General features: G+C 35.6%; 5 protein-coding genes and 1 long non-coding RNA gene across 40 annotated transcripts in view; 3 read left to right on the forward strand and 3 right to left on the reverse strand.

Moving 5' to 3' along the window:
- Nucleotides 1-10,249: 10,249 nt before the first annotated feature.
- On the reverse strand, nt 10,250-11,760 carry LOC147409958 (lignin-forming anionic peroxidase-like). Its single transcript, XM_086432140.1, has 3 exons — nt 11,463-11,760; nt 11,014-11,371; nt 10,250-10,740 (listed from the first exon to the last, which is right to left on the reverse strand). The coding sequence occupies exons 1-3, from the start codon at nt 11,694-11,696 to the stop codon at nt 10,352-10,354; spliced, it is 981 nt and encodes a 326-aa protein (XP_086288266.1). The 5' UTR covers nt 11,697-11,760; the 3' UTR covers nt 10,250-10,351.
- A 3,776-nt stretch (nt 11,761-15,536) lies between these two features.
- On the reverse strand, nt 15,537-17,057 carry LOC147409959 (lignin-forming anionic peroxidase-like). The gene is made up of 3 exons (XM_086460101.1): nt 16,775-17,057; nt 16,326-16,683; nt 15,537-16,052 (listed from the first exon to the last, which is right to left on the reverse strand). The coding sequence occupies exons 1-3, from the start codon at nt 17,006-17,008 to the stop codon at nt 15,664-15,666; spliced, it is 981 nt and encodes a 326-aa protein (XP_086316227.1). The 5' UTR covers nt 17,009-17,057; the 3' UTR covers nt 15,537-15,663.
- A 10,114-nt stretch (nt 17,058-27,171) lies between these two features.
- On the reverse strand, nt 27,172-64,153 carry LOC147409960 (protein argonaute 1A-like). Of its 11 annotated transcripts, none has more exons than XR_015175511.1 (12): nt 63,468-64,141; nt 63,249-63,367; nt 63,026-63,144; nt 58,978-59,153; nt 33,839-34,457; nt 31,673-31,781; nt 31,127-31,243; nt 29,214-29,484; nt 28,867-28,953; nt 28,402-28,537; nt 27,731-27,792; nt 27,172-27,617 (listed from the first exon to the last, which is right to left on the reverse strand). XR_015175511.1 is itself a non-coding variant. In XM_086432144.1 (11 exons), exons 4-6 carry the CDS (start codon nt 59,077-59,079, stop codon nt 29,464-29,466), a joined length of 240 nt encoding a protein of 79 aa, XP_086288270.1. In that variant the 5' UTR covers nt 59,080-59,153; nt 63,026-63,144; nt 63,249-63,367; nt 63,468-64,153; the 3' UTR covers nt 27,172-27,634; nt 27,731-27,792; nt 28,402-28,537; nt 28,867-28,953; nt 29,090-29,213; nt 29,413-29,463. The 11 variants fall into 11 exon arrangements, 4 of the variants coding, with proteins under 4 accessions (XP_086288270.1, XP_086288269.1, XP_086288268.1 ...); XR_015175507.1 differs by having other exon boundaries at nt 27,172-27,634; nt 63,026-63,162; nt 63,468-64,140; XR_015175506.1 differs by having other exon boundaries at nt 27,173-27,634; nt 31,717-31,781; nt 63,468-64,137.
- Nucleotides 64,154-72,158: 8,005 nt separating this feature from the next.
- On the forward strand, nt 72,159-80,483 carry LOC147409961 (uncharacterized). Of its 25 annotated transcripts, none has more exons than XR_015175520.1 (7): nt 72,159-72,367; nt 73,229-73,753; nt 74,306-74,382; nt 74,496-74,639; nt 75,131-77,010; nt 77,318-77,347; nt 77,928-80,468. XR_015175520.1 is itself a non-coding variant. In XM_086432145.1 (5 exons), exons 2-5 carry the CDS (start codon nt 73,747-73,749, stop codon nt 75,227-75,229), a joined length of 327 nt encoding a protein of 108 aa, XP_086288271.1. In that variant the 5' UTR covers nt 72,159-72,367; nt 73,229-73,746; the 3' UTR covers nt 75,230-80,465. The 25 variants fall into 25 exon arrangements, 4 of the variants coding, with proteins under 4 accessions (XP_086288271.1, XP_086288275.1, XP_086288274.1 ...); XR_015175522.1 differs by having other exon boundaries at nt 78,636-80,468; XR_015175521.1 differs by having other exon boundaries at nt 75,131-77,347; nt 78,636-78,726; nt 79,054-80,464.
- Nucleotides 80,484-125,811: 45,328 nt separating this feature from the next.
- Nucleotides 125,812-127,790, forward strand: LOC147409962 (uncharacterized). Its single transcript, XR_015183282.1, has 4 exons — nt 125,812-125,914; nt 126,007-126,167; nt 126,277-126,352; nt 127,491-127,790. It is a non-coding gene; the product is annotated as an uncharacterized LOC147409962 (long non-coding RNA).
- An 8,462-nt stretch (nt 127,791-136,252) lies between these two features.
- LOC147409963 (nucleoporin protein Ndc1-Nup protein) overlaps nt 136,253-144,179 on the forward strand; it is a 20,679-nt gene continuing 12,752 nt past the window's right edge. The window contains exons 1-2 of the mRNA XM_086432150.1: nt 136,253-136,914; nt 143,641-143,865. Coding sequence (XP_086288276.1) covers nt 136,369-136,914; nt 143,641-143,865 — 771 coding nt within the window. The 5' untranslated portion in view covers nt 136,253-136,368. The remainder of the gene's footprint in view (nt 136,915-143,640; nt 143,866-144,179) is intronic.

Here is a 144,179-nt window from a genome sequence, read left to right on the forward strand (position 1 = left end):
CCTTCAAAAAAATTACTCCGATTGGTTCAGATCGGAGGGAGAGAGAGAGAGAGAGGGAGAGAGAAAGAGAGAGAGAGTTTTAGGCCGGAGTAATGCCCTCATTTATAGATAGATCGAAATGGGAACCTCCATTATCGTCTGGTGTGTTGGTGCTGGCGGGTTTGAGAAGATGATGTGTTTGAAATTAAGTTTCGTTGTATGACAGAAATACTTAACACTGTATATTTACATATAAAAGGTTTTGTTGTAAAACATAAATACATAATATGTGTATTGTTATCGGAGCGGATATTATCGAATTCGGATATCGCAATATCCGAATTCGTATCCGAAACTCATTCGAATGTTTAAATGACATCCGAATCCGAATCCGATATCCGAAAATTTCGGATAATATCCGATTTTTCGAATTCGAATTCGGATTTCGACTATCCATTGACACCCTTACTCTCACTAATGGTGTCAGATCCTTGAATTTTGGAAGATTCTTCCTGACTAATGCAAAAGTGCACGTGTGTGCCATGGTGTGATGCCTAATGATTAGAGATCTTCTCTCACTAGTAATAAGGATTCAAATCAAAATGCATTTTATGCAATGAAAACAATCGTACGATATTATAGGAACTTCATTAAATTCTTTATTCAGAGTTCGAAAAGTTTAAGTCTCGTTTCTCAAATTCATGCTTACTGGAACCACGCTTTTTGGGCTGAAGTTTGCAGGAACTTAAACAATCCTATTAATTCAATATATGATTCAAACAAAGCTGGAGTCTCGTTTCTCGAACTCTGGCTAAGGTTTACAGGAACTTAAACAATCCTATTACAATTGGAGTCTCGTTTCTCGGACTTGAAGTAAGGTTTACGGGAACTTAAATAATCCTGTTAATTCATTATATGATTCAAACAAAGTTGGAGTCTCGTTTCTCGGACTCTGACTGAGGTTTACAGGAACTTAAACAATCCTGTTAAAGTTGGAGTCTCGCTTCTTGGACCTGGCTAAGGTTTACAGGAACTTAAAAAATCTTGTTAATTCATTATATGATTCAAATAAAGCTAGAGTCTCGTTTCTCGGACTCTAGCTGAGGTTTACAGAAACTTAAACAATCCTATTAAAGTTGGAGTCTTGCTTCTTGGACTCTGGCTAAGGTTTATAGGAACTTAAACAATCCTGTTAATTCACTCTATGATTCAAAAAAAGTTGGAGTCTCGTTTCTCAAACTCGAACTTACTAAGTCATATTTCTCAGGCTTAGATTTACAGGAACTTCAATAATCCTGTTAATTCATTCTATGATTCAAAAAGAGTTGGAGTCTCGTTTCTCGGACTCGAACTTATTGGAGCCACGCTTCTCGGGCTGAGGTTTACATAAACTTAAACAATCTCGTTAATTCATTCTATAATTCAAAAAAAGTTTGAGTCTCGTTTCTCGGACTCAAACTTATTGGAGCCACATTTCTCGTGCTTGAATTAGTTAAGGACTCGGTATTATCGAACTCAAAGATCGGGAGATTAGGCCTTTATTGGCTTATCATGCATCTGGATTCATAATTATCATTGGGCTTCGCTAGACTTTAAAGGTTTTGTAAGATTTTTCTTTTTATCATGTGATTAAGAATAAAACTTTGGAATTAAATGACTTTCAAAAATGCCCCTAGTTTCAAGATTGGCTTTAACTGGAACTTGACTACGAGACTGATGGAATGGATTATGTTTGAAAAATATGGACTCTGATATATGACAGATAGTAGAACTGACATTCCCTTAAATTTAAAACTCTTAGGATTATCATATGTGCAATAAAGGATTGATCATTTTCTTTCGAATTTCTTTTGAAAAATGCTTGAGCTTGACTTAAAAAATCTTGATAAATATTAAAATAAAGATTTTTCTCTTCAAAGTGGTTGATAATTCTATATTTTCCATTAGCGAATACTTGAACAAGTAAACATACTCTTGAAGATCTTACAATGTTCAAGATGACTTCTGATTTTTTCGACTTCAACATTTTCTTCGTCGGATGTGAACTCTTAACTGAAAAACGAATGTTATGGCTTAAATGGTTCTGCATTTTCTAGTTTCTGCATAAGCTACCTTCTGAATTTTTCTTCTTGATGGGATATTTCCTCCCATTTAATGATGCCCTAATTTTTTCTTAGGTTGCCTTTTCAGGTTTTCAACCTAGTAGGTTTTTCTTTTCTTTTTCTAAAGATGTCTTGATTTTTGGCTAGGTCGCCTTTTCAGGTTTTCAAACTAACATGCTTTCTTTTTTATGGTTATGCCCTAATTTTTGCCTAGGTCTTCTTTTTAGGTTTTCGACTTAGCGGGCTTATCTTTTTTTCTCGATGATCTTGAATATTCAACTTGACAGCTTCTTGGTTCCCTACACTTTAATCGAGTCAATTAACATTCAGGAGGACTTAATAGGTGGGCTTAGGACATGGTTTAGAAAGAAAGGGTAAAAGGCTCAACTTTCCTAAATGCCCCTAGTCTAATGTCTAATATTATCTTTTTTTGTCATTTTTTTCTGTAAATTCTTTTGACTCTTTTTTTCTAATACCCTTAGTTTGGCATTCTTTTCTTTTCTGACAATTTTTTCTAATGCCCCTAGTTTGACATTCTCTTCTTTTGAACATTTCAATAAGGATTTTCTTTTTGGATGACACTTTTGTTAAGAGAATACATTTTTTTGCGTAACCGGGTCTAAAGTAACTACTTAGGTTGCCTACGTACCCCAAATATTTTTTTTCTTTTGAGACCAGGTCAAAACGTAGTTCATACTTAGACTTCCCTCCCAAGGTTGGTTGGTGTGGTTTAGAAAGAAACAGACTATTTGATTTTTTTAGTGGCTGCTAGGGACTAAAGAAAGTTATCTTTTTTTTTGTAAGACAGAGAAATGATTCGACCAAAGGAGGCTTACTTTGGTGTATTGCTACTTGACTTGGTCCAAGTTTCAGGAACTCGGTATCTGGATTGCTCTGTCAAGTAAAGTATTCTTTTGAAAAGGAAAAATCTTAAGTCTTTTTCTATGAAATTGAGTGTGATTGAGTTTTTAGTATTTGACATTGACTCATTCAATCATTTCCAAACTTCGAAGAAAATCTCATATTCTTTTACGAATGAGAACTTTTCTCTCTCGATTGAAAAACATGATGGATCCCTTATTGATGATCTTAGCACCTTTGTCGATAGTTTCATCTACATCATTCTTGACCGATAAACTTCAACTTTGAAGTTCACTCTCGACTTTATGTCTTGATTTATTTTGTTGCAAGCTATTCTGATGAGACCATGCAAGAACATTGTTGAATTTTTCAAGTAAATTTATTATTCTCTCATGTTCCCATAAGGATAATGTATCACCAATTTGCATTTCTTGAGTGTACTTTTTAATTCCAATATTTATTTAATTTGATTAGTGAGCTCTAAGTCAATCCTCATGTTAGATATTATGCTCAAATCATTATTACACACATGATAATCAAAAGCTTATTTATTCTATTAGAATTAAAAAAACATAGACTGACTGTGTGGCTTACAATAAGACAAAAGGCTTAGGTCACTCCAGCCTGGGTGCATCGATATACCTTTTAGTGTCACCTGATTAAACGGTACTGATACCCCAGTTTTATATACCCTAAGGTACGTGACTAGAGTTATGGTTTTCATGAATGACGTCGCATCTCCAAAGAGACCGGGCCACACACTAGTGCCACGTTGGCTATAAGGGACATGCAAGCATGCAATGCAACAAAATAAATGTGCTAGTGGTATGTGCCCGAGGCGTTTTCAAATGAGTGGGTTAGATCAGATTATCACAACATGGGTGTCATAGAAATATCAAACAAGATAGTACACAAACCCATCATATCAAGATCAAAATAAGCACGTCAAACACATATCTCAATCAAGATTATGGCACATCGAATAGGTAAAAATTATGGCACAAAAATAATCAATCATAGCCAATCGATGAAATAGACACAATTTTTTTTTTTCAAAACGAAATAAAAACAAAATGACTCTTTCTCTATGACCAATCAAGGGTTACTTTGGATGATCCAAAATAAATTAAGATTTTATTGAATATTGAATCGAGGATAGGATGATAATCGTTGAGATAAGGGGTGATGACTTTTTTTTTTTTAGAAACAAATTATTTTTTTTTTGTAATTTTTTTATTGGAATCATTTTCTCATCACGAACAATATTAAAAAAACAATTGTTTTGGTTTCTTAACACATCACTCACAAATAATTTATTTGAGAAGAAGATGAAAAATAAAAATCGTTTTCTTCTAAAGGCACACCACGCATAAAAATAATTTATTTATTTATTTATTTTTTTACGATTTTTTATTGGAATCTTCTCCTCATCACAAACAACATTAAAAAAAGTAATTTTTTTGTTTCTTAGCGCATCACTCACAAATAATTTTTGTTCACAACTTATCACTCATGCATAGTAACATGCTAAAAAATTTTATCCAAAAATTTTCTAAAACAAAAATAAAATTTCATGACTCTCACCCCAACTATTTCATTCCATCCTCCATTCATATGTCACTTTGAATTTTTCATTATTTAAAGTCATCCCAAAATGACCTTAGATTGAATCATAAAAAAAATATATGTCAAATCAAAGTATCCAAAATTGAATCAAAGGATACTAAAGGATAATACAAACCCAAAAAATAATCCAAAAAATGAGTCAACACCCATTTTTCCACATCATCATTCTCTCAATATCTTGTATTATTTAGGGTCATTCCAAAAAACCCAAAATTGAATCATAGCAAATAATATTTCATAATAATACGCTAAAAATGACACCGAGAGAATATAATACAATCCCAAAAATAAACGAATCAAATAAACTAAAAATAAAAAAAATAAACATAAAAAAATTAGGTCTAAATGACAATGTTCCCATACTTGGAGCTTTTCAAATTTGATCCTCAATTATTCCCAATAGAGTCGCCACTGAAAGCGCCATCGATCCGCGGGGTATGCGGATCCGCTTTTGATTTTTAAGGTTTGAGAGTCATCACCTAGTTATTACACTCTAAGAACCGAACAATGACTCTAAAAGATAAATAACACTAATCTACGAAAGAAAATACAGGTTCGAGAATCACGTTATGGGGTAGGAAGGTGTTAGGCACCAACCTCGCCCGACAAACGCTAGTCTCTACTTTTCTCAAATAAAACTACATTGCTAAAAGACCTAAATAATAAAAAAAATAAGAATGAAAAATATCTAGATGATCACAACGATAATTCCCTTAGAGTTGGCGGAGAGATTCATTGCTTATGATTCCTTACTTCGTTTCCATTACTAGATTCAATTCGGATCTCCAAGATAAAGTATATTCTCCTTAGATCTAAATGCTTCCTAATTTTCTATGGATTTCTGAGTATTTTTTAAGAGTTTCTGAGTATTTTTTGAGTAAAAGTTATGGGTTGGATGATAGGTAAAGGGTTAAAACTTCAAAATTAGGATTTTGGGAAGGTTGGGGAGGCTCCTTGACCTAATTTTTCTAAGATTTTCTCTTTCATACGAAAATAGGTTATAGAGACCCCTATTTATAGATTTTTTTTAAGAACTTTTTAGATAGAGTTAGAGTTAGATTATGTTTATTTTAGATAGTTTTAGATTTTAATTATGTTTCTTTTAGATAGTTTTAGAGTTTAATTAGAATTCTATTAAGGTTAGGGTTTGACTTTAGTCTTATTAATTGATTAGGGTTTTGACTTAAGTTTGACTTGATTGACTAGAATTTAGGGTTTTGACTTAAATCTTACTTGATTGACTTGATTTTAAGATTTTGACTTAAGTCTTACTTGATTGAATTTAATTTTAATTAGGATTTCACTTTACATTAATTAATATTTTAATTATTAATTTTAGATTTTTTTATTATTAAAATTGTAAAATTATCGTTTTACCCTCGGAGAAGACTTTTTGCGTTTTAAGTCGTTTTTCAATGTTCTAGGATGTTTTGGAATCGAATTTTCGTAAGGAATTCAATAGGAATATTGGTTTGTGTCATTTATGAAATTTTTTGTGTGAATGATCTTGAACTTTATGAGGGGTATTTTCGTAATTTTGTCAAATTTTGTGAAAATTGGTGAAATGATTTATTTGATTTCGATTTGTATTTTATGTGTTTGAAAGGATTTTCCTAAGCGTAATGTAGGCTCTAAGAATGTTTTGATGTTAGGAGTATTTTGGTAATTTGATCATTTTTTAGTAATTTTTATCGTAAAACTTCTTTTTATCTGAAAAATGATGATTTCTATGTTTTTGGAGTCATATTTTCTTAGCGTAGTGTGGTTTCTACAGTTTTGTTTGCTTGAGATACCTCATTCGAATTTCTGAAACATATCTGGTAACAAATAGAGCATTGGAATAACCATCCATCATTGGGAACCATCGCAATCTGGTTGACAAGTTGATTAATTAGGTAACTGCAAAAATGGGGTGCCTACACCAACCATCCAATAAATTCAATTCAAATCAAAACCCAAGATAAAAATTATCAACCAATCACAACTCATTAACAAGGGACAACCAACAAGGTGAGTAGCGTGGGATTGTCCCACCATTATCCTCCAAAAAGGAAATCAAAAGCAAAAAAAAAAAGAGAAATACGTGTAAAAAATAAGAAAAAGAGAAATAAAATTTTTCAAAAGAAAATTCCAAATAGAAACTTAGCTTCTATAAAAGAAGCTGGATGAAAAGGAAAAGGGGCATTTGGTGGTTGAACTTGTTACCTTCTTCTCCTCCATCAATTTCTCACTCTACATCAACAGGTCCTTCCTTCAACGTCCTCACCTCTTTGACTTCCCAGTCCTTTTTGTCATGTCCTCTGCACCTCCCCAACCCTCTTTCCGTCTTTACTTCCCTTCAACCAGTCCTCTCCCCAAAGTTTCTCTGCAATTTCTCTCTATGATTTCTCCTCTCTTTGTTTTGGACAACAACAAAAGAAAAATGAGAAAAAAAAAAAAGAGAAGAAAGACACCTTACTGCCCACTTCATCTTCCTCACTCTATTGCAGCCAGCGTGACCCATCTCACTCACGTCCTAACCCTACTACACCATTGTGACACATCTCACTCTGAGCCCTCTATTCTTCTCAATACAACCACTACAAAGCAACCCTCTCTTCAAAAACGTGGCTACTATAGCCATCTTTAAGCCCTCTTCTCTCTCCTTCACGTTTTGTCCTACAACAGTCCACACCCCTCTAATGTCCTCTACCTCTCCTAGCCCTCTCTGGATGTCTCCTCCTCCAACAGACCTTTTACTTCATGTCCTCAACACAGCCTCTACAACCTAACGCCCCAACTCTCAACCCCCATCGTCTTCAACTCTCTCTGCACCTTCTCTAACAGTCCACCTTACTGCACCCATCTCCATTATAGTACTTACAACACACTACCTTCACCTTACGTTCTACAACAGCCCACATCCCTATAAACATCTTCTTCTCTTTCAATCTTTCAAACTTCTCTCTCTATTCTTTCATCTCTATGATCTCTTCCCTACGTTTTTCAGCCATTAAACCTGCTCTCCATCCTTCCCCACTTTTTTCAACCATTAAACCCACTCTCTCTTATACTTGCGTTCTACTTCTCTATTAAACTTGCCCTCTCTCTTGTACTCACGTTCTGCCCAGCCTTTCCGTATTATTGTTACAACGCCCTTTTTTTGGTTCACTACTACAGCATTTACAAGAACACATCTCTCTCTACCTGCATTCTTCCTTAGGATCTCTCCTAACTACTCACTCACTGCCCTCGTCTTTCCTCACAGCAGGGAATACTCGCAAGTCTTTAGATTGGACTTGAAGGAATCGATTCGATATTATTTCATTCTATAGGTAAGTCATTCTTTAGTTTTTGTATTTATTTATTTTTATTTACTTTTGCACGTCGGTAGGATTGGGAGAATTTTTTTGTATTTTTTATGTTTTCATCTATTGTTGCATGTCGATAGGATTAGAAGAATTTTTCTTACGTATGTTTTCTATATTTTTGTTCATTTTGCATATTAATAGGGTTCATAGAATATTTATTTTGTCTATTTTCTTTAGGTTTTTTTTATTTTATTTGTTTTGGGCATATTAATAGGATTAGAAGAATTTTTTTTATGTGTTTTTTCTATGTTTTGATTTATTTTTCTGATAAAATTAGGAGAATGTTTTTTTTTTATGTATCGCTCTCACTTATATCTTTTTTATTTTCGCGTGTTAATATAATTAGGGATTTTTATGTATCTCTCTCATTTATATTTGTTTTATTTTCATGTGTGATTAGTGCACTTCTTGACTTGACAAACATGCATTTTGTTGAATGAATTGTTTTGGGAAGATTGAAGATTATGATTGCATGCCCATTTGATTATTTAGTGAATTGATTGAATGTCGATTTCTTTTTCAAATTTAGAAATTTTTTGTGCTTTGATATTTGTCAATCTCCAATGTGGTGAGTATGATAACATGAAATTCTCTTTATTGTTATTTTGTAAATTTCCAACTTGGTGATTCATCGCAAATTCATAATTTTTTCAATTGGGGACTTTATGTTCATAAAATTCTTATTCTGGGAAATTATGTGAATCATTGGAAAAATTAATATTTGAAACTTTTTAATGTGAGATTGCACAATTTTCTACTTTGGGAGAATATATGTTCATGGATTTATAATTTAGAAATTTCTTATTTTATCAATTTCCTAATTTAAAAGATTCTACATTTTAATATTTAGAAAGTTCACGTTCATGAAAATTTGGGAGTTTCTAATTTGAGAATTTGCATTTTTTGAAACTTTCTATTGTAGAGAATTTATTTTCCAATTTGGTAACTCATCATATATTTTTCAAATTTTAGATTAAAAAACTTCAAATTCCCAAATTAGAAACTTCATAAGTTCCAATTTAACAGTTTTGGTATTTATAATTTTTCTATTTGGAGAATTTTCCATGAGTTTGTACTTTTGATGATTTGGAAATGTTACCATTTTGAATGCTAGAATATGGGATGAGATTTAGGTTTTTTTTTCAAAATTTCCCTTTTGTGCGAAATTCGAAGAATAATCATATGATAATTAGAGGGTTTTAGCCATAGGATTCGTTTAGCACATCTGATATACATTGATGATGATGGTTAGACCCTAGCCTTGACCATTTTCTTCCCTGTTTGACCTTAAGATAGTTTTGGATCGTAGTAGAGACCGATCATTTTGACCTAGCGGGTTTGGTGTCTAACGCCTTCCAAACCCAATAACCTGACCCCGTACCCATCTCTCTAATCCGTGGATCGACCCATTTCCATTTAGAGTTATTTTTTGTTCCTAAACCTAAACTAGGTGGCAACTCCCATTTCTCAAAAAATCTCCAATTACCAATCGGACTCCTCTTCACTATTTAGTGAAAAAGGGTCGAGGCGATTTCAGTTAGGAAATTACATGAATTAAACTAATAAAAACACAATGGAATTGTGAGTCGTCCCAACAACTTACATTGAAATCTCTCCTAGCATGCTAACAAAATCTCAACACCAATTCAATGTCTTTGATCATGTTTTCATCCAATGAGAATATGAGTATTACTAGTCTCTATTCGTTTATAATAAATTTTGAGAGACGCTATTGGCTCCCCTACTTATAAATTTATGATCTCAATCAACGGAAAATGATTAAAATTTTCATAAAACATTTATACTAATATTCATAAATCAACTAAATTCTCTATCCTAAATAAATTGTTTATAATTTTGAACTTGATATTGAGATGTTCTATTTTTTCAAAAGTAAAAAATTGTACTCCTTTGATTTTGGAATTCTATGTGATAATGTCATGAATAATCCTAAAGTGACCACAAGACAAATCCTCTTAGATTTTATTGGAAAACTCAGATGAAAAAACAATATATGAAATTCAAAATATATATATATATATATATATTGAGCTTGATTGAAGCTATTAAAAAAGGACGGCTACTCCCACATTTAAAATTAAAATTCAACATTGAAAATTAACATTTTTTTTTTATCTTATCCAACCCTATGGTATCATATCATGTATTTGGATGCCACAGGTTAATAAAATCGGAAAACTTTCTTGGTAAGGAAATTGTTTTTCATGTAAAGAGATAATCTATTAATCACACTTGAAATTAATAAAAGAATAAATGATTACAATATAAAATAAGAAGAAAATTATACATTAGAATAAAATTCTACTGTGGTGTTGCTAAGCTCATGTGACTTCCAGATAAACTCACAATACTACGACACTTATTAAAAGTAATAAATAACAAATACTTTTGTATGGAAAATTGGGACATTCTTCAGTTGGGAACACTACATATCCTCCTTATCTGACCAGATTGTCCGGTTAGAGGATCGATATCTCCCATCTTTACCATACTAATAGCAAAATCTGAGTAGAAAGCATCACGGTTTCTACTATACTCATTAACCAAGCTGTCAGTTGATCCACCATTAAAGAGAACTTGGTCTGAATTAAGGAGGCCCTTTCTTTGAACTAGATTCTTGTAGTAGTTGTTGTCAAAAGAGTTTGGAGTCACTAAATCAAGAGGAGCCAAATTTCCATTCCCTCCGCTGGCAGGACAATTACGTCTACGGGTGCTCCGGAAGCCAGCATCAATGTTGGTGTCATTGTTGTATAACCTGCCACGGAAAGTGACACACGCTGCTTGACCTATCGTATGTGCGCCTGTCATTTTTGTAGGTATCAGTATAAGTTCAAGTTTAATTAGCAAAATATATACAAGAAGAATAATCATAAAATACCACTAACAGATTCTAGACGATACAATATATTAGGAAAATTGATTTTTAGTCTATGGGGAGGATTCCACTTTGATCGAGCTTAAACAGTTTAAATTGACACATATTTAATTTATAGTTTGATACAAAGTTCTATATATATAAATCAAATTTGCACTTGTGTTCATGTGAGGAAGAATTGTGAAAAGCGTGTTCTAACCTGAGAGTGCTACCATATCTCTTTCATTGAGACCCTTACGTCTGAACGTGTCTAGGAGTTGAGCGAGGCTGTTTGTAGAAAATGGAAGATCTGTTTCTGCTTGGGTTTTACTTGCAGAAGTTGAATCTCTTCTTCCAAGCTTGACTGTCCATGTTGGTCCACCCACAGCAACAGAAGCGTCTCTTGCTGCAACAGCAAGTATATCGGCGCAAGATACCAATCCTGGACAAACATTCTCCACTCTAGATTTCACATCATCAATGACTTCGAAACCTCTCACAGATCTGTTATTCTGAAGGACACCCTTCTCACCAGTGAAAGAAGGAGAATCATCAAGCAAGAGCGACGCATCACAACCCTACAAGACAAGAATACCCCAGATTTAGAACATAATCTTCCTCAAAACAATCATTTTGATTTTGAAGAAAAAAAATTACTACGAATAGTACCTGAACAAAACAGTCGTGGAAATGAAGGCGAATAAGAGATGCTGCCATGCGTCGTTCACGTGAGATTGCAGTCCTAACCGCAGCTCGGATGGTAGTGAGTGCATCTGGGCAACTAGAATCGTAAAAGGTAGAGGATAATTGTGCTTCACATGGCATGTTCATTACCAGCAACAGCATCATACCAACAAAACTAGCAAGGGAAACACTAGAAATTTTGATTGGACTCATCATCATAAGTGCCAGTTGTGTGGGTTGTCTGTGGGTGTATTTGCTATGTGTGTCAGAGAGAGAGAGAGATCAAAAGATGTTTAAAGGAATGAATGAATGGTGGGTGTGATCCGTTCATTATATATTGGGCATTGGTGTTCAACACGTTGTAACGTTTATTCAATATAGACGGCTATCTATTCATGGAATTGTTCTCCAGCGCAGCTATATACATAACGTGACCGATTCTAAAATTTATCTTTGATTTCATCAAAAACGTGCATTCAAATGCAAAATGTTTTACGTGGTCTTAGCTGAGCCGTGCTGGAGTGATTTGAAAAATCACATCGATTCACACTTTGCTGACGTGGAGTCCTTGGAGATGCATATTGTTTCATAGATGCTTTTCACTCGTATCACGATGAAAACAACAATAATTCCATACAAACATCTATGTCAGCCAAGTTTGAATGGATGTGAGTTTTTTTTTTTTTTTTTGATAAGTAGCAATATATTCATAAGAAAAGAAAATAATACTAGGCCAGTCGAGGTGACCAACCTAGCAAGACCTTACAAACAGACGCTACTCACCAGAAATACAAAGCATCCCATCCCAGTTATAAATAAAATCCTCGAAGAATATCCCCCTAAATTCTCTAAAAACTTTGGACCAACAAAACAAAAGGCCCAAAATGGAGATAATTGTTTCTGTGCCATCTTTTTTATTCCCCTCAAAGATACGGCCATTTCTCTCCCGCCACACCCCCCAACAAATTGCGAATGGTGTAATACTCCAAAGTAACCTCTTCATGCCACCAAACGAACATCCACTCGATGTCCAACTCGTGAAAAGGTCCTTTATTGTCTTGGGCAAGCAAGTTAATATACCAAATAACTTAAGGAAATGTGCCCAAATTCCATACGTGAATTTGCAATGAAGGAGTAGGTGATCTGAAGATTCCCCACTATCCATACATAGAATGCAACAGCTTGCCCCATACCACCCATGCCGCATCAAAAAATTCGTCGTTTGGATTCTTCCTAAAGAAGCTGTCCATGTGAAGAAAGCCACTTTACTTGGTACCTTCGGGCCCCAAATTGATGCATATGGGAAAGAGATATCACCATCATCATTACACAAGGAGTGGTAAAAAGAGCATACTGAGAACCTACCATCCTTGCTTGCCATCCACACTCTCTCATCCTCCCGATCCCCACCCCAGTATTATCCTAGCTGAAGCCAATTTTCTTTTATTTTGTCCATTATATGCTGGTCAAAACAATGTTTTAAAAGTCGTCTCCACCCAATGTCCATGGAAGATATGTGTGTATTATTCATTCTAGTGTTCCGTTCCTAACCAACGTCAGGTGGCACCATATTTTATGCCCATGGCATTTTTTTTTTTTTTTTTTTGATCTACTAACCGTAGGATATGTGGTCCATCCCTTGGTGGACCTACGTACCAAAAAGTAGTGTTTGATAACCTCGTATCCACTAGATATAGTCTCTTATAAATGAATTCAAATCTAATGATTAGAAATAATTCTTTAAGCCTATGATATTATCAATGGATCCACATCACCAATCAACCTGATCTTCTATGTGTCGATTCACCAAGGAATGGATGGCATATCGAAACGGTCACTGAGTCACCAAAAATGCCACATGACATAAAATGGGTGTCACATGACCTTGTTTAGGAATGGGACACCTAATTGGATCCTCAGTCTTCAATTAAGTATGTTCCTTCTCACTCATGGACGAGAGTGAGTTATCTTGCAAAAGTGAAATCCTCTCCGTCGAGATAAATCATTTAATGTGATTTACAATTATTAATTCATATATATATATTTAATCAAAGACATTTACCATAAAAATTTCATAGGTTTATGGCAATGACAAAAAAAGACCACTTTTTTATAAGAATGCTGATTTTTTAACTCAACTTGACAGACAACTTAAAAACTCACTGACGTCGCAATTGCAAGAATCGTATATTTTTTCAATTGACCATGTTTTATGGGGATGTTTAGTTGTGTATCCCGAGGGTAGAAAAATCTATGGTTCTTGCAGGGTACACGTCAGTTGTGTAGACACCCTATTTGATCAAATAAACTCGACGGTTCAATTGAATGTAATGGTGAGGATAATTTGAGAGAATTTTAATCAAACAAATGGTGCCCACTTAAGCAATTCAAACCAAGTCAACCAAGTAACAATTAAATCAAGTTTTGCTTGGTCATTGGTCACCAAATGGCCTGGCCAGTTTTGTTTTGACTTTCCTTTATACAGTGCACAAGTATATATTACACTAGCCCTTGTTTGCACATATCCAACTTAAACTTGTTCCGGTCGTCCCTTTCATAGAGCCAATTTAGTTGGACAGTTATTCAGTCCATGTGTGCACGAGATCTCATCAAGCAAACGACCTCACAAGCCCTCTTAACTTAGATTTCCCTCAATTAAATGCTTGTTAAATTCCCTTAATAACCATGCGTTAACATTGTATCAATTTTCTAACCAAGGTTTTTTGGTAATTTTCAATGTCTTTTAAACTTGACCCAAAGTCCTTTTTGGTCCCCACTGAAGGTGAATTACCTCTCTAACCCAATGTTGAAACTCATTAGTGTTCACACCTATACCTTTCTAACCTTCTTCAATAACCAAGTGAATTCCATGGCATTCTATGCTAATTGACCCAATTCATGAACCTATGACCATTCTATGGCATTCTACCCTTATTAGTTACAAAACTACCCTTGCATGTTTAACGGGGCAGGCCTCGAACAGTCTGTGAGCATTGTGAGCAAAAAATCACTCGTTATACTAGTGCCTTGTATCTATTTTTATGCTTATGACAATGTTGCCAATGTTTTGACCATGTGGCCAATCAATTCATCTAGAACTAAAAAAATCAACTTCGAATCAAAACAAACATTTTTCAAAAAAATCTACAACGTTCGAGAAAATTACAAAACTTCCCTTATAAACAACCCATTTTGCACTTTCCCTAAGATTTCAACTTGTCACGTTGTTGTTGTGACTATCCATCGATGAGTAGTGTTGAAAAGTCTTAATCAGTATGTGCTAGAATCTTCCTAGCTAGGAAATTACATGAATTAAACTAATAAAAACACAATGGAATTGTGAGCCATCCCAACAACTTACATTGAAATCTCTCCAAGCATACTAACAATGTCCCAAAACCAATTCAATGTCCTTGATGTTTTTCATCCAATGAGCATATGAGTATTACTTGTCTCTATTTGGTTATAATAAATTTTGATAGATGCTATTGGCACCCCAACTTATAAATTTATGATCTCAATCAACAGAAAATGGTTAAAATTTTCATTAAATATTTATACTAATATTCATAAATCAACTAAACTCTCTATCCTAAATTAATTATTTCTAATTTTAAACTTGATACTAAGATGTTATATTTTTTAAAAAGTAAAAATTGTACTCCTTTGATTTTGGAATTCTATGTGATAATGTCATGAATAATCCTGAAGCGACCTCAAGATAAATCTTCTTAGATTTGATTGGAAAACACAGATGAAATATATATTGGAAAAGAGCTTGATCCAGCTGTTGAAAAAGGACAGCTACTGAACTATCAAATTAAATTAAAATTCAACCATGAAAATTAACTGTTTTTTGTCTTTTTACTAAAAGATCTTAGAATTTTATCTTATCCAACCCTGTGGTATCATATCATGCATTTGGATGCCACAGGTTAATAAAATCGGAAAACTTTCTTGGTAAGGAAATTGTTTTTCATGTAAAGAGATAATCTATTAATCACACTTGAAATTAATAAAAGAATAAATGATTACAATATAAAATAAGAAGAAAATTATACATTAGAAAAAAATTCTACTGTGGTGTTGCTAAGCTCATGTGACTTCCAGATAAACTCACAATACTACGACACTTATTAAAAGTAATAAATAACAAATACTTTTGTATGGAAAATTGGGACATTCTTCAGTTGGGAACACTACATATCCTCCTTATCTGACCAGATTGTCCGGTTAGAGGATCGATATCTCCCATCTTTACCATACTAATAGCAAAATCTGAGTAGAAAGCATCACGGTTTCTACTATACTCATTAACCAAGCTGTCAGTTGATCCACCATTAAAGAGAACTTGGTCTGAATGAAGGAGGCCCTTTCTTTGAACTAGATTCTTGTAGTAGTTGTTGTCAAAAGAGTTTGGAGTCACTAAATCAAGAGGAGCCAAATTTCCATTCCCTCCGCTGGCAGGACAATTACGTCTACGGGTGCTCCGGAAGCCAGCATCAATGTTGGTGTCATTGTTGTATAACCTGCCACGGAAAGTGACACACGCTGCTTGACCTATCGTATGTGCGCCTGTCATTTTTGTAGGTATCAGTATAAGTTCAAGTTTAATTAGCAAAATATATACAAGAAGAATAATCATAAAATACCACTAACAGATTCTAGACGATACAATATATTAGGAAAATTGATTTTTAGTCTATGGGGAGGATTCCACTTTGATCGAGCTTAAACAGTTTAAATTGACACATATTTAATTTATAGTTTGATACAAAGTTCTATATATATAAATCAAATTTGCACTTGTGTTCATGTGAGGAAGAATTGTGAAAAGCGTGTTCTAACCTGAGAGTGCTACCATATCTCTTTCATTGAGACCCTTACGTCTGAACGTGTCTAGGAGTTGAGCGAGGCTGTTTGTAGAAAATGGAAGATCTGTTTCTGCTTGGGTTTTACTTGCAGAAGTTGAATCTCTTCTTCCAAGCTTGACTGTCCATGTTGGTCCACCCACAGCAACAGAAGCGTCTCTTGCTGCAACAGCAAGTATATCGGCGCAAGATACCAATCCTGGACAAACATTCTCCACTCTAGATTTTACATCATCAATGACTTCGAAACCTCTCACAGATCTGTTATTCTGAAGGACACCCTTCTCACCAGTGAAAGAAGGAGAATCATCAAGCAAGAGCGATGCATCACAACCCTACAAGACAAGGATATCCAAGATTTAGAACATAATCTTCCTCAAAACAATCATTTTGGTTTTGAAGAAACAAAATTACTACTAATAGTACCTGAACAAAACAGTCGTGGAAATGAAGGCGAATAAGAGATGCTGCCATGCGTCGCTCACGTGAGATTGCTGTCCTAACCGCAGCTCGGATGGTAGTGAGTGCATCTGGGCAACTAGTATCGTAAAAGGTAGAGGATAATTGTGCTTCACATGGCATGTTCATTACCAGCAACAGCATCATACCAACAAAACTAGCAAGGGAAACACTAGAAAATTTGATTGGACTCATCATCATAAGTGCCAGTTGTGTGGGTGTGTCAGTGAGAGAGAGAGAGAGAGAGATCAAAAGATGTTTAAAGGAATGAATGAATGGGTGGGTGTGATTCGTTCATTATATATATTGGGCATTGTTGTTCAACACGTTGTAACGTTTATTCAATATAGACGGCTATCTATTCATGGAATTGTTCTCCAGCGCAGCTATATACATGACGAGACCGATTCTAAGATTTATCTTTGATTTCATCAAAACCATGCATTCAAATGCAAGATGTTTTACGTGGGCTTCGCTGAGCCGTGCTGGAGTGATTTGAAAAATCACATCGATTCACACTTTGCTGACGTGGAGTCCTTGGAGATGTATATGATATCATAGATGCTTTTCACTCGTATCTCAATGAAAAGCATCTATGATTCCATACAAACATTCATGTCAGCCAAGTTTGAATGGATGTGAGTTTGAATGTCACCCCAATATTATCCTAACTGAAGCCAGTTTTCTTTTATTTTGTCCATTATATGCTGGTCAAAACAATGTTTTAAAAGTCGTTTCCACCCAAATGTCCATGGAACATATGTATGTATTACCCATACAAGTGTTCCATTCCTAATCCAAGTCAGATAGCACCCAATTTTATGCCGCATGGCATTTGTTAGGACACCGTATGGATATGTGGTCCATCCCTTGGTGAACAAACGGATTAAAAATCAGTGTTTGATAATTTTATATCCACTAGCTCTAATCTCTTGAAAATGAATTTAAATCCAACGATTAGAAATAATTTTTAAGCCAATGATATTATCAATGGATCCACATCACCAATCAAACTAATCTTCTACATGTCGATTAACCAAGGGATGGACGGCATATTGATACGGTCATTGGGTCACCAAAAATGCCACATGGCATAAAATGGGTGTCACATGACCTTGGTTAAGAACAGGACACTTGATTGGATCCTCACTCTTCAATTAAGTACGTTCCTTCTCACTTATAGACGAGAGTGAGTTATCTTGCAAAAGTCAAATCCTCTTTTGACAAGATAAATCTTTTAATTTGATTTACAATTATTAATTCATATATATATATAATTAAAGACATTTAGCATAAAAATTTCATAGGTTTATGGCAATGACAAAAAACGACTACTTTTTTTCTCTAGTGTTGATTTTTTAACTCAACTTGACAGGCAACTTAAAAACTCACTGACGTGGCAAATGCAAGAATCGTATATTTTTTTAGTTGACCATGTTTTATGGGGATGTTTAGTTGTGTATCCCGAGGGTAGAAAATCTACGATTTTTGCAGGTACACGTTAATTGTGTAGACACCCCATTTGATCAAATAAACTCGAGGGTTCAATTGAATCTAATGGTGAGGATAATTCGAGAGAATTTTAATCAAACAAGTGGGGTCCACTTAAGCAACTCAAACTAAGTCAGTAAAATAACAATTAAATCAAGTTTTGCTCTGTCATTTTTGTTCTGACCTTCCTTCATGCAGTGCACATGTATATTTTGCACTAGCCCTTGTTTGCACATATCCAACGTAAACTTGCTCCGGTCGTTCCTTTTATAGAGCCAATTTAGTTGGACAGTTATTCAGTCCATGCATGCACGAGATCTCATCCAACAAATGACCTCCCAAGCCCTCTTAACTTAGATTTCCCTCAACTAAATCCTTCTTAAATTCCTTAATTCCCATGTGTTAACATTGCATCCATTTCGTAACCAAGGATTTTTTTGGTAATCTCCATTGTCCTTTAAACTTGACTCACAGTCTTTTTTGGTTCCCATTGAAGGTGAATCATCTCTCTAATCCAATTTTATTGAAACTCATTAGAGATAGTTCACACCTATACCTATCTAACCTTCTTCAAGAACCAAGTGAATTCCATGGCATTCTATGCTAATTGACTCAATTCATGAACCTATGACCATTCTATCCTACCTAAAGAAATCTCTAGACACTACAAAATATGAAAGTATGGGAGGCGATTTTAAACCACCTCCGATAACATGAAAACCTTCCAACAGATATAATGGCGATTTGTTCATATGCCTACCATAACAGTGTCACCAAAAAAATTTAGTGGCCTAGTAGCAGCTGTTACAAAACCTCTTCTAATTCAAGCGATTTAATGATTGTTTTAAAACCACCTCTAATCCATGTGATTTAACAATGGTTCTCTACCATTAATGACGGTTGTTTGCAAGATGCTTGTAATACTTTTAGAGGTGGTTTATAATCACCTCTAATTATGTTTTTAAAATTAAAAAGATAAAGAATACTCAACGGCTGAAAACTGCCCCTAATCTCGTTTTATTTTTAAAAAATAAATCTTATTTCAGGCGGTTCAAAACCTCTCCTAATGTTGTTAATTTTTTTAATAAATTTTCGTTTCAAAATGATACCAGCACATATATAAAGAAAGAGAGTTGCTATTGGCACCCCAAATTTCACTTATCACACTTCAATTTCTTAAGAAAACTGCACATATAAAGAAACAAATGTTATTGGCACCCCACATTTTACTTATTACACTTCAATTTCTTTAATTAATTATCACACCATAATTAAAATAAAATACACCATTCACAATACAAAATATTATCTCACTCTATTTAAACAATTTTAGTAGCTAATTGTAGATAACTACACTATTTCAACCAAACAAGTTTTTGATTTTCACAGCAAAAACATATAAAAGAAATAATATCCAATAAGAAAAAACAATTATTAATACCACCTCAACCTAAAATCCCAAACCATTTACCTCAAAATCCTAAGGATCTTTACTTTCACCTAAATACAAGCTATTTAGCATAAGTGAGGTTAGTATAGTCTCCATGATTCCAATCATTATTTGTGCCTGAAGAAACATTTGAAAATATTTATAAAAAAATGTTTTAATTCTCTCTTAATATCTGGAAAAATATGAAACCTGAAAAATAATTGAATTGTTACTTGGAATAAAAAATAGAGTTCAATATCAAGAAAATATCAATGCATATCTGAAAGATAATTTATTAAGAAGTTAAGAACTTCTCAAAATGAAGAATTCCGTGGGCCTCATTTGACCTATGCAAAGCAGCCAATGCTACTGCACAAATTGAACAAAAAGGCACCCAAAATAAGTTGTAAGAAAATAGAAAATATACTTCAATACACAATAACCGAAAAAATGAAAGCAGTAAGAATATAAAACTAAGAAGAACCCACCATTCTACAACTCCACAATCACCATTCTAGACAAGTACAAACACAGGTGACACATGTTGAGCCCTTTGGCCAGTTCAACCTAACCCTTCTCACATACTTTTTAGCGTGCCAGCTGGATAAACAGATACAACAAAAATATTTAAGGGAGCGCTACCTTATACTTGAATCCAAGAAACAGATATATTATATCGAAGAAAAGATATCTATTATAACAAGATTGTTGACTTAAGGAATAAAATCATTATTTATTTTTCCAAAAGTAAAAATCGATTAATTAGAATGAAAAGGGGTTTCAAAGAAATACGACACTACAACATTTTTGATCTACACCGACGGAAAAATCCGCCGCTAAAAGGTAGTTTTTCCACCGGTAAAAGCTATTGCAGCGATGAGCGGCGGAACCAAAGATCCGTCGTAGTTGCCTCCGTCGCTAACTATAGCAGCGGATACTCTATTCCGTTGTTGCAGGTAGTACATTAAGCGGCGGATCTCAATATTCGTTGCAATAGGTTATTTTTTTTTAATTAGTAGAATATAGTACATATAGCAGCGGATCTTACTAGCCGCTGCAATATGTCGATTTTTAAAAGAATAGAATATTCTACCTATAGTGGCAGATCTTAATATTCGTTGCTATATATCAATTTTTAATTAATAAAATATGCTAAATATAGCGACGGATTTTATTATCCGCTGCAATAGATCCATTTTTAATCACTAAAATATTCTACATATAGCAGCGGATATTTATATCCGCTGCAATAGATTAACTGCCTATAGTCGCGGAACATAATATCCGCTGCAATAAATCAGTTTTTATAAATAAAATATACTACATATAGCGACGGATTTTACTATCTGCGGCAATAGATAAGTTTTTAACTAATAAATATACTACATATAACGACGGAGTTTTAAGGAAAAATAAATAAGTGAACACTTCCATGCAATTTTTGAATCTCATTACAGTTGCAAGATGGTTCTAATTGGATAGAACCAATTTTAAGGTTTGTCATTCCTCTTATCACTTACTAATGTAACAGACTAAATGATTGTAATCAATCTAAACTCCTCTTGAGCTGTTCTTAGAATTGGTTCTATAGTTACATATCTTCTCCTCTTATGAATGATTTACACTTTGAATTTTATTTCCTGATTGTTAATTTATCCCATATTTCCCTTTTGAACAAAGATGAGATTGTGGGATATGGAATTGGAACAGTTTTTCTCAACGAGTTCCTTTTAATGTTTGGGATCCCGTAGAAGGCATCTTCTACCCAGCATGCAGAACCCACTATAGGTCCTAAAATAGTTCATTTCTAGTTTTTGGTGACCCTCCCACTCCCAACATAGGGCCGTTTCCAGTATCTAAAGGTTTGGGGGTCCAAGATCCCTTCCAAAATCTCATTGTTTCTGTCAAACTTTACCTGGGATAGGATTTGAATTATCAATCACGTGATTTCATGAAATTGGACAATTTTGACCTTTTTTCGATGTGTAAAGAGAGTGGTGATTTTGTTGATAATTTTATGTTAAACTGTACATGGTCTAAGGATTTTCAGAGCTCCTTTTTCCACCATTTTGGGATTTATTAAACTATCCCTGAAGCGGTTAAAAAAGTTTTCCATAGTGGGCATACCTCAACTCTCAATCTTTGCAAGTGAGTGATATGAAGATGTTTTCCCTTTGTGATAAGAAATAGGAGGGCATTAAAAGATAAGCTAATGAAACTTTCTGATATGGTGCTTTCAATCAAAGAGCTTAAGTTTACATGATCTTCGATTAGTTAATAGGAGGGCCTTCAAAGGAAAGGAAATGAATCTTTTAGATAACATTCCTTCTATCGACGTGCATATGTTGAAGAATTTATTTTCGATGGAAACTATTACTCATGTAGAAGGGTAAAAGCTCTTGCATTTTCCTTTATTATTTCCTTGGTAGTTCATATCGACCTCAAAGGTTGGCTCTCCGTGCCCTTTTTTAAATAAAGCAATATCATTAAACAGAAGAGAAACAAAGAGTAAGGGAAGCAAACATTTTTTAGGTCAAGTACCAATTAGGAATCAACCCAGACTGAACAAAACAAATCAAAAATAACACAAGATACAAAACAAAATAAAACAAACAAACTACATGACAAAGCACCAAAATGGTTGTTGCGCAACATGACTGATTCCCAACTAAAAACAGAGTCTTCTAAGAAGATTTAAAACCCCTCTAGAGCTTTCACCACAAGAATACAATTGTTTCAATGCCTAGGACTGCACTATACATGCCTTCTTCCTTTCCTTCCAAAGCTCTAGAATTCCATTCCCTTTATACACACTAGCACACTGTAAAAGGAAGACTCCAAAGGATTCTGCCTATGGAACTAAATGCAGCACCAGATCAAATAGAGAAAATAGCCAGCACATATGTAGGTAGAATCCAGTATTTTGGAACAACGAGAAAAAATAATACCAAACCCCTGACAAGGAAATATGATAAAGAACACTTTAGTTTCCTTGTATTTTTGGGCTGGTCACACATCAACCTCCCTTTCACTTTCCTTTTCTTTCAAGAAAATATATGTACTTATCAAAAAATTAGTTCTATATTTGAGTGAGAAATTTTTTGTGGAATGATAAAGTGAAATCTCCATACCCTTCTTCTTTGTTATTAATAAAAAAATTATAATTGTAATTCTCAAAAAAAATTTATGCTTCTCAAAAATATAAATGCATATTTTCTACATAGACAAATGCAGAAAATGCAATGAACTGAAAAAAGGAGAGGAACATGTATTTTTCTTCTTGAAAATATGGTCAACACACATTCAATAGTTATTGGAACTTGTTCGACAATGATGTAGGAGAATACATGCTCTGATGCACCCGAGTTACACCAAATTAAACCTCTATCGAAAGAATTGGATCTACAAGAGGAGAATGAAGAAAAGCACAATTATGAGCTCCAATTATTATAAATTTAATATTCCATAATATATTTAATTGTTTATTGTGAGAGGATAAGATCAAGAGTATTTGTAGACATATTTTGTTTGAATTCAAATAGATGAAAGATTAAGTAAGAAAAGCCTATAGATATATAATTTACTTTGATGTAAAGAGAAGTTAATTTTGACTAATGAATTGAGTTTAACTTTGAAAAGAATTTCTTCTTTTATATCCGATGTTCCTAGTAGTCTTTGAAACCGACCAAAATGGATTCACTAAGACATGTGGATCAACTCTAAGCCGGTCATGCATCAGCTTTTGGTTTTGAAGGGAAGTTCCTTGCTGCTTGGATTATTTCATATGGTTTTAGGGAAATGTTCTAGGATCAAATCATTTGGTGCCAATGCAGAGTCAAATCTATCAATCCCTGGTGACTATGTGATCTCGGTGAGTCAATTAAAAGTTGCAGCAAACAAGCTAATGTTCTTCTTGAATTTCTAAAGATTTCTTTGTTTTATCGGTAATATAGCTAAACTTCTTACCAAAGAAATCAATCATGATTTTTGTCCTTTGTTTTATTTTCATACCTGGCACCATCTTCTTCCCCATTTGTTACCATCACCAATAGCCATTATACCATCATTCACTTGCAAAATGAACTCATAGTTGTTCCTTTGCAACTATTACCCCATCATCCATATCTCATCATAACTCATATTGCCACCACCAGATCTATGGCTTTTCTATGATGCATATATCACATATACAAATAGCCACAATCATTTATATTTTATGTTTCCATTACGTGGAGTTTCAATCTCAATCAAACCCTCTTATCAAATCCACCACCAACAATCATATGGATTCCTATTTTATTCCCCAAAAAACAAGCATTTCATAAAACTAAAAGCCCTCACTTTCAATCCCATAAACAACTGTCTATTGTTATCAATTGTGTTTATTGTGAAGGCACTTTTGATTTTATGTTCCATGATAAATCACCTCAAATTTCTTGAATTTTGGACAATTGAATAACCTCAAAAACTTCCCAACACAAGGTAGGGGGAATTTATGGGAAAAAAATGGGAAAAGTGATATTTGGGGGAGATATATGCAGTCAAAAGCTTGAGCAATCCTTCTCGAATGCATCTAGCATTCCTAGATGCAAGTATTAGAAATTCTCCTCGCAAAACTAGGAAGAAAGAGCAATATATATAAACATTAGATTAAAAATCCAAAAGAAGAGAGTTGTTTTGTGGGCAAAGCCATCCATGCCTTGTTTAGTATGATGGTAAAATACTCTGCTCACCTCTAAGCGTGGGCTGTGTATCAATTATGTAACATAGCTATAAGACAGGTAAAGGTAAATTTTGCACTTTATTTCAATGGAAAAGCATAACAGGTGTGAAAACACAGAAAGTAGAACACCAACATATAAGGAATTTATAGGTAGTCAAATTAAGGATAGCCATTTGTATCAAATCCATCCATATATTGTATAAGAATCCACATACCATCCTCAGTCAGATCGTCGAACATTGACATAATGTCAGTCTTCATATATACTTGGAAATATTAAAAATTGGTCAACTTTCTAGCTTCAATAGAAGTTTCACTTGTTGGAACTGGAGTGCTAAATTTGGATTTTACCTTTTTTTATTTATTTTTTACTAAATAAGCAAGGATTGTATTACTATTATGTAGAGTGTACAGGAATGGGAAATCCCATTAGATTACATCCCGAATTAACAGAAGAGCAAGCCTATCCCCCCTTAACACAACATTTTGTTATCAAAGAAAGTTACAAACTATACAAAGCTATCAAAATTACATGATTAGAGTAATGAATTATTAAGATAGTTCAAGTCTAATGGAGTGCTTGAGTTACCCATGAAATATTAAGTTTTATTGAGTCTTAATTGAGTTAGATTTAGGTTTGAATCATTTTTCACCGAGAATCATGTCTTATACAGAAATTTAAGATCAGTTAAACATGAATCCTATTTATAATGAAATATCACATAGTTTACAACATGTCCCCCAAATTAAACCCCTTCAACAGTTTGGGGGATTCTAATAATGAAATAATATGTTCCACAAGGAAGAGGTGTGAGCAAGTAATAAATCATGCAATTCAGCTCCAATGAAGTAGAGAAATATCCTTAGTGCTCTAACTCCACGCATTGTTAGGATTCTATCTAAAACAACCAACCAAATGAGCTACCTTGGATGGAACCTTGGAACCCAGAAATCCAAAGATATCTGAGTTTAACAAATCACAATATACAAATTCAAATAATTAACAACAAAAAAAAAAGACCTAAGTTTAACAGATCACAATTAGCAGAAGAAACTCAAATAAAAAATCGATGGAACTCTAGGGTTTGAGATTTGAGTCATATTGGGTGGTTGAATCCATGGATGAACAAGAATCAGATAGAAATGGATGAGTTGCAGAGTATCAATTGTTAAAAATAAAATATTGAAACATGAGAAAGAGAGAGATCTTACCGGATGTTGCAATCTAGCTTTTCGAAGTATTCTCACAAGCACCAACAGACAACAATGAAAACGAGAGAGAGTGACAGACGAAGTAACGAGGGAGAGAATGAGAGGGAAAAGGAAAAACGGATTTTGCGCCCTCTTCTTTCGTTCTCAAATTAATTCCATTTTCCGCGTGTGAGAGTGTAGACAATTTACAGACGGATCGATCTTCCGCTGCCTATGAACAGACCTTTTAACGACGAATTAAACGATCCGCTACAACTAACCATCATATTGCAGTCGAACTCTCTATCCGTTGTTATAACCGACGGTATATATCGAATTCCGCTACGGAAACTACATTCCGCTACTATATTAGTTTTTAAAAAATTTTATAGCTGCGGAAAACATCATCCGCTGTTATATTCAAACTCACAAAATTGAATTTTATATATATAAATATTGTATTCTATTGCTGCGGAAAATATAATCCGCTGTTATAGTAAATTAAAAAAAATATTGAAATTTTTTTTATATACTTTATAGCTGCGAAAACTATAATCCGCTGTTATATTCAATTTAAAAAAAAAATTATTGACAGAAAGAACTCACAAAACTGAATTTTTTATATTTAAAAGAAAAAATTGTATTCTATAACTGCGGAAACTATGATCCGCTGCTATATTTATTTAAGAAAACCCGTTTTATATAAAAACAATATTTTGTAGTAGCGGATATATTTTTCCGCTGCTATATAGACTGGATTGGGGGTAAAGGGGCCCTATAGCGGCGGATATAAGTATCCACTGTAATAAGTTCTATTTATAGTGATGGATAAAAGTATCCGCTGCAATAATATTACATACAGAAGCGGATAAAATCATCCGCTGCTAGAAACAGTCGTTGTAGATCAAAAATGTTGTAGTGGCGCATTCCACTCTCTTCAACATGTGCAAAGGCAATAAGCCTAAAATCCTCTCCATCATGGTAAGGTCACTACAAAATATGAGGTATTCAGAGGCGATTTTAAACTGCCTCCAATTTCGACTAAACCGCCTCCAATATATTTAAGGGCGGTTTAGTCAAACCGCCCACTATAGTGACGTCGCTGATTCCTTTTAGTGGCCGACTAAGGGCGATTTTAAAACCGTCTCTAAATAATGATTTAAGGGCGTTTTTTATATTTTTAGAGGCTATTTTAAAACCGCCTCTAATAATAATAATTTAATGGCAGTTTAAAAACTGCCTCTAAAGAATATGTTTTAAGGGCGGTTCTTATATTTTAGAGGCTATTTGAAAACCGCCTTTAATAATAATAATTTAAAGGCAGTTTTAAAACCGCCTCTAAATATTGTTATTTAAGGGCGGTTTTTATATTTTAGAGGCAATTTGAAAACCGCCCCAAATAACAAATTAGTTTTTAAAAAAAACAACATTAGAAGCAGTTCAAAACCGCCTCTAATGTTGTAAAAAAAAATTAATAAAATATTCATTCCAAAATAAAACCTGCAATTATATAAAGAAAAGGAACTGCTATTGGCACCCCACATTTCACTTATCACATGTTTATAAAAAGATGTCACAACCTGTAAATGTGTTGTGTGGAGATCTACACTACATAAACTACAATGTACCAAACATACATCTACGAAATCCAAAAACAAAGTACGTATTCCCGAATATTTTCACTATAAAATAAGAGGCAACTCTATGAATTATAAACAAAATAAGTAACTCAAACATTGATCGTTAGACAACACTACCTTTCTAATGGTGTGATTCTTATATAGAACTATACTAGTTCCCTTTAGAGCCAACCCATACTTATGTACATCAACCGATATCGATGTTACTCCTTCAATAGAAAAATTGCTGGGTAGAACCCTTTGAGTGTTGGATCGACCATCTTAGCCAAAGCATCAATGTCATGGAGCTAAGGCGTCACCCATCGAACCAAAGATTGCTCCAATCTCGGCCTTGAACTGTCAGGTGCATATCCCTATAGTAATTAGGAAGTAAGAAAGAATGATATCAGAATATCATTTCATCTCCAAAAATTTGTAGTGAAATCATCTCTTGTAATAGATAGCTTTACCTGTCAAATGGTTTTCGAAAATCTTAAGTCATCCATACACACATCGATTCAAACTTGAAAACCTGAAATCATCCATACACACAAGTGTTAGACTTGCTTTACCCACATATCTTTTGTTATTTTTAATATTATTATAAGGAAATTCTTTTTGCTATTTTATTTTATTTTTCAATACAACTTTTTTACTTTAATATTACTCAATGTCAAATCTTTGGATTCAACTGAGCCTCAAGCAACAAGGATCCCATACCCATACCCACAACATAGATATACAAAGGGATATGAAGGGTCCAGGAAACTTGGGTTTAGACAGTTTTCTCTACAAACAAATGTATGACAGAAAAAATGTAATAAATAAGGTTATAGTGGAATATGACAATCAAGTTACAAGAAGACTCCATGCACATACATCAAATGTACTGCGTAAGTGGGGTGGATTATATCTTCCTGTCCTAACATCCTGACGTTATTATTCCTTGAATACAGAAATATGAAAAGTTTAACATAGTGACTATAATAACAACTTGGTACAGTAAAGATTGACAAAAGAGGGTATAATGAGTAACACCTAACCAGTAACATACTTCCAACATATTTCATTTTTTGATTATACATAAGGATATATTTTGGTCATGCACTAGAAATGAAACTTTGGAAGCATGAGTTTTTACCTGATGTTCTGCATTTGGAACAAAGCTTGCCAACCCACAATTTGAAAGGAGAGGATTGAGTTCTATGTCCAGCAAAATGTTGGCTGATTTGAAATTCTTGTGAACAACAGATGGTGAGCAAACTTTATGTAAATACCTGAATAGATTCCCTTTTGTAAGTACCAAGCAATTGATGAGTATCATTGGCAAAATCAGAACTATTACTTTGCAAGGATAAAAATAACAATGTTCAAACAAATAAATCAACTGAACACGTTCTTTTAGGAATGCCAAAAGAACACTCTTAAAAAAAAAAGGCTCCACTTTTCCACAACAAACACTAGGGAAAAAAATAGTGCAATCTTCCTTCTTACCTTCTCATTAATAATTGCTATAATGACATGAAAGTATAGTCATACGAAGGAGAAGATTCACACAATTTAAACTAAACCAAATAGGACTGATGTATGTAGGAGAAATGTATACCTTTCCATCATCAAATTGAGCCCCATAAACACGTCCGATAGACCCTTCCCCAATGAGGTTTTCTATGCTGAAGCTGTTTGTAGCCATCTGTAGGTCAACAAATGAATACGCCGTAGCGTTAATGGGTATTGCATTAACTTTCTTGAAACCGACGGGCATATTTGAAAAATCTCACATACTTCAACCACGAAAACCAAACTAAGCCAAGGTATAAGAGACTGACCCTTAACCAACTTTTATGTAGATAGCACCAGATTAGAATCTAATTTGAAAATGTTGCTGGCCCTACCTGAAGCTCAAAATGAGTACTTATAACAAAACTATTTGTGTGAAAGAACAAAACTGACCTGCATCATATGCAACATCATAATAACCTCTGCCAATTAGTACTAGCTTTCGCAAGAAATGATGATTACAATATGTACCTAGAATTTTAATTTTATTTTTGCTTACACAAGTGTCAATTGGAAGAAAAAAATGAACCATATCACTTACAACTATAGAAATATTAAATTGTGAAATTCTTGAATAATGAGAAGGTGAAACCTTATTCATCATGTTCCATTGACCAACTACTGGCAAGCACTCCTTTTCTTTTCATGTATCATGGTATTTAATCTGCATGAACAATACAACCAATCACGAACCATTAAAAAACCTGAACTGAAGTGGCAAAAGGTGGTTCCATATAATAGAAAAATGATATCGTGCAGATAAAAATAGTTGCACATTTACTACCCTGGGTGTAGGCAGAATGTGTGCTTCAACTGAAGTAAGTTTCTCACTGGTTTGGATGCCAAATTCCTTTGCGTAAGGGTCTTGATGGTAAGCATTATGATTAACAGTCTAATAGAAAAAATAAGCCTTAGGGCACCATACCCAAGAAGAATTTGTCCATCATACAACATCTACGATATGTTTCTTAACTCAAGAACCCTCTTACTAAATCTAATAAAAGAACTAGTAGATCTATTAAGCCCAAAATTCCAAAAATGCAGCTAACAAGTGCACTACCTATCTAAAAGGTTGTAGCCCGACTCACTGCTAAAAACCAAAAAATGATTCGATCAAGTTCGAATTGGGCTTAGGTCATCAAGTGTTGAAATAATAATATTTACTGGTTTTGTTTCCTGGGCATTATTAATGCATCTTTCATGTAGACAATAGGAGCCTGAACCAAAAACAGAAAGGGTTAAGATCCTCTATACTCAGCACAAGAAACTATTTTGTAAATTCACTTTGTGATGATTTTTTAATAACAAGAGGCTTCACTCACGAGAAAGGTCTCTTCTTTTTATATATCTCTAGTGTGCTTGGAAAATTTTATGAGCATTTAATCTATTACTATCAACATGAAAAATAACACTTCCTTTACTTTGTGAAATTAGTGAGTCACCCTTGACCATAGGTCAAAGATGTTGACTCTTATTAAAACTTCATGCACCTTTGAAATTCATCAACTAACCAGACTAATAACAAGAAAAAATGTCCCATAAAGTCACAATTTATATGCCTATAATAATGTACAAGAAGAACATGCAAGCCTTGTGAGGGACGGGTGCATTTTGTAATTTGGCTAGGGAATCCAAACATTGTTGATGGGGTTCAAACACATTAACTTTCCACAAGTAAATGATGTTGATCAATGGTGAAGAGGATCCTTAAATTTTGAGAAGCATAGGATGCCTGTGTTCCACCAAGTAGTACTGAATTTCCATAAAAGCTTTGCTCAATCAATGAACTCAGGAATTCCATGTGGCACACTTTCCCTCGGTCAATGACCCCATGTAAGCCCCACTTCTTGGTAGACCAATATGGCAAAAACTAAGCCTAATTGGTGATTTCCAACTATTGGAGTTGAGCATTCTTTTTAATTATAGAACAATAATTTATCCATAGACCATTATATCAATTCCAGGATGGAAAAAAAACACCTGAATCCTATGAACAAAATTTAGTCAAGTGAGGTCTTGCATTCATTCCTCCAGCAAACATAACAGGACAGAGTGTATGTGTATTTTGATAGAATAAAATTCTGTCAAAAAGAAAGAGAAAACAAAATAGCAATCAAAAACAGAAGATTACAAGGCCCTCATGCATCCCAAAGCAAATCCCACTTAAAATAATAGGACATTGTTTGCCTAAGAAGCTACTGATAATAGCTTGTATGGAATTGCATTTTCAACTTTCTTAAGCCACATTATATGTATGAAAAATAAGATAATGAGAAAAATACTAAATAATTTAAATAAAGACACACCTGTAAAATGTCAAGCTCTCTTTCTTGAGGATGCTGACAATTCACCTTCAGCAGAGCAGTAATCTGTCTATCATTCAATTTCTTGGAGGATCTTTGGCCCTCCACAATTTTGCATACCTGAATTCTTTTACAGATAATTACCTTTGCAACATTCCCAATAGTAAATCAAAAGACAAAATAGCTTCAATGTTCACAGAAGCAGGTTTTGATGAGACATTTCTACTAATAACCCCATTTGAGAATGTCCCAAGATAGAAAACCAGCAAGAAAGAAGCAAAATCATATTGAGGGCAGAGTGTCACTTGTGTGTACACCTAATCATTCTCCTTTTCATTGGATTGGAGAATGAAAAAAATTATAGTGTGCAAGCTATTGGATTGGAGAACAATAACGCAAAACAACATATTCCAAATCTAACAGCTGGGATGAGATAATATTGTATTATTTATCAATGGGATTATGACATTAGTGTTCTCAGCTAAATTATGAACTAACCCAAGAAGTAATAATCAAAGGAAGGATTATTCAGCATGTAAAGCTAATTACTTGATGGTTAGTCAATGCTGCATATAAGGGATTACGAGAATCACCCCATCACCCATGTGGGTATTGGTCCCAGCCTATGTTCCTTGTTATGTAGCTTGGACAATTGGCCCTGCCATCACCAATCCGAGAAGGTTAGAAGTTTTCCTCGAGTTCAGTATTGACTTATTAAGGACTAGTAGTTCACAAAGTGGCAAATTGTGCAGGTTCAATGGGTCTATGTCCCACACCCTCATGGTTGCTGGGTAGAATGACAACCAAGTAATTAACTTTGCCAAATCAAGAAAAATGTGAACTAAAACATAAAATTGGTATCTATAAAAATGATTGCATGCTCCCTTAAAACCCCCAACCAAAATACATAAATGTAAAATTAGTCCAAATACCCTATTCAACATGTCCAACCAAAAAGAGGTATAGACAAGAGAAAATGTTGTGGATTAGCTAGTAAGTTTCAAAGTTCTCCAATTTTCGATATGAGAGAGTTTATATGACACACAAACTCTTTTTTAAAAGTTAGAGTGTATTAGCTATTAAGTTACAAAGCTCTCTGATTTTCGATCACCCAAAATCAGAACATAAAATCATCAAATTTCAATTACTTCCAGTATCAGTAAAACAATAAAGGCAAATTAATTCAGAACACAATTATATCAGTTAGGAGCTATTTCAATTAAATTTCAGAATAGTGTTACAACCGCAAACAAACGTCCCCTAAGGAATTTCAATCAAAAGGAGAATGTTTCATAATAGAATCATCCTCATATTATAACTGTCTGCATAAAGCACTGTACAAATGGATAGAAACAACTAAGGACCATTACCCCTCCAATTTATTAGAGAGATTTATCATTCCAACATTCCTCTTTTCTTAATTACCAAAGTAAATGGCAAATAGTTGACAAGGGATGGTAAGTAATTGAATTTAGAGAGATTTAGGAAACTACTGCAAAGATTGTAGGTAAGGAATGTGAAGTTCACTTTAACCTATTGTCTACATTATACAATCATCAAAGTAGATATCATCTAACCCATCTTCTACTTCCAATGGCAATAAAAATTCCATAAGGCGTATGAAAAATGCAATATTGGAAGACAAAAATGGTCGGTCTATATTAGGTTGAAAGCTAAAGAGCTTCAAAGTGCTGTCATACAGATTGAAGGGGAAAGTAAAAAAGACTAAGCAGAAAAAGCCCCATCCAGCTTTCACCCATTTGTGACGTTCTTCAACACTTGCAGAAATTAAACTAGATGAAATGCAAGATGATAAGCTAGCTACTACCTTGACATCCCAATCATTGAAAGCTCTTCAAAAATATAAAACCCAAGCTCTTTCTACAGGTACTTTAATGGCCATGGGTGAATATGAAGCAGATGATGATCTGTGCCTTAGGGAATTCTCTAAGTCTCTAACCAGTCTGACCTATAGTTTGTATAACAATATATTTGCAACCTAGGTCCATCGCCTCTTGGAAGGACATGGTGAATTCCTTCATCCATAAATTTTTTTCGTCGAAGAACAAGTTACCGTGGTGAATATGAGCCGCATAAGACAGGACGATCAGGAAACACTTATTGATTTTGTAAGGCGTTTATGTCACGCTGTAACCAATTTCCACGAACCTGTAATGGCGGATTGTTTTATTGACATGTGCATTTCGGGCATGGCGCCTATTTACATAGCGCACTTGGAGAATCTATGAATCCTAAGCTTCACTAAATTGCATGATGCCGCCAAACGCAAATGGGTACCCAAAAGCTAAATTTTTACACTTACAATGATTAGCTTAAAATTAACCTAAAAAGTCAGGAAAAATTAAAATAATATAAACAAATAAAAAGAATGGGAATTTACAAAAGAGAAATCATGGAAAAATGAAAACAAAAATCAAACTATACTATAAAAAGAATAGAATAGAGATCATGGAAAACAAAGGAGAAATCAAAATAAAGAGAAAGAAGAAGAAAAAAAAGATTTTTTTCTCACTATGTTTGTATTACCAGCAACATCTTGGCCACCATCTATTTAAATCTATATGGAGAGAACTTCACAAAGATTTTAACCAAACAAACAAACTATCCAAACAAAATTAAAGAAAGAAACAAGAAGAGAAAAATACTGTAAACATTCATCAGATTTAACCTTAAAAAACAAACTAAAATTCATACCTAGAGAGTGCAACAGACGAGCTGGTATGAAGTTCTTCGAAGATGATGATGGCAATGAACTTTGTTGAAGACTAGGTTGAGATGAACTTCTTTGATCATTGTCGTCGGATGAGATATATAATCGCAAATTATAGAGTAAGAGAGAAGATAACAGAGGAGATGAGGTGAAGCCGTCTTCGTCGTCGTCGTCGTTGAGTGGAGAAGACAACGAAACTAGGGTTTGGGGTTAGGGCTTATAGAAGAGAATAAGGGAGAAGAGAAGAGAAGAGACCCAAATAGAAATCTGAGTCGTCGTCGTCGTCGTCGCAATAGAGAGTAAGAGGGTTAGGGTTTGATTAAACGAGGGTTAGGGTTTTCGTCGGCGGTTTCACAAAAATCGCCTCTACTACTCATCCCTTTAGTGGCGTTTTACCAAAAATCGCCACTATTTTCCGATCGTTTGAGGCGTTTCTCACCAAACGCCACTGATTTAATCTGTTCGGAGGCACTCCATGTAAAACCGCCGTTGATGTACATATATAGGTGGCGCTTCACTAAACCGCCTAAAAAACAGCCTCTAAAACCCCTTTGTTTTGTAGTGGGTGTTCTAAATTCTTATGGGTCTGAAACAGTGCTTCTCCTGACAAAAAGAAAACATTGTGTTGCTTTAGGATTTTGCTCTCCATACCTCATATATCATAAAGATAGACAACACCACACCAACCAGTAATTTGGAAGGATATATACACATAAAAACAAAAGATCGAATGGCTAAAAAAAAGCCAATGGAGAAAAGTTCTACATGTATACAACCAACACTCAATAAATCACATCACATGGGTAATTCTAACCAAGTCCTGTAAGGGAAAAATCACAATGGTTAACAGTAGCACAAAGCTGCTGATTATTCTTAAGAGACACCCAAAAACTAAAGAAACACAGTTCAAGATATTGCCTCCTGTGCTTTTGGGTTAAAGATTAGCATGAATGATTTCATTCATGTCTTAATTAAACAAAAAAAAAAACCAACAATAAAATGGCTTTTTTAATAGTGGTATATATGGTGTAATAGTAGGTCCCACTAAATGAGTTTTAGTCGTATATAGGCCTTATTTATTTTATTTTCTTTTTATTGATAACCTGGGGGTTAAAGGGACCTCTCCCTAAAAATGAAACACTTCTAACGAGTGTAGATACAAGATGAATCTTCTTCTACAATTCTTAGAAGATCTTGATGAATATTGGAACTATCCTGAATTATAAAAAAACCATCTGAAACAGCCCCCAATTTAGCTAGAAAATCCGCTGCCCTGTTTGCTTCTCTCCATTGGAATTCAAAATCACATTCGTCAAATTCTTGGCCTTGATTTGTGGTCTCCATTAGTGTCTCTACATACTTCCATGACGGACTAAACTCTCCCTTTATGCACTTGATAGAATACATTGAATCTGATAAGATCAAAACCCGTTTGAACTCCCTCATCCATGCAAACCGCATCGCTTCCAATATTGATAACGACCCATTTGTATTAATTTTCAGCACATTAGTCATTGGAGGTATCCACATTAGACTTTGAATTGATCTTGGAATCAACGAAAATCCACATGACCAGTTCTTCAACACTTGCAACGTCACCTCTGTATTAATGTTCACGATGATCATCCCATCAAATAGATGCCTCACTACCACTTCCACTTATTTTAGAATCACTTCCTTTTGAACAGATATTTCAGCAAACAGCCGTTGATTTCTCTCTTTCCAACAGAGATAAATAACTGCACAGAACATTACATACAACATCTGATAAACCTGTTTTTCCTGAAATTGGATGCTTTTGAGTACCTGCATTTCCTCTTCAATTGTACCCATTACAACTCTTGTAATTCCAAACTCTTGCAAACATTTATTCCAAATCCATTTGGTGTACATCACAAGACACACCTTGAAATTCATTTAAATCCCCTTTTATTAATATTTTCCACAGTCGATAATTTCCTTTGAATTGCTAACCAATCAATAAAGGAAAACCTTGGAATGCCCTTCCTACTCCAAATGATCTTCCTCTATCCCACTGATTCCTAACCTTCTTCTAACACATCATAAGCTGATTTCGTAGAAAATAGACCATTTGATGTAAGTCTCCAGATTACTCTATCTTTTAACAACATCTTAGGAACTCGTATAGATGAAATACTATTAATAATTTCTTTCATACGATCATTATATGATCTAGGAAATACCCATCTATTCTCCTCAATGAAATCTCAAATCACTGCATTCTTGTGGCTATCAAATTGATTAATAATTCGATTTCCAAATCTAGAAATAACACTTCCTGTAGGCAAGGATCTCTCCATATTTGAGTGCCTTCACCATCCCCAATCAAGAATCGAACATGCTTCCTCACAAATTCTCTTTCCTTCAAGACACCTCTCCATGCCCAAGAAGCACTATTTGGAGGTTGGCATCCCCAAACATCAGCCTCTCCCACATATCTGGCTCTCATCCATTCCGTCCAAAGAGAATTATTTTCCAACAAACACCAAAATAATTTAGCCTTGCCAATTTTATTGATATCCCTAATTCATCAAATGCCAATGCCTCCCTTATCAAATGATTTACAAATTTTTCCCCAACTAATAAGATGAATAGAATGACCAAGGGAAGGACCACTCCACAAGAAATTATTAAGGATATTTTCGATTTTTTTTAAGACACTTATCGGGATATTGAAAGATGTCGGCCAGTATATTTAGAAGCTAGATAAAACCGATTTAATGAGCTCTAATCTCCCCGCATAAGATAACAATTTTGATTTCCACCCCTCCATCCTTTTTGCAACTTTGTCAATCAAAGATTGATAAAGAGAATGAGTTAATCTTGAAGAGAATAAAGGAAGTCCCAAATATTTAATAGGAAAATTCCCCTTCAAAAAACTAAGAATCATCAGAATATGATTTTGATTTTTGCATGATTCACTGAAAAGACTTGACTCTTTGTTTCATTTACTTGAAGACCTGAGACATTGTAGAAGAGATTCAGGGCATCTCGAATAGATGACGTTGAAGAAATATTATTATTTGCAAAAATAAGAACATCATCTGCAAATACCAAATGTGACACTCTCGGAACACCTGAAATATTAGAAATACTCAATTGATGTGAATAAATTTTATGAGTTAGAATGCAAGAAAATGCTTCCATAACTATTGTAAACAAATAAGTAGAGAGAGGATCTCCTTGCCGCAATCCTCTTTCACTTTTGAAAAACCCATGGGACGACCCATTGATAAGAACTAAGAATCTATGCGTGGAAACACATTCTATAACTCTGTCAATCCAAATAATAGGACACCCTAATTGAATGAGAATTGATTTCAAAAATTCCTAATTGACACAATCATAGGCTTTTCTAATATCTATTTTTGCACAAAAGGATTGCTGAGAGTTAGGACTATGATAATTGTACACCATTTCATGAGCAAGGAGAATATTATCCTGGATTTTTCTACCCTTAACAAAAGCCGATTGATTAGGAGAAATTATCTGAGGAAGACAAATTGCTAATCTATTAGCTAACAATTTGGAAATGATTTTATAAATGAAATTGCAGAGAGCAATGGGTCTAAATTTTTCAAGATGATTGGCATTCTCTTCCTTAGGAATCAAACAAATTAACGTTGCATTAATCTCCTTTAGCAACTTCCCTTTCTTAAAAAAATCTATCACCGCCTCACATACATCTTCACCAACAACATCCCAAAAATTGATAAAGAACTCAACTCCAAAACCATCCGGACCTAGTGATTTATTTATCAGGGAATCAAAAATAACAGATTTTATCTCCTCCTTACTAATAGGTCTTGATAAAAATATGCACATGATCCTTAGAAAATTTAGAATTAAAAGGTACCGAAAAACTTACAGAATTGTTTGGATTACGGAACATTGAAGAATAATACTATGTTGCCCAAGCTCCAATCTGATCTTCATCTTTAAGCAGAACTCTTTGATCCGTTTCCAACTCCATTATTCCATTTCGTGCAATGTTGGTCTCCACTAAAGAATAAAAAAAATTGGTATTTCTATCCCCCTCTCAAAGCCACTGAACCCTTGACTTTTGCCTAAACAATTGTTCTTTAAGATCTAGTTCCTCATTATAAGCCCTCAAAGCTTCCACCTCCCGGTTTTGCAATGAACTCTCCATTGGTTGTTTCTGAATCATTGGTTGTACTTGATACAATTTCTCCTTTGCCCTCTCTTTTCGACCATGAATATTACCAAAATACATTTTATTCCATTCTTTTAATCCATATTTAACCATCCGAAGCTTCCTGGTGAGTTTAAACATAGGAGTTCCCCTTATATCTTGATTCCAAGAATCAAAAATCATTTCCTTCAACCCTGGTTTTCCAATCCACAACGCAAAAAATTTAAATACTTTGGGACCCCCCTAGAATTATTTGGAAACACCAATTTTAACGGGGAGTGATCTGAAACACCACAAGGCAAATAACTCAATCTCAGCTGAGAAAATTTAACCAACCATGACAGATTGATTAACGCCCAATCCAATCTGCATAAAATTCGTCTCTCACCAACCGATTTATTTGTCCATGAGAACCAATCATCATTGGTCCTCAAATCGTGCAGACCAACCGAATTTATAAGATTATTAAATTCTTGCATTGCTCAGCCCGAAGCAAGTCTACCTCCCACCTTTTCTTCTTGAAATCTAACTGTGTTGAAGTCGCCCAAAATAATCCATGGATCCTGAGTATAAAGCAGACTAAGATCAGTCCACAACACTCTTCTATCACTCTCATAATTCCTAGCATAAACAAACGACATACAGCTCACAAATCCATCCCTCAAGCAAGTTACTATGCCATAAATGACTTGATTTGATTCAAATAATTTTTGAACAAAGAAGCACAATGGATTCCATCCCACCCAAAGTCTACCATAATAGTGAGAAGCATAATTATCAATGAACTTCCATAATCTGCCCAGTCGTTTCTGAAATTTCAAAGCATCTACCTCGTGAACTTTAGTTTCATAGAGACCCATCAACTCAATTTTCTCATCTCTAATGAAATCACTAATGGCCTTCCTCTTCCGAGCATTATTTAGCCCTCTAACATTCCACATTCCAATAGACATTATAACAATTTAATTGGATTTCCCTTAATATGGATGGACTTCGACCGTGTGGATCTATTGACAACTTCAACCACCTGTTTCTTCCTTGTATTCTTCATACTCTGTTTTTTCCCGAATAAGATATTATTTCTACTACCAACCTCATAATCATCCTTCTATAAATCTGTCAAGCCATTAGTGCTATCATCTACCGACAGAATCTAGTCAGTAGGTTGATTTTCTTCTTCATCCCGCAGTGCTTGGAAAGCATTAGTAATCTTCATTGGTTGTACATTTAAAATTAACTCAAGATTGGAGTCAATATTCGGATTCTCCTCAGCCTAGTTCGCTCCAAATGGATTAACTGAACCAGGTTTTCTTGAGTTTGAGTTTGACCCACCACATCTGTTAGCAACAATCCACCCATCTTTTGTTAGAGTAAACTCAAGCACATATGCCATATCCTTAACTACTACATCCGATTCTCCCTCAACAAACAACCCAGATTTCGAATTTGAATTTAACTTTCTTATATTTTCGTTTTCCAAATCTTCCACGTCAGCTTTTTCTTCCCCATTGATCTCCGCCCTACCTGCACCTGCTATCTCATTGCCTTCACCTGCTATCTTACTGTCTGCACATTCTCCCTCCTCTAGAACCTATTTCGTTCCTGTAGACATGAAATGTTCACAATGAACCTCAATACTACATTGTTTGGAGTCGCCACCATTCTTTTTTGGAAATGGGTGTGAATGGGCACCCGAATTGATTTTTTGAAAACCATTTTTTCATGGCATTGTAGTGACTCTCATTTGTTGGAAAGGGCAAGGTCTACCTAAGATCTAGGTAAGGAGGTCCGATTAGAGGATGGGGAAGGTGTTAGGCACCCCATCCTCTCCACCAAAGGTGGTTACCTTGCTTGGCCATTTTATTTTGTAAAAAATTCAAGAAAACAAATATTAAAATGCATGAGAATGTATGGTAAGAGTGGTGTGTGCATTAAGTGGAATATTCCCTTAACAAAGGATTTTTGATTTTTAACATGACATTAGGGCATTCTATGGAAAAGAATGACCCATGTAGCCACATTAAATTTATGAATATGAATGTAGGTTTGAACTTTTAGAGAGACTCCATGATGGAGTTCCCTTAAGGCCACAACCATGATGCATGTATGCATGGCTAGAAACTTAGTGTTTCACCCCATCAAGAGGGTGACACATTTCTTCATCATTGCCATGCATAGGTGAGTGTGTGCATTGTGTACAATATGATGCATGAGATTGAGGTGAAAAGGGCTTCAACCCCCATCCTTTCGATCGAACCTTAGTCCAATCTACCGGGGATGGGAGAGGGTATACATTACATCCTAAGGCTTTCTAAAAATAAAATAAAGAGAGGGTTAGAAGAAGAGAATGCAAACCTTGAAATAAGTAAACTACATCTTAAACCCTACCTTGTCCCTTGATGGTGAACTTGGACCTTGAAGAGTAGGCTTGAGAGATGAATGAGATGGTTAAGGGTTGAGTTGAAGTTTAGAAGATGAGAGAATGAGTAGGAATTTTTGTAGAGTTTTAGGTTGAGAGATGGGGGCTTGAGAGCATGCCTTGCTCATAGGAAATGAGGGTATTTATAGAGTTTTTGGAGAACTTTTGGGGATAAAGTGGTCCAACCCTAAAAATAAGAACATGGACATGAGATTTAGGTTATTTCTTTTTGGATTTTTCATTTGTATGAGGGTAAAGATGACATTTGTGAAGAAACCTAAAAGCATGCTTTGATCCTTGGTTTTTTGGTAAATAGAGGTGAGAGAACAAAGTACTTTTGGGAGGATGAATGGGGGAGTGACATGTGTAAAGGTGGAGTGGTAGGTAAAAAGTAGATCTTGGTTTATTTGTAAATAACTCATAAAGCAAGGGTGGAAGTGTAGTTTTGAAATGGACCAATGGGAAAACAAAAGCACATTTGGGAGGGTGAATAGGAGGATGACATGTGTAAAGGTGAAGTGGTAGGTGAAAAGTAGACTTTGGTTCATTTGTAAATAACAAATAAAGTAAGGGTAGAAGTATAATTTTGAAATGGACCAATGGGAGAACTCCATGTATGTACTTGAAGATTCCCACCTTTTGAGGGTATAATGGGAAGTTCCCTCACCTTTATGGATTATTACCAAAGACCAAACAACCTTTTTGGTTTGACTAAACCTTTTGAGAAGGGCATTCTTGAGTTTTCACAAAGGGAAAGTTGACCCTCCAATTAGATGATGCATTGGGTATTGGGGGCTTATGAGGTATCAACATGTGTCATCATTTAAGGGGTGAGAGAATGGACTTGGGTTTGGGTTTGGGATATGGACTTGGATTTGGGCTTAGGATGGACTTGGTTTTGGGTTAGGGATGTGGACTTGGGTTTGGGCTTAGGATGGACTTGGTTTTGGGTTAGGACATGGACTTGGATTTGGATTTGGATTTGGGATATGGATTTGGATTTGGGTTTGGGTGATGGGCATAGGTTTAAGTGGATTAGGGACAAGGCATGGGCATGCAATGATATGAGATGATGCATGTATGCATGAAAATGATGCAAATAGCAATGTGGGTCCGTCGAAGAACTTGAGTTCTAAATCGAAATTAATTCGAAAAATTTGGATTTTCCTATGGGTTCGTGCAAATTGGGGTGTCTACAGCTGCCCCTCTTTGCAGGAGTTGCTTGCAAAGAACTGCAAAGAATAAATTAGACCCTTTATTTGCACGAATCCGAAATAATTTATTGCATGACGATTAACAACGCCGGATGGATTGAAGAATTTTTTGTAAAATGTGGCTACCCAAGCACGGGGTCTGACAGGATTAGCCTTTTTGAAACCCTTGATTTCGTGGCACGGAGCTCGTTTGAAATCTTAGATACCATTTTTTATGATTTTTGGAAGTGATTGGCGTTTTGAACCATGCAATGCAATTTTGAGATATTTTTTCTTTTTCCCTCCTTGATTTTGCATTTCGAACTTAGTTTCCTCTTCATGGAAGTTATAGGATCATCTTGAGAGAGCTTAATGTGACGTGACCATCCTTGAGAAAGACTTGCATGATGGTATAGTATTTGAGTATTTGGTGTGTCACCAAGTCTCGGATGTGAAGAGAATCATCATTGACCAAGCTGCTCAGATCAAGCCCTAGAGGATAACTTGTTGCCTTCTACGCTTGCCAGAGAAATGCTTGAGTGGTTCTTTGCCCGCTATTCCTTCTTGTACCCTGCTTTTAATGATGTAGCACTATTTGAAATGAATGAAATAGGTTTTTTATATAGTAGCCTCAGATATATCTACTGCTTTCGAAAACACTTGATTTTAAGAAAAGTCCTAGATTCTTCGTCATAGGCCAAAAATAGTAATTTTGATGATGCATTTTTTTTTGTTTTAGATTTTAAAAGATTGTCTTTGTCGAATAATCTGTGACAGACTGTATTTGAAAACTCTGAAAGTTAACAATCATGGTGCCTTTGCCAAATGTCGAGGATACAAGTGTCAGCTAATCCTTAGCCTCTTTAGAGTCATCCCCAAGATTGAGAATTTTGACTGAGTTATCTTCATTGTATCCGTTGGAACTTTGAGGATTTCGAGATTTTTACCGTTCACAATTTATACTCTTGCGGGTCAGGAGTTTTTTTTTTTTTTTTTTTTTTTTTTTTTTTCATTTTTGCCCCTGGCGCCAGTTACGGTTTTCACCAGACCCAATTTCCACATTTTTGCGCATCGACGCCCTTTTTGGGTTTTCATCATGCCGGTGGTTTTGATCTTGCCATGGACTGATTTTTTTACTCATAGTGCCCTTGCAGGTTTTCACTATGCCCTTTCAGTCTATGCTTACTTTATAGATTTTTTTTTTTTTTTTTTTTTTTGCTTTGAATGTCTTCTCGATTTCTTTATGCCCCTTGTGGCTTGGTGACTCAAGTTGAGCTGCGAGATCGAATACTCTACTCTTCTAGTGGCGCTCTTTCTTGAGTAACAGATCTGGACTCCCCTCTCGAGTTCCTCCGACGATTTTCATGGTGCGGTGACTCAAGTTGAGCTTCAAGATCAATGACTCTACACTTCGAGTCGCTCTTTTTTTTTTTTTCAAATAATCGACCTGGTCTCCCCTCTCGGATCTTCCAACGACTTTGACGGCTTGAAACCCGATTTAAGTGGCAAGATAGACTGCACTAACGATATTTTTCATGACGTGCTTCACCGTGATTGAGATGCCTTGAACCATTCCCTGATCTGAGAGGACTTTTAAATAGGACGAAACGTAGGCTTAGGCTAGGTTGTGAAAGGATGTAAAGAAGGCTGAGTTCGGGTTTATTGAGGGGTAATTTGGACACGGGGTTCGTCTATTTTTGTTTCGAAAATATGATCTATGTCTCCTCCCGTCGTCACACGAACTTATTTAGGTAGGAGATTTGGGTCGAGTTTGAGATCAGACATTCGAGATTTTTGACTTTTTGATTTTTTTGTACCTTTAGCCGTTCACAGTTTATCCTCATGCGGGCCAGGAGTAACTTTGGCTTTTTTTTTTTTTTTTTTTTTTTACTTTTGATGATTTTTTTGTTTGTTTTTTTGTTTGTTTTTTTTTTTTTTTTTTTTTGGTGGTGACTTTCCCCGGTTTTAGGTCGAGAAATGAATGTGATGGCTCAAAGAGGGTTAACTAAGGGTAGATAATTGTTCAGGTAGTAGAAAGATGGCCTCTCTTCATTTCAAGGAGCGACTTTAGGCATAATATTTTTTTACGGTATCAGCGTTGATCGGTTGCGGAAAGACTTCCCCGTCCATCTCTGTGAGAATCAGCGCTCCTCCGGACAGTACCTTTTGGACTACGAATGGCCCCTCGTAATTTGGACGAAACTTTCCTCTCGCATCTTCCTGTATTGGCAAGATCTTCTTCAGAACTAAGTCTCCGGGTACAAACTCCCGAGGTCGAACCTTCTTGTTATAAGCACGTGCTATTCTTCGTTGATAAGTTTGCCCATGGCAGATTGCTGAAAGTCGTTTCTCCTCTATTAAGTTTAATTGGTCGAACCGGGTTTGGACCCATTCTGCCTCATCCAATTCAACTTCTTTTAAGATTCGGAGGGAGGGAATCTCAACCTCAACAGGCAGGACTGCTTCCATTCCGTAGACCAATGAATAAGGCGTTGCCTCGGTCGAAGTTCGGATTGACGTTCGATAAGCATGTAGAGCGAAGGGTAACATCTCGTGCCAATCCTTGTAAGTAACGGCCATTTTCTCGATGATCTTCTTGATGTTTTTATTAGCGGCTTCAATTGCTCCATTCATCTTTGGTCTATAAATGACTGAGTTGTGATGAGTGATATGAAAATCCTTGCACATTTTGACCATATCTTTGTTCTTGAGATTTTTGGCGTTATCGATTACTATCCCGCTTGGGAGGCCATACCGACATATGATGTTGTTCTTCACAAACTTCAAGACATTGCTCCTCGTAACATTGGCATAAGATGCTGCTTCTACCCATTTCGTAAAATAGTCGATGGCGACTAGGATGAAGCGATGCCCATTGGAAGCTTGAGGATTGATCTGCCCGATGACATCCATGCCCCAGAGTGAGAAGGGCCAAGGAGAAGTCATATTGTGCAATTCTGAAGGTGGTGCGTTGATCTTGTTGGCATAGATTTGGCACAAATGACACTTCCGAACATGTTGGTACCCATCGCTCTCCATAGTCATCCAGTAGTAACCCATTCTCATAATCTTCTTTGCGAGCATATGTCCATTCATGTGAGGTCCACAAACTCCTCCGTGCACGGTCTCGATCAAGCGTTGAGCTTCTGTCTGTGTTACACACCTGAGGAGGACCTCGTGATGCGACTTTTTGTACAAGACTCCGCTACTCAAGAAGAACTGTCCTGCCAATCTCTGAATAGTCTTTCGGTCTGTCGTTGTGGCATCGGTTGGAAAAGTTCGATCCTCTAAGAATGCCTTGATGTCTGCATACCATGGTTTTTCCTCTGGTTCTTCGATCTCCACAGGTAAGCAATATGCTGGCTCATCTTGAATACCAATCTCAAGAGGGTCAACTATGGTATCTTCAGAGATGCTGATCATTGAAGCCAGAGTAGCCAATGCATCTGCAAACTTGTTCTTAGCCCTTGGCATATGAGTAAAGGAGATTCGGGTGAAGTTTGAACTTAGATCTTCAAGATACTCGTGATACGGCACTAGTCTCTGCTCTCGAGTCTTCCATTCCCCTGTTGTCTGGTAGACTACCAGACTTGAGTCTCCAAATACATCTATTTCATCCACTTTGAGGTCGATCGCTGCTTTCAACCCCATAATGCATGCTTCGTATTCAGCTTCGTTGTTCGAACATTGGAACCTCAATCTAACCGCAATGGGGATATGGGTCCCGTCTGGCTTAACCAGCACTGCCCCCATTCCATTTCCCTTTTGATTTACTGCTCCATCGAAATACATTTTCCAACTAGATTCTTCATTGTCGCTCTCGGCTTCAGCAAACAAAATGGCTTCATCAGGAAAATTTGTCTTTAGCGGTTCATAGTCGGGCAGTGGGTGTTCCGCTAAGTGGTCAGCAATGGCTTGTCCTTTGATGGCTTTTTGAGTGACATAGGTGATGTCGAACTCAGATAATAGTAGCTGCCATTTTGCGGTGCGTCCTGTTAGTGCCGGCTTCTCGAAGAGATACTTCAAGGGATCCATCCGAGCAATGAGCATAGTCGAGTAACTGAGCAAGTAGTGGCGTAGCCGTTGTGATGCCCAGACAAGGGCACAACATGTTTTCTCGAGAGTCGAATAATTCACCTCGTAACTTGTGAACTTCTTACTAAGGTAATAAATGGCTTGCTCTTTTCGACCTGTTTCATCGTGTTGCCCCAGTACGCAGCCCATGGAGTTTTCTTGCACGGAAAGATACATCAGTAGAGGTCGACCCGATGTAGGAGGAACTAGAACAGGCGGATTAAGCAAGTATCTCTTAATCTTGTCGAAAGCTTCTTGACAGTTTTCATTCCATTCTTTTGGCTCATTCTTTTTCAGTAGTTTGAATACTGGCTCACAGATCGGAGTTAGTTGTGCGATGAACCGACTAATGTACTGAATTCTCCCTAAGAATCCCCTGATCTCTTTCTCTGACTTGGGTGGCTCCATATTTATGATGTACTTCGTTTTAGCTGGATCGATTTCGATGCCTCTTCTACTGACAATGAACCCCAATAGTTTTCCTGACGTGGCCCCAAATACACACTTTGCCGGATTAAGTCTTAAGCTGTACTTCCTCAATCGATCAAACAGTTTCTTCAAGTTTACCAGATGATCCTCATCGAGATTGGATTTAGCTATCATGTCGTCCACGTATACTTCTATCTCTTTGTGGATCATGTCATGAAATAAGGCCGTCATGGCTCGTTGGTAAGTTGCCCCAGCGTTCTTGAGACCGAATGGCATAACCTTATAATGGAAGGTACCCCAAGGTGTAATGAACGCAGTCTTCTCTTGATCTTCTTCCGCCATTTTTATCTGATTGTAACCCGAGAAGCCGTCCATGAAGGAGAACATACCGTGCCCTGCTGTGTTATCGACCAAGGTGTCAATGTGTGGTAATGGAAAGTCATCTTTCGGACTGGCTCTGTTTAGATCTCGGTAATCCACGCACATACGTACCTTTCCATCCTTCTTTGGTACAGGAACGACATTAGCGAGCCACTCAGGGTAAGTGGATACTGCGAGAAATCCGGCTTGAAACTGTTTCATTACTTCATCCTTGACCTTAAGTGTCCACTCTGGTTTCAACCTTCGTAATTTCTGCTTGATCGGCTTGCTTCCTGATTTGATAGGTAACTTGTGGACGACTAGATCTGTGTCTAAACCGGGCATGTCTTGGTAGGACCATGCGAAGACATCTTGGTACTGCTGTAAGAACTTTGTCATCTCCTCTTTCTGCTCAATTGTTAATAAGGCTCCGATTTTAACGATCCGTGGGTCATCTTCGGTGCCTAGGTTCACTGAGTTTGTATCCTCTATATTTGGCTGAACACCCTTCTCGTGACGTTCTATGAGTTCTTTGATTTCTCTTGGAGGATATTCAACCTCTTCCTCTAACTCTTCTTCAATCCCCATAAGATCAAAGTCGAGCTCGAGGTCAAAGTCGTATTCTTCTCTTTCATACTCTGTTCTGTCACAAGGCTCATTCAACTGAGGAAATTCTTTGAAAACCTTGGGTATTTTGAAGATTTCTGATTTTTTTGAATTTTGGAGAGTTTTTGATTTTTTTGAATTTTGAAAGATTTTTAATTTTTTTGGATTTTGAAAACTTTTTGATTTTTTTGGATTTTGTGGACTATCTGTATTCCTGAAACAAGATAAAGAAAAATCATGCAAATTCATTAGCAACGAAGGTGAGCCCCCAAAATAGTCTTGCTCCGAGGACGAGGGCTCATTATGGTCCTCGGACAGATGAGATTTTGCTAATGACGTTTTTTTTTGGAGGCCGTAGGGATTCTAGACCCCATGACGGCCTCGTAAGTGATTGGGTATTCCTCCCAATTTTTGAAAACTTGCCCTTCTTCTGCAGGGCGGATAAGTCAGGAGAGTGACTCCCTTGATGGTTCAGATATAACCATCACTTCCGAGTGACTGTCGTCAAATCCGGGCGGCGTAGGTATTTGTAAGGTGGGTAGAAATACGACAGATCCCCAATCGATTTGAAAGGGGAACGGTGATTTTTCTTCTTCGCATGTTGCGACTTCCGCCTTGGCGGGCTCTCTTTCTTCTTCCTCTTGACTCCATTCGGAATCCCCTCCGAACAAGATGTCCATGCCATCTGTAAAGGAATGCGGGGACTCAACGAATGAGTCTTCTTGTAATTGAACGGCTCGATACTTACGATACTTGGTTCTCCTGTGTGACTTGTCGGTGGCAGTTCTGCCGAGTCATTTGACTTTTTCAAGGATGGTGGGAAGCTGATGTTGATATGTGGTACTTTGCCCAAGTTCCCCCATTAGGCTCTCGGTTCTGTCTTCGTGCAAGTCGAAGCTCCCTCTTCTTATCCTTCATATCAGAGATGTCTTTCCTCGTAGGCTTGAATCCAAGACCAAAGTAGGGAATGTATTTTCGTATGCTGATCAACGTGGCCCTGCCTTTTCCTTTAGGCCCTAACCCTTGTTTCGGACGATATCCCGCCTTCTTCATCACTCGTCCGACCATTAGGTTTGACAACTTTGCCTTTGTCCTTCCTTCTCCCCTTTGGATATGATTGATAGATGTGAACTGAAAGGCGTGAAGCCCCTCCTTATCCCCGGTCATCTCTACATCGATATAAGGCACATCCGGCGATCGATCGGCTGGTATGAGATTTTCTGCGAGGACCGATATCATCCTCTGTCCCATGATGAATTTGACTCGCTGGTGCAAGGAAGAAGGGACTGCCCCTACGGTGTGGATCCAGGGTCTTCCTAGAAGGAGATTGAATGCCGAGGGTATGTCCAAGATTTCGAATGTTATTTCGAAAGTACATGATCCGATAGTGACTGGGAGATCCAGTTCTCCTAATGACTCAGTTTTTCTACTATCAAAAGCCCTTACGGTCCTTCTAGTTGGCCTGAGGTAAGATAAATCCGCGTTTAACTTGTGCACAGTTTGTAGAGGACAGACATTAAGAGCCGAACCATTGTCGATCAGTACCCTTGCTACCATCATACCTTTGCACATTACCATAATGTGCAATGGTTCAATGTGTCCACATCCTCCGCTAATAAGTTCATCCTCGGTGAAGGTGATCGGATTGGGGGCCATGATCTGACCTACTGTCTTTTCCAACTCTTCTGGTGAGGTGGTCTCAGGTACATGTGCATTACTAAGGACTTTGAGTAGTGCTTCCCGATGATGCTCTGAGTTTAAAAGCAGGTCAAAGATACTGATTTGAGCTGGCATTCTGTTCAACTGCTCTACTATGTTGTACTCACTCTTTCGAATGAGCTTGAGGAGGTCTGTTGCGCTCCTTGTCAGTTACCCTGCTCTTTCTTCTCTGGTTCCCCTTGAAGTGTTTGTTCCTCCTCTACCAGCTTTCCTTTCCCCTTTTTCTTTTCTTCTGTCCTCTTCCTCGTTTTGCCTTTTCAGTTCTTTTTCTGGTTTGTAGCACCTCCCTGATCTAGTCATATGACCAATGTCCAATGTCCGTGATCATCGACTCTTTCGGCTTTCTCAACCCCTGCGGATGTCACAATCATCGTCTCATAACTCCATGGGACGGTTTGACTTGAGCGATATGGAATGGTTTAGGGGATATGATGGTCATGGGTTGAGGATCTGGCTTTACATGGAGGATAAGAGGTGGCGGGTTGGGCTTGACGGTGATGTAGTGGTGTTTGGGATTTGTGGGTTAGTATAAGATAGGATGAGGGGTGGTCGGGAGGAAAAGCTTGAAGTTTGAGGGGTCGGTGCGGTGTAGGATATGACAAGAGGTGGTCGGGAAGAAGGGTCTGAAGTCGGTATGGTGCAAGGTATAATGAGAGATGGATGAGCGGTAGAGCTTGAAATTAGTGATGTGTAAGGTATAATGAGAGGTGGTCGTGAAGGGTTTGAGGTTTGGGAGTTGGAGTGAATTGTGAGATTGGCCAGTCTGACTGGAAGTTGGGATAGTGGTTGGTGGGTTGTATCTTGTGGTAATGCATTGATGCTCGATGACATTGGTTCTTTTCTCAAATTGACTCTAACCTTAGAGCCAATGGGTGCTATCAAAACTGAAGGGTTGAAGCTTGGTTCATCCCTCTCTATGGCATTGACTGTCGGCCCATTACCTCCCCCATTATGCGTCGGTAGCGGGTTCTGATTGATATTCTGCTGAAGTGCTTGGGTTGCCGGACCATCCAAGATGATCGTTTTTCTGTCGATTAAATTCTGCACTTGGTGCTTGAGTTGCCAACATTGGTCGGTAGCATGCCCCGGTGCACCCATGTGAAATTCGCAGAATTGATTGGGATTGTACCCTGGTCCCTTTATCGCCTCTGGGTTTGGCTACCTCTTAGTGAGATATTCTCCCCTGAGTAGTGCTGGGAGTAGTTCGGATAGAGTCATAGGCAGACGAGTGAAGACTCGAGGGATTCTGTTAGGTCTACGTTGCTCGGCTTGATGGTTCTGGGCGAACTATGGGTTCTGACCGAATACTGGATTTTGACCAAACTGAAATACTGGTGGAGCCGGTGCAGCTTGAGGTGGGTTCACCTTGAAAGGGACTTGAGGTATTGGCGGCCTCTGGTTCGAGATGAAAAAAGGTTGAACAGGTTGTACATTGTTAACTTGTGCCTCTTCTTTTTTCTTGTTCAAGGCTACCGGTTTCCGTTGAGTGGACCCCCCTGCTGGTGCCCCTAGACTGGACAAGTCGTAAATCAGACCTGATCGAATACCGTCTTCAACTCGATCCGCCACTTGGACCAATGACGAGAAGCTTGCAGTTGTATGTCCCACTAGATGTGTATAGAATGAATGGCCCAAAGTTGAGATGAATATGGTATTCATCTCTTGTTCAGTCATAGGTAGTTTAACCTTAGAAGCCGATTCTCGCCACCTTTGGGCATATTCTTTCACACTTTCCTTTGTCTTCCGAGCCATCTTGGCCATGTCATTTCTGTCCAATCCCATGTCCGTATTGAATCTGTACTCTTCCGAAAAAATCGTAGCCAGGTCTTGCCAGTTCCTAATCCGCGAATGATCTAACTGAGAGAACCATGAGAGGGCCGCTCCCGTTAGACTCCTCTGAAATAGCTGAACCAACAACCTGTCATCGTCCCCAAACTGGCACATGGATCCGCAGTAGAGCTTTAAATGGGACATAGGGCACCCAATGCCGTTGTATTTCTCAAAGTCAGGACATTTGAACTTTGGTGGCAATGATGCATTAGGGTATAGGCACAGATCTCTGAACCTCATTCCATTTGTGGAGTCCTTGCCTTTCATCCTTCGGATCTCTTCCTCGACTGCCTCGAGCTTACTTGCGAGTTTCTCCTCTGTGGTACTCCTTACCTCAACTGCCCTGAATTCACATTCCTCTTCTTGAATGACCTCATGTCGTGGTGGGTTGCAGTGAATATGAATTGGTGGTCCTTGATTGGCAGGGACGGTGGTTGGTAAGGTATTCGGTGCTTGCGGAAGTTGTTGTTGCAATTGTTCAGGTACGGCCTGGTTCGAGCCAGAAGCTTGATGTTGGACAGCCTGTATGATACTTGGGTTGGCCATCAGCAGATCAAGAATCTTATCATGTTTTTCTAGTGCCTTTACTACCAAATCAAGCTTTGAGGCGAGATCCGTTGCTACTTCGGTCGCTGTCTGTTGAGGTTGTTCTGAGGTGCTCATGGTTGGTTGCGAGCGTAGAAAATACGGAGGATTGTCGGGTGGCAAGTACTTCTTTCTAGGTCGTTTGGCCACCTGTGGATAAGAGGTTAGGTGTTAATATATAATTTACATAATGAAGATGCATGATGATTTATTAGGTCAGATCAGCTTAATTGGTAAAGTTGCATTAAGAAAATCCTGAATTTGATTGGGATTGGATTTTTGCCAGCACGGCGTTGGGGTTCATCGACATGGATCAAAGGTTTGTCAGCACGGAGCTGGAGGTTCATCGGCAAGGAGCCGGAGGTTTATCGACGCGGAGTCGAAGGTTGTTAGCACGGAGCTGGGGGTTTATCGGCACTGAGCCGAATGTTCATCAGCACGAGCCGGAGATTTGTTAGCACGGAGCTGGAGGTTTGTTGACACGGAACCCGATATTGATCAGCACAGAGCTGGGATTTATCAGCACGGAGCCAAAGGTTTGTCAGCACGGAGCTGAGGGTTCATCAGCACGGAGCCGGAGGTTTGTCAGCACGGAGCCGAAGGTTCATCAGCACGGAGCCGAAGGTTCATCAGCACGGAGCCGGAGGTTTGTCAGCACGGAGCCGAATATTTATCAGCACGGAGCCAAATGTTTGTCAGCACGGAGCCGAATGCTTATCAGCACGGAGCCGGAGGTTTGTCAGCACGGAGCCGAATATTTATCAGCACGGAGCCAAAGGTTTGTCAGTACGGAGCTGAGGGTTCATCAGCACAGAGCTGGAGGTTTGTCGGCACGGAGCCGAAGGTTTTGTCAGCACGGAGCTAGAGTTTTCTCAGCACGGAGCCAGAGGTTTGTCAGCACGGAGCCGAAGGTTTTGTTAGCACGGAGCTGGAGGTTTATCGTAGATCATGGACATGGTTGAGATTGATAGGGTACGGGTTGGAAATTCGACTTGAAGAGGATATAGGTCGTGAACCCATCTGACAGTGGGTATGGGTCGTGGACCTAATTGGAAGTGGATATGGGTCGTGGACCCGTTAGAAGTGGATATGGGTCGTGGACCCATTTGGAAGTGGGTATGGGTCGTGAACCCATTTGAGAGTGGATATGGGTTGTGGACCCATTTGGAAGCGGGTATGGGTCGTGGACCCATTTGCGGGTGGATATGGGTCGTGGACCCAATTGGAAGTGGGTATGGGTCGTGGACCCATTTGAGAGTGGATATGGGTTGTGGACTCATTTGGATCTGGTATGGGTCGTGGACCCAATTGGAAGTGGATATGGGTCATGGACCCATTTGGATATGGTATGGGGTCATGGACCCATCTATAAGTGGATATGGATCGTGGACCCAATTGGGAGTGGCTATAGGTTGTGAGCCCATTTGGATATGGTATGGGTCGTGAACCCATCTAGAAGTGAATATGGGTCGTGGACCCAATTGGAAGTGGATATGGGTCGTGGACCCGTTAGAAGTGGATATAGGTCGTGGACCCATTTGGAAGTGGGTATGGGTCGTGGACCCATTCGAGAGTGGATATGGGTTGTGGACCCATTTGGAAGCGAGTATGGGTCGTGGACCCATTTGAGAGTGGATATGGGTCGTGGACCCAATTGGAAGTGGGTATGAGTCGTGGACCCATTTGGAAGTGGTATGGGTCGTGAACCCATCTAGAAGTGGATATGGGTCGTAGACCCAATTGGAAGTAGATATGGGTTGTGGGCCCATTTGGATATGATATGGGTCGTCGACCCATTTTGACAATGGATATGGGTCGTGGACCCATTCTTAAGTGGGTACGGGTCATGGACCCCATTGGATTCGGACATGGGTCATGGAGGGTGGCCGTATAGTATGAATATTAGAGGGCTTTCCAATCCTGGTCCGTGTTCACAGCACGGATTGAAGCAAATCATTTAGGTCCGTTTATGAAAAACGGATTTGCGGTAAAATTCTGAGTCCGTTCATACAAAACGGACTAAGATAGAATTATCCAGTCCGTTCTGTATTAACGAACTTTACTTCACTTCTTCAGTCCGTTCTGTATTAACGGACCCTACTTCATTTCTTCAGTCCGTTCTGTGTAATTTTCCATTCCAACTTACTTTGTTGCCCAATGTTTTGTGTTTTGCTCATTGCTATAGGCCTAGAGTCTGCTATTTTCGGATTTTTGGTTTTGACACCCACATAAATAGTGATAACCATGAGTTCTTAAGATAATTTCTTCCCTTTTACCAAAGGAAAGAACCATAGGGACTCCTAGGACTCATATACCCTTATTTTTTTTTTTTGGACATTACAACCTTGCCTTTAAGGGCTAAAAGAGAAAAGCTACAACATTCTCAAGGGTTGATACATCTTGACATTTGTGTCCTATGCCTCTAATCGTATTTTGATGCATGCGGCTATAGGTGGTTTAAGGTTACTCAATCTTCAAACCTCCATGCACATTGAAATGTACACTTCTTAGGTTGGTGATTGAGGTGGATGTTCTCATCCCCGCCTCCCCAAATGAACGATCTAGGGGGCTTGAGAGTACCGGCATCCGGGGTTAGATTTTTAAAATAGGAGAAGGTGGTTTGTGCAATGAGATATGAATCGAATGTGCACAAGTGCATTACAAATGTGTATCAACCCTTACAACCTTGAACAAGTACAAACAAAATAAATATTACATGCATTCCCACAAAGAAGAGAACATCATAAGCACAATAATGTGAATCAACCAACAAATATGTTAGTAACAAAAATAAACTAAGAAATAAAGTTGAATATATTTTTTTTTTGAAAGAAAATGGCCAAGTCAAATTGGTTTGGACCCACAAGCTCCCCAGTGGAGTCGCCAAGTTGTAGACATGAAATGTTCACAATGAACCTCAATACTACATTGTTTGGAGTCGCCACCATTCTTTTTTGGAAATGGGTGTGAATGGGCACCCGAATTGATTTTTTGAAAACCATTTTTTCCATGGCATTGTAGTGACTCTCATTTGTTGGAAAGGGCAAGGTCTACCTAAGATCTAGGTAAGGAGGTCCGATTAGAGGATGGGGAAGGTGTTAGGCACCCCATCCTCTCCACCAAAGGTGGTTACCTTGCTTGGCCATTTTATTTTGTAAAAAATTCAAGAAAACAAATATTAAAATGCATGAGAATGTATGGTAAGAGTGGTGTGTGCATTAAGTGGAATATTCCCTTAACAAAGGATTTTTGATTTTTAACATGACATTAGGGGCATTCTATGGAAAAGAATGACCCATGTAGCCACATTAAATTTATGAATATGAATGTAGGTTTGAACTTTTAGAGAGACTCCATGATGGAGTTCCCTTAAGGCCACAACCATGATGCATGTATGCATGGCTAGAAACTTAGTGTTTCACCCCATCAAGACGGTGACACATTTCTTCATCATTGCCATGCATAGGTGAGTGTGTGCATTGTGTACAATATGATGCATGAGATTGAGGTGAAAAGGGCTTCAACCCCCATCCTTTCGATCGAACCTTAGTCCAATCTACCGGGGATGGGAGAGGGTATACATTACATCCTAAGGCTTTCTAAAAATAAAATAAAGAGAGGGTTAGAAGAAGAGAATGCAAACCTTGAAATAAGTAAACTACATCTTAAACCCTACCTTGTCCCTTGATGGTGAACTTGGACCTTGAAGAGTAGGCTTGAGAGATGAATGGGATGGTTAAGGGTTGAGTTAAAATTTAGAAGATGAGAGAATGAGTAGGAATTTTTGTAGAGTTTTAGGTTGAGAGATGGGGGCTTGAGACCATGCCTTGCTCATAGGAAATGAGGGTATTTATAGAGTTTTTGGAGAACTTTTGGGGATAAAGTGGTCCAACCCTAAAAATAAAGAACATGGACATGAGATTTAGGTTATTTCTTTTTGGATTTTTCATTTGTATGAGGGTAAAGATGACATTTGTGAAGAAATCCTAAAAGCATGCTTTGATCCTTGGTTTTTTGGTAAATAGAGGTGAGAGAACAAAGGTACTTTTGGGAGGATGAATGGGGGAGTGACATGTGTAAAGGTGGAGTGGTAGGTAAAAAGTAGATCTTGGTTTATTTGTAAATAACTCATAAAGCAAGGGTGGAAGTGTAGTTTTGAAATGGACCAATGGGAAAAGAAAAGCACATTTGGGAGGGTGAATAGGAGGATGACATGTGTAAAGGTGAAGTGGTAGGTGAAAAGTAGACTTTGGTTCATTTGTAAATAACAAATAAAGTAAGGGTAGAAGTATAATTTTGAAATGGACCAATGGGAGAACTCCATGTATGTACTTGAAGATTCCCACCTTTTGAGGGTATAATGGGAAGTTCCCTCACCTTTATGGATTATTACCAAAGACCAAACAACCTTTTTGGTTTGACTAAACCTTTTGAGAAGGGCATTCTTGAGTTTTCACAAAGGGAAAGTTGACCCTCCAATTAGATGATGCATTGGGTATTGGGGGCTTATGAGGTATCAACATGTGTCATCATTTAAGGGGTGAGAGAATGGACTTGGGTTTGGGTTTGGGATATGGACTTGGATTTGGGCTTAGGATGGACTTGGTTTTGGGTTAGGGATGTGGACTTGGGTTTGGGCTTAGGATGGACTTGATTTTGGGTTAGGACATGGACTTGGATTTGGATTTGGATTTGGGATATGGATTTGGATTTGGGTTTGGGTGATGGGCATAGGTTTAAGTGGATTAGGGACAAGGCATGGGCATGCAATGATATGAGATGATGCATGTATGCATGAAAATGATGCAAGATAGCAATGTGGGTCCGTCGAAGAACTTGAGTTCTAAATCGAAATTAATTCGAAAAAATTTGGATTTTCCTATGGGTTCGTGCAAATTGGGGTGTCTACAGTTCCTTCATCCACTCCATTCTCCTCCAGACCACTGTCAGGTTCATCCACTTGCTTTGCAGCCCAAGCTGAGATAATTCTTGCAGGGATCATTTTCTTTACTTTCGGGCATTGATTATTACTATGTGCAAACATTTCACACACTTTACAAGGTTTAGGATTCCATTCATAAGTAACTCTTTGATTAAATTTCTCCCCGTTCTCCCTCTCTAATATGACTAACTCCGAGAATTTACTAGAGCAATCAATTTCTACACAGAGACGAGCAAACCCAAGCCTAGACCTGTTTGCAGTTGCCTCATCAAAATGCAAGGGAATTCCAATTCTACTTCCTATTTTTCCCAAACAAATTGAAGACCAATACTGGATTGGTAGCTGAGGGAGACATATCCAAATTGGAATCGAAGAGAACATCTCACGCATAGGTTTGACATTCACAGACCATTTTCGCAGAATTAATGGCCTACCTCCGATGCTCCAAATTGCAGAATTTAGCACCATATTACAGTCCTTTGCATTACTAAATTTAAATAAGAAGAATCCATCCTCCATTGATAACACCTTTATATTTCCTTTGATTTTCCACATCCTTTGTACTCCAATTTTCAATCCTTGAAAAGAATGACGTTTCCCCAGAAGGTATCCAATCAGAGTGTTTTCCCATCGTAATCCTTCTGAAATAATTTCAGCTTCCGGAAGTACCACTGTATCCCCCTGTAATGATTAAGGATAAAAATCAAGAGTTTTATCAACCATTGAATGACTACTCCTTTTAAGAAGATATTTCCAAGAGTCAAATGAGAAAGCCGCCATAAAATCCTACAGGAAAACCTACACACAGAAAGTATGGAAATTCTTTGTCTACTCCCCCAAAAGGAGCTTAATGAATCCTCCTAAACCTTTCTTTTGATAGATCCTCTCTCTAGAATTTTCAGAGCTCTTTCTAATATTTCTTTATTATTTAATGCATAATTTATAGAAAATTTCTTTATTTACTGCTAAGTTAAGAATATGAATTAATTTTTTTTGACATTGTTGTAAATCTTACCTACCATATATAGGCCTTATTGTTTATATGTCGTTTACATGGAATGTCAAATGATAGAAAACAACATCCCAAGACAGTGGTTTTTTTTTTCCATGTAAAAAAATTACTACCACATAATATTAGTTTTAACAACCCAATTAATGAATCTATATATATATTATGCACTTAATAACGTCCATTTTACATAAAATTTCCACCCATCTCGCCAACCACAATGAGGAAGCAAGATTAATCAGGAAACAAATACAGCCTAGACAATCTACCCCCACAACAATAAGAACCTAACAGCTGCAGGAGGTAATCCTTGTGGCTTGGGATTCCATCATCCCTCTCAAAATTTTGAAGTGAACAAACTGTAGTTACAAATACAATGACATGATTTGATCACAAAATAAAATAAAATAAACATATATATGGGTAATTCACCTCAAAATACAACGTAAAGTGCTGAAAGACTTTCGTCACAATTCCTTTCAATCGTTACTTTGTTTGAAAAGTAAGCATACCAAGAGGCCCCAATTGTCCTTGGATCAATCACTCATTGAGTAGTGTAACATCTGGCCAAGTTGCTCCAGAACCATATCCCTTCTCCCCTCTCATGCTCATGTTCATATTGTGTCAGATTGATGTGAGTTCCTTTTCGTGTTGGTTACATTTCAAATCTTCAAAGAGTGAGTCTCTTCCAAACTCAGCTTGGGGAGTCTACAAGACCTCCCTCTTATAAAACAACCTCACAGGTGCAATTTTTTTTTTTTTAAATAAAAACAGATCAACAGAAATGGACAAAATAAAACTAAATGATCATTTGACCAACTAACCAAGCATCTCTAAGCGAAATAAAATTCTAGTAAATGAAAATATCGATATCTAATTCAAAGTTCTCATCAATTCATTAACAACTGCAAGTTATTATAAAGCTTATAAAAATATGCTCACCTTACTCTCTCTTAGTTGTAACACTTGAAAACAATCTTGGAAGGTACACTTCTCTCTCATATCCTTGCTTGTTTGGTAATTAATTAATTTTGGGCAGTAGAGTAAGAGGTCTTGCTATTGGTTGACGAGCTACAGTTACTTTTATACTTCCCCTTTATTAGTGTAATTTAGTTTCGGTGTATACCCCTTCGTTAGGTTTCTAGCTTTTGAGTTTCTAGGGTTTTCAAAATGCTAAGAAGATGACTTCCTTTCACTTTTAGTCATTATGGGCACTTGTACTTCCCTCTCTTTTTAGCCAGTCCCACCTGTCGGAGTCCTGAAGTTTAAGATCAAGGGCACGTCGATTGAGCCTTTATAGCTTTCAAGGGTTAGGATCAAGGGCTGCTATAGATTCGCCAACTCAACTTATCGCTTTCTCACTTCTAAACCTACATGTACCTTGGTAACATTATCTCAATTGTAAAATTATTGTGTTAAATGTTCCCTAGAAACTGATAGGTAAGAAAATTATATATATCTCAAAGCACATACTTTATCAAGAAACAGAAATCCATTTAGAATTTTCTTCAAAATGACTACCCATAATCAGTTTCCACTAGAACTAAGCGCCCATCAACCATTCAAATAGAAATACTATTTGAATTCAGATGAACACATATTTCATAGGGTGTTTTAGCAAAATGGGAGAGTATACAAAAATTGAATATACTCATTTGTGTGTGTGTGTGTGATCCCAGACAACTTTTTAAATCATATATAAAAAATTGAATATACCATTTTGCTATTTTTCTGCATTTACCAAACAATCTACAAACTATTTATTTTTGAAGGAAGGACTTACAACATTCAAGAATGCATCGACAAGAGTGATCCTCATTATAACGAAAGCGCTTTCTCGGGTGGCTTCTGTCCTGAATTTGCCTTGATGATTCTTGAGCTTCATCGGCCATGGATAACATCCTTGTGTATTCTTCGGTATTGAGCATTTCCTTAGTACCAAGTTCTTTACGAAAGTACCTAAAAACATAATTAAAATACATAACATAAACCAAATTAAATCTTGGGTGATTTAGACATGCTCCTCTACATTTTTGTTGAACATTTAAGATACTCGTGTCTTCAAATAGACGATATACCCCTTGACAACATACTAATTATAACATTTTGTATCTCTTATTAGGGGTTAAATCATAATAAGAATTGCAACTTTGAAACCTAATGCTTGATCGAAATCTAGTAAACCCCAAAAACTTGTGTATTTAATTCATTGCAATTTTGCAAATGAGGCATACAATCAATTTATCACTTTCTAACTACAATACTAGATGTGGGGAAGTCCACTATTTAAGTTTTCTAAATCTTACTTATGCAAGTTTATCTCCAAAGATCATGCCTTGTGGAAAAACAAAAACATAATTTGAATCCAAAGATCGTCTTAAATAATAATAATAATAAAAAGTAGCCATGCCTGGTCCATGAGGGCCTTTCATCATAATTTGATGAATTGTGAAAAACTAATGTCGAAAGGTTTAGAATTGACTAGTAAACTCAATTGCATGCATATCTCCCAATCTACTTATTGCCACTAGAACTCTGTTCAAAAATTTAAAAAATAATAATAGTAAAAGAAATGATCTTAAAATAGACAATTTAGAAACAAAAATTGAACTATAACTGCCACACTAGAAACCACAATAAACACATTGAAGAAATCTTACAACAGATAATCTCAAATTCTCAAGCAATAGAAATAGTTTCAAAGAAAAATATAATTGCCACACTAGAACCAACCAAACTAGATTAAACATACCAATATAATACCAACATCTCTGAAAGTAAACCATCCATCAAGAGTAGGGAATTAAAACAATCCTACCACATCTTAAGCAAAACAATAATTAGGGAAAGTGTTGCGTTTGCTTAACATTGAGAAAACTACAATGAAGTTGTTCCAACTTCAAAACAAAATTTCTAAAACATTGGCCACAAAAAACTCAATAGCTTGAAGTATCACTACACCAAATATGGCTATTTGAAACAGTTTTGAACCGTTCCAATATTAGTGTAAAACGGCTTTAGGACCATCCGTTATCGAGGCATTGCAAATGAATTGGAAGGGTGTAAGGCCATTTCACATTCTGGAGTCTGGAACAACTTAAAGCCATTCCTAATGTATCATAACTTAAAACGGCCATGAGTTGTTTCACATGCATTTATAATTTAAGAATGGTTGTGAACCGTTCTTCCATTATGGAAACTAGGCATCCCTAAAGTGATTCATCGGAATATTTATAGAAGACCAAATATTAAAAATCATCTGACAAAATGAGTATTTCAATAAATTTTCTACTTTACAAATACTAATATTTATTATAAAATAAGATCACCAATTGTTAAAAATTGAAAAATCAAATGAACTCAAAACCATATCATTTGAATACAGTTGAAATCAACTTGTCCACCGCCAGCTAAAACCATCTTATCTGTCACCTCCTCACACATTTCTTCGCCAATGATATTGAAGTAACTTCTCTTGAATCGTTCTTTACACTTCGAGACAATTCGATCTCTCAATTTGATTGAAATTGTCATCTTGTCTACCAGACTTCCTTCTCTATAGGCCACTGATATACTACGATAGTTACATTGGATTAATCAATTTCTATTGTTGCTTTAATGATTTTGACCTTTCGAAGGATGGTAACCATGTTGGAATCCATTCAATCTCAATCCTCGTAAGACTTTAGTGTTGTGAGTCAATTTGGTCTCTTCATTTAGGTCTTGAAGATCAAGTAGTAGATGGGTGATTTCTTCCATCTCATTTCTAATTGCACCAACCTCATTGAAGATTAATCTGCGTAAGTTTTGTTCATCGGTGAGACCAAGTTGCCTCATCTCAATGTTAGGCCAAGCTTCAACATCCTTCAAGCCTTTCTTTAGTTCCACATAACTCTGAAATGATTTTGTCACAAGGACTTCCTTCACAATAGAGAGCCATAAACATATCAAGATCAAGATCCTAGAATCCATTTATTTCCATTAAAAAAGAACAAAATTAAATGCATTGATGCACACTCTATTGAAAATACAGCAAAATACATAATGCTTCAAATATTCCCATTGAATTGAAAACCATATTGTATAGAAGTGAAAACTGATGTACTAGAGTCACATGAGGTAAATGAGAAATAGATCTATAGTCAGGGGGCAATTTAAAATATAAGTTCATCTACCAATTTATCAAAAAGGCCATTATATGATAGCTCTAAGTGAAAGTTAACACGATACCATGTCTATGCTGTTATGGGAACAATAATGTCCCAAGTCAAGAAATGTCGAAACACCAAACACTCAGAGAATAACCGTACTCAAATATATAAAAAGGTAATACTTGGAGAACTTAAATTTTTCTATAAAGTTGTTGATTTGAATTAATTTTTCTATAAATTGAAATCAATATGAGTGCAAATAAAAACCTACCACTACAAAATAAACGGTCTTCACCGGCGTTTTTAAATCGCCGCCATATGCCACGAAAGCGTCGGTATTGTTTATCAACGGCGGTTAGGATTTAGCTGGCAATTATGGTGTCGAGGAAAGTTATAACGGCGCTTTCCGCGGCGGTTATAAAACCGCTAGTAATGATATATTTTTTGCAGCGGTTTTAAGACCCATTTACCGGCGGTTACAAAGTACCGATAAACGTTTTTATACACGTGTATTTTTATATTCGTGGCGTTTATGAACGGCCGGAAATAAATAATATCAACGGCGCTTTTTAGAAACCGCCACTGAAATAGTGTATTAGGGGTTCTTCAAAAATTGCCGCTAATATAGGATATTAACGGCATTTATTAGTAATCGCTGCTAAAGCATAAATTAGAAGGCGCTTTCCTTAACCGCCGGTAATACTTAACATTAACGGCATTTTCCTGAAACCACTGGTAAATCATACATTTAGAGGCACTTTCTAAACCGCCGGTAATAAAATTACAATTCAGAAAAAAAAATTCCTATAAGAGGCACTTTCTACCAATTTCTGCTTATTTTTGCAATAAACTAATGACACTAGTAACATGGAAGCAATAAACAACATAACCCACCAGCACCAAAAGTTCCCCGTGGAAGCAAAACCATGGCAACTGCAGAGGAGGAAATGAATTGGGCACTCAGTATTTCTAAACACTATATCAGCCACTCATTTGCTGAAAAATTGTTAAAAAAAGGAGTTGCATTTGTGTCGATGAGCTCCAAATTCTTATCGACAAGATGGTTTGCTAACATAGATTTAGTTGTGCCATTGATCCGCATCAATTCTTTTGCAGTAGTAAGAACATTAACAACTGACCCAATAATAAGAACATTAACAACTAAAACTATAAAAAAAATTTACCCAAAATGAACCGTTGATTTTTCAATGAATTATTGGTCGAATGAATAATTGATGTCACAATTACCTATCAAAAAACACTAATTAGAATTATTATTTCTTAGAAGGTTTTGACTTGTGCCTGTAATTTTGTCCGAGACATTCTGAAACAAACTGAGACATCACAATACAATCTATACAAAATGAAATATTGAACAAAACATTCAATTCATGGCTTGTACAGTCTTGAAATGTTCAAAACCGATACATCCTGGATGATACATTTCGAGATGGTACGATATTTTGAACCTTGGATAAAATGGTGAAAGGAAGTTAATTCAACATACAAAAGATTATGAACTGAAACATGTACACCAATTATATAAACATGCCATGTTCAATCAGAAAAAAGTTTTCTTAAATTTCAACCACAATCAACACAATAGAAACAAATTGTGGATATGATGAAATAATAATAATAATAATAGAAATATAAAGTAGAAATGAAAGATGGACCAACCAATTGTCTTTCATTAACTGAAGAAATGTTGCCGCTTGGAGCAGCAACCAGAGCAAGTTCCCATCCAGAAGGATCTAGTTCTTTTGCTTGAACAGAAGAGTCAAAGGGTGCAGACGCATCTGCATGTATGGAATTTCCTTTGTTTTGTAAATAAAAAAAAAACGTAAATGACTGTTGAAAAAACTAAAAACGATAAAAGAAGAGAACAGTGAGCATGGCTTACTAGATGGAACTATGGCTAGAGCCAGTGGATTACTGTCCTCTATTATGAACTATGGCTAGAGCCAGTGGATTATTGTCCTCTATTATGGATGCATTGGGAGTTATAGAAGTATTTAATCCCTACACAATAAGTAGAAAAAAGAAAAATGAAATGGGAGCACATGCAGCAAAATAGATGTTAGCTGAAATAATAATGCTCTTTCAAGACCAAGAGGCTTACGAGTAGATCTCCAACATCCAAGTAGTTCCTGAATCAGCATATGCATATGTTACTACCTTTGATATGAGAAAATACGATTGAAATTACAGAGATGAAGAAGATTTATTAAATAGATGGGATGTTTATATCACGTGTAATGTATTTTAACCATTGCAGAACAACAACAAAAAAACAAAAAAGAAATTATATGAGATATTCCAATTCCAATCCAATGGTGTCGACATTTTTTATACTAGAAGCAATTAAATCTGGGTACTCCATCTAATTAATTAAATTAGAAAGAGAGTAGCCGAAGCCATGTTGTTGATTGGTGATATGTGAGAACAGCAATAACAAGAGTGAGTTTGAAGCAATAAAAAAGATAGGATGAGATTATGGATAACTTTGTGGATGAATGAATGGCTATGGTCTTCACTCCCTCACACTATCATATATCCTCTACTCTTCCTCCTCTTACCTTACAATTCCTTTGTTCATGATTGTATTGGACATGGGCCAAGTATGTCACTGTTTCCATGTGTGGATAAGAAAAAATAAAACCCCAATAAAATCTACTACAAGTGAAATATTTCTGAAATTACAAGTATACAACTACGGGCCAAGTGTGTCACTGTTTCCATGTGTGACTTCTTTCCTTCCTCACTAATTCCAATCACCTAGACAGTTACATGGACAGAAAAAAATTCTAATTTTTTTTATTTTATATGTCTACCATCCTAAAAGTTCTAAATTCACTCCTACCATACTAATCTCAACCATCTCCTTTCTCTACAACTCAACACAATCACAGGTGAAAACCCATATGAAGTCTTCGGTTTCATTCAATGTAAAGGAGATGATAAATTTATATAAACCCAATACAAAAATCAGCCCAACCCTTTCTTCAAGAACCTAGAAGAAGAAACCAAAAGACAATATATATCAAGTTGAAAGACATTATATATCTTCAAATACTATGATCTCCATCATAGTACTTTGGCTGAAAATTAAAGACAGACATCTGAATAACATATCAGTAGTTTATTCACATTCCTAATATTAACAGATGTATTATTTAAAGATGGTTCATAAAACATCTTCCAATCTACGGATGCAAAAGAAAGTGCATTAGTAACATAAAAGATCAAGACAGGGAATGGACACTCAAAACAAATGTAAGAAAAAAAACAGTGTGAGCTCCTTATATTCAAGTCAATAATATGGTAGATCTACATTCTAAGTATATTAATTTGTTTTAAAGCAAAGGAAGCTTGGATCTGGGTTTAAGCAGATGTTATCTTAAACATAGGGAAAGTAAAGGACCAAGACAACAAAAAAGGGCATCTCCTATTATAAAATGGCTCATTGGGTAATAGAACCAGGACTCATTGTTTAAGGTTTCTGATGATCCTGAGTTGGATAGCCCAATCCAAGGTCAAACAAGCAAGGGGAGATTCCAAAAATAAAATCAAATACTCAAACCTAGTTTGAATTTTGAACAAATTATCCATGGTTGCACCTCTGGGGACCATCATATCATCAAAATCCATCATCTTCAATCACCCAAAAACATCCTATCTAGATATTAGAAGAAAATAAAATTTTGAGATTGAATAGTAAAAATATTATACTATTCAACGACTAATCAATAAATCACTTCTTAATTTATAGATTCACAAATTTAATCGATTGATCCCTCATTCAGAGAATTTTACAAACTTTTCAAAAAACAAAGAAAGCACGAATCTTGTAAACATTTCCAGAAGATATGCCCCTTTATTGATCAACATTTGTATAATTATCACATATAAGACTACTGTCAACAACATCCCTACCAATCTATTTGGACTTATTCTATTATTTTCCTTATTACAATCATATAAAGTACAACCAAAATTAGAAATAGATCAAATACCCAAAAACAAAATAAACAAAAATCAAAAAATTCCTCCATAAATTTTCTGAAACCTCTATAAATATATCCAAATCCAGATTCTACACAAAATCTAGCATCCAAGTAACAAGTTTACCTAAAAAATCAATAGTTCAATAAAGAAAAAGAACAAAAACTCCAAAATTCATGAAAAAATTAACATTCAAGATGAAAATAAATGAGATTTATCAAAGTAAATAAGGTTTTAAAAAAAAATCTTTACAAACCTCAAATCTATAGAGCTTGTACGTCTTTTGTAGGGATGAAAACTGTAACAAAGACGATTTCCCAAAAACGATGAGAGATTTGGAGTTAGGGCAAGAGAATGAGATAGAAAGAGAGAGTCTTGATAAAATAACCGCAACAAGTTGAGCTCTACGACTTTTGTAAGGATGAAAACTGTAACAAAGACGATTTCCCAAAAACGATGAGAGATTTGGAGTTAGGGGAAGAGAGTGAGATAGATAGAGAGAGTGCGGGAAGGAGATGATATGAAATCATGGGAGACGTACATTGAAAGAGGGAGGGAGGAAACAAAAATGAAATATTGGCGCCAAAAGATTGGTGATTCGTCGACGATTTCCCAAAAACGCTGTCGATGTTGCTGTGTTGGCGGCGGTTCACGGCAAAATCGCCTCTAAAAATGATTTTTTCTAGTTAAATAGAATTGGGTGGCGTTAGCAAAAGTTGGTGTGGCACTAAAAACTCTCTTATTTTACCCAAATGAGCTTAGATTCAACTCTATGTAAGACTGTCAACGGATGCTTATCGATTCGGATGCAGAAATATCTAAATTCAAATCCAAATTTTTTATCTAATATTTGAATTCGAATTCAAATAAGATAATATACAATAATTTCATTATTAAAAATAATTATTATATATTATATTATTTATATAAAAAATTAATCAAATAAAATAATATATATTATATATTATTTCGATTCGGATATCATCGGATTCGAAATGCTAACATCCGAATCCATATCCGATAAGGATTCAAATATATAAAACTGAATTTAAATTCAATATCATAAATTTTCGGATAATATCCAATTTTTTGAATTCGAATTTTCTTCTATCCATTCGAATTTTCGGATAATATCCAATTTTGAACATCTAAACCGATTTAGATACAAGTTTTTTTATATTTATTTCAACCGATTTAGATACAAGTTTTTTTATATTTATTTCAACCGATTTAATCAATATGAAGTTTTACACAATTTTAAAACTCGAGAGCTTGAATCGAATTGATCTCCAACTAATCTAAAAGGATAAAAAATTTGCAAGTCAACTCAAATGAAATAAATAAATATATTTAACATATCAGTATTTTTAAAATATATCTCCTAAAAAATATCATATATAACCAACTAAATTGATTGAGTTTCTGACCCAAGGTGGTTCATTTTTGGGATGACTTAGTCGAGATGAGGAGTTGAGTCAGTTGATCTGCCGAGTTAACTTGGCAAGTTGGGTTCATAAAATTTTAGGGTCAAGACATCTTGAAATCCAATCAAGTGAAATTGACTCGGTCAAGTTTTGAGTTGACTCAATGAGTTCTAAAAACTATGATTTTACGTGTTAATGTGTAGGAAGGTGAATATTCCATTGTGTACCCTGTGATGTCAACCATTTCATCAACTGGTCTTTGTATAGTTTGAGAAATATAGGGAGTGAAATGGTGTCCTCAAAGAGAGATCTGTGGCAATTACTTATTCAAATTTTTTTTCCTTGTTAGTTATTAATTTATTATTATTTTTTTTAATGGTAATAACAATTATTATTTAAGATATAAATTTGGATATTTTGTGAGTGTAGGGGAGAGAAGCTAAACAAGACAGCTTTAGAAGCATGGATGAAAGAGAAAAAGGCCTCGGCTCTTGAACACACACTTAAATTGTTTAATGAGATAAAAGAGAAAGGGTTGAAAATTTTTTAGATAAAATTATGAAAACATGTGCAACTTTTGTTAAAATTCCCATTCAAGTACACTATTCATTTTACTTCAAAAAGCATGCATAATGAGATTGCAAAGATTTTAAAGTAACGATTTCGTCTCTCTAATAAAAGGTAACGAGATCACTAATATTTATTCGAAAAGTGACAATCTTGTTAAAAGCTAGCGAGATTGCTACTTTTTATATTTTACCACTTATAATTATAATCAAACACTAAATGCGTTAATGGTGAATCATTAATTACTGCCATTAAAGACTGTATTACCGACGTTTAAAATGAATGGATTAAATTATTAGTGATTCTAAAGAAAAAAGTTGTTGTTCCATGTGTATCAGCGACACCTGATGACCATCGTTAAGTCTTTTTTGTACATTTAAAAATATTTGAATTATTACCAGCAGTTTAGTTAACGGCGTTTTGATTAAAATGCCGTTGTTTCAAGCTCATTAACGGCGTTTTTATTAAAATGCCGTTATATAAGTTATATTGCTGGCGGTTGCGAAGAAACTGCCGGTGTTTCATATGTATTCGCGGCACTTTACAAACCGCCGTTATATCTATTTTTACATTTAAAAAATACTTAAGCTAAATAACGGCATATTCATAAAAACGCCGTTATTTGAGAGTTATTACCGACGGTTTAGTAGAAAATGCCGCTGTTTATGGGTATTAGCGGCACTTTTGAAACCGCCGTTATATCTATTTTATACATTTAAAAAATATTCAAGCTAATTAACGGCATGTTTATTAAAATGCTGGTATTTGATAAATATTCCCGGCGGGTTAGTAGAAATGCCGGTGTTTCACATGTATGAGCGGCACTTTTAAACCACCGTTATATTTATTCAAACTAATTAACAGCGTTTTCGTGGACACGCCGGTATTGTATAATATTACCAGCGGTTTTAAACCGCCGTTGAATATTTAATAAAATTTAAAAAATATTGACGATAGTATTAGGGGCAGTGTAAGGGGAAACGTCGTTATTGATCTACAATTAACGGCGAATTTTATGAAACGCCGTTAAATTTCTGCCGCTAAAACTCCTCATTTTTGTAGTGTACATTCAATGGAGGAAAGAAGACTCTTGTTTGCAACATCTAGATCTTCAAGAGAAGATGAAGCAACAGAAGACAACCGGGCACGTAGCATCTGATTGGCTTATTTTCCCTCCCTACCAAACACCAAATCATTTAGAAATGTTCTCTCAAAACTGATAACTTATTGTGACCATCCACTGACACAACATTGCTCTTTTCCAAATAGAGCAGGGAATTTTGGGCATTTCTCCATTGTTGTGCACTTATTCTCACCTTTTTTATATTAAAAATTTTTCAAGGACTATATTTATGTGAAATATATCATATTTTTTTTGTTCATAATCAAATGAGAAAGATGGGTCATAAGTAATGATCATGTCTCTCTTACCATAGCTGAAGACTTTCTTCCATGCCATTCTTTCCTCTTTCCACTGTCGCAGTATTGGGTTTCCATTTTTTCTATATAAGTTACCCACTCATCTTTAATAGAAGAAGTAAAATCTTGCGTGGCTGACATTTCTTGCCTTAACTTGCTGGTTTTGTTGTTGGCACTCTCCCGAAGACTATCCACTGTTGTTTGAACCTAAAGAATAATCAACACATGAAAAATTTAAGATTTTCCACTATCATACACAGTGACATCTCTGCCACCATGAAAAAGCTTAATTTTTAGCTTCCTAATTGAGCTGAAATTGACTTGCTTCCATTATAAACAAGCTTACATAGACTGCTAAATAGTAGGATTAGTATATGTGGCTATTTTAAAAATAAATGCAAGGTCCTAAATGAAATATATTATATATTTTTTTTCACAAAGAACCGATTCAGGGTGGACGATTACAAAATAGTCAAAGACTACAAAATGGGCCACTACAAACATAAATAGTTGAAGAAACCTATGGAAATGAAAAAAAGATACACACACACACTATATATATATATGGGTCCCGTTCAATGGCCAACAGTTTGGCAAACACTTTTTCAAACACATGGGTTAGAGGTCTTGGAATGGGCTGATTTTTGGTGAGGATGATCTCTACGGTGAGGAGATCATCCTCACCAAAAATCAGCTCATTCCAAAATTTCTAGCCCCAGTTTACAAGTTGAAAAATCGTGAACCGTCCATTTTTTGTAAACCATTTTTGATGGGGTTAGAAGTTTTGGAATGGGCTGATTTTTAGTGATGATGATCTCCTCACCGTAGAGATCATCCTCAGCAAAAATCAGCCCATTCCAAAACCTCTAACCCATGTTTTGAAAAATGTGTTTGCCAAAATGTTGGCCATTGAACGCTACCCTATATATATATATAGGTTCAAGGGCCATATGAGAAAACTTTCGTTTTTCAAAGTAAGGGTTAGAGGTTTTGGATTGAGCTGATTTTTTGCAAGCATGGTCACTATGATGAGAAGATCATCCTCACAAAAACTCAGCTCAATCAGAAACTTCTAAATCCATTAAAAGTGATTTACAAATTTGTGATAAAAATTGGTAAAAAATCGACGGTCCACATTCTAAATCACTTTTAATGGGGTTAGAAGTTTCAGATTGGACTGATTTTTTTTTTTGGATGATCTTTCCATCATAGAGATCATCCTCACAAAAAATCAGCTCAATCCAAAATTTCTAACCCATATTTTAAAATTTTATTTACCGTCGAAAGTTTTCTCATATGGCCCTTGAACCTGACCCATATATATATATATATATATATATATATAGGGTCCCGTTCAGCACCCTAAGCTTTACCACACACTTTAACAAACGTGTTTTGTCCTACATGGGTTAGAAATTTTGGAATGGACTGATTTTTGGTGAGGATGATCTCTATGGTGAGGAGATCATCCTCACCAAAAATCAGCTCATTCCAAAACTTCTAACCCCCTCAAAAATAGTTTACAAAAATGGACGGTCCACGATTTTTCAACTTGTAAACATGGGGCTAAACATTTCGGAATGGGCTGATTTTTGGGGAGGATGATCTTCTAATCATAGAGATCATCCTCACCAAAAATCAGCCAATTCCAAAACTTCTAACCCATGTAGGACAAAAAAACGTTTGTTAAAGTGTGTGGAATGTTTAGCCCCATGTTTACACGTTGAAAAATTATGGACCGTCCATTTTTTGTAAATCATTTTTGATGGGGTTAGAAGTTTTGGAATGAGCTGATTTTTTGTGAGGATGATCTCCTCACCATAGAGATCATCCTCACCAAAAATCAGCCCATTCCAAAACTTCTAACCCATGTAAGACAAAACACATTTGTTAAAGTGTGTGGTAAAGCTTAGGGTGCTGAACGGGACCCTATATAGCTTAGGGTGCTGAACGGGACCCTATATATATATATAGGGAAATGTTCAGCACCCTAAGTTTTACCACACACTTTAACAAACGTTTTTTGTCCTACATGGGTTAGAAGTTTTGGAATGAGCTGATTTTTGGTGAGGATGATCTCTATGATTAGAAGATCATCCTCCCCAAAAATCAGCCTATTCCGAAATGTTTGGCCCCATGTTTACACGTTGAAAAATCGTGGACCGTCCATTTTTTGTAAATCAATTTTGATGGGGTTAGAAGTTTTGGAATGAGCTGATTTTTGGTGAGGATGATCTCCTCACCATAGAGATCATCCTCACCAAAAATCAGCCCATTCTGAAACTTCTAACCCATGTAAGACAAAACACATTTGTTAAAAGCTTAGGGTGCAGAACGGGACCCATATATATATATATATATGGGTCCCGTTCAGCACCCTAAGCTTTACCACACACTTTAACAAATGTGTTTTGTCTTACATGGGTTAGAAGTTTCGGAATGGGCTGATTTTTGGTGAGGATGATCTCTATGGTGAGGAGATCATCCTCATCAAAAATCAACTCATTCCAAAACTTCTAACCCCATCAAAATTGATTTACAAAAAATGGACGGTCCACGATTTTTCAACGTGTAAACATGGGGCCAAACATTTCGGAATAGGCTGATTTTTGGGGAGGATGATCTTCTAATCATAGAGATCATCCTCACCAAAAATCAGCTCATTCCAAAACTTCTAACCCATGTAGGACAAAAAACGTTTGTTAAAGTGTGTGGTAAAACTTAGGGTGCTGAACATTTCCATATATGATTAGAAGATCATCCTCCCCAAAAATCAGTCCATTCCGAAATGTTTAGCCCCATGTTTACACGTGCTGATTTTTGGTGAGGATGATCTCTTCAACATAGAGATCATCCTCACCAAAAATCAGCCCACTCCAAAACTTCTAACCCATGTAAGACAAAACACGTTTGTTAAAGTGTGTGGTAAAACTTAGGGTGCTGAACGGGACCCTATATATATAGGGTCCCGTTCAGCACCCTAAGTTTTACCACACACTTTAACAAACGTGTTTTGTCTTACATGGGTTAGAAGTTTTGGAATGGGCTGATTTTTGGTGAGGATGATCTCTATGGTGAGGAAATCATCCTCACCAAAAATCAGCTCATTCCAAAACTTCTAACCCCATCAAAATGGTTTATAAAAAATGGACGGTCCACGATTTTTCAACGTGTAAACATGGGCTAAACATTTCGGAATGGGCTGATTTTTGGTGAGGATGATCTTCTAATCATAGAGATCATCCTCACCAAAAATCAGCCTATTCCAAAACGTCTAACCCATGTAGGACAAAAAACGTTTGTTAAAGTGTGTGGTAAAACTTAGGGTGCTGAACATTTCCCATATATATATATATAGATATATGTGACACTACAGGAAATTGAATTTATAGCAGCGAAAATTAGCGACGGACACCCGCTAACCGTCGTAGTAGAGTAGCTACCGACATCTTACTAACTCATCCGTCGCTATGGTATTCTCTCGTTTGAGGTTCAAACTCTCTTTTTGCTGCCACCATCGCCTCTGTCTCATTTTGTATAACTCTCTCTCTCTCTTCGAGGTTCGAAGTGGTTGCTGCCACCATCGCCAAAAAATCCTGCAAATCGGGTAAGAATTTTTTTTTCTGTGATTCTTCTCTGTAGTTTTGTATGTTGATTTTGGATTATCTTCAATTTCTCTTTCGTTTCCTCGATCAGTGACCTCAGAATCTTCGCCACCATTACCATCGTCTCAAACCCTAACTAAATTACATTAGGGTTTTAATTTTTGACTCACGTTGTGTGATTTTCGACAAAAATCTAAGTTAGAGGGATGGATTCAGTAAACCATTTCGATCTCAAAATAGCAGAAATTTCTCTTCTAGGTATGTGATTCTGCATTCAAAACCTACCTCCGTCACACTTAATTGAGCTTTAACGATTGAATTTCTTCATGATTTGTACCTTTTCCAGTTGAATTTGAACTCAGATATTGATTTTTTCTATCAAACCAACTAAATCGATAACATTACTGTCCTTGTGGCTGAATCTGTGTTCTCGATTATAAATTCGAAGAGTTCGAACATGTATTTGAGTTTAGAGTGAAGTTTCTGGTTGGATTTTGATGCATTTGTTATAAATTTTTCTATCAAACCAATTAAATCGATAACATTACTGTCCTTGTGGCTGAATCTGTGTTCTCGATTACAAATTCGAAGAGTTCGAACATGTATTTGAGTTTAGAGTGAAGTTTCTGGTTGGATTTTGGTGTATTTGTTATAAAGTTTAGTCTTTAAGTTCAAAATTGATTAGACATAATGCATGGTGATGTTATGAAATTCATAAAATATTCATAACCTCAGTGCTGATCCTAGTATGCCATTATCTCATATTGTGTATTCCCTCCATTTTCTCAAAGTCATTTCATGCTCCTGATTCCAAAATGAATATTCATCATCATGAAGATTCTGCATTTCCTTGATGCAAGCAGGTTATTCGTATGGTGAGTGAGAGCACAGAGGCTGTTGGTGCTTAATGAATAAGAACAGAGAGATGGTGCTGGAGTTGGGGGAGGCAGTAGCGGCAATAAAATGCCTACACTTGAGGAGTATGGCACCAACCTGACAAAAATGGCAGAGGAGGTATATGCATTCAATGTACTCCTCTATGTTGTATGTAGGGGGATCAAATGTATCATATTATGATGGGCACCTCTATGGAATGGATGATCCTTGCCACCAAACCCGATGGAACTGTATTATTTTCTTTCGATTATGGAAGATAGCCGAATAGTTTTGTAAAATCCATAACAAGCACTATTAGAATTGGTGGATTCGCGTGATTGTCACCTAGTGATCTCCTTGTTGGAAACTATCAAATGTTTTATTCTAATCTCCCTGCATGTGTGCCATGTTGGTCAAATGTTCTGGTTTCTCTAGTATTTTGTCATGGAGTCCTGTTGCTAACTTGTGGCTGCTATGTTAAGCTACTGAGGATTTGAGCACCATTATGGAAGGTAGCGTAGAGTCAAACACCTTAGATGAAAATTTAGATTATATCTTCCCATATGCCCAACTTAAGAATGCAGAACATAGTATGACTTATTTAATTGCTTAAAAGAAAACATAGAGATGACCGCACCTCATTTTTTTTGGTTATCAGTAGATGAGCAAATTTGGAAGTTACTTCTTTCATGTGTTCTCCATGTTTGCATTCCTCGCATTTTTATTGGGAAAATTTCTTGCAAATCTTTTTATTTGTAACTGGACTCATTACTTGATTTCTAATTATTGTTGATTTTGGGTATATCTTGATCCACTTGCCAGCATGTGGGTCTACTCCCTGAAGACTATTTCACCCTATTAGTTTTATTAACTGGTTGCAGGAGTTTGGATTGGTAGTTGTCCCTTCCATCATGCTTAACAAGAGCCAATATGGAAAATACTTGTATATCTAATGTCCATATTTATGGGTTTCTTGTTTCTTTTTGGTGTAAAGTGTTTAAAGAATTTAGGGGTACAAGGGGTCTGCATGATTCTAACCATTTTGTTTTACTTCTAAATTATAGGCGCAGTTTTGAATTCAATTGGACTTGGGAACCAGATTCCTACTGGTGATGCTAGCAATATATCCTCTGGCATACCGGTTAGTAATGCCCTTCTTTTCCCCTTGCACATATGCCTTATCCCAACTAGTCAGGTTTGGTTATATCTTATAATGGTGATATTTGGGGTTTGCAATCCAATGCTTCTAGTCAGGCCTTCCAAGGAGTTGAAACAAAAGGGACACATGGCAGGAGCCAGGCAGGAAATCAGGTACCACATGTACAGACATCTACCAATCACCCAGCCCATTCTCTGCCTCAGCCCTTCCCAGTTGTAGCTGTTCCTTCTTATCAAATGGTAGTCTTCCTAAATAATGGATATTTCTAATAGGTGAATTGGAGATCAAGAATTATTTCTGTAAATAGCCATTAATTCTATATTACCCATTATTTCTAATAATGGGTTTTTGTAATACCCATTAAATTCTAATTATTTTTTTAATACCCATCATTTTGTAGTGGGTACTTGAGATCATGGGTAATGGGTATTTCTGTAACCATTTCAGAAATCATGGTTTAATCCTATCTCATAGCTTCTATAGCAATATGAGATTGAGTGAGTTTCAAAATAATGTATTTATTTATTTTTGCCAAATCAGGTGTATCCATTGTACAGATATCGAACTGAATTTACCTTTATACGTCTTTTAAACAGATATTTTTCAAAAAGGTATCCCAACCTCATTGCATCACATATCATTATTAGAGATAAGATGAATTATTGTATACATTATAATAAGGTGAAGAATGAGTTGTGTTTATTACTGATTCTGAAATTGCTTGTTGCAGGTTAAGTTGATGTGCTCTTATTGTAAGAAACATGATGAAACTGGAGTTCTGGATTCATACTATGGGGGACCACAAGGTAACGAGAAGGTAAATCATTAGTTCATCATTTCCGTCTGATCTGAAATCTATGATATTTGCTCTTGATACCAAAAATATAAGAAATAGTCAACTAAGAAATCAGTGATCTGGGTTAGCATTGCAGTAGAAGAATTTCCTATTTGAAAAGCTTTGGAAGGATGGAAACTTCTGACTGAAACAACTGACATTAATAGCTACACTCTTTGCATATCAACGATGATAATGTTCTCCCCGTTCCACCCATAAAAGATCTTAGGCTCTTTTTGGTTTTCAATATGGAATTTTTGGGGGACAAAAAAAGATTTAATGTGCATCAAACAACATTTCAAATCTTTTAGAAAACTACAATCTACAAATCAAACATAGCCTCTGATGGGTACACTGGATAGAGATGTCAACCTCATGCAATTATAGAGTTGTAAGAAAATTCTCTTTTGCACTCCATAGTTGTGCATACGGAGGATGTCTCACTGCTCCTTTTGCAGAAATTTCCTGGAAGTGCATGCTATACTTTTGTACTTATTGGATTCTCTCCTAGAAATTGTTGCAAGTATTGGAAGTAGTGACCAGTTATCACTATCCAACATCTTCTCATGCCGTCATTTTTGTACATCATAATTAGTGGTTGTTCCTTGGTAGTAGTGGGGAGACACATTATTTGCTTCAGTTGGCAGGAGTCTCTATATCAGTTATAATCATAATATTAGTAATATTGCTTCCTCTTTGTTTCCTGCCAATTTTGAGTCGTAAATCCCTTAAGGCAATGAATGGAAAGTTTTTTTAATCTTGTTTTGGCGTTGTTTTGTCACAAATAGCACATCTGTTGATCCTGACTCGGATTCTGTTTTGAACAAGGTTTCCTACCCACAAGTGTCCAACAAAATCTGCAATATTTGTTATCTGAATTTCTCAATGCTTATGAAGGACAATGCAAAATACATATCGTGTAATCGTTTGCAAATGGGTTTAGTCATCATTGTGTTTTTTTTTTTTATAACCTAAGGTGGTAGGCTACTTCTGTAATGTATTTTTGATCGTTAGTGTAGTATTGTTGTTTCAAAAATTGGGTTTGATATGGCATGAGATATGATGCACTTGTTGCATCGCTCTGTAGAATTTTTCTGAGATATCCCCAACTTTGACTTGATTGGAAAGTATTAGGGAGTCAAATGTACCTTAAGAGTCAGATATGAACTATTGATAAACTTATACTTGTGGACTTCTTGTGTTTTTGCTTTTTCTAAGCAAGCAAATGAAAATTTGGCTACAGATTTCTTTCTCGATACACATACTTGATGTTCCAATGGGATTTCACTAATTTTTCCTGAAAAAAATGAACCCATTCCATGGCAATCCAAGGATAATTGCCATCCTTTAATGCTCGAACCACTACGATTGAATCAGATACAATCAATACTCTAAGGCCACACAAATAAGCAACCTGAAGCCCAGCAGCCGACACTCTTAATTCAGCTATGTTGTTGGATAGAACACTAAAATACTTGTGGACTTCTAGTTGTTACATGATGTCTAATACAAATTTAATATACTCTTTCCTCTTTTAAGGTACACAGGACATTAGTACTACAGATCTCTACTGAGTCTCATATACCACTCAATACTTTGATTTGCTTTTATATAATCAAATGTTTTTTTCCCTTCCATATATTAGCAACCGATATGCCCTGAACACTTGTGTTTAAGATTTTTAAACTTCAGGGAAAAGTCTGAATCAGTGCAGGTAACTAATCCCACAATAGAGAGAAGAGAAGAGAAGATTGATATAAATTACCAAAATTCTTGTAAGTGGTTATATTTAACATACTCCTCTCGATTGAAATTTTTTACTTACCTCTCTTGATAATGAACCATATTTAATATACTTCTCTCGATTCAATCAATAAATATACAGATCAAGTACTTCTCTTGTCATAACTTATTTGCAAAAATATGTCGAATTTCCCCTTTTTTTTATTAGTAAAAGTAGACTTGAGATCTTCTGCAAGAATACAAACTAACTCCGCCAGTACATTTTGTTTTGACATTGGTCGATTGTCCTGACTCGGACCTTGGAATTTCCATGGATGGTCTGGCTGACATTGTTGACAGTGAACTGTCCACCAGATTGTCCTGAAAAGTGTAAGTTCAAATTTTAAATTTGCTTGCCAAGTTCTTTTTTTTTTTAATAAAATGTTTTATGAATCTTTTCATTCTTTCCTAAGTTCATTATGGAGACACTGAAATTGAGCTATTAATTACTAGTTAACTTTCTTTATTCTTTTATTCTTTTATTCTTTTATTCTTTAATCTTTAATCCTTTCATCCTGTCATTCTTTTATGAATAATGATTTTCTAACTAGAAAGTCTTCCCTCCGTCAATATTTGGCTGTCGTGTTACGGACATGGAACCGTAGATCTGTTTACTTAGGATACACAAATGCAAATTTCCTTAAACAATGTGCATGAACACATAAGATGAAAATTTGACTTTCTATATTTGCTAATGTCCAATATGGTAGCTTGTGGCAGTAGGAATTTTTTTTTTTTTTTTTTTGAGTTACTCCTTGTGTACCCTTCTTGGACATGTTCTGGTTGCTTTTGATCCCCTTTTATTAATCCTTTGTTACATCTTTGAGTGTTAATTTCTCAATCTTGTTTTTGTTTTTCTAAAGTTGTATGGCTGGATCTTCTAACTGACATCGCCCAGTTTTACTTTCAGCTTTTAATGTGATGAAACTTCTCTTTATCCCTTCTTTCAATCACACAAGGTCAGCTACGCTTTTCTATTTAATTTTTTTTCAGTCCATAAGCTCGTTGACCTCTATTGAATACTCTCCTATCTACTCGGAGCCATCATTTTTTAATAAATCGAGTTTAGTAGAGTCTGGATGTTGATGTGGATAAGTGGCAATATTGGGAAAAATCAAACTAGAAACGAAGGCACTCGAGAATATATAAGAGTAGCTTCAATAGGCAATAAACTAAGAGAATTTCTACTGAGATGGTTTGAGAGGATAATTATGGACCACCCTATGCATTCTTGAAAAATCTTCTTTTGTTGTATTTAATCTTTTCTTGGACCCTTATAAGAAAAATCAATTCCATTTATTTATTTTATATTTGAGAATAATGTTTGGTTGACTCCTTTCAGGCATTTGAGATTGCAATCGTGCCCCTTCTGTCGTGTCTTCCCTAATCTTCTGATTAGTGGTTCAAGTGGCTTATTAAGATCCAAAATTTGCTTTTATGTTGTTTAGATAGAAGAAGTCGATTAGAAAGTAGTTTCCTGTTACATTTTAATCTTAAGTGAACTCATTCGATGGGCAGGAAGCAAAACCATAAGTTCTTTATGAGTTTTTTATTTATTTATTACTATATTTGAATGTTAGTTTGTTTATTTGGAATACCAGTTTTTGCCATTTTGCAGATACAAAAATGTTCCAGAGATCTTGGCATTGACCAATTTGATAGCCACATATCAATGGAACGAGATTTTGAAGTTTGAGAAAATCTTTAAGGTTTGATTCTTGTCCAATCCCTGATGCGATTGCTCTTTCTGTTATTTTGAAGTTTATCCTAAAAAAAAATTGATATTTCATTTAATTACTTGGTGCACACTATAGAGCCATTCAATTACTTGATTTACTTGTTATTCTTTGCTTATTTCATTGATCTACTTCCTGATCAAATTTGATATCTTCATCCGATTCTCCTTCTTGCATTAAACTTTTTGATTGAGTATTTTCATCAATGTATAAGTAGGGAAAGTCAATGGTTTCGTATCCATGTTATGGTAGTTGGAATGGATATGGAAGCTGAGGAGCCAATCTTCGATGAGGTTGTAGGTAAGCCGTGGATGCATTTGGGGAATGTTGATGTTTTGGTTCATTGCTACAACTATGAAGGTAACATTGTGAACGACTTGTTTACATTATTCTTTAAATCATAAAACGGATGTCCATCATTATATGAGATTACATTATTGTGAAAAAATGATGTAATTTCCATTCAATTGTTTTTAATGATAATGAGTAGTTGTTTAATAATTCTCCCTTTTTAGACGTCTATTTGAATTCTCGATTATATGATGTTAGATGGTTCAAAAAATAATTAGATTTTTAAAAGTTGAAGACAAGGGGCATTTGGGTCTTTTCATGTTGTTAATTGGGGTCTAGGTCATCAATTTCAAAATATAGGGGTATCTCCAATATTCAACAACATGTGAGGGGGCAGGTGTAAAATTTAATTTTTTATTTTTTATTTTTTTCAAAAGTTCCGTAGCGAATGACCTAATGTATTTTTTTTCAAAAAAAAAATATCCTATAGCGACGTCCAATAGCGGTTGTCGCTATAAGTCCCCTATATAACGACGTTTTTGAATAGTTGGCCGTCGGTAATACATATAACATCGGAGGTTTTCGCGACGACTACCAACGGCCCGGGTGGCTGTCGCTAGATGTTTTTGCGATAGGTTTTTTCCTCATAGCGACGGTCGCCGACCGTCACTATATCCCTATTTTGCTGTAGTGTGAGTTGATCTAACCAACCTAAGCTAATAAAGAAATGAATTATCTCTGTCTACCCTTATGGTTTTGTTTTAATTTGATGAACCACCAATCCAAATATGAACCGAGTTAGCAGACAAACCAGGTAATAAAGTTTAGGATAAGACTTCGAGAACGATAGATATCACAGGTTGCCGTCTCATTGGGCAGAATCAATGGGCCTAACAAAATTAAACTTGGATTTTTTTCAGCAATTGGTACCCATTATCCCCAATTAAAAGGCCTTGAGATAAAAAATTGTAAATTTGGGTAAGTAAGCAACAACTTTTGGTGATAATTGACATATAATAGCAAGAAAGAAAGACTCCTATCATCCCACAAACTGTAAAATAATAAAACACATAACGGCTATTTTTTTAAAATTTTGAGTTCCAAACTTGATACTTCTCTTGTCATCGCCACTCTTCAAAGTGAGAATCCTAAGAATATTGATATAGATATTCTTAAAGCAAAACATCCGGTCTAAATAGTTTGACAGGTGAGTTGTATTCATCTCTTTGAAGCAATAGGTCACCATATGGATTTTCGTCTAATAACAAGTTGTTCATTGTATGATCTAAGTAATCTTATTAAACAGACTCACTATGTGTCATGACACCACAAAATAGTAGCCCCACATGCCAATTTCTTTGCCACTAGTTGTTGGTATTAAGCTTGTAAAGGAATTTGAATGGTAAAGCTCATAAAGGTATGAGGATAATTTTATATATGGAGAGCCATCTATTTGACGTAAATGGATAACTGTCTTCCCCTGCTACGCCCACAATATCAAAAGTCAAAATTGGTGGAACTAGAATTGTTTCTGATCTAGGTTGTCAATGGGGGCATAAAAGCATATTGAGTCTAATTGCCACTTCACTTCAGAAAAGATTCGAAGGCAGAGCCCCATTTCCCATATATCTCAGTGAGAAAGTTTGGACTTACTGCTCATTTTAATACTGCATATTCTAGAGTGACATTAACAATCTCTAGTTGATAAAAGAATACCAAGAAAAAAAAAATGCAACATAATATCCTCTGAGTAACAAGAACATAAGCCGTGTTTGAGGGCAACAAGCTTTCACATCTTCTTAAACCTATTCAATAAAGTAAACAAGCAACACAAATTTCTTTTTTTATATAAAAAAAATAGATCTAAAAAAGGTAGACTAATTACTTTTTTTTTCATTTCTTTTAAGCCTTCAACACTAGAAGATTGATATGAAGTAATCAGAAGTGAAGGCCAGTGATAAAGGGTCATTAAATCTGTGATTCGAAACTGAACCCAATTCAAATGGTTGGTCTAATGTCAACTGTACCTTATTGCGAGTAGAAAAGAGGGTCATTAAATCTGTGAGGATGATTTTTGAAACATCAAAGATGAAGACCTCGAGCTTTTAAAGTTCGCTACCGTTCACATTTTTTGTTCCTGTGAGAATGTGAGACCCAAGCCTATTATCTGGATTTCTTCTCTACAAAAATACAAATTAAAACAGTTTTAGGTACTAAAACGGTGTAGTACCGTTGTGACGCCCCACCAAACACTAACACAAATCCCAAGGCCGCCTCGAGGCACTAGGTGGTGCCTCGAAATTTTGGCATGGTCTCCTCTGTTTATGTTAGCGTTTCACGGAACTCAAACCTGATAAACAAAAATCAAACAATCATGTATAAAGCAACAAATCCACGATGAATAAGAAACGGAAAACGATAGATTTTATGAACAATAAAAAAACAAGGTCAGAGTAGCAGAAAAATGTATAAAGTTATACAGGATTACAAAATTTTCCTTACTCTAACATAGACCTAGCACTCGGTCCCAAAACACTATGTATACCTCCTAGAACGAACAGACTCCTAGTAGAAGTAGTCATGATGCTCACCAGATAACGGGCTCTGGTCGTCAATCTGACCGACCAGATGTTCCTCAACAGATGGCCCAACACTCGTCTCCCCAAGCACAGGCTCTGCAACTAAAAAAAAATGGAAGGAAAGGGTAAGTAACAATGGTTACCCAGTAGGTCCATAAACAATTCCCACTAATAACCTAACCTAACGTGATCGAATAATCATACTGTATCATTCCAAAGCATGCAAGTTTTACAATTGAAACTACGATTAACTGGTACATATAGCCAGGGATGAGCAACTAAACAGTTTAAAAATCACGCATAGCATCAATCATCCATACTCATTATACATTTTCCATTAATGCAAATACAGTTGACAACATTGAAATAGTAGATATGCTTTTCAGTTTATAATTAAAAAAAAAATAACAACAGATACATAATACAAGTGGTGGAGTAATGGAATTTGAGCGTTGGGATTCACAACTGGATTGCTCCCAGTCGGGACATGATGTTACAACATAAATATGACTTTTAGTTCCTGATTTTGTGGTCGATCGCTGCTCTTACCACACTGGTGACCATTTATCTGGCTTAGGCGGGCCGTTTGATGTGACCGTAAACAATGGATCTCTTTTCGATGTGTCAGAACGTTCGACTATTACTAGATTGTTAGTGATCACTGACCAATCATCTTCGTCTATGCCTATCAGGCGTGCATGTGATTCCCAAATGACACTCCACTCGTATACGACCACCTTTACAATACACGTTCGCTGGTAAAGATAAGAAAGGAATGGACCCGAATTCCAGTTGTGATTCCAGTTGTGACTCTACTCTCATACGCGTCCCATACCACGTATGAGCTTGGTGGTCCCTACCGTACATCCCAGGATAGTGCACCCCTCCGGATGATGTGACGCACTATCCCTTCAAGTATTCACAAACCCTTTAACAGCTCACAAAATAGCTACGTATATATATGATTTTTCATTTAAACCAAAAGAGAAAATTAACAGAATAGGGTTGAGAATGGATATCCAGTTCCTACCATGCAACTGTGGCCATCCGGTCTAAAAATAAATAACAGTACTCAGCGCACGCGCTAACATAATTGTAAATAAACATGCAACCCTTTCATTAATAACCTGGATATCCTTTCACCAACCTACACACAACATACAATGTAAAGTGCAGACATCACCCCTCGGGTGTAATTCTAACACTTTACCTTTCATCTCCTCTTCCATTCTCTCGACATTCTCACTTTTCGTCTTTTCAAATCAAACCATTCATTTTTAATCTTTTAAAGTCATTCTTGATCTTTCCATCGAAAATTATCAAGGTTTATTCAAAACGAGGTCCCGTGATTTCACGATACCTACGCTGGCCAAAATGGTAAAAGCTGGTGAAAATTTGGCTAAATGTCGGAAACTCAAATTTTCAAAGTTCTCGAAATTGAAAATGGGTTGTTTTAAAAAAAAATGAAAGTCTCGATCATGAGATTCGACACCATATAGTTTTTGTAATTTAATTCAAAGTAATGCGAAAGTTATTACATTTTGAAAACTTACCGAAAACGTCAAAATTTACGTTTTGTTCTTGAAACCAAAATTCGAATTTTGATCCTTTGAGATTTGGATCTTGAAACCATTCCCTTTGTTCCGAAATGGGGAGTAAAAATTAGAGAGGACATTTACTTAAATGTATTTAATGAAATGTAGGGTGGGAAACCAAATATAGGCAATGGGAAGGTCAATGCAAAAGTTAGAACTCAGTTCTGAAGAACTGTTTCTGTCGGCAGATGGTCGGTGGCAGAACCAGGATTCTATCGGTGGGACCGACAGTATAGCCTTGGGCAGATGTCGGTGGGACCGACGCCTCCTGCCGACAGCATAAAATTTCACGCGAGTTTTGAATTCATCAGTGGCAGAACCCTGATTCTGTCGGTGGGACCGACAGAACGCCTTCGGTAAGTGCCGGTGGCACCAACCCTTCCCACCGACCACACTGAATCATCACTCGAACTTTCGAGTTTTCGATCCCTTTTTCGGATTCTTCTTTCTTTCTTCGAATCATTCAACCCACCCACAAGTTTATGGTTAAAACTTGATAAAACACAATCAAAACATCTACTTTTACCTTGAATTTGAAATCGAACAACAACTTTCTACGATTTAAATGCAACAATAAGTTTTTTTTTCAAAACCTAAATGCACATTTCGAAATCTAAAGTTACCAATAGGAATTGAAAGTCCCCTACTTGGTTTGTGGACGCCGAAAGTGATGAACTCGCACAAAGATCAAGGTTGGTGGTGAAAGAGTTGATGTTGAGCTGAGTTTGATGCAAAGTGAGCAAGAGTTTGCAACCCCTTTGACGACGGCACTCTCCTTTGCTTCCACAATGAAGGGTGGACCTAACTCTCACTCGATGGAACCCTCAGTGAAAATGTGTTGAGCTTCACTCGAACCACGCTGCTGGGTTTTGATGGAGGATGGGGAAAACAAATGAGAATGGGTTAACAAGGAGGGTGAGGTTGTAGCTATCGTTGTAGCCGACAACTTTGTCTTCTTCGTCGAAGTTCAACGGTCCTTCGTTCTTAACGGATCTTGAGGAGAACCTAGGTTTGGGAAAATCTAAGTTCGGGTGCTTTGGAGAAGAAAGAGAATAAGTTAAAAGAAATTCAGCTTTCTTTTGTAATTTCCCCATCATTTCTAGTTTCGAATGTAACTTGACTATCCGGACTCGAAAAATGATAAACGAGTATACCATTTCGAATAATTTTTCGTTGCGGACCTAATGGTGTCCTCAAATTTTCCTGATTCTCACTCTAACGAAACTTTACTATTTTGGATCCTACTTAGTGCGAAATTCGAGGATTTGTTAACCTTTTCACCCGAACTTGAATTCAAACTTGCTTATAGGCTAAGGCATATATTTCGATCATTTCAAACTAATGGCGAAGTTGATTTTCAATAAAAATGAATATAGCAAAATCCAGGCATTTTACTCCAAGTTTTCTTTTTAGAATATTCTTCGAATAAATACTATCTGATCTCTTCGAGATATGAGTTAAAAACACGGGGTGTTACAACCGTTTTTACTTAGAAATAACTTTTAACCATTTGAGGCCCTCGTTTCCATTTAACAATTTTCTTGTAGTCTATGTTCTAAAATCCAACCTCAAGTCTTCAAATTCAATAGCTTTAAGTTTATAACCCACAGCTTAGTTGCTATGGCAATAGAATCTGACAAATTAAACTCAATAAGATCGTGGTGATCATCCAATCAATGAGATTTAACTAAAGAAACCATGTGTACAAGTGGAGTCACTCCCATCTGGTCTTTCTTTTCTCCTATATTGAAATGCTTTAAGACACCCATATTAATAAAGATAAAAAGATGGTAACTATCACTTGCGATGGAAAACATACCATATAATGTTTCAGCCATTCTCTTCCCTTCCTCATAATAGCTCCTCCCACCTAAGCACACGCATTGCAATATACCTCCTGCAACATAAGAACAACCCAAGAGAAGACAAACAAGAAAATTTGAGATGGGGAACTTTTAGGACCAATATAGGATAAAGGATTTGACTAGAAACTTTTATGACAAGAGAATTTATTTTAGGAATTAATGACAATGTATAGTGTTTCTGAAGGAATAAATTGGCTCATTCACTAAGAATACAACATGAAAAAATATGGAATTCACTAATCAAGAGATGCACCTCGATTGACTAGCTCTATGTTAGTTCCCATGAAGATAAATGGTCCAATATTTTAAAATGGGCTTGTTTTTTGAGTTAATATTAGTTGAGAAACATTTTTTGTGGATCTTGGCTAGAAGGAAAAGGAAGAAAATGAGTAGAGTAGAATTAAAATTGATCTTCTAATGTGTAAATGATTCACTATCCCCTATATTCTATTAGAAGCACTAAAGAAATGAATAATAGTGTACAAGTAACCAAATCGGGCCGGTGGCTTGTCACATTTACGTGAAGTTTATAATAATTCAAACACAAACTGGCATCCCCCATACCAATTAGATTTCCAAGTCATTAGAAAAATCATACTTATTAATGACAAGCACCAACTAGGGGTGCAACTTGGTTCGGGTTGGTTCGGTTTAGAGCAAAATTAGAACCGAACCGACCAAGATTGGTTCCATTATATAGGAATCAGAACCGAACCGATTTGATCTAGAACCAAACCAATCCAAACCGACCTTAATTCGGTTTGGGTCGGTTCGGTTTCATGGGTTGAAAAGAAAATTTACAGACGATGGAATTGGAAATACGTATCTTCTTTAGCAATTATAGATGGAGAGACCAATTGCAGTGGAAAATGTTGGGAATTCGGATGGCCATCTCCATCGTTACCTACCCATACCCAATGTGTGTGTGTGTGAGAGAGAGAGAAAGCGCACGCCTGCAGCTGCTAGCCCATAGTCGCAAGAGTGAAAGAGAGACAGAGAGACGACCCGCCAGTCGTCGGATTTGAGATGTAGTCAGCAACCGCTAGCTGCTAACAGCACGCTCGCAGCCGCTAGCCCGCAGTCGCGAGAGAGAGAGAGAGAGAGAGAGAGAGACTCCGGCCACCGGAGTTGATCATAGCCCGCAACCCACAGATCGCAGTCCGCAGCCCTCAGCCCGCAGCCTCAGTTGGAAGAGACGACAGACACAGAGATGGTTAATTGGTTAGGGTTTTAAAAAAGAAAAAATATATATTTTATTTAAAAATAAATGTTGGTTCGGTTTTCGATTTGGTTCAGTTTTTTATCAGGTCTGAACCGAGAACCGAATCGAACTCATCGGTTTTTCATATTTTAAACCCAAAACCGAACCATATTTAGTTTAAACCGAACCAAATCAATCAAAAACACACGGTTTGATTCGGTTCTCGGTTTGAACCGAATTAACTTGCACCCCTAGCACCAACAACATTAAAACAGGGCAATAAATCCAAAAAAACCAACACACACTAATTCAATCATTACTGCTAACTCAATAATATGGTACAACATTGATCACTAAGGGATGCCCTAGGCAGACCTTTGAAAAATAAGGCTTGTGGCTTTGGTGCCTTGGTGTTGCATTTTAACCAACTTAAAATCACAATAATAATCTTCCATTATTATAGTAAATATAAAAAATATTAAAGTAAAGGCTTTATAATAGTTCATGTACTGGAATATACAAGATCTATTGAGATAAGAACATTAATACACTTGGTATTATATATTTCATGCAGAAAATCTTTATAAAGAGGAGGATACAATTCAAAACCAATTGAACAGGGTAATCCAAAACATGTGTAATTAAGTTACAAATGAAGTCCAACAAGTGCCACACCCAAATCCACATGGTATTGAAACCCACAAGGTTTAGCTCATAAATGCTTGACCTTGGAAGGTTTCCTTCAAATAAAATGTCTAAATTTGTTTTGTTAACAAAAAAAGTGGTCCAAAAAGGAAGAAAATAGCAAAAGTAAATGCCTTTTTCCAAAACTTGCATGGTGCACAATTAAATAGGCATAACTGTTTTTTCATTTAGTTCACCTTTAACAAATGTCACAAGTAGAAATAAGGCCTTTAACGTTGGTTTATAATCAACTAACATCTTAAATGCAAGGTTATAACGTCGATTTATAACCGACGTTATATTTTTGGAATAATGTCGGTTGTTTTTTTGTTCTGTCATAAAAGGTAAGTTAGTAATAATAAATAATGTAAAAAAATAATTATGATATAATATCGGTGTTTAATAAAACCGATGTTATATCAAGACTTTTTTTATAATTTTTTATTTGGGCAGTGCCCTATAAATTAAGCATAAACAAAACTTGTTGATGCTGCTGTATACATATATATATATATACACATGCAACAGAAACATGCATTTATATGCAATTAACCTGTAGAAACATAAACATGTTGCATTCAACAATAACATAAACATGTTGCATTCAATAGAAACATAAACATATGCATATCTATACATATGCAACCTACAGAAACAGACATTCTTAATCCTAGGTTGTTAGATAATTAATTAGGTTAAATGACCTTAATGTCCAAAATACAAGTCCATATTTATATGCCATCTAACCAAGTTCTCTAGGTTTTAACCCAAAGCCAATGACTTAGGACTCTTTCCTCAAAGAATTCTCTAGAAATTATGACATTTTACAATCCTATATCCTTGATCATTATTATTAGTGAGACCCATTGAAATCACCTCTACCCTTTTTCACTAAATAGTGAATAAGGTCCGATTGGTAAATGGGAATTTTTGAAAAATGGGAATTGCCACTTAGTTTAGATCTAAGAACCAAAATAACTCCAAATGGATATGGGTCGATCCATGGATCAAAGAGATGGGTAAGGGGTCAGATTACAGATTTCGAAAGGTGTTAGGCACCGAACTCGTTCGATCAAAATGACCAGTCTCTATTATGATTCAAAACTAACCTATGGTCAACGGGAAAGACTATGGTCACTGCTATGGTCCAATCATCATCATCAACTAATATTGGGTTTGCCAAACGAATCTTATGGCTAAGATCCTCCAATTATTACACGATTTCTCAAATTCCGCACAAATAGAGAGATTTGAAAAAGCCTTAATTTAGTTCTATGATCTAAAGTCAATTGAAAAAAGTCCACATGCAAATACTTCCCAAATCGTCCAAAGTAGAAACTGCTAAATTGGGACTCATGAAGTTTCCAAATTAGGAATCTGAAATTTCCTAAATTAGAATTCGAAAAATATATGATGAACTCTTAAATTAAAATTTTAAAAATATACATTCTCTAAAATGGAAAGTTTCAAAAAATGTAAAGTTTCAAATTTCCGAATTAGAAACTCTCAAATTTTCATGAATGTGAACATTCTAAATATAAAAATGCAGGATCTTCTAAATTGAAAAATTGCTAAAGCATGAAATTTCTAAATTAGAAATCTATGAACATATGTTCTCCCAAAATAGAAAATTATGCAATCTCATATTAGAAGGTTTCCAAATATGAATTTTCCAATGATTCGCAAATAATTTTATAAAAAAAAGAATTATATGAATATGAAGTCCTGAATTAGAAGATTATGAATTTGCTAAGAATCGCCAAATTAAAATTTTACCAAACAACAAACAATCCAGATTATCATACTTACCAAATTGGAGATTGACAAATATCATTGCATAAAATTTTCAAATTTAAAAGAAAATTTTCATATTCATCGAATCCTTAAACTAACCAAACGAGCATGCATACATGCTTTTCGATTTTATTAAAATAGTTATCATTTAACAAGATGCATATTTATCAAATTAAGGGGTGCACTAATCACATGGAAAAAATCTTAAAATAATACAGAAAGCTTGAGCATCATCATAAATCATGTAAATCCAATTCGAGTATAATAACCATGATAAAAAAAAATAACCAAATCCTACTAACATGCAAAAATAAAAATAAAAGAGATACACAAAAATATTCTCCTAAACCTATCAATATGCAAAAAATAATAATAAATAAAATAAAAACATCGAAAATACATAGAAAAAATAAATTCTTCTATTCCTATCAATGTGCAAAAAACCATAAAAATATAACAACAACAAAAATAAGTTCATCTAATCCTATCAATGTGCAAGAACAATAAAAATATATTTAAACAAATCTTCTAATCCTATCGATATATAAAAGCAATAAAAACATAGAAAAGATGCATAAAAAATTTTCTAATCCTATCAATGTGCCAAAACAATAAATAATAGTGATGCGTTTCCCCTATTGTGAATTATTCAAAATATCACAGAAAAAATCATTTTCATAACCAACTCTATGGTAATCACGATACCAAAAATCGATGTGAAACCTCAATATAGGGAGACAGGTTTAGCATATGAAAACAGAGAAAAAAAATAGACAACATGCCATGAAGAATGAGGAAGAAAATAAAGAGAGCATGAATAAAAGAAAACTAAAAATAGAATTACCTATGAAGAGAAATAACGGGAGTTGATTCCTTCAGGTACGACTTGAAGGCTCGCGTGTATTTGCTGCTGAGAGACGGGGACAGAGAGATGACTGTACTGCGTAAAAGATGATGTCAGGAGTGAGGTGGTTGTGTTGCGTAATGAAGAATACGACGGATATGATGGCTGTTGGTCTATGACGTGAATGCAGTGAGGGTCGTTGAAAATATTGCAATGGAGACGACGAAGATGAAGTGGGCTGTTATAGACAAAGTGTGAGAAAGAAAGGATGACTGAATGATGGTTACAACAGTCAAGTTTGTGAAAAGGGGGTAGTGCTATTGGTCTGTAAGGGATATGAAGATAGAGAACGACTAGGTGATGTAGTAGATGGCGTTACTGGTATGCGGGCCATGGCAGCAAGATGAAGACTGGAGAAGGGAGGCTGGTTAGAGCGTCTAACAAAGAGAGAGATCAATAAAAGGAGGGCTGTTGTAGGGGCATGAGGACTATGAGTTGGGGGTGTTGGCTTGCAAGGAGAATAAGAGAGTTGGCTGGGCAGCGAGTGTAGACACCTCATTTTTGCACTCGCCTGATTAATCAACTCGTCAACCCAATCGCAACGATTCCCAATGATGGATGTTTATTCCATTGCTTTATTTTGTTACCAGAATGTTTCAGAAATCCGGATGAGGTATCTCGAACAGACAAAATATTAGAAACCACGCCACGCTAGGAAAATACGATCCTAGAAACATAGAAATCATCATCTTGCAAACAAAAAGAAGCTTCACGATAAAAATCACTAAAAAATGACCAAATTACCAAAATACCCCTAACATCAAAATATCCTTAGAGCCTACATTACGCTTAGGGAAACCCATTCAAACACATAAAACAACAAATCGAAATCAAATAAATCATTTCGCCAATTTTAACAGAATTTGACAAAATTACGAAAATGCCCCTCATAAAGTTCACAACCATTTCACACAAAAAATTTCATAAATAAAACAGACTAATATTTCCATTGAATTCCTTACGAAAAATTGATTCTAAAACATCCTAGAACATTAAAAACTGACTTAAAACGTGAAAAGTCCTCTCCGGGGGTAAAATGGTAATTTCACAATTTTCATAATTAAAATTTTCGAAATTAATAAATAAAATATTAAATAATTAAATTGAAACATTAATGAAATTAATTTAAAATTTTGAACTAAAAAAATCGATCAATCGAGCTCTAATGGAAAATTGTTAAGGGTTCGTGAGATATTTCTTTAAGGACCCCTCCATTTGGGGGTCCAAAGAATTAAAGATACAATAGAAGAGGGTTCTCCAAAAAATTAAAGTCAATCAAGCAAGACTAAGGTCAAGGTATTAAAGTCAATCAAGTGAGACTAAAGTCAAAATTAAAATTAATTAAGCAAGACTGAAGTCAAGATATTAAAAGTCAATCAATTAAGACTAAAGTCAAAATATTAAAAGTCAATCAGATAAGACCAAAAGTCAAAATCATAATAGAGTTTTAATTAAATAATAACTCTATCTAATAGAGTTTTAACTAAAACACAACTCCACCTAAAACAATCCTAATTAAAACACAACTCTACCTAAAATAATTTTAACTAAAACACAACTCTAATTAAAAGAATTACAATCAAACACTAATTCTATCTAAATCAACCCCTAAAAAAATCTATAAATAGAGGTCCTCACACCCTATTTTCGTATCAAATCAAAAATCCTAAGAGAAGTAGGTCTAAAAGCCCCTATAACCTCCCATAAACCCTAGTTTTGGAGCCCCAACTCCTTACCTAACATCCCTTCTTCAATTTTAGCCTAGAAAACACCTAAAAACCCTCCAAAAATACCCTCAAATCCGCAACAAACTTGAAGAGTTCAGATTCAAAACAAGGAGATACCTTGATCTCGGAGATCCGAAATCAAATCCGGAGACAGAACAAAGCAAGGGAATACGGTACAAGGAGCTATTTTTGTCAGATCTGAGGGAGCAAAATCCTTGCTATCAGAAAGGTATAAAATTTTTTTATTTTTATTTTTATCTAGGTTTTTAGCAATGTGATTTATTTGGGAAGTTAGTAGAAACCGACTTTGGCCGGGCGGGGTTGGTGCCTAACCCCTTCCAACCCCGTAACGTGATCCCCGGACTCTTTTTCTCTTTTATAGATTAGTTTGCCTTTTTTAGAGTCAATTTGGTTCCTAGAACTTAACAACTAGGTGGCGACTCCCAAACCTCAACGGTCAAAAGAGGATCCGCGCACCCCACGGATCAAGGGCGCTTTCAGTGGCGACTCCACTGGGGACATTGAGGATCAAACTTGAAATACCCCAAGTATGGGAGCATTGTCAAAAGCGACCTAGAATGTTTTTTATTTTATTTATTTATTTTTTATTATTATTATTTTTTAGTTTGTTTAGCTGATTACTTTATCAATTTGCTGTTATTTTAGTTCGATTATTGAGTATGTGTTTGGACTTTGATATTTTAGCATATTATTGTTATGATTCGATCAAGCATTATTTATTAGGTTTTATATCCAATTGAGGGTCGTTTATGGTGATTCTAAATAATGCAAATTCCAAAAGATCGAGGTTATTAATGAATTAATGGTGGTTGAAGTAGGGGGATCGCTGATTTTTTTTAGGCACGCGTTGATTAATCCTTCGATGTTTAAAAAAAAAATAAATAAATAAAAAAAAATCTTTTGATTAATTTTTATGATGTATGAGAGTTTTGTTTTTCCTTTCCAATCAAATGGTTTTCATAAAAGAACTGTGCTGTCCCTCGACAGCAAGAAAGATTATAAAAGAAAGAAAAAAATTCGATGTGCTGTTGGTAACAGCAATGGGTAAATAATGGGTGGTGTGCAGTAAGAAAAAAGATCGTTTTTTACCTTAAACCCCATTATGTTAAATATAAGTTTTTTTTTCTTTTATTTCACTTCTCTTCTTTTAATCTCAACGTCTGCAACCGAACCAAATCAGAAACCGATCGACTTTGGTCGCTCAATCTGGTTGGTTTTGATTCTTCAACTCGATCGGTTTACAATCTACGAAAGCGACCGGTTTCGTCCAATGGAGAGGCATGGAGCTGCAAGTCGACAGCCATCTCGAAACCTAATCGATTTTGGAAGATTACCCATGAGAATCGACACCGTTCTCGACTGAAGAATGTAGAGTTTTTGCTGATTCGGATTGGCAAGAAATCTGGAGGGTATGACTAGATCTTGTAAGATCGAAACATAAATCGTTCGGTTCTGATCGAATCAAACCCGATGTTGATCGGTTTTCTCTTTAAAAGGGGTTTCTTGACATAAATTTTCAGTTTTTTTTCTTCTCTTCTTTGACCAAGTAATTTGCGATTTTTCATGAGTATCCCGATCTTTTTCAATTTATAAATGGGCAGATTAATTTGAAACTAAAAACTAGGATCTTGGTTTATCGATTTTGCCCAAATCATAAATTTTTGGAGTTCATGGATTTTATTTATTTTTTACTCTCTCAGCTCTTCTCTTGATTAGCTTTGTCGACATTGTTGGTTCAAGTTCTCTCTGTTGCTCTTGGTTTCGTAAAGTTAAGAATGTTAAAAGCCGAAAAGAAGTTGGGCGGAGATGACAGAATGGAATATGATCATGGTGAGAGCAGTGTGGTTTTTTTCATTGTAATCCATGTCAATGGGATCGGCTGCCGATCACCACGAGTTCTAAGAACTAATTACTCAATCTGGTTTCAGTAAGTCGCTCCCATCCTATTTTGCGAATTTATATTAGTTGGAAAGCATCGATCAACAGTTTCGAATTAAAATCAGATTTCGCAAGTTTTTTGTAATTTTCGGATAATTGTTCGATAATTAAAAGGGATTAACTTACATTGAATTACACTTCCATTAAATCCCTGAACTGATAAAGGTTTTTTTTTGGGTTGCCAACAGCAACATATATTTTGTTTCATGAAACTCTTTTGGTTTTGAAATCAATTTGGTTTTTAAAAAATAAAAAAATAAAAAATCCCAATTTTAAAATGCTCTTTGATGAGAGTCTTAAAGAATTATTATTAACACATCATTGTTTACTCATAATATACTAATCTAAATGAAAACAATTATTCATTTTTGAAGATGAGTGGTGTGTGGTAAGTAAACAACGGGTGTGCTAAGGTCTCAAAATTTTATCCCGAATGTTGTAAAAGACTAATGGCAGCCTTCTCTATGACCAAAGGAAATTTTTTTGGACACACCAATTTTCCTAATGTTATCTCAATTGCGTGCAATTAACTTGGTAATTTACATAAAAAATTGGTGTGGCATTAAGAAAAAGTGGTATGCCATTATTAACTCACTTGATTGGTTGCATTTTTTTGTTTTTTTTTTAGGACTTTGTTTTGTTTTGTTAGTGTTTCCTTTGAAAAAAAAAAGATTTCTTTTCTTTGAAAAATCAATTTGTTTTTCTTAAAAAAAAAAAAAAAAAGAAAACAGGGTTTATGCTCCTTCATCCTACAACCATCATTCTATCATCAATCTAATATTTTTGGGAATCTTAATTTATTTAGGATCACCCAAAATAATCCCCGATTGGACCATAAAAGAAAAAATCTTTTAGATCAAATAATGTGCTTGACTCTAATTATTAATCTGTGTGGTGTGCCTATTGATTGTCGTAATCTTGATTGATACATATGTGGGAATTGCTTATTTTGATCATAATGTTGATGTGATTGGTTTGATTAAAATTTCTGTGGAATCAATGTGGTGATAAAATGATTAGGCCCATGGGCCCATTTGTTTGAAAAAAGGCCCCGGGCACACCCCACCCTGTTTTGCACACACCATTAGCACGTTTATGTTATTGCTTTGCACACTTACACGTCCCATATAGCCAACGTGGCACTAGTGCGTGGCCCGGTCTCTTCGGAGATGCGACGTCATTCATGAAAACCACAACTCCAGTCACGTACCTTAGGGTATATCAAACTGGGGCATAAATACCGTCTGATCAGGTGATTCTGAGAGGTATATTGATGCACCTAGGCTGGAGCGACCTGAGCCTTTGACCTATTGTGAGCTACACAGTCACATGTCCCGATTGCCAACGTAGTACTAGTACGTGGTCGGTCCCCTCGTGGGATGTCAAATCATTTATGAAAGCTACAACTCTTGACTCGTACCCATAGGTATGTAAAAGATAATCTAAGTATATCAATTGCACTTTTTGGTCAAAACCGGTGCCTAAGAAAGATCTTGCCCCGCTGTACCCTACTGTACGAGGGGGATAAACTACGTCTATTCTAGACGAGAGGTATTTAAGTGGGCCCTTACTCAGCATCGTGCGCCACCTCTCAACTGGAGATCAAACTGGCTGTTTTTTACTTCAGAGAAGTGAGTTGAGGTTTTAGATTATCACCTATACGGTATATCAAACCAAGTCACCACGTATCGAGAGGTATATAGGTGTATTTGGGCAAGGGTGGCCAGATAAAATGCATGGCACGTAGTAAGCTTAGAGTCTAGAAACCTTCCTTGTAGGTCACGACCCGAACTGACTATGGGTGTTCCCGGGTTACTTTATTCAATCCAACCAACAGGTAAGTGGGTGGACCGATCCAGAATAATCAAACAAAATCCGCAATATCGGTCTGACCCAATCGGTGAAATATACCGATTAATTTGAACCACTTAAACCAGTTGACCCAATTGACAAATGGATCAAGCTGATCAATATCAAATCAGTTGGACTAATTGATTTCACTTTTAAAGATCTAGACCACTTTGTATAAAAAGATTCGATCTTAGGATCAAATTAATTTGTCTGATCAAATGTTCAATCCCAATCTGGGGTAGACCCGCGTCCAATCTTTCTCACTTTCTTGGTCACTATAGACTTATAATGCATTTGGATTCGATATTTTCCATCGGATTTGGGCTATTCTATATCGAAACTTTAATCATGTGGTTAAGAGTCAAACATTTAGAGTCAATGGTTAACCTTGGTTTACTTCCAATCAGGTGATAATTGGTCCTAAACGTTCTAAACCTCCATCTGTACCACTTTAAGTCCATAAAAATAGTCGTCTTTCTAGAGTACCATTGCCAAGTAGTCAGTCTTTGCCACGAGAAGAAACAAGTACCATGGATGAAGCTGCGCTCCATTAGATTTTAGAATCTTTTCAAGCACAAATTATTGCTTCTGTCCAAACACAAATTGAAACCCTGAAAATTGAAAAGGGAAAAGATAAAGCTATAGAACCTCAGGATGTATTTGACCTCGTTGAAAATCAAGAAGATGATCAGTTACACGTTGACCCTGTCCTAGCTCATCGAATAACTCAGGTTGAAACTGCTTTGAAGAATATTAAAGACCTCGATGATCTTACTCTTGGATTAGGGGCAATGACCTTGTTTCCCACGGTCCGTCTGCCGGAGAAGTTCACAATGCCAGATATGGAGAAGTTTGACGGTATTGGATGTCCTAGGACTCACTTAAAAGTCTATGTCGACATAATGCAATCTCAGGGTCTAAGTGAAGAACAGATGGCTCAACTTTTTCAAAGAACCCTTACAGGTCCTGCCCTACGTTGGTTAATGTCATTGGACTCGTCTCGGGTAAGAACATGGCATGAATTGATGAAAGAGTTTATTAGTCGATATTCATTCAACATGGACATTGAACTCACAAGAAGAGATTTAGAAACTACTAAACAGAAACCCGGGGAAACTTTCACCGAGTTCATTGCTCGATGGAGAGCTAAAGCAGCTCAATTGTGGGACCGACCTCAAGAGAAGGAATAAGTCAAGATTATCCTCAGGAATCTCACTCCAAATTATGCCAAGTACTTGATGCCTCAGTACCTTCCTACTTTTCAATCCCTCCTTGAGGCTGGAAATCAAGTTGAGGATGCCTACTCTTCGGGACTTTTTGGTAACTCGTCTAAGTCAAAACCCAAACATTTCAAACCTAATGTCAATTCCTTACAAGTAGCCAACACCTCCTTCGCACTATCTCCTCAAGCTACTCAGTCTTCACAAGCTAAGCCTAGAAGACAGTTTGCCAATCTTGGAATGTCTCTTAGTGTTGCTTATCAAAAATTGATGAAAAGGGGATTGCTAACACCTTTACAACCTAAGCCTTTGCCTAATCCTTTTCTCCCAAACATGGATAATGGGCAATTCTGTGAATTCCATCAGATGCCTGGTCATGTTCTTGACAGGTGTATTACTCTCCGTCATGCTATCCAAGATCTTATTGAGCAAGGAAAAGTCACCATACCCACTCTTACTACTCCCAATGTTAAGACTAACCCTTTGCCTACTTTTCAAAATCAACCCCCTCCTACTCTGAACCTAATATTCATATCCAAACCTGAATCAATTGACCCAGTTTCCTTCATTCACCCAATGGGTCTTAATAGTGCATTTGCTCTATGCCAGAATGAGCACAACTACCCTAAGGCAGTGACAAGACTGAAGAACAGAGAAATTATTGAAGCAATGGGTTGTCCCGCATATGACAGGAATATGAAGAGATAGTAAAAGCAGGCAAGTTCAAGTCATCCATCGAAGATAACTGAAGTGGCATAGACTCTAAAATTGTGTCCCTCCATTCATAATGATGTCGTCTTAGTTTTTTTTTTTTGAGCTTTAGTTGCGTCAGTCTTTGAATTCAGTTAGTCATCTTTATTTTTGGATTTTAGTAAGGTTTGTTAGTCTATGTTCTTTTCAATTCCAATAAATAAAGAAGCTTTTGATTATCCTGTGTGCAATAATGATGTGAACATAAAATCTAAAATGAGAAATGACTTAAAGTTCACTAATCAAATTTGATAAATATTGGAATTAAAGAGTACACTCAAGAAGTGCAAATTGGTGATACATTATTCTCAGGAGAACATGAGAGAATCGTAAACTTACTTGAGAAATTCAACAATATTCTTGCATGGTCTCATAAGGATATATGGATGGATTACACAAAAACATAGATCAAGTCAAGAGTGATTTTAAAGTCAAAGATTATCGGTCAAAAGTGATATAGTTGAAAGCATCGACAAAGACGCTAAGACTTACAAGTGGATCTACCATATTTATAACTCAAAAGAGGAGAGTTTTCATTCATAAGAAAATAAAAGATTTTCTCGGAGTTATAGAATAGTTGAATAGTCAAACACAGAAAATTCAAAAGAAGACTGAAGAATATTCATTCTCAAAAGAACATCTTACTCGATAGAGCAATCAAGATATCGAGTTCTTAAAACCTTGACCAAATCGAGTAGTATTTCACAAAAGGAGGCCTTTTTTGGTCGAACCATTTTTCTGTCTTACTAAGAAAAAGAAAACCTTCTTTAGCCCCTTGCAGCCTCTAAAAAAATCAAATAACCTGTTTCTTTCTAAACCACACCAACCAACCTTGGGAGGGAATCTTAGTATGAACTACGTTTTGACCTGATCCCAAAAGAGAAAAGAAATATTTGGGGTACGTAGGCAACCTGAGAAGTTACTTCAGGTCCGGTCATGCAAAGAATAAAGGTATTTTCTTAAGAAAAATGTCATCTAAAAAGAAAATCCCCTATTAAAAGGTTTAAAAGAAAAAAAAATGTCAAACTAAGGGCATTAGAAAAAAGAATCAAAAGAATTGATAAAAAAGAAAACAATGCCAAACTAGGGGCATTTAGAAAAAATCAAATAATTGACAGAAAAGAGAGAATATCAAACTAGGGGTATTTTGGAAAGTTGAGCCTTATATCTTTTCTTTCTGAACCATATCCTAAGCCCACCTATTAAGTCCTCCTGAATGCTAATTGACTCGGTGCAGGGAACCAAGAAGTTGTCGAGTTGGTTATTCAAGATCATCAAGAAAAAAAAGAAGAAGCCCGCTAAGTCGAAAATCCGAAAAGGTGATTTAGGCAAAATTTAGGGCATAACCATAAAAAAGAAAGTCTGCTAGGTTGAAAACCTGAAAAGGCGACCTAAGCAAAAATCAAGGCATCATTAGAAAAAGAAAAGCCCGCTAGATTGAAAACCTGAAGAGGCGATCTAGGCAAAAATTAGGGCATCATCAAACAGGAGGAAATGTCCCATTAAAAAGAAAAATTTAGAAGGAAGCTTGTGCAGAAACTAGAAAATACAGAACCATTCAAGCCACAATATTCATTTTTCAGCCAAGAGCTCACATCCGATGAAGACAATGTTGAAGTAAAAAAAAAATCAGAAGTCATCTTGAACATTGTAGGATCTTCAAAAGTATGTTCACTTGTTCAAGTGTTCGCTAATGGAAGATGTAGAATCATCAACCACTTTGAAGAGAAAGATCTTCTATTCTAATATTTATCAAGATTTTTTTAAGTCCAGCTCAAGCATTTCTCAAAAATAATGATCAATTCTTCATACATCAGAGTCCATATTTTTCAAGCGTAATCCATTCCATCAGTCTCGTAGTCAAGTCTTAGTTAAAACCAACCTTGAAACTAGGGGCATTTTTTTAAGGTCATTTAATTCCAAAATTCTTAATCACATGATAAAAAGAAAATCTTACAAAAGCTTAAAAGTCTGGTGAAGTCCAATGATAATTACGAATCCAGATGCATGATAAGCCAATAAAGGCCCAATTATTCAAATTTTAAGCTCGATTTTGAATCATAAAATGAATTAATAGGATTGTTTAAGTTCCTATAAATCTAAGTCCGAGAAACGTGGCTTAGTAAGTTCGAGTCTGAGAAACGTGACTCCTACTTTTTGAATCATAGAATGAATAGGCTTTTTGAAGTGCCTGTAAACCTAAGTTCGAGTCCGAGAAACGAGACTCCAACTTTTTGAATCATAGAATGAATAGGCTTTTTGAAGTGCCTATAAACCTAAGTTCGAGTCCGAGAAACGAGACTCTAACTTTTTGAATCATAGAATGAGTAGGCTTTTTGAAGTGCCTACAAACCTAAGTTCGAGTCCGAGAAACAAGACTCCAACTTTTTGAATCATAGAATGAGTAGGCTTTTTGAAGTGCCTATAAACCTAAGTTCGAGTCCGAGAAATGAGACTCCAACTTTTTGAATCATAGAATTAATAGGGTTTTTGAAGTACCTGCAAACCTAAGTTCGAGTCCGAGAAACGAGACTCCAACTTTTTGAATCATAGAATGAATAGGCTTTTTGAAGTGCCTATAAACTTAAGTTTAAGTCTGTAGACACCCCATTTTTGCACTCTCCTGATTAATCAACTCGTCAACCCGATCGCAAAGGTTCCCAATAATGGATGTTTATTCCAATACTTCATTTTGTTACCAGATATGTTTCAGAAATCCGGATGAGGTATCTCGAACTGACAAAACTTAGAAACCACGCTACGCTAGGTAAATACGACCCTAGAAACATAGAAATCATCATCTTGCAAATCAAAAAGAAGCTTCACGATAAAAATCACTTAAAATGACCAAATTACCAAAATACCCCTAATATCAAAACAACCCTAGAGCCTACATTACGCTTAGGAAAACCCATTTAAACATATAAAACAACAAATCGAAACTAAATAAATCATTTTCCCAATTTTCACAAAATTCGATAGAATTACGAAAATACCCCTCATAAAATTCACTATTATTTCACACAAAAAATTTCATAAATGATAAAAATCAACTTTTTCATTGAATTCCTTACGAGAAACTGATTTCAAAACATCCTGGAACATTGAAAAACGACTTAAAACGTAAAAAATCCTCTCCGAGGGCAAAACGGTAATTTCACAATTTTAATAATTAAAATTTTCGAAATTAATAAATAAATCATTAAATAATGTAAAGTGAAACATTAATAAAATTAATTATAAAATTTAAACCAAAAAATTGATCAATCAGGCTTTCAAGAAAAATTGTTGATGGTTCGCAAGATATTTCTTTAAGGACCCCTCCATTTGGGGGTCCAAAGAATCAAAGATATAATAGAGGGGGGTTCTCCAAAAATTTAAAGTCAATCAAGCAAGACTAAAGTCAAGATATTAAAGTCAATCAAATAAGGCTAAAGTCAAAATTAAAGTCAATTAAGTAAGACTAGAGTCAAGTATTAAAGTCAATCTCATAAGACTAAGGTCAAAACCCTAAATCAAAACCCTAATCTAAACTAATCAAGTCAATCTCATAAGACTAAAGTCAAAACCCTAAAACCCTAAAGACTAAGTCAAAACCCTAATTGAAACCCTAAAAGAAACCCTAATCAAACCCTAATGCTTCTAAAAACTTTATAAATAGGAGCCTCCACACTTTATTTTCGTATCAAAGAAAAAACCCTAGAAAAAGTAGGTGAAGAAGCCTCCACAACCTCCCCAAAATCCTAATTTTGGAGTCCCAACTCCTTCCCTAATACCCTTACTCTGATTTTAGCCTAAAAAATACCTAGAAACCTTTCAAAAACACCCCAAAAATCCACAACAAATTCAAAGCATCCAGATCCAAGAAGGAGATACCTTGCCTCGGAGATCAGAAATCAGATCCGGAAACAGAATAAAGTAAGGAGTACGGTACAAGGAGCTGTTTTCACCAGATCTGAGAGAATAGTACTTTTGCAGATCGAAGGTAAGGTTTTTCATTATTTTTTAATCTAGGTTTTGTCATTAGCGATGTAGTTATATTTGGAATAAGTAGAGACCGGCATTGGCCGGGCGAGGTTGGTGCCTAACACCTTCCAACCCCGTAACATGATCCCCGGATTCAGATTTTCTGTGGTAGATTAGTGTTTATCCATTTTAGAGTCAGTTTGGTTCCTAGACCACAATAACTAGGTGGCGACTCCCAAACCCCAAGGGTCAAAAGCGGATCCGCGCACCCCGCGGATCGAGGGCGCTTTCAAAGTCCGAGAAACGAGACTCCAACTTTTTGAATCATAGAATAAATAGGCTTTTTGAAGTGCCTACAAATCTAAGTTCGAGTTCGAGAAACGAGACTCCAACTTGTTGAATCATAGAATGAATAGGCTTTTTGAAGTGCCTACAAATCTAAGTTCGAGTCCGAGAAACGAGACTCTAACTTTTTGAATCATAGAATGAATAGGCTTTTTGAAGTGCCTATAAACCTAAGTTCGAGTCAGAGAAACGAGATTCTAACTTTTTGAATCATAGAATAAGTAGGCTTTTTGAAGTGCCTACAAACCTAGATTCGAGTCCGAGAAACGAGACTCCAACTTTTTGAATCATAGATTGAATAGGTGTTTTGAAGTGCCTATAAACCTTAGTTCGAGTCTGAGAAACGAGACTTCAATTTTAATAGGATTGTTTAAGTTCCTGTACACCTTAGCTAGAGTCCGAGAAACGAGACTACAGCTTTGTCTGAATCATAAAATGAATTTAATAGGATTGTTTAAGTTTCTTAGCCCGAGAAGCGTGGCTACAATAGGCTCGAGTCCGATAAGCAAGACTCAAACTTTTTCGAACTCTAAAAAAGAATTTCAAATAAGATTTCAAGAAGTTACTACAATGTTATGACTCCAATTACCACATTGTTAAATCTTGCCATAATTGTTTCCGTTGCATAAGTGCATCTCAATTTTGAATCATTATTGTCAGTGAGAGAAGATCTCTAGGACCTGACACATTTTTACTCAGTAAGCATCACACCATTGCACACACGTGCACTTTTGCATTAGTCAGGGAGAATTTTATAAAATTCGAGGATTTGACATCGTCAGTGAGAGTTCAAGCTCGAGGACCTGACAACCTTTTAGTTCAAAGAGAGTTTTACCCTCAAGGATCCGAACATCTCAACGAATTGCTAAATCAGGCTGCAAAATGAACTGTCACTAGCTTTGGCATTCGGATATCGCACTATCTACCAAAATAGATTTGCTATCTAGTTTGCTTCAACCCTCTGCCAAAGAGGGGCATCTGTAGACACTTCATTTTTGCACTCGCCTGATTAATCAACTCGTCAACCCGATCGCAACGATTCCTAATGATGGATGTTTATTCCATTGCTTTATTTTGTTACCAGAAATGTTTCAGAAATTCGGATAAGGTATCTCGAACTGACAAAACATTAGAAACCACGCCACGCTAGGAAAATACGATCCTAGAAACATAGAAATCATCATCTTGCAAACAAAAAGAAGCTTCACGATAAAAATCACTAAAAAATGACCAAATTACCAAAATACCCCTAACATCAAAATATCCTTAGAGCCTACATTACGCTTAGGAAAACCCATTCAAATACATAAAACAACAAATCGAAATCAAATAAATCATTTCGCCAATTTTAACAGAATTTGACAAAATGCCCCTCATAAAGTTCACAACCATTTCACACAAAAAATTTCATAAATAACACAGACTAATATTTTCATTGAATTCCTTACGAAAAATTGATTCTAAAACATCCTAGAACATTAAAAACAGACTTAAAACGTGAAAAGTCATCTCCGGGGGTAAAACAGTAATTTCACAATTTTCATAATTAAAAAATTTTAAATTAATAAATAAAACATTAAATAATTAAAGTGAAACATTAATAAAATTAATTTAAAATTTTGAACTAAAAAAATCGATCAATCGGGCTCTAATGGAAAATTGTTAAGGGTTCGAGAGATATTTCTTTAAGGACCCCTCCATTTGGGGGTCCAAAGAATTAAAGATACAATAGAGGAGGGTTCTCCAAAAAATTAAAGTCAATCAAGCAAGACTAAGGTCAAGGTATTAAAGTCAATCAAGTGAGACTAAAGTCAAAATTAAAGTTAATTAAGCAAGACTGAAGTCAAGATATTAAAAGTCAATCAATTAAGACTAAAGTCAAAATATTAAAAGTCAATCAGATAAGACCAAAAGTCAAAATCATAATAGAGTTTTAATTAAATAATAACTCTATCTAATAGAGTTTTAACTAAAATACAACTCCACCTAAAACAATCCTAATTAAAACACAACTCTAATTAAAAGAATTACAATCAAACACTAATTCTATCTAAATCAACCCCTAAAAAAATCTATAAATAGAGGTCCTCACACCCTATTTTCATATCAAATCAAAAATCCTAAGAGAAGTAGGTCTAAAAGCCCCTATAACCTCCCATAAACCCTAGTTTTGGAGCCCCAACTCCTTACCTAACATCCCTTCTTCAATTTTAGCCTAGAAAATACCTAAAAACCCTTCAAAAACACCCCCAAATCCACAACAAACTTGAAGAGTTCAGATTCAAAACAAGGAGATACCTTGATCTCGGAGATCCGAAATCAAATCCGGAGACAGAACAAAGCAAGGGAGTACGGTACAAGGAGGTATTTTTGTCAGATCTGATGGAGCAAAATCCTTGCTATCGGAAAGGTATAAAAATTTTTTATTTTTATTTTTATCTAGGTTTTTAGCAATGTGATTTATTTGGGAAGTTAGTAGAGACCGACTTTGGCCGGGCGGGGTTGGTGCCTAACCCCTTCCAACCCCGTAACGTGATCCCCGGACTCTTTTTCTCTTTTGTAGATTAGTTTGCCTTTTTTAGAGTCAATTTGGTTCCTAGAACTTAACAACTAGGTGGCGACTCCCAAACCTCAAGGGTCAAAAGCGGATCCGCGCACCCCGTGGATCGAGGGCGCTTTCAGCGAGGTGGACTGTTAGAAGAGGTGCAAGGAAAGTTCAGCCTGCAATGGGAGGAATCATGTTCGGCCAAAAAACCAGAGAACTCTTCTCCTAATCATCCACCTTTTATAAGAACTATGTTTCTAAAAATGATTGTTCCTTTCATTTCTTTTTTTACACATTTTCTACTTTCTTCTTTTAGGAGAATGGAGGCGAGGATTCCACGCTACTCGTACCACGATGGCCTTCCATCGACGAATTGTGATCGATAAATTTAACTTTGATTTTAATTGGATTTTGTCGACATTTTAGTTTAAGTTTTAATTTGATTTATTATTTTAATTGTTTATGTAATTTTATTTTAAGTTTGATTTTTAATTTGAATTGTGAATAAGTCGATTGATTAAAATTTTGATTTTGGTATCATTGATTGCTCGATTTTTTATTTTAGTTGATCGATTTTAAACTTTTTTTAATTTGAAATTTTTTTTGATCAGATTTAATTTGTTGATTGCATTTTAATTTTAATTTGATCGGTTGATCAATTCGAAATTTGTTGGTCCAATTGATTTGATTTTGATTTTTATTAGTTGAATGATTTTTAATTTGTCTTTTATTAAATTTGATTGCTTGATTAAATTTTAATTGTTCGATTTTAATTTTAATTGTTTAATTTTTAATTTGAGTTTGATTTTTTGTCATGTTTTCCTAAGAATTAGGGTCTCTAGGTCGAAGTTGGACATTGAGGAGCATTTCAGCCATTTTCGAAATTTTCTTTAAAATTTTCTATTTTCGTCGATTTGGGTTACGTTAGACTCGAAATCATATTCTGAATGCGATGGTTGTATTTTTGAGATTTTTCGAAGGTCCTAAATTCATGAGGGGTATTTTCATCATTTTATCGATTTTTTTTAAATTTTGGCATGAGGTTTCTTTCAGTCCCATTGTGATTATTTATAGGTTTTAAAGTCACGTTTTCCTAATGTTGCGAGATTTCTAAGTTATTGAACTGTGTAACGAACCTAAGCATACGTGCTTACTAAATCGGGTATAAGGTGTAACGATCCTAAGCTTACGTAAATTTTTGTGTCGAGTCGTAGCGAGTAGAGGGGTGAAGGAACTAAAAATAGAAGGAATCAGGGACAGTACTTTCAAGCCTTCGAGTGATTTTACAATCATCATTAGGAATTCACGGCAGTCAGGTAACGAATTTTTGAGTTAGGTAGATGCAAAAATAGGGTGTCTACAGATGCCCCTCTTTGGCAGAGGGTGGAAGCAAACTAGATGGCCAATCTATTATGGTAGATAGTGCGACATCTGAATGCCAAAGTCAGTGATAGCTCATTTTGCAGCCTGATTCGGCAATTTGTCGAAGCGTCCAAATCCTTGATAGTAACCTCTCATTGAACTAAAAATGTCAAATCCTTGAATTTTGAAAAATTCTCCTTGACTGATGCATATGCAATGCGACTGCATGTATGTGCAATAATGTAGTGATGATTTTGAAAAGACGTTCCTCCATTTCAGGCATTCATGATGATAGGATAACAAACTTAATAATAAAAAACTATATAAAGTCATAAAACCTTAGCAAAACCTGAGACAAATATGAATTAACCTTTGAGTAAAACTGAGTAAAACCTGGGTAAAATTCGAGAGAACCCTTGGCGGTATCTAAGCATAATCCGAAAAACTCTCAGTGGGATTTGAGCATAATCCGAGAAAATCCCAACGGTATCTAAACAAAATCTGAGAAAACCCTCAGCGGTGTCTGAGTAATAGTTGAATGTCTTACTCTACTTACCCTAGGTAGGAGAGTAATGAATTATTTTTCTAAGAATTCTACTCTACCTACTCGGAGTGAAAGAGTAGTGAACTATTTTTTGGGCACACTAATTAGGAAATTAACAATACTTTTGAATTTTATGAAAGTCATTCAACATTTTAAACTTAAGCCCATTGATTTCTCAACCCAACACCATACCCAACCCAATAATATACCTACCCAATTCATTACCCAAGCCCAACTCTCACCCCAACCCAACATCACAACCAATCAACATGATCATCAAGGTGGGACACATGTCACCACCTCAACTCACCTCCCTTATCCCACTACCTATCCCATCACCTTTTCTCTAAACATCATTTATTCACACCTCCAACCCATACCTCCCCCTAACCTACCCTCATCATTTCCTATAAACTTCTATTCTCTTAAATCAAACACTTACAACCTACATCTCCCCCTAACCTACCCTCATCATTCCCTATAAACCCTCATTCTTTCAAATTAAACACCTCCAACCCATACCTCTCCTAACCTACCCTCATCATTCCCCATAAACATTCATTTTCTCAAATCAAACACCTCATTTCCTCACATCAACTCATATAAACCTCTAATTTCCACATATCTTGACACATGTCACTATCTCCCTTATCTTCCCAAAAATCTAATTAATTACCCTCTTATACAACCCATTTTTTAAACTAAAATCCCATCCCCTCAACTCACCAAATACTCAACCACTATCTTACACCCCCATTCTCTTAATTATACATCATTAATTTCATTCCACATAACACTCGACCCAAATGGGTTGAAAGATCCAATCCATTTGGATTACAAATAACCCATTTAACCTTCTTTCCTAAATGCCCTTCCATCCCCTTCAATTTACATATACCCCTCTCTCAAACCCCTAACCATTTTTACTCATTCTCATCAATCCATCCCATTTTACCCCTAAAAATACTTTTCAAATCCTATAAAACCCCCTTCATTCTCAACTGGCAAAAAACTAATGAAAAATTAAGAAAAATTCACTCTCAACTCACATTTCTACTCTCAACTACCTTTTACTCTACTTTCATACTCTCACATTATTCTAAAACACATTATCATATTTTATTAAGGACTCAAAAAAGAAGAGCTTGAAAAAAATAAATCTTGAAGCTTCAAGGTGTGTCAAAAGAATACAAATCTCTTTCCTCTCTCGCTCTACCCTCTCTATATCGCTCTTTTACTATCACTTTCTTCCCTTTAATTTTTCTTTTGAGAAAGCTTCTAAGATGTAATGCTCCCCTCCCTTATCTTAGGTAAATCAGACTTCAATTCGGTCGAAAGTATAAAGGTTGTAACCACCTTAAAAAAAAATAAAACGATTTAACCCATCAAATTATTTTGAAGCACTCAACATTCAGTCCTTTTCGGCTCATGAGAATGGACTTGTAATCGAAGCCAACACTTTTTAAAATGTATCATTCCCAAGGCTAAGGATTTATAAGGATCATCTCCTTCAATGGGATGATCTTATAATCAAGCTAGAAATAAATCCCTACTTAGAGTACAAGTTATTGACATGTGGCACTTATTTTATTTTGCATTTTTTATCAAAAAATAGTCAAGTTGAGTTGAGGTTACCACCATTTAGTGGGAAAAAAAGGGTACTTAACACCTTCCATTTTCTTCAATCGAGCCACTTACCCTGATCTCAAGTTGATTAGCACCTTATCCGAATGAGAGTTACAAAACGTCAAAAATGACATTTTTTCTAAAAAATGTACATTGGGTGACCATTCACACTCTTTTACAAAAATGAATGGTGGCAACTCCAAATCTTCGTAGAAGTGACACTCGTAATGGAAAATCACTCATCTACAATATGATGAATGATGTCTTTTACATGTCACAAAGGTCCATCATTATTTAGTTATATTCTGAAAATCCATCCATAAATGAAAGCATAACGTGTCCTGCAGTGTTTTCAACCAATACATCTATGTGAGGCAATGGAAAACTATCTTTCGGACTTGCTTTATTTAAAACTCTGAAATCTACACACATTCTCACTTTCCTATCTTTTTAGGAACTAGGACCACGTTAGCGATCCATTTTGGGTACTCTACCACTTCCAAAAATCCGACATTGATCTGCTTGGTGACTTTTTCCTTAATTTTCAAACTCAATTCTAGCTTCATACGTTGGAGTTTCTACTTTACTGGCTGAGCATTGGGATACAATGGAATCCGAAGCTAAACAATGTATGTACTCACCCCTGACATGTCCTCATACGACCACGCAAACACGACTTTGAATTTTCTGAGCAAATCCACTATTTCTTCGCGTTCTTCAAAAGACAAGATGGCACCAATTTGAATCTCTTGAGAGTTTTCTTTAGGTCCGAGATTAACTAGTTATATTTCTTCCATTACTAGTTGAACCCAACGTTCATCTTCTTGTTTAAGCAATTTAATTAGTTCGATAGGAGTTTCTTCGTCAAAAGATTTGTCCTTCGAAACGAGATTATTAGTTAAATCATTATTGCACTCGGGGTAATCAGAAACTTCTTATATTTCATTAAAGATAGATGGGGTGACAAGACTAACTGCGGACTTGACAGACTCAGTAGAACTAACCTGACTAGACTCAACGTAAAGCAAATGACTCATTACATAGTAATTAGAAAGAGACCCGACTGCAAGTTTGATTACAGACTATGGGTTTTGAGCACTACCTATGACTGACAAGACTATCACATTGACTTCTTCGAGAAACATTTGGACAATGTTGAGTGAATCGACGATTATCTGTCAATCGTCAATTGTCTTCTTCCTTATCAAGTCAACTCATTCTAAAGAGAATCTCGAGCCCTGGTTGACGGATACCCATGAGGTGGTCAATTTGGAAAACCATAATAAGGGAAATCTTCCCCTGCTTTCACGAAATGCTCGTTAAGAGTTTTTCGATAGGGCTTCATATTGATCAGATCAGTGACGTGTCCTTGTCTTTTCGCATTTGCTTTGTCTCTCCTTATCTTTAAATACTGGGCCCAATCTTCTTTGATAGGTTTATACCCCAACCTGAAAGTTCCAACTACTTCTTGAATAGTCGATGCAGCTCTAATCCCCTGTTTTCTACGACCTAAGACCATGCCCGAGAAGAATCTCATGCCTTTGAACATATTGGGCACACAACAGTTGAATGTATTATCGATAGGAACAAGCTCTTTTATAAGGTTATCCCATTGGACGGCATGAATCTTTTCAAATTTGAACCTACTGAGTTGTATTTCTTGTTGTTCGAGTTGATTTTCGAGCAACGATTTGTCCTTAGTTTTTATATCATTCACAACTCCCATGATTTCAACGTTCCTATGAAGTGAGATCACTAAACCATCCTTGATGAATTTAATCTTCTGATGTAAGGTATACCCTTGATTTGATGCAGCCACGGTCTCCCTAGTAATAGGTTGAATGATGACTGAATATCCAAAACTTGGAATTCCATAGGAAAATCTACTATACCCATGGATATTCATAGGTGCAAAATCCCCAGTACGTCCTTTTTAATATTATCATAAGCTCTAATATCTTGGCTAGTTGGTTTAAAGTCTTCTACCTTGAATCTAAGACAAATTACAGTCTTCAAGGGACAGACATTTAGTGCACTTCCATTGTCTACCAAGACTAGAGGGACCTTCATTTCATTATAGTCAATTGTAATGTGATCCAATTTCGTGTGGTTTGTCTTTCTTTCTAGAGGTCTGAGTTTGAGAAGGACAAACTATTCTCAACATAGGTTGCCCCTACTATACTGGCCAGTTGATCTGGAGAAGTGTAGAGGGAAACTTGGACTACACTTAATGCTTTGAGAACTGTTTCCCTATGAGCTATAGAGGCTATTAGTAAACCCCAAACTGAAATATTGGCACCTACCCTTTTTAATTGTTTGATCACGACATCATCCTCTTTGATAGTCTCCTTAACATGGTCCACTTTCTCCTTTCTTGCCAAGGTTGCAAGATTGTCGACACTGAGTTCTAATAGTTTAAAGATTTTTTTCCCATGTTACGTGTCTGACTTCATCACAAGAAAGTGAAAATGGCTCGTCCTCTTCGACCAATAAGTAAGGGTCTTCATCCGTTAAGGAGAGTGGATTTTCTAGGATCATTTGTGCCAAAAAGTAATTGGTGTACAATGGGCTATCGTAACAGGGTGGGGATAGCCAGTATGTCTCATCCCCGACTAGATCAAATGGCTCATGGCTTGTGGCGTAGACCTCGTCAGTGAAAGCTATTTCGACAAAAGGGTAACTGGGTGGTTTGACGTAGATTGGATAGATAAGAGAGACCAAGTCGAATGGTAGTTGGGTATTGGAGATCATATTCAATATTGGTGGAGGTCGATACATAGGTAGTGGATTGGTAGTGACGTTTGGTGGTGTTAGAGTAGGGACTGTGATTTTTTTAACGTCGATAAGGTTTTGGATGGCATAGCAAAGGGTGATACATCGGTCAATATGATAGCTAGGGTTTTGATGGAATTCACAGAAAAGGTTAGGGTTATGTGACGTTGGTAGGGGTTTGGCAGAGGTCGAGATTAGAGAGGAGTAAGATGCCCTTTTTCAGTAGTTTCTAGAAGACTACGATGAGAGTCATCCCTAGATTTGTGAACTGTCGAGGAGGGCTCTACCCGAATTTGCCTTGTTATTGATTTGGGCTGGGGGTTAAATTGGGGTAGTGGAAGTGTTGGCTATATAGCCGTGGTTGATGTTAGGTTTAGGATTAGCGAAGGAGTTCTTAGACTTGTTGTCAGAAGGGTTGGACAGGATCCTAGAGGCAAAAACATCATTGAGTTGGCTTCCGACTTGTAATAAGGTTTCGAATATGGGGAGGTATTAGGCAACCAAATGCTAAGCATAATCTTACAAGAGGTTTTTCAATCTGATTGTCACTTGTTCCTTTTTTGATGGTCTGTCCCATATTTGTGCAGCCTTGGCCCTCCAGCAGCCAATGAACGTTTTCTCATTCTTTTGTTTGGTTGATCCTAAATCCCTCCTAGAAGTTTCAATCTCTATGTTATATTTGTATTGATGCCAGAACGACTTCGACATATTTTCCCATGTCCCTATTACAGCTGGATCTTGGGACATCAACCATCGTAGTGTTGATCCCGATAGAGTACATTGGAGCAACAATATCATTTGTTCATCACTAAGGCCCATGGTGCGCATATTGGTGACATATACCTTGAAATGCGTTTTTACATAGCCTACTCCACTGAATTTTTCCATTTCTGGCATTACGAACTTCTTGGGCCAACGAATCTTAGGGATCTGATTTAAGGCATCAATTCCTGCTGCGATTTCATCAATCCCTTTTATACTCTTCAAGGATGTTTCCAACTGAGTCATGCTATTGGCTAGCATCAAATTTTCATTGAAGTGTTCATCATTTCCATCAAGCTCGTAAACGTCTTTTAGATTTTAGTCGTGCTTTCTTCCGATCTCTTTCCCCTTTGATCATTAGGGGGATTTCTTGTTGACTCAGAGATCTAATCTAACACTTCTACCTTGCTCTTGATACTGTTTATGTGCATTGCAAATACTGCTAAGATCTTACGAATTTCTACGAGCTCGAATTCAAAGGCCATTTCTAACAGTTTACTTGGTGCTGATGTTCGCCCCAAACGACCTGACTCTCGACTCCAGCTAGGTGGTGGACGCTTGAGTTTGGGCATAATAGAATCCTGAAATCCCATCAAAGGTGAATTAAGAATTGATAAATGATCTCTTTTGATAACATTTTTTTTATTATTACCCCTTTCCCTGTTTTTGTAATTGATGAGATGTGCTGGTCAAGTTTATGTCTAACGAGATGATTTATTATCAATTAGGACCTTATTTATACATTAAAGTTCGTACCAATTTCTAAATTATTTATGTAAAAAAGAGACAAATCAAATTCAACACAAAAGAGATGAGGAGACTCTCCTCTTATTACAAAAACTAAAAGCGACTCGATCTAAGACCCTACTTTTTCATACATGTTCTTCTGATCTTCTTTTCTACTTCTTGAATGCTTGTTGATCTTCCAATTCCACAAACGACCGTTGATCCCAAGTTGTAGCTATATGTTTCACTAGTTGCATGTTTAGTCTTTTGATAGGATGTCGATTTCTTGGGTGCACTGGGATCCATAAAGGGAGTCCCATTTATCTTGGTGACAACGCCCTCGATCCGCAAGGTGTGCGGATCCACTTTTGATTTTCGAGATTTGGGAGTCACCACCTAGTTATTACGGCCTAAGAATCAAGCATTGACTCAAGATGGATAAAAATAACTAATCTACAAAAATAAACTAAGTTCGGGGATCACGTTATGAGGTTGGAAGGTGTTAGGCACCAACTCCGCTCGACAAACGTCGGTCTCTATTATTTCCCAAGAAGAATACATTGCTAAAAAAAATCTAAAATAAATAAATAAATAAAATAAAAAAGATAAAAGAAAAATATACATATATGATCGCAACACTTTGTTCCCTTAGAATTGATAGAATGGTTCTTCGTAAAATACTCCTTGCTTTGTTTTTATCACTAGATCCGCTCTAAATCTCTAAGATGAAGTACCTCCTTCTTAGATTTGAGTGTTTCCTAAATTTATTAATGAATTTATGGGTGTTTTGTGGAGAGTTTATGGGAGTTTGTGAACAAAAACTAAGGTTTTGATGATAGGTAAGGGGTTAGGGCTTCAAAATCAGGATTTTGGGAAGGTTAAGGAGGCTTTTTGACCTACTTTTTCTAGGATTTTCTTTTAACAGTGAAATTAGGTTGTGGAGGCTCTCTATTTATAGAGTTCTTTTTGTAGAGTTAGTGTTTGATTAGGTTTCTTTTAGATAAGATAAATTAGGATTTTGACTTTAATCTTATGAGATTGATTTGGTCTTTTTAGATTAGGATTTTAATTAGGGTTTTGACTTAAGTCTTATGAGATTGACTTATTTTCTTTAGATTAGGATTTTAATTAGGTAGATTAGGGTTTTAATTAGGTTTTTGAGTTAAGTCTTATGAGATTGACTTGGTTTCTTTAGATTAGGATTTTAATTAGAGTTTTGACTTAAGTCTTATGAGATTGACTTGGTTTAGATTTTTAAATTAATTTTATTAAGATTTTACTTTACGTTAATTAATATTTTATTTATTAATTTTGAAATTAAAATTTTTTAAAAATTAAAAAATTACCGTTTTGTCCCCGGAACAATTTTTGCTTTTCAAGTCGATTTTCAATGTTCTCGATTTTTCGTAAGGAATTGAATGAGATTATTGGTTTGTGTCACTTATGAAATTTTTTTGCACGAAATGATTGTTAACCCTTATGAGAGGTATTTTTATAAATTTGTCGAATTTGGTGAAAATTGGCGAAATGATTTATTTAATTTCATTTTTTTTGTTTTGTGTTCGAATGGATTTTCCTAAGCGTAAGGGGCTCTAAAGATGTTTTGATGTTAGGGGTATTTTGGTAATTTGATTATTTTTTAGTGATTTTTATCGTAAACTTCTTTTTATCTGCAAGATGATAATTTCTATGTTTTTGGGGTTATATTTTCCTAACTTAGCGTGGTTTCTACAATTTTATTAGTTTGAGATACCACATCTGAATTTCTTGAACATATCTAGTAACAAAATAGAGCATTGGAATAATCATCCATCATTGGGAACCATCGCGATCGAGTTGATGAGTTAATTAATCAGGCAAGTACAAAAATGGGGTGTCTACACTTTGTATCATCATTGGGCAATAAAATCAGCAATCCAGTGAGCCTTACATGATCATATCCCTTTGAAGCGAGTACGATAACCTTTCCTATCTTCGATTCCAAACTGTCCCAATTAACGTCCCGGACAGTCAAATTTGAGAGCCAATCTTTCCAATCTTCTACAGATGCAAAGTCAACCAATGTCTCTTTTTCTGTGAACTTATTCCATTTACTTTTTTTATTCGTGGGAATTCTGCGATGCAGAGTCAAACACACAACTATATATAAAGCAAGTGTGGGCTTCCTCGAAATCCTACCCCTCCTTGTGCATTCACGTTGGATAATCCCTAAAAAATTTCAACAAGTATTGTAGCAATTGGGTTAGCCTTATTTTTGAGTTGTTCGGCAATGTTCGCAAAGAAACCTGTTAATTGATGACCTATCTTGAAAGAAACCAAAAAATACGCCAACAATACTCTCATACATAAGGTAAAATCTCTAGTCTTCTTGTGTGGCTCCAGAGCGAAATCCCCAGGATGTTCAAGTTTGGGAGTTCAGTGAACTTCTAAAAGTCTTCGCATGTTCAGTGAACCATAATTGATAAACCTTCTTATTTTCTTAAGCTTGACTCCTAATCCTTTTGCGAGTTTTTTCGTACACTAGGATGGTAATGACTGGTGAGCAATTGGACCTAAGGTGTTTATCCCCATAATACTATAGAAGTCTTCATGAGTTGGGCAAAGTGTAACCGAACCAAAATGAAAGACATGATAGTTACGATCCCAAAAAATGGCCGCAGCACGTAAAAGATTCCAGTTGACATTCACTGACTTGAGGGAAAATACATTATGAAGTCCATATGCGCCGAAGTTATATTTCTCCACAGTGGTGAATGCTTTTATGGCTTGATCCATCAACCGTTGGACTTTATTGTGAGTCATCTATACAAATAACTACCTCCTGTTATTGACACATTAAAAGCAAACCAAGTTTTTTTTTTTTTTTTTTGGGTACAATCTTTAATGTGATTCACCCATTTTGATTTAAAACAAGGTTCGATTTATTGAGTAGAATTGGTGAAAAAAAGAAAAGAAATTTGATTGCCAGATTTGGACCGATTCTACCCAATGGATTCAAAATAATAATATATCACCTCATTGACATTTTATTAAACAGATTAACTCAATCGACCAATATATCGATCTAAAAGATTGGTTTACCAATTGGGTTAATGGGTTCAAAAATTTGGTCGACATGTCTTGTTAATTACATCCCTTGGGTTAGACCGATGTTGGAGGTTAATTTGAGCGGTTTGAATCGGTCCACCCTCTTACTTTTTGGTTAAATTAAGTAAAGTAACCTGGGATCACTCTTGGTCGATTCGAGTCGTGGCCTAGTGAGACTGCACTTAGGTTCAAAGTTCTAAGCTCACTATATGATTGAGGCTAGGTTGGGACAAAGCTTAAGTCACTTCAGCCTGAAACACCGATATGTTATCCTAGTTTCACTTGGTCAAATAGTACATGGTACTTCAGTTTGATACACCCGAAGGTACTGTACTAAAGTTGTAGCATTAACTGTCATCTCCTATGTCCTGAAGGACAGGGTTAACTTGGATCCGGCTACGGGGTTTAGAGGGACATGCCATGATACAAATATGAGTATGCATGCTCGTGAGTGTGTGCGAAGGGACAAAGTACGCCCAGGGTATTTTCGCGAATATCCAACCATACAATCCACATACATCCAATCATTAAACCAATCGTCATGAATACAAAAATTGATTACATCCAATCACAACCTAATAAAAGAAAGTACAAAATCTAACCTAATTTAAGAGTCTCATTGACTCTAGTGAAAAGTCTACTGGGTCGACTCTAGTGAAAAATCAACTTAAATATAGTCATGAATCGAGTCATGTTTAACCTTAAAATCTCCAATGAAGTCGTCACTGAAATCGCCTCGACCATTTTTCACTAAATGATCCAATTGGTAAATAGGGATTTTTGAAAAATAGGGGTCGCCACCTAGTTTAGGTCTAGGAACCAAAATAACTCCAAATGGATATGGGTCGATCCACGGATCAAAGAGATGGGTAAGAGGTCAGATTACAGGTTTCGAAAGGTGTTAGGCACCGAACTCGCCCGATCAAAATGACCGGTCTCTACTATGATTCAAAATTATCCTATGGTCAACGGGAACGACTATGATCCAATCATCATCATTAACTCATATAAGGTTTACCAAATGAATCATATGACTAAGATCCTCAAATTATTACACAATTTCTCAAATTCCACACAAATAGAAAGATTTGAACAAACCTTAATTTAGCTCTATGATCTAAAGTCAATTAAAAGAAGTCCACATGCAAATACTTCCCAAACCGTCCAAACTAGAAACTACTAAACTGGGACTCATGAAGTTTCCAAATTAGGAATCTAGAATTTCCTAAATTAGAATTCAAAAAATATATGCTGAACTTCTAAATTAAAATTTTAAAAAGATACACTATCAAAAATGGAAAGTTTCAAAAAATGTATATTTCCAAATTTCCGAATTAGAAACTCCTAAATTTCCATGAACGTGAACCTTCTAAATATAAATGAATGGATCTTCTAAATTGGGAAATTGCTAAAACATGAAATTTCTAAATTAGAAATCTATGAACATATGTTCTCCCAAAATAAAAATTTATACAATCTCATATTAGAAGGTTTCCAAATATGAATTTTCCAATGATACGCAAATAATTTCCTAAAAAAAAGAATTATATGAACATGAAATCTCGAATTAAAATATTATGGATTTGTCAAGAATGACCAAATTGAAAATTTATCAAACAACAAAGAATCCAGGTTATCATACTTACCAATTTGGAGATTAACAAATATCATTGCATAAAATTTTCAAATTTGAAAGAAAAATCCATAAGAAAAATTTTATATTCATCAAATCCTTAAACTAATCAAATGAGCATCCATACATGATTTTCGATTTTTTCAAAATAGTTATCATTCAACAACATGCATATTTGTCAAGTTAAAGAGTGCACTAATCACATGGAAAAATCTTAAAATAATACGGAGAGCTTGAGCATCATCATAAATCATGGAAATTCAATTCGAACATAATGACCATGATAAAAAAAAATCCCCTAATCCAACAAACAAGCAAAAATAAAAATAAAAGAGATACACAAAAATATTCTCATAATCCTATTAATATGCAAAAAAATAAATAAATAAAATAAAAACACCGAATATACATAGTAAAATTAAATTATTCTATTCTTATCAATGTACAAAAAACAATAAAAATATAACCAAAAAAAAAAGTTCATCTAATCCTATCAATGTGCAAGAACAATAAAATTATATATAAAAAAAATCTTCTAATCCTATCGATTTATAAAAATAATAAAATATAGAAAAGATGTATAAAAGTTTTCCTAATCCTATCAATGTGCCAAAACAATAAATAATAGTGATGTGTTTCCCCTATTGTGAATTATTCAAAATACGACAAAACATCATAAAAAAAAAATCATTTTCATAACCAACTCTATGGTAATCACAATACCAAAAATCGATGTGAAACCTCAATATAGGGAGACTAGTCTAGCATACGAAAACAAAGAGAAAAAAAATAGACATGCCATGAAGAATAGGGAGGAAAATAAATAGAACATGGAATAAAAAAAAACTAAAAATAGAATTACTGATGAAGAGAAATAACGGGAGTCAATTCCTTTAGGTATGACTTGAAGGCTCACGAGTATTTGCTATTGAGAAACAGGGACAAAGAGATGACTGTATTGCGTAGAAGATGATGGTTGGGAGCGAGGTGACTGTGTTGCATAATGAATAATGCGATGACTGTGATGGTTGTTGGTCTGTGACGTGAACGCAGCAAGGGTTGTTGAAAATACTGCAACAGAGACAATGAAGATGAAGTGGGCTATTGTAAGACAGAGTGTGAGAAAGAAATGATGGATAAACGATGGTTATAGCAATCACGTTTGTGAAAAGGGGGCTGTGTTATTGGTTTGTAAGGGATGTGAAGACAGAGAAAAAACTGGGTGATATAGTAGATAGCGTTAGAGGTATGTGAGTCGTGGCAGCAAGATGAAGAGTGAAGAAGGAAAGCTAGTTAGAGCATCCAGCAAAGAGAGATCAATGAAGGGAGGGTTGTTGTAGGGGCGTGAGGACTATGAGTTAAGAGTGTTGGTTTGCAAAGAGGAGAAGAGACTTGGCTGGGCAGCGAGATAGACTGTTAGCAGAGGTGCAAAGAGAATTCAGCCTGCAATGAGAAGAAGCACGTTCGGCCAAAAAACCAGATAACTCTTCTCCTAATCGTCTACCTTTTATAGAAACTATGTTTCTAAAAACAATTGTTCCTTTCTTTTTTTTTACACGTTTTATACTTTCTTCTTTTAGGAGAATGGAGGTGAGGATTCCACGCTACTCGTACCACGATAGTCCTCCATCGACGAATTGTGATTAATAAATTTAGTTTTGATTTTAATTGGATTTTGTCGACGTTTTGGTTTAAGTTTTAATTTGATTTTTCATTTTAATTGGTTATTTAATTTAATTTTAAGTTTGATTTTTAATTTGAATTGTGAATGAGTCGATTGATTAAAATTTTGATTTTGGTTTCATTAATTGCTCGATTTTGTATTTTGGTTGATCGATTTTAAATTTTTTTAATTTGAAAATTTTCTTTTGATCGGATTTAATTTGTTGATTGCATTTTAATTTTAATTTGATTAGTTGATCAATTCGAAATTTGTTGGTCGATTTGATTTGATTTTTATTTTTATTGGTTGAATGATTTTTAATTTGTTTTTTATTAAATTTGATTGCTTGATTAAATTTTAATTGTTCGATTTTAATTTTAATTGTTTGATTTTAATTTTAATTGTTCGATTTTAATTTTAATTATTTAATTTTTAATTTGAATTTGATTTTTTGTCATGTTTTCCTAAGAATTAGGGTCTCTAGGTTGAAGTTGAACATTGAAGGGCATTTCATTATATTGTTCCATGCTAGGTTCAATTTTTTAGTTTCTTGCTTTTTTATTTTCCTTATTTATTTTTGGATGTAGGATATGACATACAATGCATCACAATCAAAGACTTCTATAAAACTATATCGTTTGTAAGTAACATAATATCGTTGATTTGATTACTCAAGAAATTGGAAACCTATCATTTTATTTTTGGATTTTAGGATATGACATACTATGCTTCACAATGAAGGGCATGTATAAAACAATATCATTTGTAGTTGACACAACATTAGTGATTTCAACATTCTAAAAATTGGAGCTATGATCATTTGTCCCAGATTAAGACAACTGTTAACTCTGTGTTGATATGAAAAATAATACATGTATCACATTTTTCTATTATTACCTCATTCACATTTGACAAAAATTTCAATGAGGTTATTTGATTCAATTGCACGATATTCTTCTTGGAAGAATAGAAATCCCCATTAGTTCTAATGTCATCGTTGTTGGCTTGCTTAAACATCACCCAACTTTGATAATTATGTAACAAGAGTATTTTCACCTAATATCTTGGATTTGGTCTAGTTTTTTTTACTTTCTAGTGTATTGTCCATTCCTTTTAATGGAGAATTGTTGCCTACATCTCATTTCCCCACATGCTTTGTTAGTATTCTCCTTCCCTCTTTGGTAGTTTTCTTTTGTAATTCGTAAAATTTCATAGAAAGAGATCTAAACTAAAACTAAAGGAGATCAACAAATGACCTGTCTATCATGAAATACAAAAAGATATAACAAGGAAAATCACAAAATAAATTTCTCAACTATAGTTAAAAGATTACTCTTTCTCGTCTAGAAACCAAGTTTTCTAGGAAGAGACGTAGAAACTCTTTGAAAAAATTATACAAGAAGAAAATGTTAACTTTATCAATGATGACGATATCATGAACCATGAGCTCCTTCCCTTAGTTGATCCACCATTCACTTTGCATAACAGACAAAACTAAACTACAATAACTTTGTGGGATCAAAATTTTGAGAGTAGTTGTCCAAACAGAAAGGCCTCCTTAGTAGGACTTTGGATTCTCAAATTATGGAAACCAATAAACTAGAGTCATTTGGCTGGACAAGCATATGGTAGGACTTGATAGAGGAAATACCAACTTAACTCTTCTTCCACATCCAAGAATCTTTATTGGAGTAACATCTTTGGGTGTCAAAAATGCATCTAATAAGAGTAGCTAAATAATTCATCTTTAGTATAATTGAAATTTCTTGTGAAACTGAGATCCTAAGATTTCCTTCTATTTTACCGAAGGCTTTTGAATTTACATGTTTTTCTTGGTGGAAATATTATAAAGAGCTGGAATTGCTCTCGTCGAGGAGATTCTCCTCACCAACACTCATCCCAAAAGTGCACCTTGCTGGCATTACCTACTCTAATCCTATCCCTATGTTGATATGACTTATAATTTGAAATAGTTATTCCTACCTTGAGAAGATCTACCGGTGTTAACGAATCTCTAGACCAACTCTTAGAGAAACAATTTGTGGGCTTCTAGAAGAAAAATTACCATAACGAGTATTGACTACCAAGGCACTTATTTGAAAATTGGGTCAGCAGACACATTAGATAAACCTATAATTAAGATCCACTACTAGCTGAAAACCAAGTTAGCTCATCCAAGACTTAGAACATTATTAACAAGCACTACACATTATTGGGAAACTGTGGTGGTAGTGCGCTAGAATTGTTTACATAATGTGTATCCTCAATTGTAAAAGCTTTTGAGCTTAACCACAACCAAAAATCACCTCGGTCAATAATATTGATGGAAAAAACTCTGAGGCAAGTTCTTGCGGAACAATAATCATATATAACTTCTTCATATATATATATATATATATATATATATATATATATATATATATATATATATATATATATATATATATATATATATATATATATATATATATTTATATATTTATATATTTATATTTATAAGTAAAGTTTTTATTAATAAGAGAATAAGGAGTTCTCAAAAGAAAAGAAAAGAAAAACTAAATTCTCCCCTTACCATTGTATATAATATTCATACAAGAAGAAAAATCATTAAACACTTCCTCATCTCAGTTGGTCATGCATGCACGAATGCTTCACTAACTACAAATGAAAGGGTTGTCCCTTTTTTTGTCCTTTGGAATTAAGTAATTTAACACTGCTATCATGTTGTGATTACTCTACCTTGGCTAATTAGTTTTATTATTTGGTGCAAAATATTTACTCTTTCCTTGATTGTTGGACCAATTCAATGGACTTCTTTCACCTCTTATGGAATTTCATTTTCATATGCAATGTAGTAGAAAATGTCAAGTGCTAGGCTAGTGATATGGGTTCATAATTCATTTGGAAAGTTTGTGTGTATGTGACATTGAATTTAGTTATTAATACTTAATAATAAAAGTAATTTCAGTAACAATTGCAACTTCACTGCTGTCCCTGATTGTGGCACCCCGCCAAAATGCTAACACAAAGCCCCATGTTAGATCTCGAGGCACAAAGTGACACATCGAAATTTCGGCATGGTCTCCTCTGTTTGTGTTAGCATTCCAAGGCGTTTAACCTGCACCTGATAGACGACATACATTATCCTATATATACATACAAAATATAATAACTAGCGGAAGCCTACATACATCTAATAACGTACGATAGATCAGAATGTGGAAGAAGGAATTAATATACAAGATTATACAAAACTCCTCGCTCTAATAAAAGTCCTAACGTTCAAGACAAAATCCATAAGACTACCTGGATGAATTAACACCACTAGGGGGTATAGCCCCAATACTCACTAGGTAATGAACTCTGACCATCTATCTGACCTATCAAATAGTCCTCATTCGTGTTCTATACCTGCTTCGCCAAGCTCCGGATTTGAAACTAAAAAAAAAATAGAGAAGGAGAGCAACAATGGTTACCTAGTAGGGAAACAAACAATTTCTGCCAATAACCTCTCCTAACATGAACGAATAACCATACTAAATCATTTTAACATATGCAAAATTTTACAAAAGAAATTACGATTAACTGGTATATATAACCAGGGATGAGCAATTAAATATTTTAAAACTTACATTACATTTATCAGCAATACTTACTATAACATTTTCTTCTTATACAAATCTAATTGACCAAATGGAAACATTAAACATGCATTTCATTTTATATATCAAAATAAAACAACAAATACATAATACGCAATCGTGGAGTAGTGGAATTAGAGAGTTAGGATTCACGACTGGATCGCTCTCAGTCGAGACATAATGTTACAATTCCTTACTAGCTTTTAATTCCTAATTTTATGGTCAGTCATTATACTTATCACACTTGGTTGACCATTTATCCAGTTCAAGTTTGCTGTTTGACGTGACCGTAAGCAATGAGTCTCTTTTCGATGTGTCAGAACGTTCGACTACTATAGATTGTTAGTGATCACTGACTAATCATCTTCATCTATGCCTATCAAACGTTCATGTGATTCTCAAATATACAAACTATTCGTATACGACCACTTTTACATTACAAGTTCACTGATAAAGATAGAGAGGAATAAACCCGGATTCTAGTTGTGACTCCACTCTCATACGCGTCCCATACCACGTATGAGCTTGGTGGTCCCTACCGTACATCTCATGATAGTACACCACTCCGGATGATATGACACACTATCCCTTTAAGCATTCACAGACTCTTTAACAGCTCACAAAATAGTTACATATATAATATATATTATTTTCATTTAAAAATAAAAGAGAAATTAACAATACAAGGTTGAGAATGGATATTCAGTTTCTTACCATGCAATTGTGGCCACCCGACCTAAAATAAATAACAGAATGGAAAAGTAAACAGTACTTCGCGCTAACAGAAAATAAATAAATATGTAACCAGTAATATTATCCCTAGATATCCGTTCACCAACCTACACACAATACAACAATGTAAAATGCAAACATCACCCATCTGATGTGACTCTAACATTTTACGGTTTCATACCGTTTTTTCTTTTTTCAATTTTTACAATTTTTAATCTCTCAAACAAAATATGTATTTTATAATATTCATCAACTCAATATGATTTCATTAAATACTAAATCATTTTTCTAATTATGAAATTCATTTTTCTTAATAACATTGAAAAATACGAAAACTTAGATTAAAACGGGGTCAGAAAGATACACATGACCCAACTGAAGGAAATAACCTAGTAAAATATTTTATCCACGTATAATTTATTATAAAATACAATTAAACATATTAAATATGTAAGTTCTGGTGTGAATTTGAAATAACAAAAAGATTCTATATTTTAGAAATATATAACAAATTTTCGATAAAATCCTAAATGCAATTTTCATAAATTTATGGTTATCGATGGAGATTGAGAGTCCTTATTATCTCTATGTGAAATGATTGAAGTGTGTGCGCGGAAATTGAGATGGTTAGCATGAAAATCGAGGTGGATCAGACTTCGAGACAGTTGATTTTTGAATTTGACCCAGCAATGTCGAAGATCTTGATGCCGTCATCATTTCTCCTTTCTGCGACGGATGACGATTTGACCCTGAAACAGGCGAAATCTAAGGTCGAAGTTACGAAACCCCCGTATATATATATATATATATATATATATATATGGGAGCGGTTCAGCGGCCCTAAAGTTTGACAAGTTCGGTGCCAAGTTTTTCAGACCGTTCGATCAAAACGCATCCGACGGTTCCGCGGCTGTTTTGCGGTTTTAAGTGAAAAATCAGTTTAATTAAAATCGGCTCCCTCCACTTTTTGGTTTTTTTGTTTTAAATCCCTGAACATTAAAAACCCCTCTTCTCTTCTTCTCTTCTTCTCTTCTTCTCTTCTTCTTTTCTTCTCTTCGAAGGTTGCTGTAACCTAAACCCATTTTTTCTACACCTCTCTCCTCTCTCTCTCTCTCTACAGCTCGAAAGACCACTCTCCTCTCTCTCTCTCTCTCTCTCTCTCTCTCTCTCTCTCTCTCTCTCTCAAGATCTGGTTTGAACGAGCTCCTTGTGGAGAGCCAAGTCGCCGTCGCCGTCGCCAATCAATCTCTCTCAACCCTCTCTCGCCGTCGTCGTCGCAAATATCTCTCAAGTTCGATTGAAAGGGTAATTCTTTCACTCACGAAAATCGATTGGTTTATTAATTTTTAATTTTTTGTAGTTGTTGAACTTGAAACGTAAATGATTTGGGTTTTTTTTTTTTTTTTTTTTTTTTTTTGAAACTTAAACGAGTTGTTCGAGTTAATGAGAGGCGTGATTAAAATGTAGAAGATTAAAAATACTTTTTCAAATATTAATGAGAGGCGTGATTAATGGTAGGGGTGAACACATGGATTGCCAAAGCCTATAAAAAAAATTGAGAGTTAACTTTCAGGATATTAGAGAAAAATAAATGGTTACAGTCGAATACATTGACATTATTGTGAATATGAATACTAAATAACACCATAATAGCTAGTAATAAAATGAGCTTCCAAGTATAACTGATATACAGAAGATATTTGAAAGAAATCTGCATTATGTTTGATAGAATAACCACTCATATCCAAGAAGTTGTCAAAAAATGAGGCTACTAGATATTTTCTATGTCATCAAATTCACTAAGTCTAACACGTCAGCACTCCAATTTCATGATTCTATTCCAATCTTATCTTAATTGTGCCTAATGCCCTTGTTCGACAGATGATTCATTCATATGTAATAATCACATTGTGACGGTATATTTTAGTGGTAAAATTGTGACGGGCATATCAATCATGTTATATTGTCGAATTGCCTTTAAGCAAAAAAAAATTGTTCCCACTTCTTTAATGGATGAAGGAATCAAGGCCCTGCCAAATTGAGAGATGTGCTGAATAAAATGAAAGGTTTCTTTTAAGGAGGAGATGTTCTGCTTCTCCCTTGTGCACAATGATGTCTACTGCTTATTGAATTGTTTGTTTCACTTGCACTCATCTTCCCAATCTCTATTTTGATTCTCAAATACGAGTACCACTTATAACCGTATCAATTGTTATTAGAACTATGTTTAGGGGATAGAACCCAGTGTTTATCTGAAGCTAGTGATAGTGATGGACCAATTATTTGATCTCTTTTCTTAGCTAATTATTTGTTGATCCGTATCTCATCAGAAAGTTTATTGGTCTTTTATCAGTTATAGCAATCTATCATGGATAAGATTGGGGTTGACAAAGATGAGAGAATGCCTATTGATGACATTGTGGGATCGTCGATGGTCGAAGTAGATAGTGATGAATATGCTGATTATCAGAGTCCTAACAAAGACGTTGAAGATCTAAAAGCACCTTATGTGGGGATGTTGTTTGATTCAAGTGAAGAAGCTCAAAAGTATTATGAGGATTATGGACGTCGACAAGGATTTTGGATTCGAACTCGAACCACTACTAAGTCACGGCGGGGTTCAAATGAGCCGACTGGAATAACATATGTTATTTTTATGTTGGTTTTATCAATCTCATCGAGTTCAAAATTTGTACATACATTGTTTTGATTTTTGTTTGCCCTTGGATTTCTACCATTCACATGAATGTATTTCAGTGAAAAAGTAATATTGTTCTTAACATAACTGTAAGAACCTCTTGAAGTAATGAATTGGCCTTTATTTTCTCTTGATTGCTTTTGAAACTCATCTTGGCATCATTGATGCTGTTGATTTTCTAAATATGAGTCACCTATTCTTTACTATGAGACTCCAACTGTCCCTCCTGACAGATTTGTAAATGGTAGTAGTCACATGGCAGCACCACCCCCCATTCAGAAATATTTTATGAAAGATAACTCTCATACAACTCAATCCTTTTCTCCAATGGTAGTAGTCACATGGCAGCCAATGGATGTATTTTTTTTTAAGTCATAGATGGTCTTTCACTATCATCTTTTTGATCACTTTGATCCAAATATTTAAGTCTTGCCATAGACAGGGGAAACAATTTTGAAGTCATGCATGGTGAACGAATTTTGTTATACTTTATGTTTTGTTAGTAATGTTTCTCTAATATTGATTCTTTAACTTACAGGCAGCTGACATTACATGTAGTGGAAATGCTACATTTGGTCCTAACTCGAATGCACTCAGTATAGTTCAGGTGAAAGTAGAGAATCATGAATTAGAAGACAGGTGGGTTTCTATCTTCAAATACTGCATATGTTTGTTTGATGTAAAACTTTTGGATCTCTTCCTCACTGTCCAAGTATGTTGTCGTTCTTCAGGTCAAACAATATGGAGTCATCATCATTTTTGCCTGATTTACAATTGGAGATAGATAGATGTAGATCATTGGAAGATCAAGTAAATGGACATTCTCTTTTAAGCTTGGATCCACTCAGTCTATATATCAATTAAAAGTGGAAAATCAAGAATTGAAGGATAGGTGATTATGTCATCTCCCTGTACTGCACTAGTCTTTTTTTTTTTTTTTTAACTTGGTTCAATACTTTGGGATCACATCCTTACCATTCAAGTATGCTTTCCTTCTGTAGATTAAAGAAAATGGAGGAATCTTCCTCACGTGATTTGAAGATTGAAAAGGACAAGTATAAGTTGTTAGAAGCACATGTAAGTGTGCTTGTTATTACTTCAATTTCATGTTACCTTTTCTCCTTATCTGTTCAAATATTTTTCTGCCTATTTTTGCAGCCCCTTTATGAGTGGCATAATAAATCTATTAATAAAAGAACTCATCGTAATATCATTGGTCATCTTATGTGCTCCATTTACTATATATATATATAATTTTTTTTTTTTTTTTCATTTCCAACCATGTCACTTTTGGTCTTCTTCTCGTCTTTGTATAGTCTTTCTCATGCTCTCTCTCACTGGTGCCACCATTGGTTATTTGTATGTGCCCAAACCATGTCTATCAACTTTACTTTACTGTATCCCCTCGATTAATCCCCCTAAATTCCCAATAATGCACTCATTCGATGGGTCTCAACTCTCATCTAGAGGATCTTCAGAACAAAAATCAACCTTACATGGGGATTTTCATAATTGTATAAGCTTGTGCATTCTTTTAGACATTCTTGATTAAGCATTACGGAGAAAACCTACAGATTGCAATCAGGTTGGATTTTGATCACTCTATTTATGTCCGACATCCCTAGTTATGAGCACCCTCTTGTGCATACACGGTCTTAACGATGGGGTTGTAATATAACCATTTTATTAAATTGTCATATAATTAATGATAAAAAGAATATATATAGAATTGGTCATAAATATGAGTCACCTATTCTTTACATGGGTTCTAGTGAGTATATCCAATGCAAATTGCAACTGACATGATTTGCTCTCAGGCACGGTATGATCCAGTAACACTAACCAACCCCAACAGAATTTGCTTTTGACCCCAATCCTCTGTACACTTGATTGCATTTGCCCAATAACCTTCCACCATGAAAGAATTAGTCATGAAAGAACCCTTATTAGTCATCCATAGGATGCCTTAGCTGTTAGCTCTAAAAATGGATTTCTTTTTTTCAAAACTTGATTTTTGATTCTCCATAATTTTTAATTTCAGTGTTTTGGTTCTCTATTCTTAAATACTTTGTAATTCTTTGTTATTTAGAATGAGTATGGACCATCAAGTAAGGGATTTGGGGCTGCTGGCCATGCATACTTGACTTGGGCTGCAAATATGGCCCAATGCAAACAAATTCTGAATCTGTTTTTTCTCTAAAATTTTTGGTGGCAGATAAACACATGATAGAGCCTCATGTAATTGGGATGGATACACCTACCATGGAGCCGTCAGAGCCAATGGAAGCCGAAGAAGAAGAAGAAGAAGATGGGAAAATGGAGATTGAAGATGCACAGGAGATTCTTCAAATGGGGATGGTTCTTTCTTTTTTTTATTTTTGTTTTTTGCCCCCACCTTTTAGTGTAATCAAAGGAGAGGATGGATGGAAGGAAGGAATTAGAGAAGTTGGTCTTTGCTTTGGTTTTTTCAGTTGTAGTAATAAAGTGATATATAGTTGTTTATATAAAGTCAAGTGTAGGGTAAAAAGAACTGAGAGCTGTGCTAAGTAAAATATTTGGCAAAAAGCTTCTTTTGGTTATTTATGCATGACAGATACGGATACGGAAAAGTTAATATGCATGACAGATATGGATAGCTTTGTTAACCATGAAGGGGAACCTGTTTTGATTCCTGGTTTGTCTCCATTTTCACCACCAACTACTGGAGAAGCTGTTCCTAATGATGGTGAGAATAGCAATGTTGTTGTCCTTACTGGTTAGGAATTTACACAGTTTGTAATGTACCCCTTCCCACCATCAATAAAAATGTGTTGATTGTAGTTCAAATGTTGAAAATTAATTTTCTCAGAAATGGGAGGAGTATGAGATGAAATATGGCAACGTTACAATCTCTTTCATTTGATTAATGATAATAACGAGGTATTACATTACATCCAAGAAGTCATGTCCATCTTGGAGTACTTGAACTAGAAGTTGAAGTATCAGGAGAAGATGGGTTTTTTTTTTCTTTTTTGTAGTAATTAACTAACATGCCAAACATGTTATCACAATGAGCTGCAGTGTATCTAACAAAAGAAACAAAAAAGCTTGGTAGTTCATAAGCACTCTAATTTGTAATTGTGTTTCAATAACTAATGCAACCTTGACAAGATGCATTCCACTGGTTCCATTAGGACATCCAATGGGGTCGTAAAACACTGCTCAAGGTGCTAACGAATCTGGGTTTCCTTTAGAGTTGACTTAAACGAACTATGATGGCAAAAAACCCTCTTTTCACCCACACTTGTTTCGAATCAAGTTAACAATGTTATATTTTTTCCTTCCACCCCAATCTTTATTGTAACATATTCCTTGACACTGCAACTCTCATAAGTTGTAACCATTTTATTTTGTCACTTCAGTAATAATACTTGTATACCAGTGGACCTTGTCTGGGTACATATGGTATTTCATATTGCAACTCAACATATTAATCTGATATTTGCCAAGCATGCAGACCTTGTCCCACAAATTGATGAAGTCCATACATAAATCTTGTCCAAAATTAGATAACCTATACAGTATTAATTAAAGTGTCATGATTAGGTGCCTCGTAAAGAATGACTCGTGGAAAAAACACATAATCCGAACCTTTTAAATACAAAATCAAACTATTGAGATTTTAAATACAAAATCAAACTATTGTATTCTCACGGTCAAGATCAAGCATTTGCGTACTCATGGGTCATTCTTTATCAGTCAATGGATCCCAATCCCTAACTAATACATGGACCGCCATGGAACAATTTATTGGATACATCCTAAATAAAATGCTACAATCAATAATATGAGAAATAAAAATATCACAAAAATAAATTAAGTAGTCGCTCAAACGTTTACAAGTCTAAATTTATACATCAGATAAACTTCTATTCGATAAATTTATACATCATTAACACAACCATAAACACAATAAAAAGAAAAATTATATAAAACAACGGACATTCACAGTTATGCGATCTCTTTGTTGGCCCTTGACTTTCTTCAAGAATTTGTGAATTCTTCTTTTGCCCTTGACTTTCTTCAGGTAATTGTGTTGGGTTTCCATAGTGAAGTCGATTGTAAGTCAAAAAATGCCTCTCGGCTTCTTCAAATGTCGCAAACGCTTTAAAACAATTACCCCTATATCTATTTGTATACTTGTGACATTCTTCCCACGTTGTGTAAATCCCTGGTCTACTTCCAACAAAAACGACATAAAACTTTGTCATCCTAAATACCTGCAAAAATATAATATTTTCAATAAATGACTAATCAAATAAATAAAATTGAAACTTAAATAAACAAAATCTAGCAAAATCCAATTGGAGCATAAATGATAATACATATAAAGAATCTAAGCAGATATGATTAGTAACCATAATACAAGAAGCTTGGAAGCAATCAAATGAGTTGAAGGAATTGCGAGAATTGATTTGATAAATCAATCCACATTATCTTTCAAGTTCTACAATCAACAAACAAAACAAAACAATCGATTTTCCTTCTCATTATATCAATGTGGCAACAACATAAGAATTGTAGAAATTAAGAAAAGAGTTATTGATGTAAAACGTGTACTAGAATTTGAAATATGAAGGGAAGCTCTGATTTCACTACTACAGCTCCAAATGAAAATCTCGCCAAATCAATTTGGGCCGATGTTATCATTATTAATGAATTGGCCGATACCCTTCTCGGTAAATTACAAGCAGAGGGTCTTGCAGTAGATGAGATCTGATTTAAGTTGTGAAAGGGGCAAGGGGTCTCTATTTCTTCACCAAAAAATGGGTAATTCATATAGAATTTATACCCAAAATTATTTTGCCGAAATCACAAACCTCAAAGGAACATCGTAGTTCTAATAACAATTGATACGGTTATAAGTGGTACTCGTATTTGAGAATCAAAATAGAGATTGGGAAGATGAGTGCAAGTGAAACAAACAATTCAATAAGCAGTAGACATCACTGTGCACAAGGGAGAAGCAGAACATCTCCTCCTTAAAAGAAACCTTTCATTTTATTCAGCACATCTCTCAATTTGGCAGGGCCTTGATTCCTTCATCCATTAAAGAAGTGGGAACAAATTTTTTTTGCTTAAAGGCAATTCGACAATATAACATGATTGATATGCCCGTCACAATTTTACCACTAAAATATACCGTCACAATGTGATTATTACATATGAATGAATCATCTGTCGAACAAGGGCATTAGGCACAATTAAGATAAGATTGGAATAGAATCATGAAATTGGAGTGCTGACGTGTTAGACTTAGTGAATTTGATGACATAGAAAATATCTAGTAGTCTCATTTTTTGACAACTTCTTGGATATGAGTGGTTATTCTATCAAACATAATGCAGATTTCTTTCAAATATCTTCTGTATATCAGTTATACTTGGAAGCTCATTTTATTACTAGCTATTATGGTGTTATTTAGTATTCATATTCACAATAATGTCAATGTATTCGACTGTAACCATTTATTTTTCTCTAATATCCTGAAAGTTAACTCTCAATTTTTTTTATAGGCTTTGGCAATCCATGTGTTCACCCCTACCATTAATCACGCCTCTCATTAATATTTGAAAAAGTATTTTTAATCTTCTACATTTTAATCACGCCTCTCATTAACTCGAACAACTCGTTTAAGTTTCAAAAAAAAAAAAAAAAAAAAAAAACCCAAATCATTTACGTTTCAAGTTCAACAACTACAAAAAATTAAAAATTAATAAACCAATCGATTTTCGTGAGTGAAAGAATTACCCTTTCAATCGAACTTGAGAGATATTTGCGACGACGACGGCAAGAGAGGGTTGAGAGAGATTGATTGGCGACGGCGACGGCGACTTGGCTCTCCACAAGGAGCTCGTTCAAACCAGATCTTGAGAGAGAGAGAGAGAGAGAGAGGAGAGTGGTCTTTCGAGCTGTAGAGAGAGAGAGAGAGGAGAGAGGTGTAGAAAAAATGGGTTTAGGTTACAGCAACCTTCGAAGAGAAGAAAAGAAGAAGAGAAGAAGAGAAGAAGAGAAGAGGGGTTTTTAATGTTCAGGGATTTAAAACAAAAAAACCAAAAAGTGGAGGGAGCCGATTTTAATTAAACTGATTTTTCACTTAAAACCGCAAAACAGCCGCGGAACCGTCGGATGCGTTTTGATCGAACGGTCTGAAAAACTTGGCACCGAACTTGTCAAACTTTAGGGCCGCTGAACCGCTCCCTATATATATATATATATATATATATATATATATTATATATATATATATATATATATATATATAAAGAAGATGAAACGAAAAGAAGTTGGGTGGGTTTTGTAGATGTTGAGGCTGCGGACCTTTTTCCCTTTTGCGACGGAAAAACAATGGCCCGTTCGCGACGGATCTGAGTTTGAAAATTTAAAAAATAATAATTAAAAAAAAATCCATTGGCTAGTTTTGGATTGTTTAAAACGAAGATAAATAGTAAAAAAATTTAAAATTTTTATTTATATAAAATTTTGGGACAATTTTCGTATTTTGCCTATTGTTTCGTTCGACGAAAACTTGACCATCCGAACTTCAAAAGTAACAAATGAATATTCTATTTTGTCTAATTTTTTATTTTGGATCTAATAGTGTGGTCAATTTCTACAAATTTTGTCTCTAACAAAAATTTACATATTTTGCCCAATGGGACCCTAAAATTGACGTTGTTTTTGTTTTTAACGATAATTTGACTTTTTGATCTCCAAAAATTACAAGTAGATAGTCTATTTTTTATAAGTTTTCGTTATGAACCTAATGGTGTGATCGAATTTTAAAAATTCTTGCTCTAGTAAAAAATCATTATTTTAGCCTGATTTGAGTCGGTAATCGAGGATTTTGTAACTTTTCTGTTCGGACTCGCATTTGAGCATGCTTATAAACTAAAATATATTTTCCAACCATTTTGAATCTAACGGTGAGGTCAGATTTCATAAAAAATGACTAGAATAAAATCCTATAATTTTACCCTAAGTCCCATTTTCAAGATTTTCTCAAAATTCCATTATTTTTCTTCCTTGAAATACGAATAAAAAATTCGGGATTTTACACTGATTAATAAAGTACTACGTCACATTGTGTTTAAAACAACTATAATATTATGCTAGAAACGACCATTCGTATTCATCGTTAACTGTGATTGTTTTCAATAGTCGTTTTTAGCTTAACGAGAGTAGATTTATGTCGTACTTTTGTCTTCTATTATGATATATATATATATATATACAATCAATCATTTTTTGGATAGATTTGAGCCATCCAAATAATTTTATGTGTGAAATGTCGGATCGACTCTCAAACCTATGGCCAAGATGCATTATTAACCCTAATAATCTCAATTCACATTATTTTGGTTTATGAATTTTCTTCTTTTAAATTATTTTCTAATTCTTAGTTTGAAAAAATCCATCAAAATAGAGCATTTGAAAGATTAAGCAAAGCTTCTTCTAGACCAGATCTACAAACCCCGAGTTCATATGATCTGTCAAATTTTTTTCTCTTTATCTGAAATTTCTCTTTAATGGTGACTCTAAATGGATCAACGATCCATCTGTCGTCGACATTTCTCTAAGTGTACTCACTTTTGAAATATGAGCTTCTGCAAGATACAACTTTTGAGTTCATTGATGATTCTCGTAGGTGGAAAAAGTGTAAGATAAAAAACACCAGAATTTTTTCTATAGTTATAATTGAAGATTTAGATACAAGGGCTTTGAAACCTTTCGAAAGGTTTTTAACTCATCTACACAGGTTTGGGAGTCACCACCATTCAATTAAAGTGTGAATGGATACTATGAAGGTTTTTTTTTTTTTTAATTTATTTTTTGGCTTGTATTGACTCTTATATCCAAAATATAAGGGGAAAATGATCTATTTAGAAACCTAAGGTAATGAGGTTCGATTGAGGGACAATAAAGGTATTAGGCACCTTGTCCATCCCATCCTAACATGGTTACCAATAAATGATCATGGGTGAACATTAAAAAACTCTTTTTTTGAGATTTTTGAAGACAAAGAAAACTATAGAAAACTAGAGAAAATTAATTATAATTTTATTTTAAAAAATAAAGAAATTAGTATGATAAGCAAGCCCCTATTAGAAATATGTGCTTGCTGGAATTTTTTTTGTAACCTTGGGATTTCGATGAAAATCCATATGAATCTCATCATTTACAGTCCCAAAACTTTAAAATAAATTTATGTGCTATTTATGGAGACTTTATTTATTGGTTTGATCTTTTAGTAAGATTCATGATTTGAATCACATCATGTAGAAATCAAGACTACATGTATGAGATTTTGTCCATGTTTTTACTCTTTTTGTTGCCTCTAAAGATTGAATATAAGTCCATAAGGACCTACACTCTTGCTTATAGTCATTTTAGAAGTGAGTATGTGTAAAGTGTATGCATGTGTTGGACTTATCAAGAAAAGATTACTTCCAAGAAGGGTTACTCTCTACTTCTATTGTCATCAACGTAAATAAGATAAAAGATAATTATTCTAGAATTGAAATTGCAACGAATTGAAAGTATCTATGCTACAAAAATTATATTTCATAAGAGTAAATGAAAGTAAAACAACATAACTATTATTCTCAAGAAGCTTATTGAGAACTTATTGGGGAAGATTACCTCAAAGAGGGATTACTCTCTTTCCCCAAGCCTCTAGACCAAAGATCTATGAGACTATATTTAAAAACATAAAATTAAACTTGCAAATAGGAAAAATGCTTCAAATAAAAAGGGAGATAATAAGAAGGGGGGATTAGAGGGGGAGAATGAAGGGTTTAACCCCACCTTATCTTCTTCTTCTTCTTCTTGGGTTGAGTTTCTAGGGATTTTAAAGAGATTTTGAGAGAATGAGAAGGCTTTGAGAGGTTTGGGAGATATTTGGGCAGACTTTTAAATCATCAAATAAGCTTATCTTTTTTTGCTTTGGAAGAGTCTTCATTTATAGCTCAATAAGAAGGAAAGACGAATTTGTCCTTTACCTTTCCTTTTTATTACGAGGGCATAAAAAACTTTCTAAATATTTGAAAATTTTCCTTATATCACCCCCTAGTCATATGTTTGATGATCTACTTCAAACATGATTTTAAATCTTGTTTGAGATCGAGATGACTCGCTCAAGTCATCTTAGTATTGTTAATGAAGGAGACGAATTTGCACGGTGTCTCAAACTTTATACCATATTGCAAGATAAACGAGATAACACGGACAATATTTTAAAAATCTCAGAAGTCTATCAGGATTTTGTACATGTTAATTAAAATAATTAATGTTTTTTAGAATTTAAATATTTATTATATATTTAAAATATGAATTTATGATGAAAAATATCTTTTAACATATTTTATTTTATTACAAATTATAATTATTATTATATAAATACGGGGAATGCTAACGTTGAAGACTTCATGGGAACCTTAGCATTGTCTAACAAAATTTTTTTTTCAATAATACCCCTCCTAATTTTGTCTTTTAGTAAAAAAACAAGAACCTGTTAGTCTTTTACACAATAAAGATATTTATTATGTCATTAATAAATGTATTGATTATGTTAGCATTGATTACCAAAATAATTAGTACAAAAAAATATTTAATTCAAAATACTTAAATGCACATGTCATTTATTATGTAAATAAGAATTTATAGTGTAAAAGACCAATATATCATTTTCTTTTGAGTCGTGCTGGGGTGACACAAATGGAGACACAAAAGTGACAAAATGATGGGGTGTCAGGCACATTATCGTAGATGCTTTTCCATGAGATACGAGTAAAAAGCATCTACTGTTATGTGCATGCCACCACATCATTTTTGTCACCTTTGTGTCTCCATTTGTTTTATTCTAGCATTTTCCCTTTTTTTTTCTTCACTAAAAAATAAAATGAGAAGGTGCATTATTGAAAAAAAAGTGTTGGACAATGCTAACGTTTTTATGAGGTTTTGGAACCCTATAAATATATATGAATAAGAGTTAAATGCTTTATCTCGTTGGAGACGAGTTGACTCGTCTAAGACAACGCGGTCTCGTCTATGGTCAAAATGAGACGTCAAACCTAGGGGTGTACATTGGATTGGATAAATCCGAGAACCGAACCAATTCGAAGCCTTTTGGATTGGATTGGTTCAGATTGAGCATGGCTTGCTTCAGGTGCGGATTGTAAAAAAGAAAAATATGATTGATTTGGTTTGGTTTCAGAGTAGGGGTATAATAGAATCAAACAAATCCGAAGTATCTATTATTATATATATATATATATATATATATATATTGTTTTTTTTTGGTACAAAATTTTATATGCTTTAACAATATATTTAAAAAAAGAACGATTTTCTTAATGAATTTCAATATTTGAATATGATTCTAATATTTTTTTTTTCCTTTTCATTGATTATGGATCTTTGAATTATAAGAATTTTTCTATCGATCACTTCCCCATTTGAAATATCCATGAAATTTTCATTTTTTAAAATAAATTCCAGTAATTTTTGGTTCATAGGTAGACTGATGTAAGATCGGACTAAGAATTTATTATTTTTGTGTTATGCATGATGCTTTGTTTATGTTGAAATAATAAGTATGTTGATACTTTATTTATGCGTATTATGTCTTATGCGTGATACTTTATTTAATATTTATTTAACTTAATTTTAAGTTTTAACTATTTTAATTTTATTATTGAAAATAATAAATATGGGAACTGAAATCCAATCCAAACCAAGGTAAATTTGGATTGATTCGATTCTATAGGGTAATTGGATTGGTTCGATTTCAAATTTGTAAAATCGATCATATTTAATTCGATTCTAATTTTATCATAATCCAAATCAATTCGAACCATTTGGAGACCATGATTTCTAACGTCCATTTTACGCTAATTTCATATTCCTTCGATTCGATTGTCCACGTGGCAAAAGATAAATCTGCCGCTTCAGTAACTCAAGACAAGTTCCAATTCCCGCCTCCCTGAAAAATCTCGATTAAACCCTTTCTGTCTCTCTCGCTCTCTCTGTCTCTCACTCTTGGTATCTGAAAAATGCCTTCTTCTTCGACAGAAATCATTAAAAATCGATTTATAGGGTTTCTACTATGGCAATCGATCAACTCCACAACAATCTATCTTTTCTCCAAAACCATTCTCCTCTCACCTTTCTCCCAAAACCCTCTCTCTCCTTCTCTCCTCACTGTCCTTTCCTTCCTCACCTTCCACTCCTCTCTCCTCCTCTTCTCCACTTCTCTCTCTATCCTTACCTCTCCTCAACCCATTCGCGCCGCTTCCATCTCTGAACTCGCTGTCTCACTCGTCCGATTCCTTCTTAATTCGGTTGTTGGCGGTGGATCGCCCGATCTCTCAACCCCAAGTTTCCGTCGCCGAGTCAAGAAATCTCTTGAGTTTCTCCTCTTTGTGTTCTCCTCCGCTGTGGCAGGGTCACTAATTGTGGTTTCTTTGTGTTGGAATACTGAGTTGTTTGATGGGTTGCGTTTGATGGGGTTAGGGTTGAGAGGATTTATTTTTGGATTGATTTATGGGATTTATTTTGTTTATAATCTGCGTTGGGTTTTTGCGTTTCCGATTATCCAGGTGAGTTGCTTATTTCTTTATGGATATAAAGATTGATATTTGAAATCTTAGAATCAATTCATGTTATTGAGAAAATCGTTGTTTTTGTGGGTGTTCTTCACTTGGTTGATTTATCTTTCGTTATTTCGTATTAGAAGAAAATTAATTAACTTTTTGGATGTCTACGCTTAAAAAACAATTATATTGCTAAGAAACACGTTATGAAGAGATAACCAATTAATTTATCACCCACCACATTTGTATAAGTTGTTCAAGGATTATTACTTGGCTTTAATGTGGTTGCAGTTATTAACAAAAAGGACAAAAAAAATAGAAGAGTTGGTGAAGAGCTCTGTGTGTTGTGTTTACAACTTGAAACAAATATTTATATGCAACTCCTGTTATAATAATAGACCTGAGGTCGAAATGGTTTGGATAATTAAATCGTACTCACTTTCTATGGAAATGAAAAGAGGTTTCTAGCTATCAGTGTCATTCAGCTATCTATACTGCTGAAAATCTGATATTTATTGTACAACAGAGCTGGATATGGTGTAAAAATTACGATATGCTTGGATATGCAAAATTATAGGAAGATCCCTTATTTTGAATTATTTTTAATGCTTAGTTGAGTTTATAATATGATGTTAATTTCAATATTACCACTTTTTATAACATATTCACTATGAGGAAGTTAATTTAATTAACAAAAGCAATCCTCTGATTAATAATTTTGCATGTACTATACATCATACAAGACGATTCAAGAATTTAATCCATGTTCTAGTATCATTGGAAATTGTGAGTTTATTTAGATGGGATATCTTTAGATGACCAGGTAAGGATATTTAGATAAGCAGGTTATGTTGCTGCTCATTGTGTCCTTAAATCTATGGTACTTTCTTGTCTGAATATCCCATTTTATGTGTGTGCTATGATGCTAAGTATTTCCCATAATTATTTATTTTTATAATATATGCTAAATTCATCAATTATTATTTTTTTTTTGATACAAGACGATATGACATATTTTTTCCATGTCTTAGCATCTTTCATAGTTTAGCCAGCTAGCGTACTGGGAAATCAGGTTACATATCACGACAACAATTTCTTTGCAAAATGAGTGTCAATATATGAAAGATTTCTCTTGACCTGGTTGGTGTCTTGGTCCATAAAAGCATGCCCCAAAGACCGGATAAAGGGAGATAACTGACGCCCATTTGGTTTGAAATTGCTCCAAGTCTCATTTTTGGTGCCATAGTGATAGAACAGCCATTGTTTTGGTTTAAATGGAAGCTTAAGAATGTAATCTCACCATGTGAGCAAGTCCTTATCCACATTGTACCTTTTATAGTTTAAAATATAAAATGCCTTGCACACTAATCAAAAGGCAAAACATATACTTTTTCCATCCGTTGTGAACACGAATAACTAAATCTTTTTATTCTTCCCTAGCCCTTGTTCCATCCGTTGAGTTGGTTGAGTTATGAATATACTTTTTAGTGTCAAAACCATAGGTGTATAGGTTCCTCATAAATTGGATGATTCGAGCCTTGGGGGATAATGCTGTTGGTCCATAAATTTTTATGCATTTTCTTTGTTAATTTTACCTTAGTTTTTGGGTTTATCCAAGGTCTTCCATACCAAATTTTGGGCATGGTCGTGGGCCTTAAAATTCTTGTGCTTATTTATTGTCTCATTTAAAAAACAATGTAAAATCACATCAAGGAAAGGGAACTCGTGTATATCGAAGAGGATAGGTCAATCGTCAATCAGGTGTGTTTTGGAAGGAGTAGAATTATCTTGATATGGCATTGAATGGTCGAATCCATTCAATACCATATCAAGATAATTGTTCGGGTATAATTATTCATTTTTAGCTTTGATCCCAAAAGTCTTTGGAATTGAAGACGTAAAAGAGTTGAGACCTATTAGCCTGATTAACACGATCTATAAGATTATGTCGAGCTTACTGGCCAATAGATTGAAGCGTGTTATCTCTACCTTGATCAGATTTAACCAAGGCGCCTTCGTAAAAGGAAGATAGATACTTGATGGGGTTCTTATTGTGGATGAATGCAATGACTCAAGATTCAAATCAGAGAAGGCTTATGATCACTTTAATTGGGACTTCTTGGGGTCCATTCTAGAAAGAATGGGAGATGGATTTGGTGGAGTAAAAGGTGTATCTCTTCATTTTCTTTCTCGATCCTTATAAATGGGTCTTCAGAAGGCTTCTTAAGAAGCACTAGAGGTTTGAGACAAGGGGATCCTCTTTCCCCCCTTTCCATTTCATTATTGTGGCGAAAACTCTAGGGAGGATGTTGGAAGGGGGGTGGTTTGTTGGGGATATCAATGGCTTTTTAGTAGGTAATAATGGGTTGATATCGTCACACCACCAATTTACAGATGATATTCTTGTCTTCTAGGGACGGATCACTACAGTAAACTAGGAGGTGTGAAGGTTTGATATGTTGCGTTGAAGGAGTCTTGAGCATCCCGGTGAACATGAAGAAGTGTAAGGTGTTTGTGGTAGGAATGGTTTCAAATGTAGCTCTCTTGGCGGCTTCTTTGGGTTTGAAGGTTGATAATTTTCCTACTTTGTACCTAGGTTTTCCCACAGGGGCTCCTTTCAAGTGTTCCACAATGTGGGATACGTTGTTGGAAAAGGTGAATAGGAAACTTGCGGTGTAGCAAGCCAATTACCTTTCGAAGGGGTGTAAAGTAACTCTAATCAAGAGTGTTCTCTCTAGCATACCTGTTTATTTCCTCTTTTTGTTCGAGATGCTGAAAAATGTAGAACAAAAATTGGACAAGTTGATTCGGGATTTCTTGTGGCATGATAGAGAAGGAAAATGGAAGCACCACTTGGTGTGTTGGAGTGTTGTCACTAAGGCAAGGAATAAGGGAGGGCTTGGGATTAAGAAACTTGGGGTGACTAATTTGGCGTTGTTAGGAAAATGGATTTGGAGGTTTGGGGGTGGAGGTGGATAGTTTATGGATAAAGGTTAGTGTAGCAAAGTTCGAGAAAAATCTTTTTGGGTGGGAAAGTGGAGTGGCAAGGGCACCACATGGGTGTGGAGTTTGGAAAGGCATTTTGAAGGTGTTATAAGTTTTTAGAGTGCCGACAAGATACAAAGCAGGGAAAGGGGATAGAATTAGATTTTAGGAGGACAGTTGGTGTGGCCATGAGCCTCTAATGGATGAGTTCCCAACTTGTATTCGATTTCCTTGAAAAAAAGGCTTACCAATTAGTAGTTTTAGGTGTTGGCTTGATGAATGGTGGTCGTGAGATTTTTGGCTTCTGGTGGGCTTTTAATGATTGAGAAGTTGATGAGGTTGTTGACGTGGTAAATTGCACTAGCTCGCTCCAGTACGACCTAGAGAATGAAGAGACACAAGAGTTTGGATGGAGAGCAAGGGGTGACTTTTCTCGGTTGGATTCTTTAATCAGTCATTGGTTAGAGATGACTCTCCTTCATTCTCGGAGATAGCGGTATGGGGACCTAAAGTGCTATTGAAGGTAGGCTTCTTTGCTTGGACTGCAATATTGGGGAGGATCCAAACTTTGGATTGCTTGATGAGAAGGGCTATACATGCAACAAATGGATGCATTATGTGCTAACAAGATCAGAGTCGGCAAACCACATCCTAATTCATTGCGGGGTGGTGAACGAGGTGTGGGCTCACTTTTTGGTTCCCTTCGAATTTTCGTTATGTCTACTGGGTTCTATGAGAGTCCTTTTTGAGGGGTGGCTGCATGTTGATAGCTCTTTCTCGGTGGTGATAAGCTTACTATGGAGTATAACCCATTTCGCCATTTGTTGGGGCTTGTGGATGGAACGCAGTAGTTGGATGCTCGAAGAGAAGACTACGAGCACTCCAGAGATTATTATAGTAATCTTGGGGCGGATTTTCTTATGGTCAAAGTATTATGACGAGCTTGAAGGTGTGGTATCTTGCAGATTTCATAGGGAAGTGGGATTGGGTAACATTTCAAGAGATTGACCTCATGTGTTTTGCTTTTGCTTGACTGGCTAACTCGGCCGGTTTGGCTCTTATTAATGAAATCAGTTTTACTTATCAATAAAAGAAAAAAAGATAGCCTACGCTCAAATATTTTTTCAAAGGATGCTTCTATTCTTGGGTCAATCAATGAAGGAAAGATGCCTCCCCAATAGACAAGAATATATGTCAAGGGCTCCATATTATGTAATGGCTGATTTTTTTCATTATTCATCTCATCTCTCTCTCTCTCTCTCTTCTAATCATCTCTTATTCTTCTCTCACTCTAATATTCTATCAAATTTCTATTAGCAACTATGTGTGAGTTTGCATGTTGTAAAATGTTTTCTTGTCAACTCTTGGTGACTCTTCTATTGTATAGTTGCAAGAGTTTTTAGTGAATTATTCTGAGCCTGATGGGTACTGTGGATGTTTCTCCAATATTGGGTTTTACCATGTAAATATTGTGTTTTCTGTCTTGCTTGAGTAATTATTTCTGGTGTTACTCTTACACAAATTGAAATTGACTTAATTTTGACCAATTCTTCTTGACCACAACAAAGTTCCCTGTTGCTTCAATGTGTGGAACCAAAGTTCCATCAAAGGTGATTCTTTTTATTTGGTTGGCAGCTTTGGATAGTATTCTGACCATTGACTAATTGATAAAACATGGTATTCTGTACTCTTATAAAAGAATAGAGATACCTAGATGCTTTTTGAATTCTGATAAAAAAAGAAAGGAATTCACTAGGAGGGCTACTACTCCCTTGTTACCGACACTTTAGTAGATACTCCATAGCCTTAAGTAAATACATTATACATCAAAATAAACCCCTAGCATTGATCTTTTTAACTTGTGAGGAACAATAAAAGTAGCCAATTAGAATCATCTTTTGTTAAATTGCTCTTTTGCAAGGGAGGATTGGTGTTATTTCCTTTCCTTGTTTCAGTTACCTTGTGTCTTTTCCAATTCTACCAAGGCTTTGTTTCAAAGTTGGAAGATTAAGTTATTTTTCTATAGAGTGAATATTGTAGGCACTAACTCCTTTTGCTATATGTTGGTGAATATGGAAAAAGAGAAATAATAGAATCTTCAAAGGAAAGGAGCAATCAATCCAAGAAGTTGCATTAGCATATTAGGTTTCTTGTTTTTCTGGTGTAAGCTCTTTGAAGATTTTAAAGCATTATTTTTTCAGGTTTTCTGTTTAAAAGAGATCTCGTCTGCTTATAGGGGTGGATTTACGGTGGGGGCACTTGCCCCCACAAGAATTTTCGAAGTTTATGGATTAGTGAGCTATTGCGACAGATTTTAACGGCGGATAAAAAAATCTGCCACTATTGCCCCACAAGAAAAATTTCCACTCTTAGTTGCCCCCACATCTATTTTTTTTTTTCACTCTTAGTTGTCCCCACAAAAATTTTCAACTCTTGGTTGCCCCCATATGGGCAAACTCCTGGCTCCGTCCCTGTGCTTAGACCCATGCAGGGTGGTTTGATATCGGTTTTATTTAGGAAGATCTACTCGATATCCTTTATATTAATAATAAATTTTTATTATAATGATCTGAGCTCTGCATCTAACTGTTATGTGTACCTATCAAAAAATAAAAATAAATCCAAGTTTACTTTTTATGTGATACCGTGGTTATATAAAACGTCATGTGAATGCAAACCATTTTTCAAGAGTGATGACATCATTGTCTTATGATGTTAGTAGTCCCATCATTAATTGTTTTGATTTACTTAGTATTATATTAGCTTACAGTGGGGATGTAACCATTTATATATTTCGTGATGATTTTCACAAGATTAGTTCAATAGAGGAAAATCATTCTTTGACTTGATTAATTCACAATGTGTGTTGTGGAGGTCTTTTTTCCATGGACTGTATTCACCTCGAATTACCACTTGGGGGACCGATGTGATGCCTACCAAAGAATCTCCGATGCCCAAGTTTGAGCATTTTTTTTTTTATATGAAATTTTTTTATCGATGAAAAACAAGGTCGGGTGAGATGACCAACCAAGTGAGACAAGATACAAAAGAACTAATCAGCCTCTTAACAACCAACCCTCTCCCAATTCCCTACAAAGTCATCAAAGATAACCCCTCTACACTGTTTAAAATATTTTGATCAGTAGAAGAAAAATCCTAAAATAGAAATGATGATGGCTTGAATATTGATCGATTTGCCTTCAAATACATGGATCCCTTCCTTAATAGAGATGCCAAAAAATTCCTCTCTTACAAGGATCCTTCCTTATTTATAAACCATGATTTTTGTGGTCAGTTAAGAAATGTGAATCCTTCAAGAAGGAACTTTCCAGATAAGATACAACCCATTTAGGAATTGTGTTTGGGTTGGACACTTTGCCCCTCTAAACAGTCCTTCGCCATTTAGAGGCTAGGATAGCACTGAGGCTCCCACAAATCAAGTTGGACTACCGCCGAGTAGAGGTACCATGGCCTTGACAACCTGTGAGCCCCACCTCGGCTTAATCATCAGAACCATATTAATCACTGACACATGTGTGGCTACAATTAATAACATGTTTTACCCTATACATACATGTAGCCCGAATTTCTCATTGTTCATTTGTTTTTCTGAAGACGAGTGTTTTTCCTCTTATGTTAATCTGTTGCAATTGTAGGTCCATCAAATAGTTAGTTAAAAGTAATTTGCTTCTGAGGTTTTCTCTTGTATGGTATTTATCCACTAATTTTAATTGGCCATCTTTGCAGCGTCCCCCTTTTTTCAGTTTTAAGATGGGGCTCCCTTCAGCAATCAGACAAGCACTAAAACTATCGAGTGTGGCTTTCTTATGTTCAGCTGTGCTGGTAGTATTTCTGCCGGATCAGTTTAAGAGCCATGGTACAATATGGCAATCCATTGTTGAGCAAATCATCTTTTTTGTTGGAAGTTCTACAGTTTCTGTCTGTTGGGAACTAAGCCATCATTTACATCAGGTAAGTTTTTTGTTTCTTGATAAATAATAAAGACGTGCATGTGATAGGGGGAAGAGGAGGCCCCCAAGAAAAAAAGGAAACAATTTTTTGCAGTGAATGGGCTACTGAGTTGGCAGCTAGTTTAGTACCTGAAACACAAAAAGCTCAAGAGCTCCTGCTATTAAAGGGTTAAATGGTTTGGGATTCATTAGAATATTTTTCATTAAATTTATCATCCAGTAAAGTAATTTTTTAACATGAAAATTTCCAAGACACCTTAATTTGTCTCGCATGTCATCTTTGTGGATATGCTCTATTTCTATCTTTCATTGGTG

This window comes from Akebia trifoliata, chromosome 2, assembly GCF_017979445.1.
Source record: "Akebia trifoliata isolate Shusen 1 chromosome 2, ASM1797944v1, whole genome shotgun sequence".
NCBI classification, from domain to species: domain Eukaryota; kingdom Viridiplantae; phylum Streptophyta; class Magnoliopsida; order Ranunculales; family Lardizabalaceae; genus Akebia; species Akebia trifoliata.

What these genes read in the sequence shown, in the direction of transcription:
- LOC147409958 (XM_086432140.1), bottom strand. Translation starts at nt 11,696, where the DNA reads ATGATGATGAGTCCAATCAAAATTTCTAGTGTTTCCCTTGCTAGTTTT. An exon ending in TCCACGACTGTTTTGTTCAG is followed by an intron (nt 11,372 to 11,462) that starts GTACTATTCGTA and finishes CTTGTCTTGTAG; the next exon opens with GGTTGTGATGCGTCGCTCTT. An exon ending in AGATATGGTAGCACTCTCAG is followed by an intron (nt 10,741 to 11,013) that starts GTTAGAACACGC and finishes CAAAAATGACAG; the next exon opens with GCGCACATACGATAGGTCAA.
- LOC147409959 (XM_086460101.1), bottom strand. Translation starts at nt 17,008, where the DNA reads ATGATGATGAGTCCAATCAAATTTTCTAGTGTTTCCCTTGCTAGTTTT. An exon ending in TCCACGACTGTTTTGTTCAG is followed by an intron (nt 16,684 to 16,774) that starts GTACTATTAGTA and finishes CTTGTCTTGTAG; the next exon opens with GGTTGTGATGCATCGCTCTT. An exon ending in AGATATGGTAGCACTCTCAG is followed by an intron (nt 16,053 to 16,325) that starts GTTAGAACACGC and finishes CAAAAATGACAG; the next exon opens with GCGCACATACGATAGGTCAA.
- LOC147409960 (XM_086432144.1), bottom strand. Translation starts at nt 59,079, where the DNA reads ATGAAGCTCAAGAATCATCAAGGCAAATTCAGGACAGAAGCCACCCGA. An exon ending in TCGATGCATTCTTGAATGTT is followed by an intron (nt 31,244 to 58,977) that starts GTAAGTCCTTCC and finishes AAAAGAATTCAG; the next exon opens with GTATGCAAAATTGTGGAGGG. An exon ending in GAGAGCTTGACATTTTACAG is followed by an intron (nt 29,485 to 31,126) that starts GTGTGTCTTTAT and finishes TTGTTCATGCAG; the next exon opens with ATTAAATACCATGATACATG.
- LOC147409961 (XM_086432145.1), top strand. An exon ending in ATATATCCTCTGGCATACCG is followed by an intron (nt 74,383 to 74,495) that starts GTTAGTAATGCC and finishes GCTTCTAGTCAG; the next exon opens with GCCTTCCAAGGAGTTGAAAC. An exon ending in CTGTTCCTTCTTATCAAATG is followed by an intron (nt 74,640 to 75,130) that starts GTAGTCTTCCTA and finishes TGCTTGTTGCAG; the next exon opens with GTTAAGTTGATGTGCTCTTA.